Source organism: Danio rerio, chromosome 23, assembly GCF_052040795.2.
Source record: "Danio rerio strain M-AB ecotype USA chromosome 23, GRCz13ab, whole genome shotgun sequence".
Lineage (NCBI taxonomy): Eukaryota > Metazoa > Chordata > Actinopteri > Cypriniformes > Danionidae > Danio > Danio rerio.
Window position 1 is genome coordinate 38,824,630 of NC_141043.1, and position 144,179 is coordinate 38,968,808.

Genomic DNA, 144,179 nt, shown 5'->3' on the forward strand with positions numbered 1-144,179 from the left:
AGAAAGGTCACCACATGGACAAATCCTACACTAACAAGCTGGAGAGAAGTGGGAAATCCAGCATCCAGAACTGACATACGCTTATAGGCTTTCACTCCCAGACGGAGACCCAAGGTTTAAATCAGGGCTGCAAAATATTGCTTCAGCATCAATGTTGTAATGTGCAAATCTGCAACAGTCACACTGAAGGATCTGCAAAGTCGAGTCGGGTTTAAAATTAACCAGAAAACACATGGTCAGTTTAAACTTAATAGAATGAAAGATGTTTTTAAAGTCTGTGACAGTGTGTCAAGCAAATTTAAACCGTTCGGGCACAAGAAATTATCAATATCTTCAACAAAAAATCATTATATTTAATGCAATGAAGACTACAACTTCATTAAAAGTGGTCCAATATTTTTTTCTAAAATTATCCCACAAGAATGACTGTTATTAAATAGGACAACTTAAAGAAAAGGTTTTGATTCTCTTCAAATGATTTCTGTTCATCAATATTGTTAGTCTCTCCAGAATAGGCACTGCTTAGTTTAATTCGTATCTTTGTTCTATTGTATTAATTTACAATTGAAATTAGTTCATTATATTTTATTTACATGCTCTCGGAAATAGTTATTTTAATTAAATTATCGTGTAAAATGTTAATTATGTCACAGTATATATCACACAAAAACTATATATCACCATATATCAACTATATATCTGCCATTTTTTTCCTAATATCATGCAGCCCTAGTTTGAAGTAAAGACCGATATACACAGTGTGGTATTTGCTGTCGTATGAGCTTGTTTGTCATATATTCCCATCAGGAGACGTCACATTGAAGTTGATGATGCTCATGTGGTCGTGGTTCATATTGTTTGAGAGGAACCCAGGTAGCAAAGAACTTTGGCCCAGATTTGGCATAAAACTGGCACAGCAGACATTGATTCGGCACTGGCATACAGCATGTGGGCCAAACATGGCCCGGGTTTGGCAGAGGTGGTACCGTCTTTAAGGTGGCACACACAAGGCATAAGCCAGAAGTCAAATGTAGTGTTTGGCCCAGATGTTCAAAAACTGATATGTGTGCCACGTGAGTTTGGCCTATCTTGACCCACATTTAAAAAGCATTTTACCCAAGTAGCAAAGAATTCTGGCCCAGATTTGGCATAAAGCTGACACAGCAGGCATTCGTCTGGGACTGGCATACAGCATGTGGGCCAAACATGACCCGGGTTTGGCAGAGGTGGCACCATCTTTAAGGTGGCACACACAAGACATGGATCAGAAGTCAAATGTAGTATTTGGCCTGGATGTTAAAAACTGGTATGTGGGTCTTGTAAGTTTTTCCTATCTTGACCGACATTTAAAATACATTTTACTCAAGTAGCAAAGAATTCTGGCCCAAATTTGGCATAAAGTTGACAGCAGGCATTCGTCTGGCACCTGCATGCAGCATGTGGGCCCGGGTTTTGCAGAGGTGGCACCATCTTTAAGGCTGCACACAAGACTTGGGCCAGATATCAAATGTAGTGTTTGGCCCAGATGATAAAAAACTTGATATGTGGGCTATGTAAGTTTGGCCCACCTTGACCCACTTTTGAAATACAATTATATTATTTTACAAAAAAAAAATCCACCAATCAGGTTGCTTTGAGAAAATGTGTGGCTATGAAGTGAACATTATCAAATTCATTGCAGTCATGACACACCAGCATATCTTGCTCAGTTCAGGCCCAGTAATGGATAATTACAGTAACTTGACTGAAACTTGACCCAGATATAGCGCATGGTTGGCCCTTATATGGACGCCAGAATTGGTCCAATTATGTACCATAATTCACTGCGGCATGTGGGCCAAGCAAAAGCTGATTGTGTGGGCCAGATCTGGACTAGTGAAATTTTGCTCTGTGGGTAGTTTTTTTTTGAGTAAAGAAAAAAAAAATTCTACCATTCAGGTTGCAACAAGAATTGGCTAAGACTTGGCCCAGAAAATGGTCCATGTTTAGCTCTTGTCTGGAAGCCAGACTTGGTCCAGTCATGTACCGTAATTCACAGCAGCATCTGGGCCAAGCAAAAGCTGATTTTGTGGGCCAAAGAAATTTTGCTTTTATGGGAACTTACTAGCTGAGCCGAGCCACTCATGAGCTTTCGATCATTTTCAGACATATCAAAAAAGCTCAGGAGCTGTTGGATTAAATTTGTGAGGTGTGTGCAGATGAACAAGCCAGTCTGTCGATCTATCTGAAGTTGACCAATCGGAAAAAACTTATCACAGGTCATCAGAGATGATAGTTTACAGTAGACTGCTCAAGAGCTGCCGTTATCAGGTGAGATGTACTGTAGCACTTAAATTCAATTCGTTCTGAATTGCTGTAATGCTATAAGCTATAATGTGTAACTAGACTTTATAATTCACATACAGGGGGTGACCAGGCATTCAGGTTTCCTGGTGCTGAGAAAGAACCGGTATGTGTAGCAAACCTTCACGGCTTGTATCGTTGTTCGGTTTTTATCAGAGAGAGAGAGAGCAAGAGAGTGAGAGAGCTCGGAGAGTAGTGCCTTCTTCCATCCATGTTTTTGGTATAGAATTTCATGCGACTGCTTCAGAATTTACGCCATAAAATCGTGCTATATATCACTGTGTCCAAACGGTTTTCACATGAACTGACCTGTAAATTATGCATGGACATATGATCTTCAGGCATGGACTACACCAATTTTAGTCAAGCACACTTTTAGCTATGCCATTTTGACTTATTTCACTGTCTTCAGTGAGAATAGTACCCTGCACTAGCATCATTTGAGCGGCACACCATTTCTTCCCAGCAAGATTTATACCTAAAGAATTTTATTCACCCAAAACAGGTGGATTTGGATTAAACTGTTAATAGGCAGCTGTGTTAAAAGGGCCAAACTATAAACTAAACATAGCATTTTTCTTGTGAGACAGCCAATCATGGTGCGTTTAGAGCATAATCTGTTAATTATGGCCCATCAAAAAGGCTCTGTGGCCCACATGAGAATTTAACAGCGGTCTTGATGTTATTAGCATCACACTCTTACCAACTCAGCTAATCGGCCTTCTGGTGTCAGGAAGTGCCCTCTTTCTTGGTTAGGTTAGGCCACCCCAAAGATTAACCCTTCAAAGGCTCACAAGCTGGGATTAGAGGGAAAGAGTAGTAAAAAATTGACAAATTGACAACTGACAAATTCCCTCTCTGTTCCAGATTCAGGGCAAAAGGTCTCACTAAGTCTTGACCTCTGGATTCCATAAGTGCTAAACATTATACAAGGGGAACCCTATCCGGTTGCTGGAGATCTGTCTTCCTGACAAGTTCAGCTTCAACCCTGATTAACACACCTAAAGCAGTGAATTAGAATCTTCAGGAGCGCTGAAGTAGAGTAGAGCTGGAGTAGAACTCTGCAGGTAAGCAACAACTAAATTCCATTTCAAGACTTTTCAAGAAATAGGGCTGGACAATATATCAAAAATCTATTGTGATAATAGCAGATGCAATATCTGAGTTGCAGAGAGTTGCAATACATTTGATGTATTTTATGTGTCAAATATTTCTGTGTTGTGTTCATAGGTTGTTTAGAAAATTTGATCAATCAGATGGGGTAATACTATCTCTAACCCCGCCTCCCTAGTACGTGCTTTCTTGCTATTAACTAGACCAGAGTACAAATAAGTGAGGAATACTGAGACAATTGTGAATAACAATCAGAATATCTGCCAAGGTTTTCAGTCATTTATAATGTTTTGACGTTTAATTGTTTGGACACAGCTTGAATTAGATTAGAAAATGACCTGTTTAAGTATAGTCATTACATACAGCGCAGGCTCATTCTGAAAACCTACCGCTATATAGATTTCTGGAGAGCGCCAAATATGTCGCAGGAGCTACGTTTTTTGCAGTCTTCACGAATCCACCAGAGGCCGCTGTGCACGCTTTTTCAGATCTCACATTTCTTTGCGAGTGCCATTTTCGCCTGCTCTTCTCCAGTTACTCCACCATAGGCCGCTGTCAACTAATTGTCGACTGACTGACTCTCTGAGTCACCCTCCTCCTTCCCTAAACCCAACCAATAGTATTTTCATAAGCACCGATTGATCCGCCCACCCGCTTTCCTGAACCTAACCGACAATGTTTTCAAAAGCAATCCAGAAAAATAAAATCTCTCACCTGATTTTTACCACAAGATTTAATCATCAGATTTAACCACATTCTTACCCTGTTATTTACTTGTTTATTTTATTTTTTGGCTTTTGTCTCACCTGCTTCCTGGAACTGTTCCTCGCTGCACTGTTGTCCCTGTTGTCGTGGTCAAAGTGGTCTTAAGTCCACCGACATACATGGCGAGCTACTGGGCAAACTAATAACACCAGGAAAGCCGTCTATACGGAGGTAGCGTTCAGCTGATAAGCGCGAAAAAGAATGCCGTCATACCTCCCCGTAACGTTTGCCACTTTCACTGTGTACGTTTACATGGACACCAATACTTCAATTATAATGTGATTATGACAATACTCTGATTAAGAGTCCACCATGTAAACAGAGATATTTGATTCCCTAATAGGACCACAGGCACCCGCGTCACAAAATGCAGAGATTTTTTCACTCCATTCGACATGCGGTATCAAATTCCATTAAAACAACTCTTCCACCAGTCCTTACTTCATATTCTCTTCAATACCTCAGTTTGTCATGGGGGCATGAACAATATGTTGCTAAACGAAAGTGAAAGTGCCGAACTGCAGGTAAAGTCGACAAACTAAAAATGAAACACCGGAAATTACACAAAACTCCAGAGGAAATGGCGACGCAATGATGTTAATGGATCTTATCTTGTGCTATAACATGTAAAACAGGAAAATGCAACTCACCTTAGTCATATTAATGTCTTATTCAGATTAAGGCAAATCATTCCATTACTGATGTCCATGTAAACGTAGTCACAAGCCCCAACCCTAGAAAAAAGGTGTTTCCTGATTTTGATGACAGCCTTTCCACAGGTTAGTTGTAAGCTGATGTAATGTTAATAGCATAATGCAAATCTTAAATTCATGCTAACAAACAAATCATCAAAGAAATATATTAATGCAATTCAATTTTATAAAATATGAATTGATGTATACTTTAAATATATATATAGATATTTGTTAAATAAAATATTTTTCTAGAGTCATCCACTATGATTTTGTGGCTCAAAAGTGAAAAGGGTTGAGGCACCGGTACTGTTTTAAAAGTATCGATATACTGTAGCACGGGTATCAAAATAATCCCAAATTATTCCCAACCCTAGTAAGGAATTAATGCTTCATCAGCAAAGTGTGGATTTACTTCACATCACAACTAGCACTGGGGATGTAGATCTTTACCAAACATTGTTATGGAAAGGTGAAACCTTTTCAAAATGAAAAACTTTTTTTTATTTTGGCTAAATCGTTGTCATCCAAACACAGACGAACACTCTCCCAGCTGAGCAATTCTGCCTCTTTCACACCCTGAGTAAAAATCGTACTGCTAGACCAACAAAGAGATCCCACCGCATCCCACATGCCACAAAAAGATTTCAGATGTACCCTGTTCCTTCCCAACTAGAAATCATTCCTAGAATATCCACATGACTGTTCAATACATGCTTACAGCCTAGGTTTATATATGATAATACAGTACATATGAGAATTGTTAAGCAATAATTTGTTTAGTTGTATGCAATGTTATGATTTGTGTCACTGATTTTTATTCAGAAATAAAACAAGTAAACATCCTTTTGAGTGATGCATTGATTCATCCACTCAACGCAGATTTCATAATGATTGCCATTACAGTGTTGCTCGAAAACAACTGTTGAAACGGGATCTGTTTATGTTGGTGAATCCAAAACAGACAGTAAAAGCCTAGAATGAGCTGCAGATGACAAATCTGAAGCATGCCATTTTAATTAACACAACATTATTGTGCGTTGCTCTGGACATTACTATTGTTGTTTATATTTAGCAATCTTTGTATGAATGATGGGTGGCATGGTGGCTCAGTGGTTAGCACTGCCACCTCACAGCAAGAAGGTTGCTGGCTTGAGTCTCGGCTGGGTCAGTTGGCATTTCTATGTGGAGTTTGCATGTTCTTCCCAGTGTTTGCGTGGGTTTCCTTTCCCCTGGGTGCTCCAGTTTCCCCCACAGTCCAAAGACATGCTCTATAGGTGAATCAATTTGACTAAATTGGCCGTAGTGTATGAGTATGCGTGTGAATGCGGCTGGAAGGGTATTCGCTGTGTAAAACATAGTTAGCGCTTCATTCCTCTGTGGCAAAACCTGATAAATAAGGGACTAAGCCGAAGGAACATGAATGAATGGATGTATGAAAGCAATTTAACCTGAATTGTAAGTTGTTCGATTGTTGACTGCGAGTTGATTGCGAAGTTAATTATGAGTTGACGTACTGTCTATTGAATGCTCGCACTCATATGTGTGACGTTTTCTTAAATGTATAGTAAACTCTGAGAACTCGGCTCTAGTTTTAGACACAAGATTCATTTTCTTGCCAGAGGTAGAAAGAATGTATTATCATTGGCTCATAATAAAATCTCAGTAAGTTTCTCTAGCAAGATTTTAAAACAAACACGTGTACAAGTGCATTCACTTTTGAAATGAGCAAGTAATGTGTTGAAGTGGGGTTTCCCCAGTATCATTAAAGCACTATCCAGCCAAACCACACTCAGCAAGCTTTCTCTCACACTCTCCTTCCTGCATGCATTTACACGATGATTAAATCAACACTCACTACCTTACACAGAAACAATAACAGCCCGGAACAGCCAACGCTGATGATGTAATCGTCCATATTGCAATCAGTTTATCTGCAGCGATGATGATGATGCTTATGTTTGAGTTGGTGACTAAGAGCAAACCAGCCAGTGACATCACAGAGATTCTGTTGAAAGAGACTGAGAGTGACTAACACCACAGCCTTTGATGAGGATTTTCATAATTGTCAGCATAATTTGCACACTCGACCGCCCATGTTGACTGTGATCTATTATACATGAAGGTTTTTGTTTGAGATTTAAGGGACTTTTACAGTTTTTAAAAATACGGCTGAAAAACCTCATTGGTAAAAGTTTTTGCTGTTTATTTACAGGGTTAGTTCAAGTATTAGGTAAACTAACCCAATTATTTACCGATGTTTAATTATTTAATTAGGACAGTAAAGTCTGACATTGCTTAGACAACAGTCTTGTCACTTAACAGAAATAATGAACAGTATAGAATATAAAGTCTTGTATATGATATAAAGACTCCCATAAGCTAAGAGGACTGCATCCATACATCTCTGCAATGACTCAAATAACTCAAATAACGTCATCTGGAATGGCAAAGGAAGCATTCTTGCAGGACTCCCAGAGTTCATTGAGATTCTTTGGATCCATCTTCAACGCCTCCTCCTTCGTCTTATCCCAGACATACTCAATAATGTTCATTTCTGGTGACTGGGCTGGCCAATCCTGGAGCACCTTGACCTTCTTTGCTTTCAGCAACTTTGATGTGGAAGCTGAAGAATGAAAAGGAGCGCTATCCTGCTGGAGAATTTGCCCTCTCCTGTGGTTTGTAATGTAATGAGCTATATACAATGATTTTTCCTTCACCAAACTTGACTGATTTCGGTGAGAATCTTGGGTCCATGTAGGTTTCAATAGGTCTTTTGCAGTATTTGTGATGATTGGGAGGCAGTTCAACAAATGATTCATCTAAAAATCTACCTTCTGACACTTTTATAAATGATCAACTAGAAGTCAAGTTATTATTTGTTGCTTTTACAACTGGGATTGACGACAAGACTTTTGTCAGGTATGTAGAGGGAGATCATTCTTCATTATCATCACAAGCTTCTCAGTGTTAACTAATCGTGCTGCCTTCTCTTTTCTACCATTATAAAATTGACTTGTAAACTACTTTTAATCAGAAATTGCTAGCAAATTTCACAAATAATTACTAAGAAATGACAACAAATTGAAACCACAAGGATAAAACATTCAATTGAAATTTTATTGTACTAAAATTAATATAGTATTTCTGTTTTATTTACAAATTCAAAAATACTACTAGCCCATATATTATTTAAAGTATTTTAGGGCTGTCAAAATTAGCGCGTAACGCACGTGATTTATTTTAAATATTTAACGCGAAAAAAATAATAAAGCAAATAATGCAGGTGCAATATTTTTATTAATTTCCTGTTGTGGACGACGTGTGTTCAGGGATGGTGCGTGCATAGAGGCGATCTAGGTGGCCGCCTTGGGCAGCAGAACAGTGAGCGAACCCCCAGTCTTCACTTTCATCCAATACACTCACCCCCTCCCTCACGGTCCTCGGCCTTCCATACAAATAACACGGCATGATTGCCGTTTGCCTAGAGTGCCAGTTCAGCTTGCTCCGGCCCTGCGTGGGTTTAACATGCAAAGAAGTTTGGATAAGACCAAGGACGTGCTTTTAGAAGGAAAGTTTTAATATAAAACAAATAATGTCGCATCACCAGGCTATCCTGCGTTTCCTCCAGAGTTTCATGCAGTTTTGGGTGTTTAATTTTTAATCTTTAGACTTTAACTGCAGTTCAGCAGTTCACTCTCATTCAACATATTTTCATTCAGGATGTTTTAATGGAATTTGATACCGCATGGCGAACGGAAAGAAAAACCCCCGCATTTCGGGACCCTCGTGATAACTTAAGACAGGGGTCACCAAACTTGTTCCTGGAGGGCCGGTGTCATGCAGGTTTTAGCTCCAACCCTAATCAAACACACCTGAACTAGCTAATCAAGGTTTTACAAGGTATACTTGAAACACCCAGGCAGGTGTGTTGAACCAAGTTGGAGCTAAACCCTGCAGGGACACCGGCCCTCCAGGACCGAGATTGGTGACCCCTGCCTTAAGGTAATCAAAAATGACTGCTTACATGGTCGACTCTATCAGTATTATCTTAATCATAAAAGCGGAGTATTCGTGTCCATGTAAATGTACTGTAGTGAAACTGGTAGAAGTCACACACTGTCAAAGACAGCCCAATTCTCTGCCTTTAAGCTACTTCCATGAGCCCTTACATTTCATAAGTTTCACATGTGTCAGAATCCTTGCTTGTAAAAGACAGTGTGTGTAGTCATCCAAGAATCCAACATGGAAATAATTTTTGTTTGTTATTGCCATTGATTGTTTTGAAATTCAAATGGCACTTCAATGCCTGTGCTTTTATTTCTGTAATAAATACGGCGTTTCATGATTAATCATGATTAATTACAAAAAAAGTGATTAATTACTTAAATTTTTAAGCATTTGACAGCCCTAAAATATTTATTACCCATCAAACTTTGCAAAATATAGTAATGTTTACACACTTTTTAATAGGCATGCACCGATTCCGATACTTGGATCAGATATTGGTTCGATTCCACATATTTTTGCTGGATCAGGTATCGAGCTGGTAGCCAGCTGGTACCGATCCAAATTCGATCTTGCTTGTGCGCTATATTCTATGTAATTTATAAGTCAACAAAAGTCATGAAGGTAGCCTAATATAAGTTGTCTTGTAGGCTACTATATCTCAAATGTTCTGAAGCCATTCTACAGTTTAATGTGAAGCACAGATGAAAATTCAAGTGCTTAAATTCATGTTCAGATCAGCGATTCCCTCCGCTGCACCTGTCAATCATTCTTCATTCATTCACAATTCAAACTGTGTGTCACGTTCATGACAACCATGAAAAACGTTCTTCAATACTATTTGTTCCTGTTCGCTGGTTCGAACCTCGGCCAGTTGGCATTTTTGTGAGGAGTTTGCATGTTCTCCCTGCGTTTGCGTGGGTTTCCTCCGGGTGCATCAGTTTCCCCCACAGTCCAAAGACATGCTACAGGTGAATTGGGTAGGCTAAATTGTCCATAGTGTATGAGTGTATGAGGGTGACAGGCCCAGACGACAGGCCGGCCGGAATGTGTAAAAAAGTCGTTATCATGTGGACAAGTCTAAATGGAGGACTTGTTCCAAAGAGCCGACCCCACAACCATACGGGACTAAGGCCAAAGAAGAAGAAGAATTTAAATAATTAATGGACAAATGCATTCAGTTTAGCATGAAATGGGATCCTTTTGACCTGCAACATGGAGTTCATTGCTGTTTCTAAATCATGTCTGTTATCAGCAGCTTGCATTCGCAACACTGGAGTAGAGAAAGTTATTACCTGCTCTTCACACACAAAGTGGGCCTACCTGAACTTTAAATTAGAGAGGGTCAATAATATGATGTACAGATCCTCAACGCACTCATTTCTTTCCTTTTTGCTGCTGTTTTCGAAGTGTCCGTAGATACCACAGGGCTGCACGATGTGTCTCTGTACTAGTCGATACTCAGAATTTTGGTATCAAGATCGGATCAGTTCCAAAAAAAATGGTATCGGTGCATCCCTACTTTTTAAAAGAAATGATCATTTTAAATTAATAGAGGAACACTAAAGCTTAAATGATCGAAACTTAAGCGATTGTCTAGCTTTGAAAACTTTCTGGTGTGTTTGTATAAAGTAATTGGTTGACTTGACCCCGACAAGGACACTATTAAATATAATTATCCTCTTTTCTTGGTGCTAGATGACACATGCTCAAAATTGCGACCTCCTTCTATCATCCTTTCTCTCGCTTTCTCTCATCTCTGGCTGATTTGATTTGGCTGTTTGGCCCTTACCTGCGTCATCATGTCTTTTTGAAGAGATTCCCATCTGACTTGTAGCTGAGACACGTCGTCAAACACAGACAGCCCTTCCGGAAGAATCTTTCAGACAAACACGGGCAGCCGCATCTAATGGGATTTCCAATAGTCAGAGACCCCTGAATAGCCCTAAAAATATCACACACACACTGAGAGAGTTTTCCCTAGCTTTATGTAGCATCAGAACATCCAAACATCTGAAGGAAATAAAAGACTATCAACACAGAGTCAAGGGAATTCACGAGTATTTAAGGTTTTTTAAATGGATGAGTGGCTAATTTGTGGACTTTCATAATCTACTCATCTCCAGCGATGACAGTGTGTAGCGGTGAGCTGTTCTGCATTCTGTTAAATAATTATATATTTTTAGATTAATAAGATCATACTAATTCATTTGAGTTAGCCACTAATTTACCAAAATGTAAAGTAGTTTTTCTGTGAAATGAGGTTGAAAACTCAAAAAAGCTGATTTATACAGTGTATCCGGAAAGTATTCATAGCGCTTCACTTTTTCCACATTGTTTTATGTTACAGCCTTATTCCAAAATGGATTAAATACATTCATTTTCTCAAATAAAAAGTAAATAAATAAAAAAGCTGAAAAATCACATGTACAGAAGTATTCACAGCCTTTGCTCAATACTTTGTTGATACACCTTTGGCAGCAATTACAGCCTCAAGTCTTTTTGAATATGATGCTACAAGCTTGGCACACCTGTCTTTGGGAATTTTAGCCCATTCCTCTTTGCAGTACCTCTCTATCAGGTTGGATGGGAAGTGACGGTGTACAGCCATTTTCAGATCTCTCCAGAGATGTTAAATAGGATTTAGGTCTGGGGTCTGGCTGAGCCATTGAAGGACATTTACTGAGTTATTGTGAATCCACTCCATTGATATTTTGGAGGTGTGCTTTGGGTCATTGTCCTGCTGGAAGATGAACCATCGCCCCCGTCTGAGGTCAAGAGCACTCTGAAGCAGATTTACATTCAGGATGTCTCTGTACATTGCTGCATTCATCTTTCCCTCTATCCTGACTAGTCTTCCAGTTCCTGCTGCTGAAAAACATCCTCACAGCATTATGCTGCCACCACCATGCTTCACTGTAGGGATGGTATTAGCCTAGGGATGAGTGGTGCCTGGTTTTCTCCAAATGTAACGCCTGGCATTCACTCCAAAGAGTTCAGTTTTAGTCTCATCAGACCAGAGAATTTTGTTCCTTATGGTCTGAGAGTCCTTCAGATGCCTTTTGGCAAATTCCAGGCAGGGAGTAGCTTCCGTCTGGCCAATCTACCATACAGGCCTGATTAGTGGATTGCTGCACAGATGGTTGTCCTTCTGTAAGGTTCTCCACTCTCCACAGAAGAACGCTGGAGCTCAGACAGAGTGACCATCAGGTTATTAATCACCTCCCTGACTAAGGCCCTTCTCCCCCAATCACTCAGCTTAGATGGCTGGCCTGCTCTAGGAAAAGTATTCAGATCCGCTTCAATTTTTCACTCTTTGTTATATTGCAGTCATTTGCTAAAATCATTTAAGTTCATTTTTTTCTCTCATTAATGTACACACAGCCCCCCATATTGCCAATTTTACATTGTAGTATTTTGCACTGTCTGGATTTTGCACTGTCTGGAGCCAGCACCTAAGCTTTTTACTCATCATAGCACACGTGCTGCAAATGATGTGGCAATAAAAGTGATTTGATTTGACATAAGCACCGTTTTGATCCAATACAGCCATGAGTCTTTATGGGAAAGATGCAACAAGTTTTTCCCACCTGGATTTGGGGATCCACTGCCATTCCTTCTTGCAGATCCTCTTAAGTTCTGTTAGGTCGGATGTTAAATGTTAGTGGACAGCCATTTTTAGGTCTGTCCAGAGATGCTCAATTAGGTTTAAGTCAGGGCTCTGGCTGGACCATTCAAGAACAGTCTCACCAAAATTGGACAATAGAAGATTGGAAAAACATTGCCTGGTCTGATGAATCTCGATTTCTGCTGCGACATTCGTATGGTATGGTCAGAATTTGGCATCAACACCATGAAAGCATGAATCCATCCTGCCTTGTATCAGCGATTCAGACTGCTACTGGTGGCGAAATTGTGTGGGGAATATTTTCTTGGCACACTTTGGGTCCATTAGTAACAATTGAGCCTCATGTCAGTGCCGTAGCCTACCTAAATATTGTCGCTGACCCTGTCCATCCCTTTATGACCACAGTGTACTTATCTTCTGATGGCTACTTCCAGCAGGATAACACAGACTAGTTTCTTGAACATGACAATGAGTTCACTCTGCTCAAATGGCCTCCAGTCACTAGAACTCTATATAATAGAGAACCTTTTCGGATCTGGTGGAATGGAAGATTCACATCATGGATGTGCAGCTGACAAATCTGCAGCAACTGCATGATGCTATCATGTCAATAGGGACCAACATCTCTGAGGAATATTTTCAGCAGCTTGTTGAATCTATGCCCTGAGGGATTAATGCAGTTCTGAAGGCAAAAGGGGGTCCAACTCGGTACTATAGTCAGATGTACCTACAGTAATAAAGTGGCTGGTGAATATATATCTCATTTCATGCCTTTTCTGGAACACTTAATCTGATTAGTTAATAAATATTTATTTCATAATAATACAGTTGAACAAATATTTTTCTGTAAATAAATGCAGTCATGGTGAGCCAAAAGATCTTGCAGTTGAGCTGTATTGATTTGTCTCGTCTCATTTTTGCAGCCATGATGACTCACTAATCATATAAAGTTACTGATGACCACTCGCTGCTCGCATTTACTGACCTCTCTAAATGTGTGATGTCATCAAGAACAGTCAGGCGCTGATGACATCACATGCTGTCATATGACAAGCCGGCCACTTTATACTTCGAATGCATATTTAATGCTCAAAAAACGAAAAATCTCCTCAGGGAGGAAATTACAAATGAAGATTCCACGAATAAAGCGTGCACAAATGGATTCGCTGCTTTGTGTCGAGCATTTGTTTGTTTGTATTATTCATCGTCCTAGCATGTTTCTTCCGTAAATAAACTTGGCAAACAAAACTATTTATACGCATTATACATCTGTCATGTTGTTGATCCATCATAGAGGCAGGAGACGGAGAGGAAAGGCGATTAATAAAATATCAAACTATCAAAATGCAAGCTCAGAGTGTAGAGGAGGTCAAGTGAGACCCCACATCCTGAACCAAGCAGAAACCTGTTACTCAGAAATGTGGATATCTTCTCAAAATGTGCATTTAAGGTTTAGTTCTAAGGGCAAAACTTTTTAAAATGAGTGTTTTCTGTGTTGTTTAATTGAAAGTACTTGCTTTGTGTTTTGTAAAAAGCATCTGTTCTGCATTTTCCTCAATAGTTTCCCTGAGTGTTGCACTTTAAAGCCAATGATAACCTTTTGCTTGAGTTGAGAGGACCTGGGAACATACAAACTCAAAAGCTGCAAAAAATAATATATAGCAGTATTAATATTTTTCTCTATAACCTTAAAACCTTTTACACTTCAGTTCAAATTACGGAACTAATATTTAGTTGTAGACGCATTATACTTAAAACTTGCTTTTGAATCAAGTCAAACAACGTTTTTTATCCAGAAACAGGTATTTCAGTGAATAATGAACAAACAGCATCCCATTGATTCTGTCAGTATTGGGTTTTGCTTTAGAAAATATTTTTTTATGTCACCACTGAGTTTTCATTTGGGTTAAGGTTAGGGCAGTGAGCGGGCCACGCAATTACCTTAATCCTTTTTGCCTAAATAACAAGATGTCGCCATTACCCTAATCTTTTTTGCCTGAAAACAAGAGGTCGCTTGCTTTATTGCTAATAACCGTGGTTCAAGATGTGTGTGTGTGTGTACAAATGAAATTATGAAATTAAAAAACAACAGGGAAACATAATGCAAGCCAATAAAATTAATATAATTAATCATCTTTTATTTAGGGCAGTCCTGTGGCTCAGTGGTTAACACTGTCGCCTTACAGCAAGAAGGTTGCTGGTTCAAGCCCCGGCTGGCACTTCTGTGTGGAGTTTGCATGTTCTCCCTGCGTTGGCGTGGGTTTCCCCCAGGTGCTTTGGTTTCCTCTAGAGTCCAAAGATATGCGCTATAGGTGAATTGAATAAGCTAAATTGGCGTAGTGTATGTGTGTGAATGAGTGTGTATGGATGTTTCTCAGTGATGGGTTGCGACTGGAAGGGTATCCGCTTTGTAAAACATATGCTGGATAAGTTGTTGGTTTGTTCCGCTGTGGCGACCGCTGATTAATAAAGGGACTAAGCCAAAGGAAAATAAATGAACAAATGGGTGAATCTTCTATTTAAAATTATTAGATATAAACAATATCTAATATTTTTTTTAAACAATATTTTCATCTTATTGCAAAATATCCTTAAATGAATAAAAGTGGGCAGAGCTATAGATCACTTTAGTAGAATCATGCTCACTGCAGCTCTCTGATTGGAAGTTGTTATGCCTGATTTGTGCTATTAAACACAGTTAAGAGAAATTAAACACACAAAAAAATGTATGCAATTGATTAACAGCTGCAAAGTCTTTAGGTTTATCGTTTTTATGTAAGGTTTATGTCTGTTTCTCATTTTTACATTTGCATATTTGTATACGTTTTAAAACTACTATTGATGCTTTGCCGTTTTCTACATAAACATAGAGTTTAGTTTGATAGATTATTTTTCCTACACCAGAATTTCACATTTACTTTAGTTCTGTGTAATTGTTTGTTTTAATAACTCATCTCTAACTGATTTATTTTGTCTTTGCCATGATGACAATAAATAATATTTGACTAGATATTTTTCAGGACACTTTTAGCTTAAAGTGGCATTTAAAGGGTTAACTAACTAGGCAGGGTAGGGTAATTAGGCAAGTTATTGTAAAATAATGTTTTTTTTCTGTAGACTATCAAAAAATAGCTTAAAGGGGTTAATAATTTTGACCCCAAAATGATTTTAAAAAAATTTAAACTTTTTTATTCTAGCTGAAATAAAACAAATAATAGTAATAGACAAATCTTTTTATTGAATTTTTCAGAAAAAAATTGTTAACAGATCAACTCAAACATACAAGAACAAAGTACATGAAGAAAATAGAAAAACAAATACAAAGTGAAATATTAATTAAAAAGAAAAAGGTAAGGGGGTGGGGCTTACAATTCAAGTATTTGGAATAAATTATTTGGAATAAAATATGACAGGAAGGGTCTCCAAACTTTGAAGAATCTATTGTTTGAGCCTTGGGTGTTATATTTGAGTTTGTCTAGCTTTAGATATGCCATCACATTTTCTAAGTTTAGTTGACTTCCACTGCAAAAGTATTAGCCTTCGGGCCAACAAATAAAAGAAAGCTAATGCATTTAATTGACCTGCTGATAGTGCAAGGTTTTCAGGTGTCACACCAAATATTGCCATCATTGGATCTGGTTGTATCTCCTTTTCACATATATTAGAAAAAATCTCAAACACCGCAGACCAAAATGGTCTTAGGGATGGACACGCCCAGAACATATGAGCCAAGGTGGCCACATCTCTGTGGCACCTAGAACATGTTGGATCAGTTTCTGAGAAAATTCTTGACAATTTGCTTTTAGAAAAGCCTACGAGTTATCTTAAATTGTAATAAACCCATGTTTGATGCAGAAATAAAACAAATAAGACTTTCTCCAGAAGAAATAAATATACTTTCACAGACATACTGTGAAAATTTATTTGCTCTGTTAAACATCATTTAGGAAATATTTAAAAAAGAAAAAAATCAAAGGGGGCTAATAGTTCTGACTTCAACAACTATATATATATATATATATATACACATATAGTTTTGTTTTTAGTTTTATTGTTTTTATTTCTATTAACATTTATTTTATTTCAGGTTACATAAAGTTTTTAATTTACGTCTCAGCTGCCTGTTGTGATAACCCTGGAATGTATACCAGGACTTTAATGTTCTTTCAGTGAAAGAATACAGAATATTATGGCCTGTCACATTCTTCAAATGAAAACCCACACCTGCAGAATAATGTCCTCCGTCATGTGGATCAAGCTGTTCTGCGGCACGTTCAATCCAGAACATGAGCAAAAGGAAACGTTGTGTTTATCAAGCAATGCATTTTTCATCCATGTTCAATGCATTATTAATGCTCTCACAACATTGACTTCCTGAAGCCATGTTTTATTTTTCCCCTGGTTTTACATTAATTAATCATTTTGTTTTATTTTTTGCATCAGCACAACCCGCTTCTGGCATAACAAACCGTGATACGGTCAGATATCATGCAGACCCTGTGATAATAATACAAGCTTTATTTCAGCTACTTTTTTTTTTTGCACTGATTGACTGACTGAGCTGACTTGAATGGACTGGAGAGTTACTAAAAACATAAACGACTTCGATTTGTAGATTATTAGCATAAAAGAATGTGGATTTATGGCCGTATTAAGTGACTGAATGATATGGATGTAGGGTTCGCTGCGCATCTGCTTTATTACCTCATATGGTCTTGATAACTCCTTGACAGTGGGAATGATTTATTAGTCGGTATCCACAAAGTGCTCAGGTCAGAAGAAATACGAGCAGATAAAGCTTAAACAATCACACTGTGGGTATTTGACACTCACTATATCACACACTCTGATCCACAGCTAGTCATGTTTTCCTTCAGGTCCTCATACATTAGTTGCTTGATTGAAACATGATAGACAGTATATGGGGTTACAACAAATGTGAAGAAAAGCACTTATTCTTTTGACATTTTCTACATTTTTTTGGTTGCAAAGTATTAATATGATGATCCTTCCTAAAACATAAGGGCATCATTCATTCGTTCATTCATTCATTCATTTTCTGTCGGTTTTATTCATCAGGGGTCACCACAGCGGAACAAACTGCCAACTTATCCAGTATATGTTTTACACTGCGGATGCCCTTCCAGCTTCAGCCCAGTTCTGGGAAACATTCATCCACATACACTACAGCCAATTTAGTTTATTCAGTTTACCTATAGCACATGTCTTTGGGGGAAACAGGAGCACCCAGAGGAAGAGTATCAAAATTAAAATATATTAAAATAAAAGGTCCCACTTTATATTGTGTCCTTAACTACTATGTACTTACATCAAAAAAATAAATACAATGTACTTACTGTGTTTATAATGTAGTTTAAGTTGGGATAGAGGTTAAGTTATGGACAGGTTTGGTGGCATGGGTAGGTTTAAGGGTGGGTTAAGGTGTAAGGGATGGTCAACAGTGTATTTACAAATGTTATTACAAAAGTTAAATACAGATGTAATTACATATATGTATTTAATCAAGCATAAGTACACAGTAAATACATGTATTTACACACTAAGTACGTTGTAACAAACTATTAATTCCTGTGTAAGTACATATTAGTTAAGGCCACTTAATTTAAAGTGGGACCAAATAATAAAGTAAAATATGTTAAAATGAAAAGTATAAAAAAATATACGGTGGCTGAGAGAGCTTAACATACTGCAGTTTAAGAAAACACGTGCAATTAAAGAATTAAGAAAAAATCTTCATCCATTGGACAGCACATTGGGTTTGGTTATTTAGGTTATGGTTATTTAGGCTATTAAGTACTAAAGACACAGAAATCTGAGTGTTAAAAAAGCAAACTAAAAACTCACCTTTAAAAGATCACCTACAACTTCACTGAGGCCTCGTTTAGACTAATGCGTTTTCATTTTAAAAGGCACAGGTTTGCTACGGTTATGCCAACCGTCCACACTATGCCGGAGTTTTCCAAAACAGAGAATGTGGAAACGCTGGAGAGGCCGTTTTCATTTTAAAACACTGCTGCTCCGTCTTAGATGGGGGAAAACAGAGACATCTGAAAACGGAGGCGGGGCTGCAGACATTCGCCTCTCTAATTGGGGCTTTTCCTCAATATTAAGTAGCCTACACACACAGTTCAGTCCTGCATCCTCTCCTTATAAGTTCAGACTTCGCAAGTTTGATATGAAAACAGACTCCCGAGGACACGTCGGGTAAATCTTCAAAAGGAGCAGTGTACTTTATAACCTTATTCACATCATCCTGGATACGTTGTTTTACTTTCTTAACAATAAAATGAAAACATGATATGAGGAACTGCTATTTTCATTTTGATATTAACAACTTAACAGACAGCAGAAATGTTGAGGCGTCGTGCTGCATATATGAGCTTCATCTTCACTGCATGTGTATTCATAACAAAACTGAGCCAGTAAGATTACAGCCTCCTTTAATTTTCACTGAAAATACAAAACATACCCTCTCTTTTGCTCAATATCAGTTTTAATAATCAATAATGGCTATTATAAAAGTATAACGTACAATAAGTTTATACATTATTGGAAATTAAAGCAAATCAGCTAATATACAGAATGTACGTGGTTACATTAATTATTAACTTATCTTTGCGCCAAAACACGTTACCTGAGAACAAGTAACGGATTTACAAGATCAAAGTCGGGGAATATGTCGTTAGATATAAATGTAATATAGGGTTCGAGTATTTTGCGTGACTCACTCTCAAAGTAAATAAAATAAATCACCGGAGACGGCTTGTGAAACGTGACCTGTCTTTACTACTTTTCACCAGTCAGCGCTTACAAATGTAACAACCAACATGGCATTCAGCCAATCAGAATGTACAAAGATGAAGATCCAAGTAAATCTAACATTTCGAACAGTAACGCAGATTCCACACTTTAACTACCATCTATCTGAACATATTTTTAATCTTACATTTCTTTTTCCACCCACTTAAGAAACGTCCTCGTTTCTTTTGAGTTACAAAATTAAAGAAAAACAGAAGAAAAGAAAAAGAAAGAAACTACCTGTTAAAGTAGCTTTTTAGAGTCCCTTATGTCAAAAGATAATCTCTTAAATATCCAGGTAGTTTAACTGGACGCCGGCCTAGACATGTCATTTGAGCTGAACTTGAACTCTGATTAGGTGTGGACGTAACACTGGCTGGGTCCACTGAGGAAGAAGGCACTTGAAGAGGAAGGGGTGCCTGTGGGAGGATTTGGTCTTCTGACGTTAAGTTAGGTGTGCACCGTGCAAATTGTGGTGGTTTGAAAGGTAACGCACCTGATAGAGCGGTCAAGGATGGGGAAGGATACGAAGCAGAGAGGGTAGTTTGCTGCGGTTTTTGAGGAACTGGTGCACAATATGGTCTCAGTCGGTTGTAATGAACAATTTGACATTTTTCTGGATCATCCAGAAGATAGTGGATTTTGTATGTGACACCCACATCCCTCTCTGACTCCAAACATTCCACAATTTCAAAGGGTCCTTTCCAGTGAGGTGTAAGTTTCTGTCTTACTGTGGTTGGGTCATGCAGCCAAACAAGATCTCCCTCTTGATATGGGGTAAAATTTAGATTCCTATCATAATGTCGCTTCTGTTGATGATAGGCATGTTCACTGTTTTGGGCAACAGCTGTAAATACATCCTCAAGTTTACTGATCATATCTACAGCATACTCAGGGACTGACTTGGTTGGAGATTGCGGTGAACTCTTTGGCAACAGTAAATTAGCTGGCAATCTGGCTTCCCGACCATGTGTCAGGAAAAAGGGAGTAAAGCCGGTCGATGAATGGGGACTGGTATTATATGCTAATGCTACCTGTCTGAGATAATCATCCCATTCTCCTTGCTGTTGCTGCAAAATCTTCGTCAACTGGTCAATAAGAGTTCTATTGAAACGCTCAACCATACCATCACATTGTGGATGGTAGGGGCTAGTCCTGGTCTTCTGAATGCCCACCAGTTGACAGAGATTTTGAATTAGCTCAGATTCAAATTGTCGCCCTTGATCTGTGTGTAAGACCTCTGGAATTCCATGTTCACAGACAAAATTTTCAAACAGACACTTTGCCACTGTGGTAGCCCTCTGGTCAGAAATAGCATAAAGATTAACATATTTCGAAAAATAGTCTTGCACAACAAGAACATATCGATTTCCGTGACTTGTAACAGGAAGTTCAAGAATGTCCGCAGCCACTTTCTGAAAAGGTGCAGTTGCTGTTATTGTTTTCATAGGTGCTTTTTGACGAGGAATTGGGGTGCGTCGGGCATCACAAGGAACGCATTTCTTACACCACTCATATATGTCCCGGGACATGAAAGGCCAGAAGCAGAGCTGTTGTGCCTGTTTCACAACTTTTTCTGCTGACAGATGTCCAGCAATGGGATTGCCATGGAGAGATTGAAGGACTTGTTTCCTTAAAGTTTGAGGTACAATGACCTGACAAGTCACAGACTTCGTACTTGAATTGACGATTTCTCGACAGAGAAGACCATTATGTAGCGTGAGCCTTGTGAATTCTTTCCAGAAAATCCTCTCCTCCTGTGACCGTTTGCTTATCTTTCTGTATGGTGGCCTTAACCCCTTTAGTTTCCAACTTATTACTTCCTTTAAAACTGGATCCTGTTTTTGGTGCTCTATAAAACTTGATTCAGAAGTAGCCAGTTGTAGCATAAGAGATGGAGTTCTCTCCATCTCTTGATTCACACAGGCAGATAAGGTTGGTGAAACATGGGTTATACTGACTGATGGACCCAAGACTTTGGATCCCTGTGCAGCAGATAAGTAACCACTGTCAGATTTAGATACTGGAGAGCCAACATTAGCCTCACCTGAAGACGAGGCTGGGATTTCCATAGCTGAATCCGATGCTTGACGACGTGATAGGGCGTCAGCATTTGCATGTTTTAGTCCTTTTCGGTGTATGACCGTCCATTCAAATGGATCCAATTCAAGGGCCCAGCGGGCTCTTCTCCCAGTGCGATCGCTGTCAATTGGTATTTTCCTTAACCCCATGAGAGGTTTGTGGTCCGTAATGATGAAGAAATGCTGCTTATACAGATAGTGGCGGAAATGTCTCACAGCCCACACAATGGCCCAGAGTTCCCTATCATACGTGGACCACTTCCTTTCAGCTTTTGTGAGGACATGACTGGCATATGCGATCACTGTTTCTTGAGTCCCCTTTTCCTGGGCTAAAACAGCTCCAATAGCAGATGCAGAGGCATCTGTGTACAGAAGAAACGGTTGATGAAAATCTGGGAAAGAAACAATAGGTGGGTGAGATAGGGCATGTTTCAAATAGGTAAATGCCTCATTACATTCAGCTGTCCAACTGAATCTAGCATTTTTTTCTGTCAATTTATGGAGAGGGACTGCATGCTGAGCAAAATCTTTTATAAATTTCCTATAGTAAGAGCATAATCCCAAAAATGACCTCACTTCAGTAGGTGAGCGTGGTACAGGCCAATCTTGGACACTCTGAACATTCCTTGGATCAGGTTTTATCCCGTCTTTAGATACAATGTGGCCCAAGAACTGAACCTCCCTTTTGGCAAGAGAGCATTTGGAGGGATTGAGTTTTAACCCACAGGACTTGAATCTGGTGAACACTTCCTCCAATTGCTGGAGGTGATCATTAAATGTCTTACTGAAAATAAGGACATCGTCCAAATACACCAAGCATGTTTTCCATGGCAGACCACGAAGCACCATTTCCATCAACCTTTGAAAGGTTGCTGGAGCATTTGTCAAACCCATCGGCATAACTTTAAAATGGTACAGCCCATCACCTGTGGTGAATGCGGTTTTTTCACGATCTTCTTTTGCCAGTTCCACTTGCCAATAACCATGCTGAAGGTCTATTGTGGAGAACCAAGCAGATCCTGACAAAGCATCCAAAGCATCATCAACTCTAGGTAGAGGATGAGAGTCTTTCACGGTTACTGAATTTAACTTCCTGTAATCTAAGCAAAATCGCCATGTTCCATCCCTTTTACGCACCAACACTACAGGCGCTGCCCATGGGCTATAGCTTTCTTCAATGACATCTGCTTTTAAAAGTTTTGTCACTTGTTGCTGTATTTCTTGTCTTTGTTCAGGAGTAACACGGTAAGGCCTTTGTTTGATTGGCAGGGCTTCCCCCGTCCGAATTCGATGTTTAATCATGCCTGTTCTCCCTCTGTCATCAGAATCCTTACTAAAAATATCACAGTACTTAGTCAACAGCGCTGTTAGGGATTCAACTTGGGATGCCGACAGATCTGAATTATCAATGGATACAGAGGGGGTAGCGGCCGAAGGATCAGATAGAATATTACAACATTCTCCCTCCAAAACTGTTGAGTCAAGAGCAGAAAGAAATTGAAACTCACCCAGGTGCTGGCCTGCATGGATTTCGATGTCTTCCTCTGTGGTATTCAAAACCCGCACTGTAGTCAGACCATTTCGAACCTCGCTGAGGGTGTGTGCAACAGCCACATTACTAGCCGTGTTGGGTTCCAGGACACCTGTGTAGGCTGTTGGCACAGGAGAAACAGCTGTTGCTCCCGCAACACATGCTGTGATAACCGTTTCACTCCATGGCGGTAGTTTGGTAGATGCAAGCACAGAAACATTACAACAGGCTGCAGCTTCATGACCTGTAGAGAGCAAGGGAAGCTCAAAATTCCATAAGGACATTTTCTCATTTGTCACATCAATCAGAGCATGATGCTTTTGTAAGAAGTCCCAGCCCAAAATAATAGGATGGTGTGCACCCCTAACGACCTGGAAATCATGCTGCAGTAACTCTGTGCCAAGTCTCATGCCCAAAACTAAAACTCCTAAAGTGTCCAGACATTGTCCAGTGACAGAGCGTGCAAGCACCATGGAAGTTTTTATGGGGCGTTTTCTCAACATGGGATGAGAATTTCGAAAGTCTTCCCCAACAATAGAAATAGTAGAGCCAGTGTCCACAAGAGCAGAGACCTCAACTCCTTCCACAATTGCCAAAATATTTGCTGACACTTTGTTGGGACTTTGTATGTGCTCATAGTTTTTACTAACTGTAAAATCGGTGTGAGGCAGGGAGGTTGAAGCTGATGTTTGCCCCTCAACATCAGCTAGTGGAAGTTTCCCTGTTGTTTGTATGGGTGTTGGCTGTCAGGGGACTGAAAGCGTACAACGCGTCGGCTCTGGGGGCTCTCATCTCTACTCCACCGACGAACTGGGCTAGGGCTGCGAGCCCGTCTATATTCGTCATTACGATACCTGCGGTCTGAAAAGTTCGAAGCCCTTTCTGATGAGTAATAAGGTCTAACTTTGTCACCTCCCCATGAGTTGTCACTGTCCCCTGTCATTGTGCGACGCCAATCAGTTGACACTGCAGCATCCTTTCGCCAGCTCTTAGATGAATGAGCATTATCAGACTGATGTTGTGGATTATGATATGTTGGTGAAGGGCTACGTGTCACTCTAGGCTGTTGCTTTACTGAAGGAATTTTGTTTCTCTCCCAGAATTCCAAACAGTGTGTGAGATGAGCATTTTTCTCTTGTAGCTGGCGTACATCATTTTTCAGTTCATTCACAGTTATTGTTAATTGCTCCACAGCCTGAAGTAACTTTCCCTCAGTATGATGAGACTGCACAGCGGCCACTTGATTTTGATTTTGTGTAGACTGAATTGACCCTGCATGAAGTTGCATAGCTGCACGGGCCCGTTCACAGCGACATGCAACTATAAGGGCTTGATCCATATCTGTTGCACCTTGTTCATGAATTTTTGCTTGCAAAGCTGGGTCCAATCCAGCCACAAAACGTCTAAACTTTTCACCTTCCTGGGCAATAATATCATAGTCAGGAAAAGCCTCTAGGACAAGACGAGTAATATCAGCGCTGAATACTTCTAAACTTTCACCAATTTTCCGAGGGCGAGCATTCACATGAGTTTGGAAAAATGGCAATGACTGTTGAAGCCCAAAAACATGCTTTAGTCTCTCTGTCACTGTGTTGTAGTTAGTCTTTACAGGAGTTGGAAGGCTGTCCCAATACAAAAAGGCAGCATCAGATAGCCGTGTTGGCAACACGGATGATAACATGTTCATCAAATCTGTTCCTTGTGGTGTCATTGCTCTAACAGCCACTTCAAAACGACGAGCCCAACTAGAAAATGATTCAGTGCCATCCCCTTTAAATGCAGCTGGAAGTTCAATGTGTAAATTGCCTGCCACAAAAGGTGCCAGTGGCTGCTGGTTTACGCTGCCACTAGCACTGGATGAACTAGAGGATGAATTGGCAGAAGAGCTGGCAGCAGCAGCAGCAGCAGCAGACTCAGGCTCAGACATACTTTCTGTTCATTTGTTTGTATCTCACCCTTGTGTGGCAAGTCGTGTGGTTGTTCTTCCGAATATTTACACAATTATCACTTCATAAATCCGGTGACACAATCGGAGAGCAAAGTCCAAATGGTGCCAATTTCGCGGCAGTCAAGTTAATAAAACTCCGCGAAAAGCGCCAAAAATGCAAAAATAACCCAGCTGCCACCAAATGTAATATAGGGTTCGAGTATTTTGCGTGACTCACTCTCAAAGTAAATAAAATAAATCACCGGAGACGGCTTGTGAAACGTGACCTGTCTTTACTACTTTTCACCAGTCAGCGCTTACAAATGTAACAACCAACATGGCATTCAGCCAATCAGAATGTACAAAGATGAAGATCCAAGTAAATCTAACATTTCGAACAGTAACGCAGATTCCACACTTTAACTACCATCTATCTGAACATATTTTTAATCTTACATAAACAACAAGATGAATTAAATATAATGTTTAACAAATATAGTGAGATTAGATCCAGCGGTAGATCCTTGATGAACAGTCCGACGAGCACAGCTCTCATCTGGCTAGATATGCTGCAGCGCATGCCAGTGTGTGTGTGTGTGGTCACATGATGTGCGTTTTCAGTGGTGTAGACGGACAGTTGTTCAGAAACGCTTGGTGAAACGCTAGTGTGGACGCGGATCGTTTTCATTCTAAAACCCCGTTTTAAAACTAAAATGTATTAGTAAAATGCAAACGGGGCCTGAGTCACGGCACAGCGGAGTCCATCACATTTTTCTGTCCCCTTGAAACCTTTCCTTTGTGCTCCATTCTCATGTTGTTGTGAGAAATAGCAGTGCGTTTCATTAGTTTGCTTGTGTTGTGGGAAAATGCAGTGTATTTTTTTATGTGTTTGCGTTGTGAGGATTTGCAGCACGTGTGGGGGTTTCCTTCAGGTGCTCCGGTTTCCCCCACAGTCTAAAGACCTGTGCTTTAAGTGAACTGAAATTGGTCATAGTGTATGAGTGTGTATAAATGTTAGTGTACGAATGTTACCCAGTACTGGGATGCTACTGGAGGACATCCGCTGCGTAAAACATGTGAAACGCTGTGAAATAGAACCTACTGAAAATAGAAAATTCCGACCTCTGAAATAGAAACTAAACTGAAGGAAAGTTAACGAATGATATAGAGTATGTGGTTGTAGAAAAAGTATAGAAATATAAAAGAGTTATCTGTACAAACAGAAACGTTGAAAAGTTTTTAACAAAGTGCCTAGTGCATAAGAGAAGAAGGAGTGTATGCTATAGGTGCTTTATCAAGCACACTCGCTTGTTTTTTGTACCCTGTGGGGCAGCACACTTGCTCAGTGGTTAGCTCTGTTGCCTCACAGCAAGAAGGTCACTGGTTCGAGTCCCAGATGGGTCAGTGGGCATTTCTGTGTGGAGTTTGCATTTTCTCCTCGTGTTGCTTTTGGCGTATGTGTATGCAAGAGTGTATTGGTGTTTCCCAGTACTGGGTTACAGATGAAAGGGCATCCACTTCGTAAAACATATGCTGGTAAAGTTGGCAGTTCATTCCACTGTTGGTAAATAAGGGACTAAGCCAAAGGAAAGTGAATGTACACTGTAAAAATGTCCATTAATGAACAGTTTTCCGCTTATTTGGTTGTGAATTGCATTATGGTGTTCACTTCTGTTCACTTCTGATTTTAAAATTTTAACTCTACAGATTAAAAAGTCACTTTTATTGACATTTTAGTTGTTTGAAATAATAAAATGTAAAATAAATAACATATAGGGAGAAATATGTCTGTGAAGTAACATAAAATGTTCTGGCAGCTTATTACCAGATTTTTGTTTTATAATTTACAACACCCACTCAGACAATATAGCACTTCAAAGTATCATTCAAGAGTTCACACTTAGCTGGTGATTGATTATAAAGCTTGTTTGGCGTGCTGTGACGGGAGAGAGCCCTGAGCTCATAAGATCTCCGAGCCCGGGGCTCCCTCCTGTTTGCAAGGCGAGAGGGGAGTTTGAGCTCAGGTAGATCTCGAGAACTCCCCTGCTGTAGAAGCTAATGAACAAATAGTGAGTGCTCTTAAGAGACAACTACTTACTAGGAGCATGTCTATGGTGTCGATTTGGAATAGTCAATTAACTAAAGTTTTACTTTTTTGGAGGGCGGGAAGAAACCAGGGAAACCCACGTGAGCAAGGGGAGAACGTGTATTCTCTGCACAGAAACGTCGGCTGGCTTGGTAAGGACTAAAACCAGTGATGTTCTTGCTGTGAGGCAACAGTGCTAACCACTGGGCCACCATGTCACCCATCTAGGAAGGAGGAGGAGTAGGGGTGGAAGGGGGGATTCTTCAAAACGAAGATGGCTGTCATATGGAACTAAGGGTATTTAAAGTAGCTTAGGAATCGCCTGATTGGTGAATCATAAATTGAATAATGCGCGGCCGGCTGCAAGCAATCATAAGCACTTGATCCTCTCAAAATTAGTTACTTTACAAAATGTCAATAAAAGTCAATATTTTCAACATTAAAAGCTTTTGGAGGAAAGATCAACATCCCATAATGCAATTCAAGCATAAATTAGTGAACAAACTATTAATCACAATACAGAAAACTGTCAATTTACAGATATTTGTTAAAGTGTAGAGGGAAAAAAAGAAAAACATTTCCCTACAGTAGGAACATTTTCTTAGCCATGTTCTTTCTGTAGCACGACAGCTACTAATGTCATGATGATTGGCGCCTCTTGTTTTCATTCTCTCTCTGCAATGTTATATTCTGATCTGTCCTTAATTAGAAATACTGCTGTCGCGTGGGATGATAATCTGTACTAATTGTTGACAGCACTCTTTGCTCTCTTTGAGTTGAATGAAGCCCAATTTTGTCTTCCTTGTTTGAACAAATAAGTGTTTGTGTGCGTCCGTCTGTATTGTTGCACAGAAGCAGTGTCATTAGCGGCCCTTCTTAAGCCTTTAAAGTGCAAATGGAGACACCCACTAAAGTGTCCTCCTCAAACATATGACATACGCAGTCAGCCTGCAATCCTCTGCCTTCTCTAATTATGTTTTCTGGGGGAGGGAAGACATATTATAGTTTACCCAAATATGAAAATTCATGCCCTACTCGTTCACATATAGTGAATAATGACCAGTGTTAATCCATAAAAGCAGATAGAAAAATTTCACAAAATAACGTGCAGTATCATTTACATATTCCTCGGGATGTATGATTAGTATGTATGAGTAAAGATTAAATTAATTAATTAACAGTTGGATAGTCTCTTGGTTCATTTCTCAACGAATCAGCATTTGTATAAATAGGTTGAATTATTGACTTATAAACAAAGACACTACTATAGGCAATTTTAGTTAAATTATTTAAAGTAGAAGCTTATATTGAAAATATAATAATATGAACAAATAAAAACACGCAAAACAGCTTCAGAAATATCAAAATATTTATTTAAAGGTGTTGCCTCTTTTGAAGCATAGAAATACCATAATATATTTGCGGATATTTAAGAAACATGCCAAGTGAACATTCTTGTTTATCAGAAAAGCAATGCTAAAGTCAGACCTTCTGCTTTGAAAATGTGAGTTACGTGCCGGAACGGCTGTCTTTGTTTTGGTCCCTGCACAATACAAGTTTAGTCAATTTTATTTCATCACCTGAAAAGTTGCCTTGGTGGGAAACTATGGTGTTATTTCAGTGACAAATGTCTTGAGTGCAGTATTACAAGACAAGAGCGCAATCATGTAATATGAGCGAACAAATCTTCCGATTTCCTCTCGTGCGCACTCAATACGCTGCTCGCGTGCAAAACTTCTCGTGCACACTCAAATATAGGCTACTCTGTCCACGCGGCAAACTTCTCGCGTGCACTCAAATATATGCTGCTCGCCTGCTCGTTAAGGTAAATTCTATAATAGATACTTGTGTTTTTGATGTTTTAGCTATACTGCCTATGCTTTAGGCTAGAATTATTTACAACTCCTTGTTGTAATATTGTAATTGCTTTAGCATAAGAGTATTAAGAATGGTGAACTGATCAAATTAAATACAAAGTGTATTTTTACTACAGTAAAGTGTGGTGAATTGTAGAGTAATATTTTTTATATTGTAAAAACGCTACAGCATTGGTTCATTTGCTTATATTACACTTGTGTTACCATAGCAACTATAGTATTACCACAACAAATCAATTGAAGTACTTTACTGTAGTACTGTTCAAAACACTGTACATGCCAATATGTGTGTTCAGGGGCTCTGTGGAACAGCTTTTCCTCAAAATGAAGAGGATTACAGGGACAATCTCATCCAAAATCTCATCAACAATGTGGAAGACAGAAGAGACTAGTTCGCTTTATTTTAGTTGCCATGATAAAATGGGATTGATAGTGAGATGTATTTGAAGAGTAAATAGTACAGTAGGCTGTAATATAGTACCTTCAAGCGTTTCTCTGTTTTCTATCTCTAAAAAATGTATTTGATTAGTGTGGTGCACCTTTTGGATGTTTAAAAATGATTTATTAAATAAAATTTATTCTTCACATTCAACGTCTATTCCTTGTGTCTTTAAGTGTTTGAAAACTGGAAATATCTAATTATATAACATACAGCCAGAAATGTTATGTTTTTTAGATTAAAAATGTAATATTTAAGTCTATTTTTAGTATTTTGGTTATTGGTAATAAATAATACATCAATATAAATCATATTAAAAAGCACGAAAGGAAGAGGAACACAAGGCACAAATTGTCAGAATACATTGTACGCGAGCAGCTTATATTTGAGAGCACGCGCAAAGTTTTTTGCATGAGCAGCGTATATTTGAGAGCTTGTGAGCAGTTTTGTCCACAAACAGAGAAAATCGGTGCGCGAGCAAAGAGATTCGATTGCTCGTATTACTTGAATGCGCTCTCCACATTTAACACTGCGATCAAGGCATTTGTAAGTGAAATAACGCTATAGAAAACAGCGTATTTCATTCATTCATTCAGAAAGGCTCTTAAAGCATGTGTACGTGACCAAAACGCAACCTCTGGTGGACAGTAGCAGACATTAAAGAGCCCATATTATGGGTTTTTGAAAATTCCCCTCCATGTAGTGTGTAACACAGCTCTAAGTGAAGTGAAGTATCCAGCTAAGGCTTAAATCTGTTAGTGTACAGTGTTTAAAACTGTTAATTCGTCTATAAAAGAGTCGACTCATAGTGCTTCAAACGAGTCGCCTTGATACCGATTCATTAGGTGTTTTGCCATGACGTACGAACGAAACCAAGTTATTCACGTGCACGCGCAAACCCGGGAGATTTCAAACCTGAGGCCCCGCCCTCTGACGCAGAAACCCAGACACACACACACACACACCCACACCCACAAACACACACACACAAACATGCCGGTCGATTGGAGTCACACTGCAGATGGATATATTGAGTCTCTACTCAAAGATGAAACCTCAGCATTATAGCCAAGCAGTTGGAAACTACTGGAAACTTCTGCAAACTACATGCTACAAAGAATACTTCATCTGCGTTTGTTAAAGGAAGGATCAGTAAAGAGTGACTTACTGATGGACGTCAGGATGGGTTTCTTCCTCCATTTCTCAAGTGTAAGTACGTGCGATTAAAGTTGCCTCGTTGACTCTAGCTTGCAAATGTATTTAGTTGTGATTTGTTACTTGTAACCGCGTGTACTGTATCAGGTTAACTGGCTATATTCTCTTATCGCGTGCAAAGTCACGTTAAAAATGCGACGTGTGCTGCTTTGTTAACGGTGCTCCGTGGACGAGGAGTAGTGTGTGTGTCTGTGTGTGCGTGTGCGCGCGCTGTCGTCCGGAGGTGTGTGTGTTTGTGTGTGTGTGTGTGTGTGTGTGTGTGTGTGTGTGTGTGTGTGTGTGTGTGTGTGTGTGTGTGTGTGTGTGTGTGTGTGTGTGTGCGTGCGCGCGCGCGCTTGTTGTCGTCCGGAGCAGGGTTAAGTGCGTGTGTGTGTGTGTGTGTGTGTGCCATATGTGTGTGTGTGTCTGTGAAAAGAGCAGAGTGAGAAGCTAGGAGATCTCCTCAACTGTTTTTGGAGTTTTTGCTCAATAAAATAGTTAGTCGTCTGAATTTTTAAGTCCATAGTCTGTATTTACATTGACCCACTGGCAGCTAAAATCCACGCCTTACACTATCGAGCGTGCATGAACTGTGATTACTTTTATATTGCTGATTAGCTGTTTGGCATTTCATTCTCTTACTGAAGGCAGTCGACCAATCGCAACAGACTGTCATCGGTCCAATCAGCGCAGATTAGCTTCACGCTAAGGAGGGGTTTGGGAACAAATGAATCACTGGACGATTCATACGGGAGTCGCTGGGATAATTAGGTAAAAATAAATGCAGATTATAAGACCACGAAAGTGTTTTTTGACCTTGCATGCATATTAAACTGTTGTTGGAGACCCTTACAACCAAGATATGACCCTATTTCATGTATAATATGGGCTCTTTAAAATGAGACAGATTAAAGCCTCATTCACACTACAAGCGACACACAGTGGCAAAGCGACAAGCGACCATTCATGGTGTTGGCTAAAATATGATGTTTTAGACGTTGAAAAAAGCTTGTTATGCTGCTTGATGTTTGCTAACTGATATTTTCCTATTATATTATTCTACTTGGTCAGTATAGTCATGCAAACACTTGTTTGTAGAGCAAGTAGTTCGACCGATTTCTACCATTTAGTATCCCTAGTCATTTCTCCTATAGGCAACTGAATCGAAAGTTCTAAAACAATAACAAAAACTAGAATTGTACATTTCCTAAAGGAAATGTGAATGGGGTTTGCGTGGCAAATCGATGGGGTACAAAATGGTACTAAACTGGGCAAAATAGCAAGAAATGCGGAAATGCGGAGAAATGTATTTGTTTTGGTAGCTAGGGTGTTCTGAATGGTTGCTAGGGTGTTCTGAGTGGTTGCTAGGTGGTTGCTAAGGTGTTGCTAGGCGGTTGCTAGGGTGTTCTGAATGGTTTTTAGGGTGTTCTGAGTGGTTGCTAGGTGGTTGCTAAGGTGTTGCTAGGCGGTTGCTAGGGTGTCCTGAGTGGTTGCTAGGTGGTTGCTAAGGTGTTGCTAGGTGGTTGCTAAGGTGTCCTAAGTGGTTGCTAGGTGGTTGCTAAGGTGTTGCTTGGTGGTTGCTAAGGTGTCCTAAGTGGTTGCTAGGTGGTTGCTAAGGTGTTGCTAGGCGGTTGCTAGGGTGTTCTGAGTGGTTGCTAGGTGGTTGCTAAGGTGTTGCTAGGCGGTTGCTAAGGTGTCCTAAGTGGTTGCTAGGTGGTTGCTAAGGTGTTGCTAGGTGGTTGCTAGGGTATTCTAAGTGGTTGCTAAGGCGTTGCTAGGCGGTTGCTAGGGTGTCCTGAGTGGTTGCTAGGCAGTTGCTAGGGGGTTCTGAGTGGTTGCTAGGTGGTTGCTAAGGTGTTGCTAGGCGGTTGCTAAGGTATCCTAAGTGGTTGCTAGGTGGTTGCTAAGGAGTTGCTAGGTGGTTGCTAGGGTATTCTAAGTGGTTGCTAAGGCGTTGCTAGGCGGTTGCTAGGGTGTCCTGAGTGGTCGCTAGGCCCTTAATAATGCGCTACTAGGCGGTTGCTAGGTGGTTGCTAGGCGGTTGCTAGGGTAATTTGAGTGGTTGCTAGGCAGTTGCTAGGGTGGCCGGTGTGGTTACTAGGCAAGCCTCACATACATGCCTGATGAAATAATTATACTTAGTAAGCATTTCTAGCAAGTTACAGTACTTGGCTAGTCAATATTAGCATGTAGCTAGTCACTGCTAGCATGTGTAGCATACAGGAAGTTCCGTTTGCTAGCATGAGTCAAACGAGCCAATCCCCAAGTCTTTACGATGTTCCGATGCTGAGATATAGCTGTTGATGAATGGTTGCTAGGGTACTCTGTTTTGTTGCTATGGGCGAGGTTACAGAGTGAACTTGAATGTGGTTGGCTGTCCAAGTCAAATGAGCCAATCCCCAAGTCAATAGGACACTGCTATGTAAAGATATGCATGTAGGCCAGTTATAATGGCAGTCTATGGGACCATTTTGGGGGCGTGGCTTGTGAGATTCATTATCATATTGAGATGCTCATTGGTTGTCTTAGTCAGATGAGCCATCCCCCAAGTCAATAGGACACTGCCAAGCAAAGATATGCATGTAGAACAGTTACAATGGCAGTCTATGGGACCAGTTTGGGGGCGTGGCTTGTGAGCTTCATTACCATATCGAGATGCTCATTGGTTGTCTGAGTCAGATGAGCCATCCCCCAAGTCAATAGGACACTGCTAAGCAAAGATATGCATGTAGGCCAGTTAGAATGGCAGTCTATGGGACCAGTTTGGGGGCGTGGCTTGTGAGCTTCATTATCATATAGTGATGCTGATTGGTTGCCTGAGTCAAATGAGCCCACCCCCATGTCTCTATGACACTCCTATGTAATGTTATAGATGTGTGACCTTTATAATGGAAGTCAATGGGATGTGCAATGGGACATCCCACCCCATGTTAAGTCAATGGGGCAGTTATTAAGGGTCTTTAAATGGTTCGGGGGGGCGTGGCTTGTGAGCTTCAAAATCATATTGAGATGCTGATTGGTTGCCTCAGTCAAGTAAGGCAACCCCCAAGTCTGTATGACACTGCTATGTAATGTGATTGACATGTGAGTCAAGAAATGAATGGGAGTCAATGGGCCATGTAAAGTCAATGGGGACCCCTTTGGGACGTCCTAGCACCCCAGGGGTACAACTTATACCCCCTTTTGGGGTATGTTCTCATACAGGCTGCAACCCCCTACAGATGTTGCGAATCCCATATTTCTACGAATTTCACACTTGGCGCTATGACGCTTTAAAGGTCGTCCCATTTCGCGGCGCGTTTAGTGCTCTTCTAGAAAAATGAATGGGAGTCAATGGGGCCCATGTTAGTCAATGGGAGCACTTTGGGACGTCCTAGAGCCCCAGGGGTGCAACTTTTACCCCCTTGCGAGGTATGTTCTTACTTAGGCTGCAACCCCCTACAGATGCTGTGAATCCCATATTTCTATGAAATTCACACTCGGCGCTGTGAGTCGTCAAAGTTCGGCTCAATGTTAAGTCTATGGGATTTTTGGGGGGGTTTTTTGGCCCCTGCGGGGCCAAAAAACCCCGGACCCCTTATAAAAGTCATAGCACACCATTCCCGATAAGACCGCACGATTTGACCCCACTTTCAAGGGTCTGGGACGAAAGCTGCGGGACTAGTTACGCGCCGAAAAAGCGTACGGAAGAAGAAGAATAATAACTAGAATTGTACATTTCCTAAAGGAAATGTGAATGGGGTTTGCGTGGCAAATCGATGGGGTACAAAATGGTACTAAACTGGGCAAAATAGCAAGAAATGCGGAAATGCGGAGAAATGTATTTGTTTTGGTAGCTAGGGTGTTCTGAATGGTTGCTAGGGTGTTCTGAGTGGTTGCTAGGTGGTTGCTAAGGTGTTGCTAGGCGGTTGCTAGGGTGTTCTGAATGGTTTTTAGGGTGTTCTGAGTGGTTGCTAGGTGGTTGCTAAGGTGTTGCTAGGCGGTTGCTAGGGTGTCCTGAGTGGTTGCTAGGTGGTTGCTAAGGTGTTGCTAGGTGGTTGCTAAGGTGTCCTAAGTGGTTGCTAGGTGGTTGCTAAGGTGTTGCTTGGTGGTTGCTAAGGTGTCCTAAGTGGTTGCTAGGTGGTTGCTAAGGTGTTGCTAGGCGGTTGCTAGGGTGTTCTGAGTGGTTGCTAGGTGGTTGCTAAGGTGTTGCTAGGCGGTTGCTAAGGTGTCCTAAGTGGTTGCTAGGTGGTTGCTAAGGTGTTGCTAGGTGGTTGCTAGGGTATTCTAAGTGGTTGCTAAGGCGTTGCTAGGCGGTTGCTAGGGTGTCCTGAGTGGTTGCTAGGCAGTTGCTAGGGGGTTCTGAGTGGTTGCTAGGTGGTTGCTAAGGTGTTGCTAGGCGGTTGCTAAGGTATCCTAAGTGGTTGCTAGGTGGTTGCTAAGGAGTTGCTAGGTGGTTGCTAGGGTATTCTAAGTGGTTGCTAAGGCGTTGCTAGGCGGTTGCTAGGGTGTCCTGAGTGGTCGCTAGGCCCTTAATAATGCGCTACTAGGCGGTTGCTAGGTGGTTGCTAGGCGGTTGCTAGGGTAATTTGAGTGGTTGCTAGGCAGTTGCTAGGGTGGCCGGTGTGGTTACTAGGCAAGCCTCACATACATGCCTGATGAAATAATTATACTTAGTAAGCATTTCTAGCAAGTTACAGTACTTGGCTAGTCAATATTAGCATGTAGCTAGTCACTGCTAGCATGTGTAGCATACAGGAAGTTCCGTTTGCTAGCATGAGTCAAACGAGCCAATCCCCAAGTCTTTACGATGTTCCGATGCTGAGATATAGCTGTTGATGAATGGTTGCTAGGGTACTCTGTTTTGTTGCTATGGGCGAGGTTACAGAGTGAACTTGAATGTGGTTGGCTGTCCAAGTCAAATGAGCCAATCCCCAAGTCAATAGGACACTGCTATGTAAAGATATGCATGTAGGCCAGTTATAATGGCAGTCTATGGGACCATTTTGGGGGCGTGGCTTGTGAGATTCATTATCATATTGAGATGCTCATTGGTTGTCTTAGTCAGATGAGCCATCCCCCAAGTCAATAGGACACTGCCAAGCAAAGATATGCATGTAGAACAGTTACAATGGCAGTCTATGGGACCAGTTTGGGGGCGTGGCTTGTGAGCTTCATTACCATATCGAGATGCTCATTGGTTGTCTGAGTCAGATGAGCCATCCCCCAAGTCAATAGGACACTGCTAAGCAAAGATATGCATGTAGGCCAGTTAGAATGGCAGTCTATGGGACCAGTTTGGGGGCGTGGCTTGTGAGCTTCATTATCATATAGTGATGCTGATTGGTTGCCTGAGTCAAATGAGCCCACCCCCATGTCTCTATGACACTCCTATGTAATGTTATAGATGTGTGACCTTTATAATGGAAGTCAATGGGATGTGCAATGGGACATCCCACCCCATGTTAAGTCAATGGGGCAGTTATTAAGGGTCTTTAAATGGTTCGGGGGGGCGTGGCTTGTGAGCTTCAAAATCATATTGAGATGCTGATTGGTTGCCTCAGTCAAGTAAGGCAACCCCCAAGTCTGTATGACACTGCTATGTAATGTGATTGACATGTGAGTCAAGAAATGAATGGGAGTCAATGGGCCATGTAAAGTCAATGGGGACCCCTTTGGGACGTCCTAGCACCCCAGGGGTACAACTTATACCCCCTTTTGGGGTATGTTCTCATACAGGCTGCAACCCCCTACAGATGTTGCGAATCCCATATTTCTACGAATTTCACACTTGGCGCTATGACGCTTTAAAGGTCGTCCCATTTCGCGGCGCGTTTAGTGCTCTTCTAGAAAAATGAATGGGAGTCAATGGGGCCCATGTTAGTCAATGGGAGCACTTTGGGACGTCCTAGAGCCCCAGGGGTGCAACTTTTACCCCCTTGCGAGGTATGTTCTTACTTAGGCTGCAACCCCCTACAGATGCTGTGAATCCCATATTTCTATGAAATTCACACTCGGCGCTGTGAGTCGTCAAAGTTCGGCTCAATGTTAAGTCTATGGGATTTTTGGGGGGGTTTTTTGGCCCCTGCGGGGCCAAAAAACCCCGGACCCCTTATAAAAGTCATAGCACACCATTCCCGATAAGACCGCACGATTTGACCCCACTTTCAAGGGTCTGGGACGAAAGCTGCGGGACTAGTTACGCGCCGAAAAAGCGTACGGAAGAAGAAGAATAATAATAAGAAGAAACCACAATAGTAAGAATGGACTTTGCCTATGGCAAACCCCATTAATAAGAAGAAACCACAATAGTAAGAATGGACTTTGCCTATGGCAAACCCCATTAACAAGCGCACTTCCACATTGAAGAATAAGGTCAATAATCTGATATGACATATTATTTGTAAATATTTAAGAAATGTAATAAAATGGCAGCCAGCTTCTTTGTGTTTCCTCTTGAAGTGTCATTTGCCAAGTTTCGTCACTTCGGTTTTGTTCTCACTCTTGGATTTGTTGCTGAATAGTCAATCAGAGGGATCTCATTCATCAATGGCTGATGCTCTACATGCTGAATCAGGTAAACGCTCTTCAATATGAGCTCGATGTAAGGCGACGTGTGGAACACACCAAACAAATCAGCCTGACAGGTGGCCAGATGGCCAGACACTGCCCAAACACCAACTGTTGACGGTGTGTCCTGGCCTGCATTTAGCCAAAAAAGGATTTTTGGTGTAAAAGGGCTCCATACTCATCCCTTAAATACAGTGCATCCAGAAAGTATTCACAGCACTTCACTTTTTTACAAAATACCCTATAAGGACAATGTGGAAAATTTTTTTTTGAAATTGTTGCAAATTTATAAAAAAATAAAAAACCTGAAAAATCACATGTACATAAGTATTCACAGCCTTTGCAGTGAAGCTCTAGATTGAGCTCAGGTACATTCTGTTTCAGCAAAATGAGATGTTTCAGCAGCTTAATTGTAGTTCACCTATGGTAAATGCAGTTGATTTAACATGATTTGAAAAGGCATACACCTGTCTATATAAGGTCCCAGGGTTGACAGTGCATGTCAAAGCACAAACCAAGCATGAAGACAAAGGACTTGTCTGTAGACCTCCGAGACAGGATTGTCTCGAGGCACAAGGCTGGGGAAGGGGACAGAAAAATGTCTGTTGCTCTGAAAGTACCAATGACCACAGTGACCTCCATCATCCGAAAGTGGAAGATGTTTGGAACCACCAGTACTCTTCCTAGAGCTGGCCAGCCATCTAAGATGAGTGATCAAGGTAGAAGGGCCTTAGTCAGGGAGGTGATCAATAACCCGATGATTACTCTGTCTGAGCTCCAGCATTCTGTGGAGAGAGGAGAACCTTACAGAAGGACAACCATCTGTGCAGCAATCCACCAATCAGGCCTGTATGGTAGAGCGGCCAGACTGAAGCTACTCTCTGCCTGGAATTTGCCAAAAGGCATCTGAAGCACTCTCAGACCATAAGGAACAAAATTCTCTGGTCTGATGAGACTAAAATCGAACTCTTTGGAGTAAATGCCAGGCGTTACATTTGGAAAAAACAAGGCACCGCTCATCACCAGGCTAGTAATATCCCTACAGTGAAGTACGGTGGTGGCAGCATCATGCTGTTGGGATGTTTTTCAGCAGCAGGAACTAGAAGACTAGTCAGAATAAAGGGAAAGATAAAGCAGCGATGTACAGACACATCCTGAATGAAAATCTGCTTCAGAGTGCTCTTGATCTCAGACGGGGGCGATGGTTCATCTTCCAGCAGGACAATGACCCAAAGCACACCTCCAAAATATCAATGGAGTGGATTCACAACAATTTGGTGAATATCCTTGAGTGGCCCAGCCAGAGCCCAGACCTAAATCCTATTAAACAACCTTGGAGAGATCTGAAAATGGCTGTACACCGTCGCTTCCCTTCAACCTGATAGAGAGGCACTGCAAAGAGGAATGGGCTAAAATTCCCAAAGACAAGTGTGCCAAGCTTGTAGCATCATATTCAAAAAGACTTGAGGCTGTAATTGCTGCCAAAAGTGCATCAATAAAGTATTGAGCAAAGGCTGTAAATACTTCTGTACGTGATTTTTCAGTTTTGTTTTTTTTTATATATAAATTTGCAACAATTTCACAAAATCTTTTTTTCACATTGTCGTTATGGGATATTGTGTGTAGAATTTTGAGGAAATAAATGAATTTAATCTATTTTGGGAAAAGGCTGTATTATAAAAAATGTGGAAAAAGTGAAGCACTATGAATACTTTCCGGATGCACTGTATTACATACATCATTTATCAGTTTTTCACCAAACTCTTCTGCATACCCACAGAACTTCTCCACATCCAGAAATATAAGTAATGTGTCACGCAGACTCATTCTTTAAGATCTTTTTAAAATATTTACTGATTTTATATGTGAAATGTGTGAGAGTTATGTTTGTTCTGCTTTTGTGGTCTGAAAAATAAAAAAGGGCATATGGAATTACAACACCACTACAGGCTGAGTCAATAATGACTGGATTTTCATTTTTGGCTGAATTATCCCTTTTGAACAAAGATGATAGGGAGGAGTGGGGGAGAAGGTCAAACTGGAGGTTGTGGAGAGGCCAGATCTGTGGTAAAAGAGCAACACACCCACTTTCTTCCCTCCCTCGAAAGTAAAGGATGCTTCACACACCCGTGTCAACTGCATGTTTCACTAATAAATAAACAACATTAGACCTGTCTTTGCTGATTTAGGGTAAGAGAAGAAGTATTTACACATCTGTTTGATTCTGGAAGGTTTATTTCTTGCTTCCTTAAAGAAAATAAATGCATCCTTTTATAGCCTCTCCCAAAGTGAAACAATTCTAAATAAAGGTTATACTTCAGAAGCATTAATAGACAAGGAGACCTGAGATATCCTCATTAGCAGACATTTTTGATCCCCAAAATGTGTTTTGCAGAGTTTCCAAATGGGGGGGTTTGCAGTGATTATTCAAGGGGCTTTTGCACAATGTAGTTTTAGGAATTATCCATGCCTAATTTCCCACTTCAGTCTTGTCCACTCTTGGTTACAGAATGTTCCAGACTGTTGACTCTAGTGTATTGGCTTTGGATGTGTGTTATTGTTTCAGATGTTATGTTGTCTGTTGGTTCCCTCCAGGCACAGGGCGTCAACATGAAGGCAGATTGAGGTTGTACCCCAACGTCCTGAGGACGTTGCATTTTGTTTGGAATTGAAAATTGGGTTGATGTCAGAACTCAGGGTCAATGTCCACCATTCAACATAAAATCAACCAAATATCAACGTCTAATGATGTTACAGCTTGAGGTTATGTGGATATTTACACTGTGACGTCTATCAGACATTAGATTTGGTTGCCATACCTGACGAATTAATGTCAGTATTTGACATTTTAAATGATGGCTCGACATTAGATTTGTCACTTTCCAACACAACCTAAGATCATTTGACACCATTATCGGATGTCAAAATAACATTGTCCTTAGACGCTGGCTAGACATTGAAGTTTGGTCACCTGACGTCACAACCTAAATCTAACCTCATATTAACGTCTTATAAAGTTGTGTGCCTGCTGTGTTGTTTGCTGCAAGTGCTACATTTTCAGTTCTAGGTGATAACATAATATCAAGCAATGTGAAACCACTTAACCTGATCTAAACCAGGTTGGATTTGTTTGGTTTTGTCAACTTGTAACTTACTCTGCAACTCTGAGTTTGTTCAACTCAATTTTGTGCCATGACACCAAATAATCATTCTTGATTGTTGGTGTTTTTCCCTGTTGGGAAGAGGTAAAACTCTTTCACTTTTTTTTTCACTTTTATTGTTGATGATCAGTTGGCAGCAATAACCCTTTACATGGGCCTGTGCAAAAAAAGACTGTTAGAGTTGGAGTAAAACAGTAAATTATAGTGTGCGTGCACAAATAAGTGTACTATGTTTACTATGTACTAAGAGCTGAGCTGCTTATTTTTTTATTTTCTCAAACATTTTAAAGTAAGTGAGCAATCGTGTCTCTCACACTGTCACACACACACACACACACACACACACACACACACACACACACACACACACACACACACACACACACACACACACAGACACACACAGACACACACACACACACACACACACACACACTACTTCATATAGCCATATAATTGTTTTCCAGAAACTAAGCTTTTTTTTCACTGCAACTGATGATCAACAGTAAAAAAAAAGTAAATGTATCCCTTCCCAACAGGGAAAACCAGCAACAATTAAAGAATGCATGGTTATATGGTGTCATTGATTTGCAATCAAAAAATGGCATTATAATGGAAGTCAATGGGGCAAAAACAGCCACATAATGAAAGGGGAGTCAATTTGCCCAGAGTGTATTATTACATTTATGAAAAATTTCAAAATTTTAAATCATTCCATTAGCTGAAACACACAGAACGTTGTGGATATATTAAAACTCAAGAACACACCAGAGTTGATGAAAACATACAGAACAGCACATGAGGGTTAACAGATGTTAACAGATTTTATGCGGAACCATAAATAAATATAATAAGTTATTAGTTATTATAATAAGGATACAATAAGTATCCTTATTTTTAAGACCCTTAGGGGAAAACATTAGGAAAAAACTATAGCAATGGATGCTGATAATTAAGCTTTACCATCACAGGAATAAATTCCACCTTTAATTATATAAAAACATAAAGCAGTTCTTTTAATTAGTATAATTTAGAACATCACTGAATTTATGGAATCTTGAAGTGCAAACTTGGTGAACATTAAGTGTTGACTTGACTGTTGTATCTCGCCAGGTTATTGCTTTTTCTAGTCTTTTAGCTAGACGAGCCATTCCTATCAAATGGAAACAGGTGATTCCTCCATCACATGACATGTGGATCTTTAGTTACATAACACTTGAGAAATTAAGATGTTTACTTGCAGGATATCTCAAATCTTTTTACAGGACCTGGAACCCTGTTTTAGACTATATTAAAGGCTTACTCTGTTCAGCTGATAAGTTCTAACACATAGTAATTAATTGGAAAGAGGAAAGATTGACTCCTTAATGTGAACATTTCATATATATATATATATATATATATATATATATATATATATAAATATATATATATATATATATATATATATATATATATATATATATATATATATATATATATATATATATATATGTATATTATTTTTTCTCTCTCTTTCTCTCATTTAAACTTGCTCATTTATTGTTTTTTAAAAGAATTTATTTTAATTATTATTTTTTTCTTTTAGAGGATATGTTTGTTCATACACTCAAAAATATATATATTTTAAACTTGTTCAAACTACTTAATTAAAATGAGTCGAAACAACACAACTCTTGAGATTTCATTGGCACAACCTAATTTTTTATGTTCAATCTACAGAATTTTGTTAAAAGTGTTTAGTTAACTTAATTTGTGTTGGGACAACATAAATGAATTGTGTGGAACCATGCATTTTTTACCGTGTAATTAAAAAATGTTACTTATTTTATTTTAGTGGATAGTGGAAAAAATACGAAAAATAAGACAGTCTGTAGTTGTTCCTACAGTACGTTGTATTGTATTTGTACTATGATGTATTGTCTTGTTAAACACTAATAAAAAATAAATGTAAAAAACCTGGTGAACATTAGACATTTTCAATTTACAGACCCCAAATATTCATACAAAACTCAGTATAAACTAGTTAAAGGTGCTTTTTCACTCTTTTACTGTAAAAAAAACCTGTTAAAATATCTTTGCAAAACCCTGGCAAACACTCACATTGCTCTAGCATTGCGATACTATCTTTCAAAGGACAAATGACTCACTCTTTTTTTCAGAGAATGTAAAGCACTAGTTTTGTGATGTGGCATACTTTGTCTGATGATATCACGGCACTGCAATGCTATTGGCATCAATAATTCAAACAAATTAAATGTGACTCAGTGACATAATTCACACTGAGAACAACCTGACTTATCTTTACATCTCATGTATTGCTAACCTCCTTTGCCGTTTGTAACATAACTATATCCAGATCCACACAGGTCGTCAGCCTCTGAGTTCATATTTTCTGGAACGTCGTCGGGGAGTATTTGTGATCTCTGTCATCATTTCTTCTAAGTAAACATATCCCTTACATTACGATAAGTGCTATGGGCCAGCACAGTTCCTGTTATCACCACGGTACTTCCTGGATTAATAGCGGAGATTATGCCGATTTTCTGTAGCTCGCAGGAAATAAAGACCTGAACATTAATGCTGCCAGTCAAACCAATATTACGCAATGATATGCTTACAAGGAAATCATTAATAGATGTTTTCTGGGGTCTAGACTGCATTTGAGTGTAAGTGTGTGTGCGCGGGCCATCTCCGGTTTCTCTGGAAGAAACGCACTGACACTCTGCTCTGTGATGGGAAAATGTAGCGTTTGGGTCACATGACTGGGCGGAAGTGTGATGCAGTCCACGTCAGGGATGCTGGGAAAAGAAAAGGCCTCTGATTAGCAGCTTCTAGATGGACAGCATCACGGTCATACTCAGCTGATAGGCCTCTACTGCACCATCCCACAAGCGATCAATAGCACAGATATGGTTACAGTAAAGCATCAAAGACAGATATAGACTCAAAGACAGAGACATAGAACCGTCCTACAAGGAGACACATGCAGATTTCTACTGTAAACATTTAAGCATCTGAATGTTTGGTGGATGGAGAGACATGCTCTGCTGAAAAATCCATCTTAAACCAGTTTACAGCTGGACACACGCCACTAGGGCAGAACAGTATTGGAAAAATCTGACATTGCAATATCTAGACCAGTAGTTCTCAAACAGACACAAGTGGTACGCAGGCTTCCTTCTAGTGGTACACGGAGGAATCGCTGAATAGTTCAAGTAAAAAAATGAACACACTTTTAACCTTTTGATGCGTACGATAACAACGATGTGATCAGGAAATTGATTTTAATAGGCTAAACCTTTATTTTATTTTCATTTTTCTAATGTTTGTTATGCATTCTATCATTTGAGGTTATTTTCCTCTCCATACTTGTAACGGTTGTTGGAGGCGTATCTCGTATTTTTATATCCCAATGTTGACAGGTATAGTTTGACTTCACTTGCTTCTCTGACACACACAGCTTACTCCAATGAGAGGTAAGCAGATCTAATTTCTAAAACAGTATGCAAATCCAGTTCATGTATTTAAAATACAACTTAACGTTTAGATTTCAAAGATATATTTCAAAATGTATTTAACAGAGTTATATATGAATATTATAACATAAAGTATAGCCTATATTTATGAGCTCCAAGAGACATTTGCAGGTTTTGATGAACAGGCTTTATGATAATACTTTATATTTAAATACAGCAGTTTTCTTTTTACTTTTTAAGAACAGTGCCGTTTTTAATTAACTTTTAAACTCACATTTTAATGTAAATATTGGCATTTTATTGACATTTATCTTTTTATCTTTATCTTTTTTTTTAATCTTTTTTTTGTACCTGTAAGTGTGTTATTGTTCAAACTATTTATTATGTTAAAAGTGGCTTACAATAATAAATATTCACAATAATAAGAATTATTCTGCCACGTTTGTGAACTGTGCAGAGCTAAAGCCGCTTAATTAGGCCTACTATGTATTTCAATACCAGTCATTATGGTGGTAATTGGAGAGACAGTTTTTTCTGAGGTGGTACTTGGTGAAAAAAGTTTGGGAACCATTGACCTAGAAAAATTCACCAAATGACTTGAATAGCTCTATTTGGGAATATTCAGAATCAGAATCCGTTTTTTTGCCAAGTGTGCTACACACACACACTAGGAGTTTGTTTTGGCTACAGAAGCTTCCAGTGTATTTAAAGTGACAAGTGACAACACAAAATAAATATGAAAAAAAAAGATGATAAACATTAAACAGAGATGCAGTTAGTCAAGAAATCTGGATGTTGAATGGTATGTACAGATGTGTTATAAATATACAGGTTATTAGGTGCTGCGTACAAATGCAAATGTAGAAAGTATTGCATTGTATATTGAAAAAAGGTGCTTTATACAAGTGCGTATGAGAAAGTATTGCACATATTTATTGCACAGTTGGGGGATATTTAACTGTTCATGAGGTAGATGGCCTGAGGAAAGAAACTTTTCCTGTGTCTGGCTGTTTTTGTGCTTGGTGCTCTGTAGCGCTGACCAGACGGTAACAGTTCAAGCAGGTAGTGTGCTGGGTGTGAGGCGTCCAGAGTGATTTTGCAAGCCCTTTTACTCACTCTGGAAGAGTACAGTTCTTGAAGTGTAGGAAGGGTAGTGCCAGTAATACGTTCAGCAGTCCGGACTATTTGCTGTAGTCTACGGAGGTTGGTTTTGACAACTGAGCCGAACCCGACAGTGATTAAAGTGCAGAGGATGGATTGAATGACAGCTGAGTAGAACTGTAGGAGCAGCTCCTGTGGCAGGTTAAACTTCCTCAGCTGACGAAGGAAATACAGTCTCTGCTGGGCTTTCTTCACAATAGAGTCTATATGAATGTGCCACTTCAGATCCTGAGAGATGGTGGTGCCCAGGAACCTGAATGACTCTACTGCAGCCACAGTGCTGTTCATGATGGTCAGTGGGGGGAGTGCAGGGGGGTTTTCTCCTAAAGTCCACTATCATCTCCACTGTTTTGAGCTTGTTCAGCTCCAGCTTAATAATTAGTTAGTTTTAGATTAATTGGGATTATTCTGTAGGGGAGTGAATGACGCATGAAATGTAACAAACAAATTACAAGGATAAATACAGTAGCAATTCAGGGTATAGTCAAATTATATTCAGCGGCAGGAATTGGAAAAAATGTATAGTATATAAGTATTAAATAACACTACAAAGACTTAACTATTTAAATAGTATAATATATATTCTTTTATTTAAGTTATAAATGTTAAAATGTCATGTTTCTGAATGCTTTAAACTCTATTAGGGGTTAAAATTGTGCAAATGATAAACTTTTACTCCATTATGGCCAATCTCTGCAGTAACTCCACAAATCTCATGTATTTTGAACTGTGTGGCTATCTAAAGCTGCGGTCACACTGCACTTTTCTCCTCATAGACTTTTATTCCTACGCACGCGAATGTGTCAGACCAGAAACGCAAGGGCGTGTGGCAAGTTTTGCAGTTCACTGCGTTTGAAAGTTAAAGCTTGGTGAACTCTGACCTGCGAAATTGCATCACTTGCTCAAACCAGCAACCTTCTTGCTGTGAGGCGACAGTGCTAACCACTGAGCCACCATGTCACCACAACAAAAACACAACACAGTTTCCTCAAAAAGCAAATAGCTTTGTTAAAAAGGTTTATATCCCCTAAGACCTTCATTTATCTTCAGAACACAAATTAAGATATTTTAGATGAAATCCGAGAGCTCTCGTCCTCCATAGACAGCAACAGTAACAAGATGCTCAAAGTCAAATTGTCAACCTATCCAACTGCAAGCATACAAAGCTCCAAGAATACATTTGTGCACCAAAAGATCTGTTAAAATTAACATGTTTTCTTCCTCATCAGGTTTTTAAGGAGCAAATCTACTACATGCTGTATGATGTATAGATTCAGCGGCACATAATGTATAAGCATCTTATTGCCTACTGTATAGTAAACATGCACTCTGACCTGAGCCAGCAGAAGACAAGACATTAGCAAACAAAGTCTTTTTTTTTTTTATTTGGTACACAAACGTGTTCTTGGAGCTTTGCTTGTATACATGTGTGCTATAGTTATTGACACCCCTATGGATTCATATTCATATATTTTTGAAGTATATTCCCATTAATATTTAAAATCCGTTGTACATCTGGGTTATTAGGAACAGGAAATTGTTCAACCATGACCTCCTGTTTCACAAAGCTATATTGTGTGGTGGCAACACACAGAAACACACTCCATCACAATGGGAACAGAAAGAACAGATCAAGCTGTGATCTGAGGTGATAGGTCGTTGAAGTTCACAAGATGGGAACATTAGTGTTTTTGTTAGTATTTTAAGCAAAAAATCAAACAATAAAGAGATTTTGTGTTCGCTTCAATAGACTTAATGTCAAAGAAAGTATGTAATTACATGCATAGTCTTTGTTGCCTTATTAATGATATTCAAATGCTACATAATGCATATGATATGATGGGAAAGCAAAGCAGCAGTTCTTTTAGTATCAGCACTTTAAATTGAGTAAGAATCAAGTATTGTAATTATGACACAGGGCATAGTAATAGAGTGCTCGACATTAATGAGTACATCCCATTTTGAAAATGAAGTGTCCAAGAAGATGTCGCAAATATTTACATGCAATGATCCTGTGACTGTTTAGATGTCACTGGAGAAAGGATGAGGGATTTTTACTGTATGATGACCGAAACGGCCAAATGGCCTTACACAATCACTAAATCCACTACAGAATGTTACGTTTTCACACACAGGCAGAAATTGCATGTAAACGCTTCAAATGGGCTACTTTTTACTCTTACTTTGAGTATTATTTACAACAAATACTGTTACTTAACACTACCTGACAAAAGTCTTGTTGCCTATCCAAGTTTTAGGCAAACCAAATAATAACTTGACCTCTAGTAGTCCATTTGGTATCAGAAGTGGCTTATATGAAAGGCAAAGGCCTCTAGATTGCGCTTATTTTACCAAATAAAATATGATCATGCCTTGATTTTTAATTAGGACAGTAAAGTCTGACATTGCTTAGACAACAGTCTTGTCACTTAACAGTAATAATGTACAGTATAGAATATAAAGTCTTGGTGCAGTGGAAAAATAATTGATATTGTGTATGACTCCCATAAGCTTGAACGACTGCATCCATACATCTCTGCAATGACTCAAATCACTTAATAATAAAGTCATCTGGAATGGCAAAGAAAGCGTTCTAGCAGGACTCCCAGAGTTCATCAAGATTCTTTGGATTCGTCTTCAATGCCTCCTCCTCCATCTTACCCCAGACATGCTCAATAATGTTCATGTCCGGTGGCTGGGCTGGCCAATCCTGGAGCACCTTGACCTTCTATGCTTTCAGGAACTTTGATGTGGAGGCTGAAGTATGAGGAGCCCTCTCCTTGTGGTTTGATGTTATCATCTCTCGCACACCCCCATACTAAATGTAACCCCAAACCATGGTTTTTCCTTCACCAAACTTGACTGATAACTGTGAGAATCTTGGGTCCATGCGGGTTCCATTAGGACTTCTGCAGTATGTGTGATGATTGGGATGCAGTTCAACAGATGATTCTTCTGAAAAATCTACCTTCTGCCACTTATCCAAATTAACAACTACAAGTCAAGTTATTATTTGTTGCTCTTACAACTGAAATCGACATCAAGACTTTTGTCAGGTAGTGTACTTGCGCTACATTTTTTGGGCAAGTAATGGTTCTTTTACTTGAATATGAATTCTCTGTACTCGTTCCACCACTGATCACAACAGACTGAGTCAGCTAACCAATCCCTGAGCAAAGTAGACACTCAGAAAGACAGGGTTTGGAAAAAAGGCAGATCCTGAACAAACTATTTCAGACACTATAAGAAAAGAAGATACTCTGCAATAGATATTATGATAAATTTTGTTTATCTCTTTCGTATTTTACCTTAAATTTTGGATTGTGAAATAAACTTGCTTTCACATTCGCGTTCTTCAATGCAAAAAATGCTTTTCTTGCTGAGATTTTTTGTCTTGTTTCTAGTTCAAATATCTAAAAATTCTTAAATCAAGAAGCATTTTCTAAACAAGCAAAACGTATTGTCTTGTTTTCAGAAATAATATGCCAAAATTAAGTGAGATTTTCCTTAAAACAAGCAAAATAATCTCATGTCAAAAGAAATAACAAGATTATTTTGCTTACCCCATTGGCTGATTATTTTGCTTGTTTTAAGGAAAAACTCACTTAATTTTGGCATATAATATCTGAAAACAAGGCAATATATTTTGCTTGTTTAGAAAATGCTTCTTGATTTAAGAATTTTTTAATATTTGGACTAGAAACAAGACAAAAAAATCTAAGAAAGAAAAGCATTTTGAAGTGTTCTGACTTCTTTGCAGATGTTTAAATCGCGTCTCAAGATGCGTATATTCTCACAGGCATTCGTTTTTTACAGATATTACAGTTCATGTGTTTTAATTTATTGATATTGTCATTGCAACCTTTTTGCACAGCACTTTGGTGAGCCTTCACAGTTTTAAAGGGCTTTTTAAATAAATGATTAATTGACTGTAGGGGCAGTTTATTTGTCACGGTGGGGAGGCGTCACAAAAGTGTGAAGATGACAGAAATATAAAAGTGGAATGTGAAAATATTTATTATTTCTTTGTAGATTTAACTCGCTTTCTTGGCAAGTGGTAAGCGCCAGGAGTTTGTGGTGGGATCGCTTACAGATGATGCATGTGAGATCCTTCAAAACAGCTGTGGAGAAAATCTGTGGGAGAGTGATAGTTTGATATTATCATCATGTTCGAATGAAGCTTAAGATTAAAGAACAAAGATGCACCTAGATCTTATCATAAATTATACTGTCAGATCGTCAGCCTTTTCTCATTCAGTTTTTTTTTTTTGTTCCTAGTTCTTCTCAAGTCAGTTTTAATAGCCTTGGCTTACATTTCCACCATGAAGGCAGTGAAATACAGGGGTTTTCAAAACAAAACAACAGACACTTGCACTGGATGCACACTGTGCCAGCGCGCCACAAATCCTCTCACATCCTAAAACGAATTTATCTTCCTCTTAAGTGCACGCCTTTGACATCTCAGTACTTCCCATGAGTCCCCAGAAAGCAGAAAGCCCTTCCAGGAGAGCAGAAAGCACCTGTTTCTGATGGTTTGGCCATCGTATTGGCAGGAAAATCAGATGAAGTAGAGAAACAAAGAGCGGACCACAGCTAACTCGTATAAAAATGCTTGAACTGTCAATCTCAAAAGCCCTCGAGATAGATTGTTAGCATCACAGCTTTCCATGAAAGAGTATCATGTAACTTCATATATCACACCTATATAAAACACAATGCTTTTCTCGGAATTCACAGCTGCATTTCAGCTGTGTTCGCTTTGCTGTTGAGAGAGAAAGAGGAGTAATGTCAGGTCTAGTCAAGTCAAAGCATTATTGTCTTCTTGTCCATATTGAGTTAAATAAAACAACAGGAATAATGTCAGGTCTAGTCAAGTCAAAGCATCATTGTCGTCTTGTCCAAATTGAGTTAAATTAAACAACATTCCTCCCAAAGCATAGTGCTTCATGAAAGCAGAGCTGCATAAAAGCAACACAGATCTAAGTAAAACAAGCTCTTTATAAAGTGCAGGTTTCAATAGTGTGTAAGCTTGACAGCTGCATCAAGTCAGCACCGTTCCAAAGTCAAAATGTTCATAATGATTAGCTTTGCATTTTGAGCATCTGCTCCGTTTATCCTGAACTCTTCAGAGTAGTTATAATAGTCTGTTTATGCATGCATGCTTGTAACTCTGACCATATTGGGTGCGCTGCATCATTTATGGACTTTGCTAAGCCTTCGGGAATTGATGTACTGCCCCCTCTACTGGTTAAATGACGACATTTCAATGAAACGTTTAAAGCATAGGTCTCAAACTGGATTCCCGAAGGGCCGCAGCTCTGCATAGTTTTGCTCCAACCTTAATCAAACACAGCTGATCCAACTAATCAAGGTGTTGAAGATTACTAGAGACTATTAAGCAGGTGCGAGTTGGAGGTGGATGGAGCTAAACTATGCAGAGCTGCGGACCTCCTGGTATCAAGTTTGAGACCTATGGTTTAAAGCAGGGTGCCCAAACTGTTTTATGAAGGGCCAGAAATCAAACTTGATTAAGGGTGGTGGGCGAAGCTAAATATACCAAACTGTATTACGTTAAAGTTGCCATAGTAACTTTCTAATTTAATAATGTTTTAAAAATATAAAGAAAAAATTAATCGTATTATTATATACTCTTTTTACATTTTATATTGTATTTCAATTGGAGTTCAATGTTTTTTATTTACAAAAATAATACATTTTCACTGGACAGTGACATTTGTCAACATCTTAATGTTAGGTGTGAGTTTGAGGTGGTTGGAGCTAAACTGCAGAGCTGCGGCCCTCCAGGAATAAAAAAAAAAAAAAAAGTCAAAAGTATTTTTAATAAAATGTTTAGTAGCAGCCATATGACTGATGCCTGATGTTTATATAAATCCTCCAGCTTGCTTTAGCACTTTTGGAAATCTTCTAAATGTGTTTTTTTGTATTTAAATTATAGAAACTTTATGGTTTGGTCATCCGAAGTGCCTTTTTCATTTGAACAGTAAAGAAGATTTGATTTTTAGCCTTTGGTAATTATTAAATTACAATGCAAGTCAATGTCTACTGCCACTTTAAGAGTAAAAAAAAAAAACACCTACAGGCAATACAAATTTAACACATGTGGCTCATGATAATACATTAAGGTCATATGAAGCGAAATGATTGGTCTGGGAGAAATACTATTGACATTATTATGTTTAGCCTCAATTTCCTGTTCTTAGCTGACAGAAATGGCACCCGGTGGGGTCTTCTGCTGCTGTAGCCCAGGGGTCACCAATCCTGGTCCTGGAGGGCCGATGTCCCTGCAGGGTTTAGCTCCATCTTGCCTCAACACACCTGCCTGGATGTTTCAAGTATACCCAGTAAGACCTTGATCAGCTTGCTCAGGTGTGTTTGATTAGGGTTGGAGCTAAAATCTGCAGGACACCGGCCCTCCAGGAACAAGTTTGGTGACCACTGCTGTAGCCCATCTGCCTCAAGGTTAGACGTGTTGTGCATTCAGAGATTCTCTTCTGCAGACCTCTGTTGTAATGAGTGGTTATTTGAGTTACTGTTGCCTTTCATAGGCTCGAACCAGTCTGGCCATTCTCCTCTGACATCAACAAGACATTTGCACCCACAGAACTGCTGCTCACTGGATATTACCTCTTTCCAGAGCCCAGATCCCTCTCGCTAAAATGTGCATCTGTAAAAAGTAATTGTGTCTCTATAGAATACTTTAATAAGTGCACTCCATTCACATACATCACTTTTAAGACGTTTTTGAAGCTTCAAGAGTTTTGGGGTAATAGAGGAGTAAGAAAAGCTTCATTTAAGTCTCTAAGATAAACAACCAATTTTATAAGTGTTTGGAGACCATTTATAAATGTAAACAAGGTTTAAATTCAAACTAATGTTGGTCTCAGATGATTTAACTTAGTAATGTAGAAAACAAAAACACCCAAACAATCACACTGGTATCTATACAAAAATGACAACATTCAATTTATTGACATAAATACACCATTTTCATGTCCAACACTCCAATCAATGAAAAAAAAGCATTAAGCACTGGAATGGTCTATCTATAGTACACATACACAAAATGCCTGCGCAATACAGGTGATGCCTTTGTCCAGTATGTTTTTGACCAGATCAGGCATTTGATGGAGTTTTTGCTATAGCAGGTATAGTAATTGTCCATCAGCAGTCTGAAATAAACATTCAAGACCCTCTGCCACAAGAGTTTTCCTTATAATCAGCCCATATGCAGTACATGCCCTCCACCACTGACCATTATTATTATTAGTCCATTAGGAAATGGTGCATGTTCTGTTCATGCCTTCTATTGTGTTTTCTTGTGGTTCTCTCTGGCCGCTTTTCTCTTTAATTGCAATATCTTAAGTTCTGTCATGGTTGAGAAGGTCCTCCATACCCAAACAGCCTAAAAGCACAGACATTGAGTTGAAATTAAACACAGAATAGTTCAAATAAAACTGTCAAATGATATGAGACGCCATGTAGAATTTAAATAAAACTTTGCGTATCCCCACATGCATATACACCTAGAAGTTTACTCACACATACACTTACCGGCCACTTTATTAGGTACACCTTACTAGTAGCCGGTTGTAACCACTTTTTGCCTTCAGAACTGCCTTAATACGTTTTGCCATTTATTCAACAAGGTATTAAAAATATTCCAAAGAGATTTTGGTCCATATTGACTGGATAGGATCAAGCAGTTGCTGCAGATTTCTCAGCTGCACATCCATGATGTGAATCTCCCGTTCCACCACATCTCATAGGTCAATATTGGATTGAGAACTGGTGACTGTGGAGGCCATCAGAGTACAGTAAACTAGTCATGTTCTAGAAACATGTCTGAGATGATTTGCGCTTTGTCATGGCGCATTATCTTGCTGGAAGTAGCCATCAGAAGATGGGTACACTGTGTTCATAAAGGGATGGACATGGTCAGCAACAATACTCAGGTAGGCTGTGGCATTGACACGATGCTCAATTGGTACTAACGGGCCCAAAGTGTGCCAAGAAAATATCTCCACACCATTACACCACGACCACCAGCCTGAACCGTTGATACAAGGCAGGATGGATCCATGCTTTTATGATGTTGACGCCAAATTCTGACCCTAACATTGCAGCAGATAGAGACTCTTCAGACCAGGCAACGTTTTTACAAACTTCTATTTTCCAGTTTTGGAGAGCCTTTGTGAATTGTAGCCTCAGTTTCCTGTTCTCAGCTGACAAAAGTGCCACCCGGTGTAGTCTTCTGCTGCTGTAGCCTATCCATCTCAAGGTTCGATGTGTTGTCATTCAGAGATGCTCTTCTGCATACTTCAGTTGTAACAAGTAGTTATTTGTGATACTGTTGCCTTTCTATCATCTCAAAAAGGTCTGGTCATTTTCCTCAGACCTCTGGCATCAACAAAGCATTTGTGCCCACAGAACTGCCTCTCACTGGATATTTTCTCTTTTTCTGACAATTTTCTGTAACCCTAGAGATGGTTGTGCATGAAAATCCCAGTGGATCAGCAGTTTCTGAATTACTTAGACCAGCCTGTCTGGCACCAACAACCATGCCGTGTTCAAAGTCACTTAAATCTCCTTTCTTCCCCATTCTGATGCTTGACTTGAACTGCTGCAAATCGTCTTGACCATGTCTAAATGCCTAAATGCATTGAGTTGCTCCCATGTGAATGGCTGATTAGAAATGTGCATTAGTCTGACATGTGTACCTAATAAAGTGGCCGGTGATTGTATACTATTGGATGTTCAAAACGACATATTTGAAACTTGCAATTATATACTTATAAACTTGATGCATGAATACACCCACACTTGCAGTGGTAACCACTGAGCCATTGTGCCACCTACTGTAGTATTATATAATGTTAAAAATATTCTAAACTTACCACAATAATAACAGTGTTGAGCAAGAGCGGGACAGAGTATACCAAAGATATGAACATTCCTTTTGAGTCAAAATACTGGAACTTTGAGAAAGACCTAAGAACAAAAAGGAGACATATTGAGTAGAACCACTAAATGTATTTAGCATTGTTGGTGGGATGTGGAGAATGTATAACAATATTAATAATAATAATCACCTCCAATTCATGGCTGCCAGCTCATTCAGGTATTCTGCACTGTAAACCATCGCAACTGCAAAATATTGATTACATTTATACCATATGCCAAAGGTGTCCACATCATATTACATATCCTTATTATAAACTCATACACACGTTGAGCTAGACTTTATTGTAGGGGCGTAGGGATGGTAAGGGAACAGTGAGATGAAGGGGAAGGGAAGTAAGAGGATAAACAGTGAACAGGTAGGTAGGTTGATCGAGCCTCCTACGATGATTCCCAGAGACTCAGCGTGGGGGTACCGTCTCTGTAATATTTTATTCATTAAAAGTCCTTATAACCCTTTCTTTCCCCTGATTCAACTTAGGAGTGAAGAGAGGGTTATAAGGACTGTTAATTGGAAGCAAGGAGGAAGGGTTGGTGGGTGGGGTTGAGAACAAGAAGAACAGTGCTAGCAGTGGCGTAGCGCAAAATGCGGAGGCCCCCCTGCAGGGATCACCGATGGGGCCCCCAGTTTTCAAGGGGGTCGGGGGGGTTTGGGGGCGGCAGAGCCAGAGATATACACATATATCTATGATCGGGAGTTTTCCTGGATGTTAGTATTTTTATTTTTATTTCAATTATGAAAATTATAATTTTACATCACTTTTTTACATTGATGGATCAGTGACCGCATGGGCATTCCTGACAAAAAGCTTGTGTTTGTGTGTACAGAAATGTACTATCCACCCTCCCTGTTAAATTTGATCTAATCATGTCCTGAAACACAGCTCCTCTCCTGCTTTCACTTCTCATACTGATGGAGGGAGCGATTTGTTTGTGAATGAATCTCCATTATCAACGACTCCTTCACTAGCCGACAATAATACAAGTTTCTGGCACCGCAGCATCTCGTTGTCATATTTCTTTTTCATTGTTTGCCGATTTTATTCAACAAAACTAGCATAAGCCGAATATTTAGTGCGAATTGGAGCTACTTTGACTTATAGTGAATGCAGTAAGTGGCTGTATTAGTATCAATAACGCTACCTGTTTAGCACAAATTTCAGAACATACAAAAACGTAAAAAACTTAATCCTACCTATGGAATGTTCTGCCTTTGTGCTTTGTTTTCTTTGTTTGCTCGTTACTACACTCGTAGACAGCGCTACAGTCCCGCATCTTCACGTAATTGTCTAGTGCGACTGAATGACTTTTGTCCTGGGAGCACTGTCCCAATGTGGCGGCGCTATTGACTAGGGATGTAACGGTATTGTAAATACCGTCATACCGCAATATTATTTTTTTTCGATATTACCGAAGTCGCATGACTCGGTAAAACTATAGGTCTTCTGAGAAAATTTGCTCAGGCGAATGAAGCGAACGGGAGGTAGCTGAAACTTCATTTCCCATCAGCCCCGGCGTGGCCATAATCCTTTGCGGTCTGTTGTCGCTACAGATCCAGTAAAGCGGAAATGGAGTGTGCTCCTAGTAGCGGAGATGAAAAAAAGATGGAAATGATCGAACCTAAAGCGGGTGTTGTCGCCGCGCGCGTGCTGAATAGCGGTGCTGTCGCGCGCGTTCTGATCAGCTGTGTTGTGGCGCGCGTATTGTAAAGCGCCGAGGGGGGGTTGAGCGCGCATACTCAAGAGAGGTGTTATCGAGCGCCTACTGAAGGGCTGGACTGGACGGAGGTTGTGTCGCGTCGCGGGGGCACTTTTGATCGTTTTGGAAAGGCATTTTTTATCCAAGACTAAAAAGGGCATGTGCACTGCACAGGTTGAGCCCTATGTGTGCACGTGCCTGCAAGTTGGGGAATACGACTAATAACAGTCATGGGGACTGCAGAAACACAGCACACTGTTCAGATTGATGCAGACATTGACTTGTACCGCAAAGAGATCTCTATCTCACTCATGGTTTGTCTTCTCAAGTGGGGGAAAGACAATGCACAACGTTACCCACTGCTGTCAACATGGGCCAAGTCATATCTCTCTTGTCCCAGAATCCTCAGTCCCAAATGAGAGGGTTTTTTCTGTTGCAGGGGACATTGTAAATACCCAGAGATACCAGCTTTTACCAGATTATAGTTATATGATAATTTTCCTTTAAACCCATCTCTATCTAAGTGAGTGATTAAATGTTAAATGTGATGAGTTTTCAACAATACTAAATTGAAACTTTATTTTTTTACATGGTTTAATAATTTTTTGTTATTAAAATTGAAGTTCCTGTTTCAAAGCTAACAGATAGATGGCTAATTTGTATGTCATTGACACTTTTGGCACTTTTTTGGAGTATTTTCAAAAGTTTTTTTTTTTTTCATGTAAATGATTCAATAAATACCGTACCGTGACATTCATACCGAGGTATTACCGTAGCGTGAAATTCTGATACCGTTACATCCCTACTATTGACGCATGCTCAGGGTCCCTATACAATATCTAGTGTATATATCTATGTCACAAATTGAGGTGCGGGGAAAGGAGGTGGAGTGGAGCGACAACGCGGGGAATCCTTCACAAACTGAGGAGCGATCACAAACCGAAAGCGGCGAGAGCGTCAAAGTAGCCAGAAGTCATTCATTTTTTAACGAGAACCGGCGGTGAGAAACAGCGGCGCGTCTTCATTGGCTATGACGCGGTTCGGCGGCAAGCAATCAGAATGAAGTAGTCCACCGCTTGAGAGGTGTTCAGAGAACACAGACCTGTGAACTTTGGTTCCGTCCACAGTTGTTCCCAAGAGTTTGATTATTGCGGTTCCTGGATTTTCAATTTTTGAATATCGCGACGACGTGGGGCCCCCTAATCACGCGGGGCCCCCCCGCGGTGCGTGCCCTGCGGGCCCGTCCGCTACGCCACTGAGTGCTAGAAAGCAGGTCTGCCTTAAATAAGTTTTAGGGAGTAGGTGATAGATTAAGGAGGCAAAGTGAGGCGTGGTCCCGCTGCCGAACCTTTGTTAACTCCATTAAAGTCATTTAAATAAGAGTGAAATATCTACTATTGTTTCAAATCATATGTAGGAAAATAAAATGTCAAAATATGAATGAAATGATATAACATTGCCATTCTGTGTAACAGATATATTTATGTGAAAATAAACTACCAAACTTTTTAAATGTATAAAATAATCAGTCATCATAATACTTTCATTCATTTATCTTGTTTTCATTTAGCTTTATTAATCTGGAAACGCCACATCGGAATGACCCGCTAACTTATCCAACATATGTTTTACACAGCGGATCCCGTTCCAGCTGCAACCCATCACTGGGAAACATCCATACACACTCATACACACATATCCACCACGGCCAATTTAGCTTACCCATTTGGCACATGTCTTTAGACTGTGGGGGAAACCGGAGCACCCGGAAGAAACCCACATAAAACCGGGGAGAACATGCAAACTCCACACAGAAATGCCAACTGACCCAGGCGGGGCTCGAACCGCGACCTTCTTGCTGTGAGACGGCAGTGCTAACCACTGAGCCACCGTGTCACATCATAATACATTTTATTATATTAAAAATATTACAAAGATATTACTGTAAATATTACTGTATAAAATATGAAAATATTTATTTATTTATTTTATTTACCTATTATATTGTCTCAAAAATTGTCAGTATAAATGTGTGTATGTATGCCTGTGTGTGCACATGTGTGCAAGAGAGCAGGGGCAGACTAGCCATAGGGAGCACCTGGTGGCCTGCAGCTGGATATTATTGATCTGGCCTGCCACCGTGATTTTGGCCTGTCCCAGTCCGCCCCTTCAAGAGAGTATGAGTGTGTGTAAGTGTGTCTTTGACTGTGTGTAAGTGCGCACATGTATGCAAGAGAATACGAAGTACGAGTGTGTGTGTGCGTTTATGACAAAGATTGTATGTGTGTGTTGATGAATGTGTGTCTGACAGTATGAGCATGTGTGTACCTGAATGTCCCGCACTTTCTCCATGTGTGCCTCTATCCAGCTTTGTGAGTGTGTTAGTGAATGTATGTACCTGAATGTCTCTCACTCTATGTGTGTGTGTGTACCTGTATGTCTCTCACTCTGTGTGTGTGTGTGTGTGTGTGTGTGTGTGTGTGTGTGTGTGTGTGTGTGTACACAATACAAATATTTATGCTATTTTTAAGAAAGAAATAAAGTGTTTGTGTGTCTTTGAAAGTATATATACATATATTTATGACAATAGTAATTAGTTTTCATCAGCTTTGAATAAAAAAGTCTGTCATTTAAATGTGTACATTCTTTTAAATGTTCAATAATTATTTTACACTGTGGGGTAAATGACTACATGTATTATAATTATTCAAATATAACAAGGTTCAAATAAATATAAACACTCACCCATCAGGAGAAAATGACAGATCTGAATGCGGTAGTATTTGCAGGACAGGAGGGTGAAAGCAAAACAGAAGACATGAAAGGCCAGCAGAGCCATCAGCCAGGGCTCAGACCAGTCAACCTGACAACAAAATCACATTATTATTATTATTCAGATAAAACAAACTTATTTCATATTCCTTATTTAATCCACGTGCTCTCAAAAAACAACAACGACGCGACTCCATGAACCATCTCTGTATGTGAGCAAACCGAGAATCTAATGTTACTCACAGACTGTAGGAAAGTCCATATTGATGTGATGCGAACATTGCTGAATTTATCGATTGGGATTGCGCTGGCGTTTTTAGTGTTTGATGCTGTCATATTATTTGATTACACGCCACTGTGCTAGCAGCTAAACCACAATAACAAACACTTCCGCAATCGTCACTTTTTCCTCTTTCGTTCTCGACCGAAACTCCGCTTCACCGATGGATGGCGCTGTTACTCCTCTAAAAAATCTGAGAAGATACTTAAGGCAAAATATAAAAGATTTAATTTCAAATATCTTTTTATAAATTTTGGCATTGGGTTTGAAATATAGAGTATAAAAATTCCCGCATTAAGTTAGAAGTAATAAAAACGTGACAAACGAATGAAAAGACATTTAGCGATTATATTAGCGGCATTTCAAGTTAAAAGTTCTCAGCAAACTTTTATTTTTTATGAACAGCTGAACGACAAACTTTTCCACTGATTTTATCCAGCAAAACCTAATTTACAAAAATTTTAATGTGGGATTGATGTAAATTGTATTTTTTTTTTGTAATGAATATGAGGAATTAATATTAATATTAATTAATAAATTAATAAAGGGACTAAGCCGACAAGAAAATGAATGAATATGAGGAAACGGCTTTACACTTATTTTGGCATTGTCATCAACTGATGGGGTGAGGTGCAAAATGTTTAATAACAATTTTCAGTGTTCTAAGCCTCTCTTATTACTGTGGGAAAATGTACTTTTTGGCTTTACTGTTGACCCTTGAAAAGAGGAAATTGTTTTTATTTAACTAATTTACTTATATTATTGGTGGCGCAGTGGATAGCGCTGTTACCTCACAGCAAGAAAATTGCTGATTTGAGTTTTGTGGAGTTTGCATATTCTCCCTTGTGTTCATGTGGGTTTCTTGCAGGTGCTCCGGTTTCCCTCACAGTTAAGACATGCGCTAAAGGTGAATTGAGTAAGCTAAACTGACCGTAGTGTATGTGTGTGAATGGGAGTGTATGGGAGTGCTGGGTTGCAGCTTGAAGGGCATCCGCTGCGTGAAACATTTGCTGGATAAGTTGGCGGTTCATTCTGCTGTGGCGACCCCAGATTAATAAAGGAACTAAACCGAAAAGAAAATGTAGATGTTAAAAAAAATTATATTCATAAATTTTAACATTTATGTTAAAATGTTATATGCTGTTCTTTAAATAAAAATAAATAAATAAAGCATGTCTAAAATGACGTTGATATGAACAAAATATGCCATGTATTCAACATAAGAGGAGGAAATGCAGCTGTTTATTGATAATACGGACGTCTCGATTAAAACTGCACTGTAAAAATGCAAAAACAAAAAAACCTCCAGACGCCCATTACACAGCAGCAGCAGGATGTCTATGAAGAGTTTATTTGCAAAACTGATACCTCCATTCTATAGAAATATAATGTTTTTTAATGTGTATTGAAGAGTACAATTGCAAAAAAAATTCTATATTTATAGAAATAAAACTCTTGATATATCACCATTTTAAAATATACAGTAAGACTGTTTAGAGATGGTGTCAATTTGACTGGCCACCCAATGGATGCAAACACAATGAAGAGAGATAGTACTATATTCCAACTCATTATCTGCATTATATGATTTTTACAGTAATTAAAGAGATCATCTTTAAGACAGGAGTTTCTGTATGAAATTTGTACAACATTTATGCTAAACTGAAAGCATAACACAGATTTATGAATACATCCTCATGTAGAGAAGTAGAACTAAATGAGTTGGCAGATAAGCTGACTTAAACTTGCTCTGAGAAATGCTGTTGCTGTCAAACACAGTTTTACTTCATATATATATATGGGTAAATATAAGGGTTTTGATTAGTAAATTTGCATTAATGTATGTTATTAATACTATTCAGACGTGAATGGGTTAAGTCCAACAGCGCCGCAGTCGCATTCCAGCCAGCGATGACGCGCTTCCTGTGACGCAGTGAGATTTTAAAACATTGTCCTTCTCAGTAATGGCGGCTTCGTTCCCTTCGCCTTCGCAAAATAACAATAAATGGTACTTCACGCGCGAACAAATCGAAAACAGTCCATCTCGCCGAGCGGGACTTGATCCCGACAAAGAGCTCTCGTACCGACAGCAAGCTGCTAACCTGCTGCAGGACATGGGACAGCGGCTCAACGTGTATCTTTTTCAGTTAGGCAGGCGTCGGTCTCGGCAGCTGCTCCGAGGAGGCTGACGCCGGTTTGGGCGGCACGAGTGGTGTTGAATTTCAGCGTTATAATGACCTGAAACGGGTCTACCAGTATACACGCCTTTTCAATTGTGAAACTTGTGGATTAAGGCGAACGGAATAAAGGATTAATGTCCCAATTTTGCGTTTATTTTTTGGTTTGGTGTAGGCCTCAAGGCCTAACTGGAGGTGTCTCTGCCATTGAACAATAGCGTAGCCGGTGTCACAGCCATTCCCAATATGAATTTGACTCTGTTTACTTCATTACATCATTTGTTTATACCCTAAAATCAGGCGTTTATGTCATTTATGCCATTTTTAAATATATATGTAAATATAGTAATCAGCATAGTTTCATTTTCCCTTTTCAGGGTGGCTCTGTTACAGTAACATGACATTTAAGTTAGTATATAGAGGAAATATGAGCTGTCCTGCTTTATCTTATGTTACTAATGTGCTTTAGATTAATGAAAACCAGCCATTTTCGTCTTATTTGTCGTTCTGAGTACTTTCACTTTTAACTTTACTGGTGCTAAAGGGTATCAAATGAACTGGCAATCTCTCTTATTGAAATAAAAATACCAGAGGCTTAGATAAAACGAATCTGTGACTGACAAGGTCATATTTTGCATGATATATTGGACAGAAGTGCCTTCAGACTGTTTATTTTTGTTATTTTAATGAATTACAATCCTTAACTTTGGACACTCAGCTCACAACTCACAATTAACACTGCCATTGTGTATATGCATCGCTTTTACATGGTCCAGTCCTTTACTCGCTTCCACCGGAATGTATGTGTCTTCTTTCATATACGCGTTTCAAATAAAACATGCTGGCTGCATTGAACAAGATAATAACCTCTTTATGTCCCGTGTTGTTCAGGTGATTGCTCCTGCAGCTCTGTTTTTAGCAGCGAAGGTGGAGGAACAGCCCCGTAAACTGGAGCATGTGATTAAGGTGACCCATGCATGTCTCAATCCTCAGGACCCATCACCGGACACCAGGAGTGATGTAAGTAATACTGTACTGTATATGGATTATGGCCTTAAAAACATTGGTTTTGTCTACGTTATTTGTTTAAATGTTACTTGATCTTTTGGGTACACTTCATTTTAAGGTGTTAGAGTTTAGTTGTATTTAAGTATTGACTGATGGAAGTTAACAACTGTGTATTTACTATAGGGTTTGAAATAGAGTTTTGGCTTAGGGTTAGTTGCATGTAGTTTTGCATTTTTTGTACGGCATTGAATTCGTTTCAGTTATAAATTTTAAAACTAAACTAAAAAACTGAAACTAAAGTAAATGATAATAAAAAATGTTCTTTGGAGTGAACTTGCTTTAATTTTTCAGAGTCCTGAGTGAGTGCTGTTTTTTTCACCTATTTTTGTTTCTGAATGTAACTATTTTGTAGTTGTTTTATCTAAATTATTTAATTGACCAACAGTTCATAACTCCATGATACCAGATCAGACAAGTTTCTATCGACTAATCAAAATATCCATTTTAGGTACATTTACATGACAATGGTCTACTAAAATCAGATTTATTTCCTTCGTTGAAAAAAAAGAGCTGCTCCGGCAATACAACCGAAAATGTCATGATCGGCTGATACCAAGTACCAATTCCGATGCTTGTTTACCTGTGCCATTGCATAAAGCACCTTTCCCCAAGTATGACACTTTAAGGCTGAATTATACTTCTGCATTAGGGATTGCCATAACCCATGGCACATATCTTGCATGTAGTCATGCTTTTATATTTCTGGTTTCTGTTAGTGTTGCGCTGACTGTAACACTACCGAAACGCAGGCTGGCAGGGGGGATTCTATATTTTTCTGTGCCGAGTTTCTTCACGGGTGTTTTGTTTTTACTGGAAATACTTTTAATGCAAACTCACTGTACAAGTAGCTCAAACTCACTCATTCAGAGGTTAAGAACTAGCAGAACTAAGCATGGGCCTAAGATTCTGACGGTATAAAAACCTAGGGTAAAAATATCACTGTATTGTGACTACTGCTCTAAAATCTATTCTTTCTTTAGGGTAATGTCTGGGTAAAAAACTTTTGAACACAATATATTTTATTTTGAGAAACATTTCAAATATTTTGGTGCAGTAAACATGTCATGCTAAATTAATTATTCACTTGAGCTGTCTTCATTTGCTTCAAAAACAGATTTTTTAGCAATTTAAAATGGCGTCTTCAGATAAATATTCTCACCAGGAGATTCTGTTGCCCTAAAAAAACAAACAAAAAAAACGTAAAAAAAGAAATCGTACACATCTCTTAGGAAAATTTTGATGGTTTTAAAACCTTGACCTTTTAAAACCGCGGTAACCTTGAAAACTGTTATCGTCCCATGCCTACGTGTAACAACTTTAATCATAAACACAAAACAAATATCTTCATCTAGAGCTTCTCCACAGGGACTCAATATTTGTTAAACACTCACGCCAAGGAGCTCGCTCCTCTCCTGCAACTCTCTGCCCCGATCACAATCATCAATGCTATCAAGCCAAGCGGTCACATATCTTGCACTATGCATTGGCGTAACGTGTAGTTAAGTTTTTTTTGAGAGGTGCATTTAAGGGTTGGCAGTAGCGAAGGGTATGACTCTGTGTGCGCCAGACCAATTGCGTGCACTCACCTAGGGCTGCACAATATATCGTTTCAGCATCGATATCACAATGTGCGGATCTGCAATGTTGAGTCAGATTTATAGTTAACCAGGAGACACAGAACACATGTGATTGTAGAGTCTCTGCAAAGTTGTTGTTGTTTTGCTCAAAATGAGTTGGATACAAGATATTCTGACATTTTGAGGTGTAACAAAGATTTTTATTATTTTTATGATGAAGACTATACAGTGTTATTTTACTATTGCTCTGCAAAAAAATGCTTTTATTACTTTTAATTTTTGCCTGGTTCAAATATCAAATTTCAAACCAAAAGTATTACAATATTGTTTACTTACCCTGCCGGCAGATTATTTTGCTTGTTAAAGGAAAAATGTCTTAATTTTGATATTTCTGGCGGAAAAAAACGATATTTTTGCAATATTTGCTTTTTGATTTAAGAATATAGATATTTGGAAAAATATTTTTTGCATTGTGATCATTAAATTTATGTACCAGAAAATCATTAAATAGATCTATTCAATCCATCTGGTGAAATTGTATTCATATCGCAGTATATATTGCTAATATCACAATATTAAGTTTTCCAATATAATGCAGTCCTACCTTTGACGTAGAACAAAGTATAAACCAGCCTTAAGGATTGATTTCTAAAATCTATTCTTAAATATAATGCTGGTCTTCTATGTTATGCTATAGCAGTTTTACAGAAAATAACAGATGAAATGGAGAATCAGTGATCACCCACCCCCATATGCATCATTTTCTGTTCTTACGTGTAGCATTAATAAGTATAACCCGGATTCCTCTATTTGGAAAGTTCCAAAAAAAGTCTTACTGTGATCAATTAATTCGTCCACGAGGTCAGTTTTAGTGGTTACCGATCCAGTCATGAAATGTGATTATCGGCCGTTATCGATCTCCAGCCAATCAACCGGAGCATCCCTATTTGAAGTGTTCAATCACAATTAAAGAACTTGTTTTCAAAGAACTGTGGAAATTATCAAAAATGCTGTATTTAGTGCTGGGCGATTTGCAACTGGATTACAATTAATCAACAATTATTTATTTATTGCATTTTTTTGCCCTCATAGTTCACTGACAAGTTTTGTTCATTTAAATGCTCACATATTACAGGTGAGAGATTTCTGAATGAAGGGTTCATCACTTGATTTTAAAATAAAGTAAACACACACTATCAATCTATGATTATTTATTGAACATCAACGTTGAACAGCTGAAATTTTAACACACACTGTCTAAAACTAACAGTCACTTTTTTTCTTATGACAATGTGAAAATAAATAACTTGCACTGTTGGAAACAAAATTAATTATTTTCAATGTTTTTCATAATAAAAGTAGAAAATAAGCAGTATCTCTCCTAAATAACTCTTTTATATTCTTTTATATTAAATACGTTTTTTAACTTCTTGCATTTTTGGTAAACAAATATTTTGATTCAAATAATAATTTTATTCTAGTAGAAAATATGTCGTCTCAAGGCATCTCTGGCGTAGCTTCCAATCATACTCAGTGTAGTGCAAACGTGTGATGTGTAGTATGACCGCTCAAAGGCTATGCCGGACCATACAGGTGCGTTCGATGCAGAAGTATAAATCAGCCTTAACAGAGTGGCTCCACATGTTGTATGGAAAGTAATAGAAAAAACTGATCTGGAAAAATTAGATGTATTATAGTGTCTGAATGTTGATTTCGATTACTTTTTGATTAATCGCCCAGCCCTTGCTGTATTTTGTATCGTCACTTAATAAGCACTACACATCTGTTATTTTTAATTTGGCTGTACTCACACATGGCAGTAGATTGAACACATTCTATTGCACATGTAGTGTCAATATGCTGTAAATTGTGTTTGTGTCATTTACACAGATACAGTACAGTGCTTCCTACAGGTTTCAAATATACTTGTGGTGGTAGCCGGATTGAAAAATCTTTTACCCACAACACTTTTGGCTTTTCCTGTTAGTAGGTTACAGTTATTGGAATAAAGGCTGTTGAAATAAAAGAAATCCACTTTTTCTCTTAGGTTTATACTATTTAGGAGCCATGTGCGCACTGGCAGGTAAAGGCTGCTCTCTTTCTCATTAAAGTTTCTTTATTGGCAAGACATTTACAGTATTGCCGGAGCATTTTAGATATGTATAAAGTATGTAATAAATTTACATCATTAAATTAATCAAATATATATAAAATAATAATTGCATATACAAAAAAATAGACATTATTGCCAAAAATATATAAAATAATTACTAGAATAAAAAGTGTAGATTGTTTAAATATGGCAGTCGATTAGCTGATTAAACATTTCTAACGGTGTATAAATATTTTACAGCCAGTATATTTTGTTCTATTCGTTTATTAAATGATTAATCATTTAATGTTTCTCTCGTGGCTGTGTGTGCGCAGTCAGCTGCAAAAAGGTAATGCAAAAACGCATACAAGTAACGGCTACTTTTGAAAGCGAAAGTAAAACTGAGTCCTTGACATTTTGGGAGATTCAGAAACTATGACCGGACGCATTATAAAATTATAGTATTGTTCGTGTGTCACCATCAAATATACATGGGCGGCTGTTAATATAGCTGGGCGGCCCACCCAAGTAAAGTCTACATGTTGGAAGCATTGTAATAATTTGACCTTTTTCAAAAATTTGCACCTTGAAACCTGTTTACAGGCCGCTGGTATGCAGCTGTATGTATGCATGCGAATAGACTGTCTAAAGCACAGGTGTCAAACTCAGTTCCAAAAGAGCCGCAGCTCTGCACAGTTTAGTTCCAACCCTAATTAAACACACCTGATCAAACTAATTGAGTCCTTCAGGCTTGTTTGAAACCTACAGGTAAGTGTGTTGGAGCTGGGTTGGAACTAAACTGTGCAGGGCTTCGGCCCTCCAGGAATTGAGTTTGACACCCCTGGTCTAAATGTATAAAACGTTTTCTGAGTTGAATCAATGTCATGTAAATGTCCTTTAATCACAAGCAGCAGAAGCTGTAACATTGCTTTTCTTCTGAACAGGTCATATAACCCACATACTATCCTTTTTTCTGCCTAAATGATTACAGTTTTTTTTTCTTTTTAGGTTGGATATGTGTAATCCTCATTCTGTTTTGTTAGTTTCACTCATATGCCTCTCAATGTCATTTGTTGATGAGCCGATGGGTGTAAAGTTGTATGATAAGATGCTCATTGGCTTGGGTCAAAAACAGGGTCGTAGTAATGTGATGAGAGCGTGTAGTCGTTGACCAAGAGACCATGTGAGTAACCTGCCTGTCCTCTCAATCTCAGACATACCTGCAACAAGCCCAAGACCTGGTCATTCTTGAGAGCATAATACTCCAGACCCTGGGTAAGTTTGGAAAGGAGAGAATGGGTCAGTGAATCACCATGCTAGAGAGATGCACCAATGACCACATTTGTTCCCATTCACTGATAATTCACAGGAGTCTACAGGACTATTGAGCATCATCACCATGCCAATCTGGCCGCTCACCCTTTCTGTGGTTTTACAAAGGCTTTAATTTTTGTGCTAAGAGTATAATCTTGACTACTACACTAAGGACTAAGGGTAATAATATACCAGTATCAGCCTCAATCTGCTTAAAAAAAGCTTGTATGCATTATTGTGTGCAAAAAAAAATCAAATGCACTACTTGGTTAAAATGTGTGACTGCCAAAGACAGGAAATAATATTTGTCACTAATAGTTTTATCTTTGTAGTATATATGGGTCAAAGACTAGAGGTCCCATTTTGGAGTCCACTACTGCACATCAAACACATTTTCAAAATGCAAGTAATGAATCTTCTTATGTATATATTTATATTAGGGCTGAGCAATATACTGTTTCATTATCAATATCACAATGTGCGCATCCGCTACAGTCACATCGCAAGATTTGCAATGTTAAGTCTGAATTATAGTTGAACAGAAACTATAGAATTGTATTTAATCACTGTATGTCTATGGAATTTATATGAGTTTTGCAAACAAAAAAGTGTTTTTCTTGCTTCAAATTTTTGTCTTGTTTCCAGTCCAAATATTTACATTTCAAAAGGAAAGCAAGTTTATTGTACTTGCCCCACTGGCAGATAGTTTAGCTTGCTTTAACTCTTAAATTAAGTTAAAGACAATACAATATTTTTGCATGCTCCAAGAATTTTTGGATGCTTGGATTAGAAATCAGTCAAAGCAAAGTAAGAAAAGCTTTTTTTGCATTGTGATTATTTCATTTTTGTACCTGAATACTATTAGACTCCCAGATAACCATCAAATAGTGCTATTCAAACTATCTTGTGAAACACAGAAATATAGCAATATCAGATTTTTCCCATGTCGTGCAGCCCTTATATATATATATATATATATATATATATATATATATATATATATATATATATATATATATATATATATATATATATATATATATATATATATATATATATATATATAAATATATATATATATATATATATATATATATATATATATATATATATATATATATATATATATATATATATATATATATATATATATATATATATATATATAAGTAATCAAATATATTAATATATAAATGTCAAAATAAAACTCTTGCTCCATCGTCATTAAGTAACATGCTAATTTTGTACACCCAGTGGGTCATAGGACTGCTGATTACCAAATTAAAGCATTTTATAGCTGCATGGAGATCCTTAAAAGTACTGTTTCGTGTAAAACTTTCATCAGTTGATTCTTATATGGTTATATGAAGTTTTTTTTTTCATATAAACTGTTACACTGAATGACATTTTAATGGGTGACTTTTGTAAGCCATTGAAAATTGTGATAAATTTTTGGCTCTAAAATAACCAGGACACATTCTGATGATGTCTTCGACCCATATACAGATAAGTTTGAGTGATGTAAACTATAACAATGGACCTAACTTAATTCCTGTATTACATTTTTAATTTCCATAGCTTCCAAAAATCCAGAAATGTCCACACATTGATAATGTTATGACAGCTGTTTTAACGTTAAGATATGATTAAATCGGCTCTAGTTACAGTTATGAAATAGTTTGACAGCAAGCAGGAAAAGTTAATGGGCCAATGACATTACATACACCGTATTAAAATACACCATATTAAAATGGTCTATAAGATAAATCACAGTTTATCTTTCTGACTGGAAAAATATGATTTTAATTGTTGTTCAGCTTTTTTTTTTATAGTGTGCAGTTTTCCAATATTTATCCTTATTCTAGTGCTTATTCATATGAGCTTTACCCTTTCTTATGAAGGACTATTTATATTATATTAAACTGATTATTTCACTGGTAATCATACTTGCCTACATCATATCATGATAACCCTCAAGTGCACAATTGTGTTTATTTCGCTTTGACTTTGGAAAATTCTGTTCTCGTGTTCGTAATGGTGTTTTGGTCTGAGCGTTTTGACTATAACCAAATTGCCCCACAGGCCACTTGCATGGAGCTTTCTCAGATTTCTGACCGCTCAAGCACTGGAAGACCCATGTTTGTGATTCACTCACTCATCCTGTATATTGTGTGTGGGGCTTCATGTCTGAGGAGCCATTACAGTTCAGACGAAAAGCTAAAATAGTGTCTCTCTCTCTCTCTCATCTGCTCTCTTGCGTTCAGGTTTTGAGATCACCATTGATCATCCTCACACACATGTTGTCAAGTGTACTCAGCTTGTGCGAGGTGAGAACCAGCTGCTCACTCTAAACTGTGCTTCGTATTGCTCAGTAAAGGGTACGTCTAGCACACCAAGCTCACAGATTTCACGTCTGATCATGAGCTTTCCTTTTATTGTTCCAGCGAGTAAGGATTTGGCTCAGACTTCATATTTCATGGCAACAAACAGGTATGTCGGCTTTTAAGACCATTACCTTACTACTCTAATACATTTGCTGCCGAATATGTAAACTAGCAAAGTCAAGTACACGATTTGCTGTATGCAAGAAGTGTGAGGTTATATTTACGTTTAACCTTCAACTGGCAAATTGAATGAATTTAGAAGTAATGTCACATGCAATATTGGGTTGTTTTTTTTAAATAATACAAGGTTATTAATGGTTTCTCAAATATATGTTTGTTTTTTTCTTGTGTTTTTTCAGTCTTCACTTGACTACGTTCTGTCTGCAGTACAGTCCACCAATTGTAGCTTGTGTTTGTATTCATCTGGCCTGTAAATGGTCCAACTGGGAGATTCCCGTTTCCACAGATGGCAAACACTGGTGGCAGTATGTTGACCCCACTGTGACTCTTGAGCTATTGGATGGTATGTACATCTAGTTTGTTTTTTCTTTTTCTTTTCTTTTTCTTTTTTATGAAGAAATTTAATAAATATTGAGTATTTTTTTTGTCCAAATACTAAAAAAAAATGAATTCTTATTTCACAGAGCTCACTCATGAGTTCCTGCAGATCTTGGAAAAGACACCCAGCCGCTTAAAACGCACCAGAAACTGGAAAGTAAGTAGCTTTGCCTCCATTTCTGCATTCATTTACAGATAACTTCTTTGTATTGGATAGGAAGTACGGTTTAGACGTTTGTGAAGGATCAGTAGAGTTGTGAACATCTTTAAAAATGTAAAAAAATAAACTAAAATACTGCAAACAAACATTTTGATCTTAAATAGAGTGAAATCTACTGTTTAAACAATTATTATACCTTAATTATTAATATCAATGTTGAAATTGAGTAGATCAAAACCTTTGATCAAAGTAGTTTTAAAGCTGTGCACGCAAACATAAGGAATTTTTGGTGTGTTTTTTTTCAGCTGAGGATACATACAGTGCATACACATATATATATATATAGACCTCCTCTCCCTCAGTCATCTTTCCATCAAGGAAATTTCATCAGTGCTTCCCACACATAGACTTTACTTTAGGTATAATAATGACTTTACTAAATACTCAGGGGATGAAATTACATCTTAATTGGTTGCAGAATATTTGTACACCATTAGAATTTTTTTTACACTCATTTATCTTATTTAAATAATATACTTATTACCTGAGAATTTTACAGATTTTTGTCTGTATTTATTCCTTGTTTCTATTATGTATATTATAAAATATTTTATTAATTAGATGTCAATAAATTTATTATTGCATACATCTAATATGCTTTGGCAATACTGTACAAATTGTCATGCCAATAAAGCAACCTGAACTTGAATGGGAGATAGAGAGAAGTAGATTTTTACCTGTTAATTGGTGCACATGGCTCCTAAATAGCATAAAATAGAAAAAGTGTATTTTTTATTTATTTATAAACTTTAAAATTATTAAAATAAAAAAAAGATTAAAATGGATAATAATAAAAATAGTGTTAAAATCCAATAGTTTTTTGTCGCATATAGTTAACTATTTATGTGCTGCGGGTAAAATCTTATCTACCACCACAAGCTTATTTCAAACCTGTGGGAAGCACTGTATGTATTTAAATATATCTTGATGGTTATATTAATACTATAGTAATATAGTAATAATACTATAATACAGTATAATAGTACAGTGTAATAGTACTATATTTAGTATAATAGTATTGTACCACAGGACAATTTTTATAAAGTTTTTTGATCCACTTCAAATGTTGACTACTTGTCAGGAATATTTCATAGCAAGTTAGTTACTTTCCTTAAAAACTCAGCGCATACTTCTGTACTGTATTTTAACACTCCAAATGCATCTTTCTAATGTTTCCTCGTTTGTTGCTCCTCAGGCTGCAGGTCAAACTGCTAAGAAATCGAAAGTGCAGGATGGCGATCAGTCTGAAGCCATCATGAACATGATCTCAATGTCGTCGTCCGACAGCACATTGGCAGGACTGACGAGCCTCTCCGCTCCGCCCACCGGTTCCTCCATGGACTCTTGTGCAGACGAGCACAGCGCCGCAGCCTCCGCTCAACACTGGCAGCCTCCCAGCAAAGAGCAGCCCACTGCCAACGAGCTCCACGCACCCGCCAAAGTCTCTCTGAGCGAGTATCGGGCCAAACATGCGGATGAGTTGGCGGCACAGAAGAGGGAGCTGAAGAACATGGAGGCAAGTGTGAAGCAGGGATACGCCACTGCCGCCCAGGCCCTAATGAACCAGCAGAGGAAAGATAAACACCATCACCACCAGCAGACCAGCTCCTCAGACACCAACAACCCATCCCCAATCGTCTTGAAGATCCCGCTGGATGAGCGATCGGAGAGAAGTTCCATAAAAATGCGCTTACCTGTGCCAGGTCAGTCGTCTTGTTTGTATTTATTGAAGAATGATGTACCACCAATGTTTAACCACTGTCATTTTGGAAAAAAATTCATTTCGATCATCGATAGGTTTAAAAAAAACAAACAAAAACATTAATCAATTAATTATGGGCGAGGCATGGCCAAAATGCATATAATGGAAAAAAAATTGATCAGTTTTTAAAAATAATGTTAGAAATATGATGAAATCCTGTCAATGAAACCACAAACGCATGACGAGCACTTTGATCATGAGAAGCAGCAGCTAGAAAGGAATAGTTTGCTCAGGTGAAGAGTGGCTTTGTGCTTATAAACTGAAGACATGATAAATCAGATGACTTTGAAACGTACACCAGCCGTTGTGTTTCTTACCTCTTGGTTTCAAGTGTGGTCCTGGAAAAACTCCTTTCGAAGGGGTATCTACGCCTTCCTCTTAGCCCTATGCCTTCAAGCTAAAAAGAATTGGGACATCCCTACCCATTCACGTGAATGCGCAAAACGAGGGGCAAGGGCTAAGGGGTAGAATTTGGATTGGGTCTTCGTCATTGCCTGTTTGACAACAATAATCCCATTACATTCAATAATTTCCCCCCTTATCCCAGGATGAATTTTAAGTTATCAAAAGTTTACCTGAAACATTATAGCTTGTATTTAATGTAAATTTGTACTTTAATGTAATTATTTGTCATTTTATTTATCTTGCATGATCTCTTATTGAAATATGATGCTGTTTTTAAAGTTATTGTGTGATATGTTTTTTATCTACAGTTGAAGTTGAATTATTAGCCCCCCTCTGTATACCCCCCCCCCCCAGGTTTTTAACACATTTCTAAACATAATTGTTTTAATAACTCATTTATATTAACTGATTTCTGTTATCTTTGCCATGATGACAATATTAATATTTTACTAGTTATTTTTCAAGACTCTAATATTTAGCTTAACGTTCCATTTAACTAGGTTAACTAGGCAAATTGGGTTAATTAGACAGACAATCAAAAAATAAATATTGCTTAAGGGGGCTAATAATATTGACCTTAAAATGGTTTCAACAAAATTAAAAGCTGCTTTTATTCAAGCCTAATACTGTGAAAAATTCTTTGCCTTGTAAAACATCATTTGGGAATTTGAAAAAGGAAAAAAAATCACAGCAGGGCTAATAATTTGACTTCAACTGTACATTAATCTTGCCATGAAATATCCATGTGTTGCTGATGTGCCAAACTTGAACTTGCCAGGTCAATCCGGCGGGGGTCACAGCCACAGCAGTGGCAGCAGCAGCCGGGGATCAGACCAGGACATCAAAGTGCGCATTCGGGTTCCAGACAGGCGAGGCGGATCTGGAGAAGACGGGAAAAGTCGCGAAAAACACAGAGAGCGATCCAACCACCACCACCATCATCACCACCACCACCACCACTCTTCCTCCTCCAGCGCCGGTTCCCTCTCAGCATCGTCTTCCTCATCCTCAGCACAAAAACACTCAGCCGGCTCTTCAGGAAGTAGCAAAAAGCTCTCAGGTGATTCAGTGCGGACGAGCTCTTCATCAATGTCGCGAAAACGAACCCACATGCCAGACCCTTCCTCCTCCAGCACCCACTCGTCCTCAAAAGTCAGCAAATCGTCCAGAAACTCATTTCAGTTGCCCACGCTCCCTGGATTGCCGTCTCATGTGATGCCCGACATCCTTCCCTCGCTGCACCATCAGGGAAACTATTCGCACTCCAAGACGGACAAAGCGGATACAAACGGTCACAACGCGGCCGGACAGTCGAACGAGTACCAGGACACGTTTGACATGTTGAACTCGCTGCTCAGTGCGCAGGGCGTCCAGCCGGCACAACCTCAGATATTTGACTACCGCTCTCAGTACGGAGAGTTTCGCTATAGCAGTGGCGCTCGCGGAGGAGCACAGCCGCCACCTTTACCCTCAGAACCACCTCCACCTCTGCCTCCATTGCCCAAATAAAGCGCCCTCGCATCATCCGTCCACACACGCTGATCAAATCAGTGCTTTCGGGAGTCCTGTGTGCGTCTAACTTTAGTGTGATGTCGCGTTTGACAGCAGAGTAATGTAAGGCAAAAAAAGCCCTAATGTTGTCTTGCGTCTTTGTGTGTGTGTGCGTGCGCAAGCGAGTACGTTCACAACACCCCATCTGTGGCAATAATGTTAAAGTAGAACAAAATATTGCAAAAAAAAGGCAAAAATGTTATTTATTGAAACGAGAAAAAAAATAATTGTACATACTACTATTTTTTGATGTCGTTCACTTTTATATCCGCGCTAACAGAAAAGCATAATGGAATTAAGGGTAATGTATTACTGAATGAGAGGGACTCGCGGTCCTCTTTAAAAAAAAAAAAGTGTAACCTTGAATGCAAAAATGGAAAATGTTCGCTAACAATATATATGTGTCTTTTTTATGGAGTATGGTATTTATTATTAGCCTTTTAAATCCATAGTTATTAGCAGTCGTTGCTTGAATGCGTCTCCAGACGAGATCTGGATTTATTTTTATACTGTTGTAAGTAAACCTACTTCCCAGTCTGTATTTACTTGATGTGTGTCATGAGAAATGGACACGCACACAAACACAAATCACCAATATTCGCATCATAATGTGTTCCTAAATTCACGAATAGTTTCATTTTTGTTTTGTTTGGTAAATATTTTTGCTTTCAACTTCTATTAATGGTGAAAATTGACGACTATTTAAAAGAAAAAAACCTAAAAAAAAAAAAAATTAAGCAAGTCGTTTTTTGGAAGGTATGTTCACTAGACTTACAGTTCTAGCCTCCGAGGCAGATGCAGTCATTGTTTTAAATGGTTGTAGAATATCACACTCATTTATAATACACTATACACAGCAGTATGTTGTACTCTCTACATCCTTTTATTTATTTCAGTTCAGTTTTTTTCATGTATAGACAGTTTTATCCTAATGTAACTGACCTATAAATGGCCCTCAGACTTAAATGAATCTGTGATGGACAGAAATGATTGAAAGTACAAGAAGTGTGACGAATATTGGTTTATTTACAAATCACATTCATTCTTTCTGTATTTATGAATGATTCATATTGAACTTGATACTTTAGTTCAGCGTACCTATATTCTATAGCATAGGTCTTAAACTTGATGCCTGGAGGGCCACAGCTCCAGTTTTGCTCCAACACTAATCAAACACAGCTGATCCAAATAATCGAGGTGTTCAAAAGAGTCATGGACACCTTGATTAGTTGGATTAAGTGTTTGATCAGGGCTGAAGCATAACTGCTGAGCTGCAGCTCTCCTGCCATCGAATGTGAGACCTTTGTTTTATAGGGATACTTCATCCGAAAATTAATATTGTCATCATTTAGTTAGCTAAAACGTTTTAATCATTAGGCTTTGATGGTTATTGGATCCCAGCATTCTTCAGAAATCTGTTTTGGATGAAATATCGTCTTAAATATAATGTCTGAAATGGTCTTTTAGGTTCATGTTTGTTATATGCCTGCATTTAAACCCTCAACTTGACACTTGTAGAGCCATTAGGGAGCATGCTGACCATTCATGTTTGTTAAACTGGTTTCACCCTTTTATTTCTGTTCTTGTTTTCTAAACACAAACCCAAATGCTATCTCATATGTGTCTATTTTTGGCATTTTATAATGTAACTGACTTGTAAATGGCCTCTCAGACCCTTTGATGGACAGAAATGTAATCTGATGAAACATGTTTCCACCAGTCTTTAGTGGAACTGGTGTGTTTTGTCAGTGATTTATTTTTTTCATGTATTTTTTGATTAACGCAGAATAACACGACAGTAAAACATTTTGTACCTATGAGGGTCTCAAACTGAATTCCTGGATGGCCGCAGCTCTACTCAGTTTGGCTCAAACCCATTTCAAACACAGCTGATCCGAATAATTGAGGTGTTCACAAGAGTCATGAACACCATTAGTTGGATCAGGTGTATTTGATCAGGGTTTGAGCAAAACTGTGCAGAGCTGCGGCCCTCCAGGAATTCAGTTTGAGACCTATGATTTAAAGGGGTAGTTCACCAGAAATTGATCATTGTCATTGTTTAATCAACACTTTTTAATATTTTATGCACATGACAAAAGATAACCCCCCCGATTTACGTGTTTTTGTGAATTTTTGTTTTTTCTTCAGTTTGTTTATGCTTTTGAATAGCATTATGGTAGCTTGATTGTTCCTTCAACAACTTGTGATGTTGAAAAGTTTTTAATAGTTTAAAGTAGGACTGCACAATATTGGACAAATCTAGCGTTGCAATATTTTTTATTTTGTGATATATTAGGGTTGCCACGATATTGTAATGTGGTACCAGTCGGTACTGACATTTCAAAAACTTCCATTTCACATGAACATTTCAGCTCAACAAAAATTGCTGTGATTGCCCATGAAGGTCATCAGTTCACCAAACTCACCGCTGTTTACTGAGTGAAACCACAGATACAGGGTGACTGTAGTGTTTTAAAGCCGCGATTCATAAGCACTCATAGACAAAGCCAGCTGATTGATGTGACTTTAAAACACCCCAGTGTTCCTGTATCTGTGGTTAAACTCAGTAAACATAGGTGAGTTTGGTGAACTGATGACCTTCGTGGCCAATCATAGTCATTACTGTTAAGTGCGTGAACACAACGGCAATCAGTGGTGTTTAAGAACGTGCTCAAATGTTAGCGGGAAATGGACGCTTTTTAAATTGCTGTACCGATTGGTAACGAATTTTAGTATCGTGACAACAGTAATATATATCGCGATATGAATAAAATATTACCAGATAACTTGAGTATCTCTATTTGGAAAGAATTTGTTGGATCGATTAGGATGATTTGGCAGTGTGAGTGCCTCTCCATAAAATCTAATAAACAATCTATAAACTTTTTGGGGTTTCCTGACACATTTTCGATGTGGTCTGCCATTTGCATTGCATTTCTGTATTTGCATGTGTTGTGAGGATCTTCATGCATAGCAATCTATAAATACAATCAAGAAAGAGATACAATTGACAAAGTATTTCTAACAGTATTCAAGTACAGATAAAATAATTCAATAAAATTAATCGCTATTAAAGTCACAAATGACACAATTTATTATGCCTGAATGCTATACAATCACAGGCATCTAAAACACATGCAAATGCTGAATTATAATCCAGACTCAACATTGTGATGCTCACGATGTGACTTGCGTATGATCACAATGAGATATCAATGATGAAATGATATATTGTGCAGCCCTAGTTTGAAGTTACATATTGTCTGGATTGCTGTTATAAACTACAGTAGAAAAACCTGGTGATAAACTGCCAGAATTCTGTTATTTTACAGACTTATTTCCATCTCTATTTTTTTCTATTATACATATATCTGTCTAAATATATGTTTATATATTATGTCTAATACAGTATTTTATTTCAATATACTAAAATCCCTTTGTTGAATCCTAGACTTAAATTTTTAACATCAAAACTCGACAGCAGAGATCGATAAATTTAATAATGCAATTCATAACCATAAATAAATTGAACACATCAATAGAGAACCTATTAATGGACTTTTTTTTTGTTTGTTTTAAAGTGTACATCACTTGGGTTTTGATATTTAAAGTGTAACAATTTTTTAAAATATCTTCATTTTTAGCTGAACTATCTCTTTAAATATGGCGTAACAATGTTCCTCTGGGTTCACATTTGTTATTTGTCTGTTTGAAATCTTCAAAAAGAGCATGTCCATGTTTATTAGTTGTAAGATGTCTTTATTTTTTCTTTGGCCTAACTCTATCGTGCTCATTTTGGTGGCTAATAGACAGTCCAATCTGATGAGCGTTGAATATTCTAAGCCAATCATTTGGTTTTGTGTTTTCATATCCATATCTTGCTTGATTATGTTTTGGTATGTCATTAATAGCACACAGTAAGGCAGATTACTATGGTTCGCATTCTGTGTAACTGAATCAACGGCATGACTTTCATTAATCGATATACAGACAACGACAAAATATGGAAGCATGAAATTTTACTTTAATAAATGTTGTGCGTTTTCTTATTAAAATGTTAGCAGGGATTCCTCCATACTTCAGTCGTTTTCCTGATCGTGCCTGTTGATGATGAGGACACAGGAACGTTGTGAAATAATATAAAACACACTATAAGCTATGAAAGATCTGTATTTCACAGTTTTGCCATATATATCTATATATATATTTTCCCTATACAATGCACTCCTTGTTCCCTGTTCCTGTTTTAAACAGGATCTGAAGGTTTATCATCATGTTTTAGTTTTGGCGTTTGCTTGATTTGGTAAGACTGAAGGCGTTTTTGTGGGTCGAATGCAATTCATGTCACCACTGTATTTTCTGTGTACCTCCGTCTCAAGAATATAGCGTTTTATCAAATGTATATACTGTTTTTTTTGTTTGTTCTTCTCTGTTTTAGTGGTACCACATGAACTCTCAGGTTTTGAATTGAACTGTCGGGGTGTTTCTTGTCAGAAGTTAAGGTTTGCATTTTATTGTGAACTCTGTTCCTTTTTATAAATGTGGTTGATGTACAGTAATGTTTTATGAGAAACATAACTTGTGGGTGTTTTTCTTACCGATTGCAGTGTAAATTGTTATAATGTGACAGACGTTCTACTCATGCTTCTTCTTCTTGCAGTAAATTCCACTTTTCAGATTTTTATAAGACAGAAATTGACCAGTTTTGCTTCCACCTGATGTCAACACCTTCATGGTTTGCCTTTGAATTCAGTGCTGGAATAAAGAGATACGAGAATAAAACCCAGGAATGTTAAATGTGACTGTTTAGAGAATGAAAATCTGATTATGGTTTTTTTATTTAAAGGATGCCAAAAAGCTAAAATCCGGGTAAACCAAGAAGTCACAAGTGCTGCTGTAATCCTGATTAACTTTCCATTCCAGACATTTTTTTTTTTTTTTTGGTCTAGCTGTAATGGATTTATTGTTTTATTTGCACGTATAACATTGAACATTATCTGGATTCATTTGGATTTTAATATGAAGTTGTTTTTTTAACATGTTTTAAGTTTTGCGCAATTGTTAATGAAGCTGAAGCAGATTTAATAATTAGGCTTTTATTTTTAATGATTAAATTAATTTTAAAAATGTATACTGTCATTTACTCAATTTTACTTGCTTTAAACTTTTATGAGTTTCTCCTGTTGAAGACAAAAGATATTTTTAAAGTGCTGAAAACATGCGCCTATCCAAGTTTTAGGAATAATAACTTGACTTCTAGTTGATCATTTGGTATCAGAAGTGGCTTATATAAAAGGCAAAGGCCTCTAGATTACGCTTATTGTACCAAAATAAAACATGATCATGCCTTGATTTTTTGAGTTTGGACAGTAAGGTCTGGCTTTGCTTAGACAAAAGTCTTGTCACTTAACAGAAATAATGTACAGTATAGAAATAAAGTCATGGTGCAGTGGAAAATAAGTTAATATTGTGTTTGACTCCCATGAGCTTGGAGCACTGCATCTATGCATCTCTGCAAAGTCACCTGGAATGGCAAAAAAACAGTGTTCTTGCTGGACTCCCAGAGTTTATCAAGATTCTTTGGATTCATCTTTAATACCTGCTTCATCTTATTCCAGACATGCTCAATAAGGTTCATGTCTGGTGACTGGGCTGGCCAATCCTGGTGCACCTTGACCTTCTTTGCTTTCATAAACTTTGATGTGGAGGCTGAAGTATGAGAAAGAGCACTAACCTGCTGAAGAATTTGCCCTCTCCTGTGGTTTGTAATGTAATAGGCAGAACAAATGTCTCGATACCTCAGGCTGTTGATGTTGCCATCCACTCTGCAGATCTCTCGCACACCACCATTCTGAATGTAACCCAAACCATGATTTTTCCTTTACCAAACTTGACTGTTTTCTCTGTGAATCTTGGGTCCGTGTGGGTTCCAATAGGTCTAATGCAGTATTTGTGGTGATTGGGATGCAGTCCAACAGATGATTCATTGGAAAAATCTAGCTTCTGCCACTTTTCAAAATGATCAACCAGAAGTCAAGCTATTATTTAATGCTATTACAACTGGAATCAACGACAAGACTTTTGTCAAGTAGTGTACTTGTTTTATATATTTTCAGCTTTCTTCAAAATATATATTTTTCTGTTCAACAGAACAAAGAAACCTGTAAAGGTTTGGAACCACTTGAGAGAGCAAATGGTGAGTAAATAAAATTTTTGGGTGAACTATCCCTTTAAGAGCATTTCCCCATCATCATTATTATTGCAATGTATTTTTTAAAACAATGATATTTATATTGTAATATTTATATCTCATTTTCACCAAAAAAAGTGCTCAGATGCACCCATTAACCTCTGTGCATTAGTATTCAGAGACTGTACAGGATTCTTGCTGTGTTCAGAGTGAATGAACAGACTCCATTGTTCTTACAGTCAGCCATTCTTGATCTGGCTCTGATTCTGTACCAGCCGCATATAGTAAATCTGACACAATTTCCTCTTAGTTTGCATTACACAGCAAAGTTAACACATGCATGCAAGCACCATAACAGTTTTTTTTTTTTTTTTGTATGATGGAAGGGGCGGGGGTCATAAAAATGTTCATAAAAATAGGTGTAAGGTGCATATGACCACTGACCCGGTTAAGAAACAAAGCTTGTCAGATGTCCAGCTCCACTGATATCACATGAAAACACTTTCCAGCTTCATTCCTCATTAGAAGAAGCTCAGCTTGGAAAAGAGCCTGTAATCTTAATGTGACCCTCAAAGTAAAAATAAGCCCAAGATGTCAAATCAACCGTTTGCAGTCTTAAACAAAAGCAGCTTTTATTAATAGCAAAAAAAAAAAAAAAAAAAAACTTGTTGAATTAGGTTATATTTGAGATGAGAATCTTTACGTTTAGGGCTTAAAATGGACTTAATTAGACGGTTATTCAAAGCGTTTTACAAATGATGAGCACTACAAGCGATTGATTAAGATAAATAAACAAAAATACAAATTTATGTAATAATAAATTGTTTGGTTTTTAATATTACACATACACTTTTTTAATTACAAGCTAAAACAAGGAGGAATTAGGAAAAAGCCAATGCACATGTTTAGTAACCTAGGCCTATATGCAGCTAAAATCTCACCGAATATACATTTTCAGGGATTTGTCTTTTTTCCAGGGAGGGTTGGGAAGATTTTTCTTGTTTTTTCTTTCTTTTTTCTCAGTAGTTTGCACGTGAAAGATTGACGTATCTCTGTCATCTGTAAATATTTTTAAGTTTATTTAATTTTTTTCCGGATGGAGATCATTCCACCTGCAAGGAACCATGAACGCGAAGGTTCTGGATTTCCAGTGGTTTGCGCCTACATGTGGTCATACCCGCCTCACTCGTCTGGGATGTAAACAACAGCAAACCCTGGGGGAAAGAATGACTTAAGACTGCAATATTTTTCATTAATTTATTTCAATAGGTCAAACCAGTACTACTGTAAATTGAAATGTTAGACTAATATTTTACTTGCCCGGGAATGTTAAGAACAAACATGAGGTAAGATTTTAGCTCTGGAAATCCTGCTTAAGTTTTCTTCTTAGTGTGTTACAGGTAAGTGTTCATGGACGATTTTTTAGGATCTTGAGTGTTATCAGGGCTTCATTTCAGAGGGATTTGGGAAGATTATTCCACCAAGCAGGGATCAGTGTAATGAGAAGGTTCTGAAAATTGCTTTGTTTTCACCCTCCTGCAGGATGCAGGTAAGACTGGGTTTCAGCTGTCCCTTGAGTGTTTTTAATTGAGCTAACGTTGGTTTTATATTTGGACATTCAGACTTACTGCTTAATAATATAATTTCAGAAAAGTATTCATTGCAAATTCTAAATTTAGTTAAATCATTTTAGCAGCCCTCTAATCCTTCAAAGTACAACATTGTTCACAGTTAATTAAATATTGCTAATGTTGTTTCATACTTACTTGTGATTTCAGTTATAATATTCAAAGTACCATGGTAAACAATGTATGGAGCTGTCACTGAAAGAATGTGCGAATATAAAACTAATTTTACCTCAATTAAAACACCCAAGGTGACAGCTGAAATCCAGTCTTACCTGCATCCTGCAGGAAGATAAAAACAAAACATGTTGCAGAATCTTCTCATTATCTAATCCCTGCTTGGTGGAATATCCAAGCATTCCCAAATCCATCTCAAATGAAGCCCTGATAACACTCAAGATCCTAAAAAATCGTCCATGAACACTTATTTGAGCATTTACTTGATTGTACGGAGGATCAGTTCACAAGCAAGGAACAGTTAGAGAGAAAGTTCTGGAAAACTTGTTTTTTTCTGTGATACAGACAGGCTGCATTTGCTTCTGGAGGGCATGTACTTCTGCAGTTGTGAAAGCTTGATTGCACATGAGGAAAGTACAACAAAAAGAGCATTACAATACATTTCAGTACAAAAAAAATGCATTATCAAGACATTTCTGCAGCTATTAAATACAACCACATCGACAACAGAGATTTAAAAAAATGTTTTGTGCATCTACAAAAGTTTATACATTTTTTATTCCTTTAACTGACAGCTGCGAATTTTAATTTAGTGCAATCAATTCATGTAATTTGCGCAATTATTAATTCATCATAAAATCTTGCTCAGGATTATCAGAGAATATTGCAGGTGTGTGTGTGAGAGAGAGAGAGAGAGAGAGAGAGAGAGAGAATGGTATTAGGTGATGGGAGGAGCCGTTCAGACGTGGCTTTATAAAGAGTCATGCCTGTGGAGCTGAAAGTCTTTAAAGTGCCAACAAAGTGACACAATGAAGCTATTCTCTACAATATTCATATTATCCAGTTTGTCCGGGGGATTAACAAGTAAGTAAACACTGTTTCCTTATTATTTATATAGGTGTATATTAGATTAAAATGATTGAATATCCATGTCTTTGTAGTTTACATCATATTGTTGTGTGTTTGATTATTGGAAAGTTGTTGTGTATTGGCTTATTTGATATTTAACTACATTGAAAATAGTTTTGGACATCATTAAAGTCAAAAGAAAAAAGTTAAGCATTAATAGTGTTGCTGGAGGATATTTCAGTGCCTCGGCTTGATAGTTCTGTGTGGATGAATGGTCATTTAGTTTAAACCTGCCCATCTACAATTCCTTAAATTCCCTAGGGGCAGATTTAATACGGCATGACCACATCCTGATCTCCTCGACCTGCTCATATTAGCTTATAATCAAAACGTCTTACAAGTTTTTTTTTTAATGAATGTCTCTAAGTGCATTACTTTTGTTATAGCTTAATAAAAATAATGAGCAATAATGGTTTTGTCTTGCACAGCACTATCCGTTTATAGGTTTCAGTAGCATTGCATTCAAATGTTGAGTTATGCTAGCTTATGCGCTTTATTCAGAGAGCAAGCCATCTTTCATATGGTCTTTAATGAAGCCAAAAATCTGATCCCCCATACAGCTGACCGTCACATGCACAGGATTTAGATCTGCTCTCATGCCCCGCCTCTCACTCGCTCCACCAACCAATCAAAGACTTTCATCTTGTGACTGAGCGAGTGTTTCAGTGCACTTTCTCTATAGTTGACCTCATAGTGATTTTCTGATTATGCTTCTATACTTAAGGACAAGCTGACCGAAGCAACTCCAATTCCCGATTCAATCAGTATCAGACACTGAATACAAAGCGGTTCCCAGTTTGGAATGATGGAGACCCACGCTACAAAACCAGCTGGATGGGTAAGACCAAATTACTTATTCATTCATTCAATTTCCTTCGGCTTAGTCTCTATTTCAGAGGTTCACCACTGCAGAATGAACTGCCATCTGTTAAAGCATATGTTCTACTCAGCGGGTGTCCTTCCATCCGCAACCCAGTATTGGGAAACACCCATACACACTCATTCACATACACTCATACACTATGGCCAATTTAGTTTATTCAATTCACTTATAGCGCATGTCTCTGGACTGTGGGGGAAACCAAAGCACCTGGAGAAAACCCACATGAACAAGGGAAGAACATGCAAACTTTACACAGAAATGCCAACTGACCCAGAGGGGACTAGAACCAGCGACCTTCTTGCTGTAAGGTGAAGGTGATAGCCAATGAGCCACCGCACTGCCCCAGTTTATTTAATAAGAAGGAAAAAGAAACGTCTTGTCTAAACTGTACACTTGCATCAACATAAAAATACAATGCATGTGTTACAACTGTTGCTTTTTGTTCATTTCTAGTAGCATTTCTGGAGCTGAAATAGTAGAGAAAGTTGTTAACAAGCTCAAACTAAAACAGTGTTTCTCAACTGGCGGGTCGCGGGAACATTTTCAGTGGGTCGCGGAGCGTGTGGTAAAAACAACAACAAAAGTTTAATTTTTTACTTATTTTGACTTTTATTTTGACTTTTCACGTTAGAGCATGAAACCTTCTAAATTAAAATGACATTTAGAAACCAGACAACATGTTTTATTACTGTTTAGTTCATGGCAACTGAACCTTTCCTTACCCTAACCACTGTTTACAGTGTTTGTCGTTTTTACTTTGTAATATTTCTATTTTTTGATACATTTTGTTAAATGACAGCAATAAAATATTGTTTATTTGTAAGCCTTGGTGATGTTCTTATGATTTATCTGTCACTACTTGTGTATGTTAACAAATAAATACAAACTAATTATAATTCCTAAAATTGTATTATAGTTCCTAAAAATTTGGGTAGCGGCTTGATGACCATGTAAATATGTGGGTCCCATGGCCAAACCAGTTGAGAACCCCTGAACTAAAAGGTTTGATTCCTCATGTTGATTTACATGAGCAAAAGTTATAGGACTGACAGATAATTGTGGTTTTATGCTTACCTGATTTCACCAAACAGGACATGTTCTTGAATTAACATCTATGTTGACTCTGGAACAACATTTCAATCAGCCAATCAGAATTAAGGGATACGTTTACAGTTTATGTGGTTGAGGCTTACAGTTAGATTTATGCATTTCTACATGATTATTATTCAACTATTATTAGGGGTAGGGAATTGGTATGCATTACATTTTAGAACAGAAATGTCATTCCAGATTCAACAGAGATGTTATTCCAGGATCGCATTGTACTTTGCACAATCATGACGTGTGTGGTTTTATCAGAGTTTCTTGAAAAGGTTTAAAACAAAATTTTAGACCTTAAAAGGTCTTAAATTTACTGAAATATTGTGTTGTGTGTCTTAAATCATTTTAAACAGGTCTTACATTTTCCTCTATCCAAGTAAAGCTACCCAATCGGGCTGACATTCATCTAATCTCCAACAATCCATCCTGAAATCAAGAAAAGAAAACTAAAAACAATTACACTGTTCCTAATGATAATTACAGAACAATATATCCCTCTACTTTATCTTCCATTCATACAAAAAACTATTTACAGAAATAAAGGGGAGTATATGTAATAATATTTATAATTAGGCATAAAACTTAAGGTTTTATAACAGACACACATTTTGAAACGCAGGTTGAATAGAAGTTATACTCGATCAAATTTGACCAAAAGCCAACTAATATATAGTTTTGATTATTTAAGTAATTGCCTGCATAATAAATATACTTTTAACCATGTTAAACATATCATTTAAAAAATAAATAAATACAGTTGAAGGCAGAATTATTAGCCCCCCTGAATTATCAGCCCCTTGTTTATTTTTTTAACAGAGAACACATTTCTAAACATAATAGTTTTTATAACTCATCTCCAATAACTGATTTATTTTATCTTTGCCATGATGACAGTAAATAATATCTGACTAGAAAACTTTCAAGACACTTCTACACAGCTTAAAGTGACATTTAAAGGCTTAACTAGGTTAATTAGGTTAACTAGGTAGGTTAGGGTAATTAGGCAAGTTATTGTATGACGATGGTTTGTTCTGTAGACTATTGGGGGGGAAAATTAGCTTAAAGGGGCTAACAATTTTTACCTTAAAATGGCTTTTAAAAAATATAAAACTGCTTTTATTCTAGCCAAAATAAAACAAATAAGACTTTCTCCAGACGAAAAAATATTAATAGACATACTGTGAAAATGTCCTTGCTCTGTTAAGCATTATTTGGGAAATATTTGGAAAAGAAAAAAAAAAATCAAAGGGGGGCTAATAATTCTGATTTCAACTGTATATATGTGTGTGTGCGTGTGTCCAGAAAGTCATTAAAATCAATTCTGAACAGAAAGGTTTTACCCTGGGATGTAAAATTGGAGATAGAGTCCACCTAACAAATATCTAACGGCAGGGAATTCCATAACTGTGGTGCTATGCAGCTAAAAGCCCTCCCACCAAATGATAACTATATATATATATATATATATATATATATATATATATATATATATATATATATATATATATATATATGGAAAAAATGCAACTATAACTTCCGTTTTGAAAGTATGTCACTAAGAAATAATTACATTAGAATTACATTGTAAGTACGTCTAAATGCGTCTGCATACGTCTTAAATTTAATTGATAATGGTCTTAAAAGGGTCTTAAAAAGTCTTAAATTTGACTTGATGAAACCCTGTTTATCATGACAGCCATAATCACACTCGTGAATATTTCTCAATATGAATCGTTATACAGTATGTCCCCCTGAACCACAAAACCGGTCATAAGTGTTGATGTTGATTTCAAATGGAGATTTATACAACACATGAAAGCTGAATATATATAAGCGTTTGTTAATAAATATGTTTGTTAGTATAGGACAATATTTAGCTGAGATATAATTATTTGAAATCAGGAATCTGAAGGTTCAAAGAAATCTGAATATTGAGTAAATCTCTTTTTTAAAACTTACTATTTGTAGTGCTTAGCAATGCACATTACTAATCAAATCAAAATCTTCATCACTTAAAAGAAATATCTCTTAATTTGACCCCTGCATTGTATTTTTGGCAGATGTCCATATTTTATTTTCACTTAATCCATAATAAAGTTTTACATGTACATAATGCTTTTATTTATTTTAGTAAAACATAAATAAGTTGAATACAAATGCTGAAGACCACTGGCTATAGCTAATAATAAATACACAGTACATTTATTAAAGGAAGTTTCACATTCATAATATGACGGTCTTTATTAAAGTGAAATTTCTGGAACAGTACTATTTTTAGTGGACCCAAAATGATTTTTCAGTGGCATCACGGCAAAAATCCTCTTTTAGGACTCCTATTTTTAATAGCACATATGCATAATGTGCATTTCTACAGGTGGCCAGCTGAAGTTTGATGTGGGAAATGATGCTCCTACCTTGACCGGTGCAAAAATCAGCTTCACCATTGACATCGTGTTCCCTCATAACCAGAAGGTCCTGCCTGATGGACAAGTTGTTTGGGCAAAAAACTGCACCATCAATGGTATTTTCTCTATGATCCTAATCTCAGACTATTTACAAAGCACAATTTCATCTTAATAATATGGAAACTTTTCTAATTTAGGCACACAGTTTCACGAAGGCGAGCCCGTGTATCCTGAGGAAAACTCATGGAACGCTGTGTCTCCAAATGCTCATCTCTTTTCCAGACAGGGAGACAAGCCACCTCCATATGTGTTTGTATGGAAAACCTGGGGTAAGGAAAGCAACTGCTGTACTGCAAGGTGCACTTTTACACCTGGTGTATTCACTTCAGCATCTCCTCTTGCGTTTGACAGGCAAATACTGGCAGGTTTGCGACGGTCCTTCCTCTTCGCTGACCATCGACACTGATGATGTTCCTCTGGGCTCTTATATAATGGATGTTGTCATCTATCACTACAGGCAAAAAGACAGATTCATCCCCATTGGATTTGCATCCACACAGTTCTCGATCATTGGTGAGTCTAACTCAAATGTTGGCATCAAGCAAAAGTTAAAGGGCAAATATGTACGATCTTTTCATTAAAATATAAATAAGCAATTTTAACTAGTGACAACGGGCCTTGTGTTGTGTGTTCACGCTAATGATGTCACAAACACTCGATTTCCGGTTTGGTTTTAGAAAACAGGGAAACAGCATGCTTTTTTGATATGCTGTGTGTTTTATTAGACTGCACTGAGCAACATTATAACAGAACCCTAAAATGTGTGTACTTTGGTAAAACAGGGTGACCATGAAATCACTAGGAAGAACTGGAAGTGTTGTATTGTGGAATAATAAAAGCTCTGCTGCTTTTATTCCACATCACACTCATCTCTCATCAGCAGTTGCTCAGCGTTTTGCTTTCCCTTCGCCATCTTTTAGCCTTAAGGCCCGTGCACACCAAGATGTTTTTTGCTCACGTTGTCCGTCGACGTTTAACGCCTCGTAACTAAATAAAGGGCGTCAATGTGAACGTGCACACCAACGCCTAAAACGCCAGGCGCAAAATCGTCATTTTAAAAAAAAAAGCCTCATGCTCGTTTTTTTGTTGGCGTCAAAACCTTCTCCACCAATCAGACCAGCATTTTTGTTCACGTGCACGAAGCTGCTGAAGTTACAGTAAACAGCACTTGGAGGCGCTCAAGCGCAAAACTATCAAAGCGAGCGCACATTGAATAAGATGCCCAGAGGCCATATGAACGTAGAGCTGCTTATTGCTCTGTGAACAATAATCATTTCTTCATCGCTAGAGCTGGAGCTGCTGCTTGAACCATCTATGCTTGTTCGAGTCACCAGTAACTTTATTGACCTTATTCTAAAATGCGGAAGTGCGCCTGTTTTCGCGATTGTCTTAGAACTTCCGTTTCAGTCGCCTATGGGAGAAATGACAAGGAATAATAAACGGCAAAAAACGGTCAAACTACTTGCTCTACAAACAAATGTTTGCATGACTATACAGACCAAGTAGAATAATATAACAAGGAAATATCAGTTTGCAACATCAAACAGCGAAACGAGCAGTTTTTAATGTCTAAAAATGAATGGAAGTGAATGAGACCGGAAGTCTCGTGCCAAAAAGATTCAAATGGCAGCGCCCGCTCGTCTACTGAGAATAAGGTCAATAAACAAACGTGTGAACTTCCTCTCCTCCTCTTCTTCTCTGTTATAAGTGGATGTCAGAAGCTTAAAATTGTGCAGCACCATCTAACGTCAAAAGAGTGATTTAGCATAGTCTTCAGCTTGACGCCAGTGAAAAGCGCTTGGATTTGAACACTGAAAAACGCCTCGTAAATCGCTGATGATAAACGCAAACTTAAAACGTCCCGGTTTGTAGGAGCCTTTACTCTACTTCTTACTGCCGTAATAATAAGTGTTAAATACTTCAAATTCAAGTTCAGTTATTTATAGAGCACATTTAAAAACAGTCACAAGACTGACCATAGTGCTGTACATAAGACAAGGTAAAAATAAAAAGACAGAATATAAAAACAGAAATAAGGCAAGAGAAACGTCTGTAAAAATGTCAAATGTAGCAGTAGAAAGGACTATTAAAATAATCTTAAAAAGCCAAGCTAAAAAGTTACTTTTAAAGAAGTGATTTAAAAATAGATAATGATGAAGTGTTCAATACTTTAGCTCAGGTGTGTCCAAACCTTTTACATTCTGTGTGATTCCTACAGAAATCATGTTCATGGATGAGCGAAAGCAACTTGGTCTTGGAGGGCCGGTGTCCTGAAGAGTTTAGCTCCAACCTTCATCGTCCACCAATCCTAATACACTTGAACCAGCTATTCAAGCTTTTACCAGATGTACTAGAAACTCCCTGGCAGGTGTATTGAAGCTAGTTGGAGCTAAACGCACAGAAGCAGGACACCGGCCCTCCAGGACTGAGTTTAAATACCCTTTCTTTAGCTTATCTATGAACACGATTTCTGCAGGAGTCTAGTAGGATGTAATGAAGACCACAACTCTCATGAGTCCACACTCAGCCATGGCTTCACCATACTATACACCATACCTTTGTTTGTTGTGAATATGGTTTGGCTATGAATATGAATATGGCTTCACCATACTATTCACCATACCTTTGTTTGTTGTGAATATGGTCCCTGTAGTGGTGAAAATTACACACTGTGCCTTTAAGATGGTCTTTTTGTTTCTTATTGTGGTGTACAGCTATGGAAATTTTAGAGATCATTCAGTATCTCTGGATTAAAATATATAGTTTTTTTGTTTATTTTATTATAACAATTACTGATGTCATTCCCAATATTAAAATAAATTTAGCCTTTACAGATTTAAATTTCTTCTTTTTTTTGCAAATGTTATTTTTTTCCTTTTAGCTATTTACCCGAATGAAACTAACAAACGTTGATCAGAAGTAAATTAAGGGTGAGACTTGATTGTCAGTGAGGAATTGATTAGATGGTTGTGGTTTGCCATGGACCCTTTTTTTTACATGTTTTTTTTCAGTAGCAGAAGTCGTCATAGGTGAGTAAACTTGGAGCGCAGTGAATCGGCGAGTACAACAAATAATTCTTTTACAGTTTCATGTCATTCATTAATTGTGTTTTTGGCTGAGTTTATTAATCAGGGGTCGCCACAGTGGAATGAACCGCCAGCGTATCCAGTATATGTTTGATGCAGCGTATGCCCTTCCAGCCGAAACCCAACACTGGAAAACATCCATACACACTAATTCACACACATACACTACGGCCAATTTAGCTTATTCAATTCACCTATAGCGCAAGTCTTTGGACTGTAGGGGAAATCAGAATACCTGGAGGAAACCCATGCCAACACTGGGAGAACATGCAAACTCCACACAGAAACGCCAACTGACCCAGCCGGGGTTTGAACCAGCAACCTTCTTGATGTAAGGCGACAGTGCTAACTACTGAGCAAAAGTGCTGCCCTAAATAGAAGATGATTAATTCTATTAATTTTAATGACTTCTATTATATTTCCCTGTTGTTTCTAATTTGATTGAGTGTTTATGTGTGTTTATACTTACACTTATACACACACATCTTGAACCACAGTTATTAGCAATAAAGCAAGCAACATCTTGTTTTCAGGCAAAAAGAATTGAGGTAATGGTGTGGCCCGCTCAGTGCCCTTGCCATAACCCAAGTGAAAACTTGGTGGTGACATAATACATTTATTTTATTAAGCAAAACCCAAAACTACAATCGGTCGCAAACAAGAAGGTCGCTGGTTCGAGCCTCAGCTTGGCCAGTTGGCATTTCTGTATGTAGTTTGCATGTTCTCCTCGTGTTGGCGTGGCGTTGTCCTCTGGGTGCTCCATTTTCCCCCACCAGTCCAAAGACATGTGCTATACGTGAATGGAATAAACTAAATCAGTATGTTTGGATGTTTTTCAGTACTGGGTTGCGGCTGGAAGAGCATCCTCTGTGTAAAACATATAATGGATAAGTTGGTAGTTCATTCCGTTGTGGCGACCCTTGATGAATAAAGGGAGTAAGCTGAAGGAGAATTAATGACTGACACCGCAAAACTGACAGAATCTGTGGGATGCAGTTTGTTCATTATTGACTGAAATACCTGTTTCTGGGTGACAAAAGTTTTTTGATTTGACTCAACAAGTTTTAAAAATAATGCATCTACAACTAAATATTAGTTCTGTAATTTGCCAACGTACCCAGCCGGGGCTCAAACCGGCGACCATCTTGGTGTGAGGCGATTGTGCTACCCACTGCGCCACCGTGCCGCAACAATCCCATTTGCTAAAATAATGAAACAAAAATGCCACAATTGTTTTATTAGGACTTTCAGAAAAAAAAAACTGGTGTGAGACTGATAACGGCAGCCGGAAGAAAGAACAATGTCAAATTTACTCTCATAAATTTCCTCATAGACGCTGCATTAGAAACATCTTACACAGCGGTAATTTATTCTTTCTAATTTGACACAATGATATAATACATACATAATTACATAACAATACTTTTTTCCCCCTTTTCCCCTTTTAATTTATTTAAATAGTCAAAAAAACATACATTCATTAATCAACATAACTAACAACACAACATATATACAAACATAGTGCTTTAACATTGTGTACATATAAACAAAGATAAAAAATGAAGACAACATCAGTACAATACTAGCAAAACCTGACAGCATCAGCATCATTTAGTCCACTTACAATTCCATGTAGCTTTGGAAGTAATTTATGAAAGCACATCAGTGAACTTGGACCTGGAACCATTTAAATTAAGTCCAGACTAGGGAAATGCAACACATCGTTGGCCCACTGTTTAACAGAAGGGGGAAATGATAGTTTCCAATTGATTAAAATCAAGTAAAAGCAATGCAGCCCAATTCACTTTTTGACAAATTGTTATTTTTTTCTTATACAATACCAAAGACAGAAGTTAAGGAATTTGCATCAACGTCTTTACAAAATATTCTAAAAACATTTTGACTAAAATTCAGATAATCTGGGACATAACCAAAACATATGGGCTAATGTAGCAGGGGGCTGCTTGCATCTTGTACAGATGGCGTCAACAGAGGACTACATCGTTGCCAGCTTGAACTTGGAAAGACGAAGTCTATGTACCACTTTAAATTGAATAAGGCTATGTCTAGCACAAACAGACGATCTATAGATTCTATATATAGCCTCATTCCAGTCCTCGTCTGTCAATGTAAAGTGTTATAAACATGCAAAGTGTTATGAACTTTCATGTATTTAAGATAATGATGACCATTAAATGCTTCATAACAGTCTTGCGAAAAGGGTCCTTTGGTTAATCTCATGTGGTTGGCAAGTCCCACTCTCACACAAGAAACAAGAGTTGTCTCTTGTTTTTATTAAAGATTATGAAGGCATATAACTTCAATGAAATATGTTCATTTTTTATTTAATAGCCAGTGTTATGGGTTTTCACTACGTGTTTTTTCTGCATTTTGGCTATTAATTTAGATGACAACACATGTAGATTGCCATCTACTGGTCTGTCGCATAGTGAAAACTTTAGCTGTTTAAATGGTAATCGTGCAAAAAGCAGCAAAGAATTTAGTACACAATTTCTTGTAAGCATACCCTGAGTGACATTATACTTTATTTCATCCCTTTATTTCTAGACCAGATTCCCTTTGCGGTTTCTCTGACTCAGGTAAACGACAAAGACCAAGGTGATCACAAATTCGTCCAGAACAGAGCAGTGGCCTTCAGCATCACCCTTCACGACCCCAGTGAGTACTTGAGCAAATCTGACGTGACTTTCAACTGGAACTTCGGGGATGGCAGTGGCACTGTAATATCCAGGGAATCCACCGTCACACACACTTACATTGCATCTGGGGTCTTCAAGCCGCAAGTCGTCGTACAGGCAGCTATTCCAGATCCGTCTTGTTCAGGTCCACCGAATCCTCCAGTTGAAGGATCCACTGCCAACACCTTCACCTCTGAGAGCCCCAAACACCCCAGCGAACACCTCGCTACAGGTGCACTGCATGCTTTCACTCTTTACACTGCTGGACAAAGTATGCAAATGATATATCTTTAACTACAATTTACTACTATATATATTTAAATATTAAAAGGAAATGTTCTGATCAATGAACTTGTAGTCTGATGTCCTACAAATAGAACTTGCCCACCCTTATGAAAATGAATCATGCTTTTATTATAGTACATGTGTATTAAGTATGTTTTCTTGATGAATGGATTACTATCCTCTGTTTTATTATGAACACTAGGGATGCACTGAATTTTTGGCCGAAGAAATTATTAGCCAATTATCACCTGAAAGAGAAAAATAGCTGAAATTATAAGCTAAAATGTCTGTGTAGCAGTGTTTTGTGAGCTGGTTGGTTTCAGTCTCTCTCCAGCCGTTGTCACTGCACTGTGTAAAGTGGTTTCACAGTGGACACGGAAAGCAGTGCGCTATGAAATCCATTCATTTCAATGGCTTGCATCACGCAAGGGTGGTTTATTGCTGTGCAAGGACCAAAGACAAGAGAAACAGAGCATGTTATGGATGAGCTTATGTATGCTAATTTAAAATAGCATAATATTCTACTATGAGTATATTCTGCTCATGTACATTTATACTTCACTACGTATGATCTGCGCATGCTCACCGAAAAAATCCACTCAAATAATACCTCGGAAGGACTTTTTTTACGTAGTTTACTTATTGCTGCCTCTTGCAGTAGCACTACTTTGCTGTCAATAACATTTTTCTGTCAATAAAATGTGGTTATTTCATTGGTTATTAATGTTATCATGTAAAAAGTCTTATGAAATTATTGCATTTTTGACTTCATTTTTCAGCCAAATGCATCTGGAAGTTTAGGTTTTGGCCTAAAGTTTTTTATTTTTATTTCAGTGCATCTCTAATGAATAGCACAGTGAAACTATGGTTAGTGGAGCAAAATCATAATGAATTTGTGGTTTAACTACAATGGTTTAACTACATTCATTTTGTAAAAAAGAAATAAATCGGTTTGGGCTCAGTATAATGTTATGTAAATGTATAAACCCTCAACTGCTCTGCTTTTTACAGCAGATTTAGACCTCATTGTAGTGTATAGGCTAAATATAAGTATCATTTACAATAAACATTACTAACATTTAGCATTTCTTGCAATTCTGACGTTGTCTGAAAGTCATCCGCAAGATTTCATAGTCAGAATTATGAGGGGAAAAAGTCAGTTTCCATTTTTATTCTTGGATATTCCAGCTAAAGTAAAAGTGTTGATCGTTTACTTCATGATTCAACAGATCATCCTACCAGACATTTTTCAGCACCCTTTGTGAAATCCACACCTGTATCTGCAATGAAAACTGTTCCACCTGCACCTACAAATGGAGATCCATCAAAATCCAGCCTTGAGAGGCAGGTTGTTGATCTTGTACCTGAATTTAAGATGTCTGAAACACTGAATACTGTGACAAACACACCACTGAAGGCAACTGGTAAGTTATTATTCTTTATTCTTATTTTTTCAATAGAGATATTTCATCAAATGTAATAATATAAACAAAACAGTTTTTATAAATATAAAAAATTATTTTCCAAATCATCAGCCACAGACATGGTGATGGTGGAGGATGAGTCTATTGAAAACCAAGCCCATGTGTCGATAATAAAGCGTCAGGCCCCAAACATAAACGGCTGTGTGATTTACCGATATGGATCCTTCTCAACTGATATCGAGATTATCGGTGAGCCTCCTCTCTTTGTCAGCTCATGTTTATTTGCGTTACGCTATCGGCCTTGAAGAATGATGTATGTTTGTTTGTTCAGAGGGCATTGAGAGTGTGCAGATCGTCCAGGTGGCTGTAGCTGATGGCTTTCTGCTAACAGAGATGGAGCAGAATGCTGTGGATTTCACCGTTTCTTGCCAAGGAAGGTGAGATCTCCGAAAACATGCACAAAATATACACTGAGAAAAAGAAAATCTTCTTTCAAGAGTTCACACTTAGCTTATGATTGATAATAAAGCGTATATGGCATGCTGCCCGGGGGGAGAACCCTTAGCTCAGGATATCCTCGAGCCAGGGGCTCCCTCCAGTTTGAAGGGCGAGAGGGGAGTTTGAGCTCAGGTAAGTCTTGAGACTCCCCTGCTTGTGAACGTGCTAAGATATAATTGGCTGAGAAGAGTCGGCTGAGAAGAGTTTGCTGTTATGGAGTAGTCAATTTACTGGTGTATGTCTTTGGATGGTGGGAGGAAATTGATAAACCTGGGGAAAACCCATGCGAGCAGGGGGAGAACAAGCAAACTCTGCACAGAAACACAGACGGGCATGGTAAGGGACAGAACCAGTTGCATTCTTGCTTTAAGGTGACAGTGCTAACCTCTGGGCCGCTGTGCCGCCCAATCAGAAGTAGGGGTGGATGGAGGGATTCTTCAAGACGAAGATGACTGGAATGGAAAACTCTGGTTATTTATAGTGTCTCGGTATTCATCTGATTGGTGCAGTATACGGAGCTGATACAATACTGTGTTCAGTTATAAGCACGTGATCTTCTCTAGTTTTTTGTTTGTGCTTTTTAAGTCAGTATCCAAAAATTTTAATTACATGTATGCCCAAAACTTTAATATCGCATTAAAAATTTGCAAATAAAGCAGTGTTTACATCCAGGGAGTCAAAAAGAACAAAATCGTCACTTGCTGATAAACTGGCGCCAAATATCAAAATTTCAAGAGGAGCATTTGATATGATGACTGATCGTGGCTGGTCTCTCATCTGCAATCATTATTAAACCAGATTAGATTATTGCAAACTCACTATAAATAGCCCGTCTTGCCTTGTTCCCTTATCTTTGTTTTTGAAGAGTCCCCCATCCACCCCATCTCCCCCTTTTCCTCCCTTACCAAGGAGAGCTATCGAGAACTACCTGATCTCGGACCCACTTACATTCTTATGGACTAGGCGGGAGCCCTGGGCTCAATTATCCTCAACCTCAGGGTTCCCTCACGGGACAGAATGACGGACCTGGTATAATATCAAGCAATATCTAAGGCCCAATCCTAATTCAACCTCTTAGGCCTTAGCCCTTCCCCTTACCCCTACCACTTGTTTTGTGCGTCACACCAAGGGGTAGGGGTGTCCCAATTCTCTTTAGCTTGAAGGCGTAGGGCTAAGGGGAAGGGGTGAATAGACCTTCAAACAAAGATTTTTCAGGACTACACTCAAAACCAAGGGGTAAGAAAATTTCCCAGAATACACCTGCCACAACAGCAGTATTGCTGAACCCAGAAGAAAGGAAATCCTTAAATAAGTATTTTTAGTCATTATTAAGTATTTTTACAACCAACAAATACATGTTTTAATATATTCATAACCGCGTTCGTGTTTTACTGTCATGCTTTAAAAAAAAAAAAAAAACCCGCTAAATTTCGCAATCTATAATCCATTATAATAACTCCTGTATAGTAGTCCCACAACATTCTGACACTCGATGGCACTCGGATACCCTGTCTGCTATAATGTAATAAATGTTATACAAAGTATAATGTTGTTTTCGTGTGTTTACACAGATGAATATGGCCACTGTGTAAATACACAGTACAGTTACGGTCTTATTGCCACTTTAGATCATTATAATAACATAATATATGCCTTCAGTGATTTCCTGAAGATAAACACCAAAAAATAGCACAACTGGAATAACTAGAGCAGTCGCGATCGTCTGATCTCATTTGAAGCATGAGATCGCGATGACATATGATGACGTGTGCAGGTACTGTAGTGCTGTCCCAATTCTTAGGGGTAAATTTTGAAGCCCTTCCTCGTAACAGTCAGTTATAAGGGCTAAGGGGAAGGGGTAAGGGTAAAAAATAGAGTTGGGATTGGGCCTAAGTGTGAACTGTTGAAATTAAATAAATGACTTGCGCCTCAGAAGACAATGCAGACACGCAATGAATGCGTGGTGGCATTTGAAGGCATGAGACTTGGAGCAGAGACGCTCTTGGAGAATTGATGCTCTTTACAATTCTGTAGGTCATTAATAATATAAAGACACTAATAGATTTTGAAATGACCAAAACAACATTTTAGATGTTTCACAATGTGCTCAGCCTGCTGGTTTGTCCATTCACACATATTTTCATTGTCACATAATCTCTTATAACAAAATCACATGAAAAACGTTTATCCTACTCAGTTCTGCGCATACACTTTTTATGCACATTTTCAAAATGTATGCTCATCTTGACATTTCCGTCAACCATTTTTTATGTGCAAATCCAAAATGCGCATAAAAATAGGCGGATAGAAACACAGCTAATGAGTTCACCCAGAAATTAAAATTCTGTGTAATTACTCTTGTGTCATTCCAATTCCCTGAGACCTTTATTCGTCTTCTGAACACAAATTAAGATATTTTAGATGAAATCCGAGTGCTCCCTCATCCTCCAAAGACCGCAACAGTCCCGAGACATTAAAAGTCCAACAAAGAAACAAAAACATGTCAAAACATTTAATGTGACTACAGTGGTTCAACTTTAATAAGGCGAAAATCCAAGTAAACATGCACCTTGACCTGAGACGGAAGGCATTGGCAATTAAAGTCGTTTTTACAGGTTTTTTGGCACACAAAAGTGTTCTTGGAACTTTTGGATGATTCCATTTGAACCAATGAAGTCACATGAATGATTTTGATTGTTTTAGTTTCTTTTTTGGACTCTTGTTGTCTATAAAGCGTCAGAGAGCTCTCAGATTTCATCTAAAATATCTGAAGATCTGTGAGTAATTAATAACAGAATTTTCATTTTTCCATGAACTGACCCTTTAACTAAGTTTTAAAAAAGTAAACATTTTTGTTGAGTAGGTTTTACTTGATTATTTTAGGTAACAAAATAAGCGTCTAACTATCAGTTCTTATACTTATAAAGAGTTTGTGAATTTAGAGGAGAGATTTCTGAAGGGTCTGTCTTTTGCGCAGAATACAATCTAATAATGTACTGACAGATCGGCACGGTGGCTCTAGTTAGCACTGTCGCCTCGCAGCAAGAAGGTTGCTGGTTCGAGTCCTGGCTGGGTTAATTGGCATTTCTGTGTGAAGTTTGCATGTTCTCCCCATGTTTGCATGGGTTTTCTCTGGGTGCTCCAGTTTCCCCCACAGTCTTAAGAGATGGGCTATAGGTGAATTGAATAAGCTAAATTGGCCGTAGTGCATGGCTGTGAATGCAAGAGTGTTTATGGGTGTTTTTTCCAGTGCTGGGTTGCGGCTGGAAGATACATATGCTGGATAAGGTGGCAGTTCATTCTGCTGTGACGACCCCTGATGAATAAAGGGACTAAGCTGAAGGAAAATTAATGAATGAATGAACACACCGACACAAATGCTATGAAGCACATAACTGAGTATAGACAGCTCAATCCTTGATGCGCAGCACAATGATAGTAGCAGTCAAGTTTTGTTTTGTATGTGTCATTTTAGGTAGAAAATGATTGCTAAATGTCATAAAACAAGTTACTACAACACATAACAAAACAAATAAACAAGTACTAAAAAACTGTGTAAATACAACTACAAAACAGTGAAAAAAGCTACATTATATCATAGATTTTACATCATTTCTTCAAAACAATCATTGTAACCATAAACAATTACAATGAAAATACACCTACAAGTTAATTTCTCAAAAATAATAATATACAATTTAGAATTTCTTCATATTCTATCATACTTTTTAGAGCTAAATTATATAACATCAGGGTGCATGTAGGGTCTTAATAAGTCTTAAATCTCAAAAGCTCAATTTTAGGCCTTAAAAAGTCTTAAATCTACTGAAACATTGTGTTGTAGGTCTTAAAGCTTTTTTAAAAGGTCTGAATTTTCCTTTGTTCATGTATAGCTACCCATTTGGCCTTTAACACCCATACAATCACCAACAATCCCAATATTAATGTAATATTTTACTATTTATTTAAATATAACATATCTTTACTTTCCTCACTACTGGGATATTCAGAAAAAAAATTCTTAGCATTTAGCCCTGTGCAAGTCAAAAATTTCATTCATAATAGTCTTAAAATTGTCTTAAAGTCTTAAATTTAACATGAAACCTGCGTAAATTAGCATTTGTTTTTGTGTAGTATTTACTTCACAGACTCACTTTAAGCAATATATTAATGAATTGTAGAATTCATGAGCCTTGTCTTTTTAGCATCCCCACTGAAGTGTGCACTATAGTGTCGGATGCTGACTGTCATGCACCAGTTATGACCATCTGCAATGCCGTGAGCCCATCTTCAGATTGCCAACTCATCCTTCGTCATTTCTTCAATGACTCTGGAACCTTCTGCATTAATGTGTCCATGGCGAATGACGTCAGTATGGCTGTCACAAATGCCAGGGTTAACATAAACATAGGTAAGTTATTTACTGTTGCAACATCATGCTTGGCAATCCAAAATTAGAGAAGGCTTTTAGAGTTATTGTGCCATTATATCATTCAGCAGGTTCCAGGTTGACATCTGCAGGTGCCGCGGCCCTGTTGTTGGGGATCTTGACTGTCGTATCAGCAATGGCTGCTGTAGCTTTTGCGTATAAGTGAGTCATTTTAAAGCATCCACTGATTTATTCAGTTGGCATTAATTATTTGTGAAGTATTATGAATTATTCAAGCAATGCTTTTCGGGTTTCCCCTTCCCCTAATCATTAAGCGAATTTGTGTGAACATTAACATGGTTGGAAAACACTGACTGGCCTTGATTTTTCAACCTTTCTAGGCGTCTTAAAGGGTACCAAAGGCTGACTGAGGATCCAGTAGCATGCCAATCCAATGATTCCGGCGTGTGCTCAATGCCAGCGCTTTTCTGGAGCCTGATGAACCACCAGACGGTGGATCAGAAAAAAGGAGTAGTGTGAATTTTACTTTCGATGATGAAAAAATGTAGGTAGCATTGGCACTATTTTGAATAGCATTAAGAAATTTGAACCTTTTGTACCACTTTTCAATCTTTAATGTTTGAATTGGATTTTGTATTATTTTTGTACACACATTTGACCCCAAATTGTTTTTTTTTCTACCAAAAACTGTTAGTAAGTACAGCGTTCATACTTTAAACTTGAATTTAGAAAGGAAACTTTGGGCCAACAAAGCTTATTTGGTAAAGGACTTCTGGAACCCCATGCATTCATTTTTAACACTACTGAATAAAATATCACAAAAGCTGCTATTACTTTCTGGCATCATTATCTTAGATAATTAGCTGTTTACTATCCTGTTAAGTCCTTTTTGATATCATGACCTGCTTTCCTTCATTTGTGTGACCAAACTATTGCTGTTACTCACTTGCACCTCCCTAAAAACCTAGAATGGCCTTAATACCGACCACTGAGTGACTACTAATCTACTTTTCCTTCATCCCAAGTGGTTGGAAGCCAAACCTGCCAAAGGTTAGTAAGCAGATTACTTATCTTCAATGCCCAGAATGTCTTAAAACCAAAAGCTTATGTTAACATGTACAAGAAAGATTTTTAAAGAACTGCACATGGACAGATTGTAGCACATCACCATCAATTTATTCCAAATTTGGCAAGCAAATTCCACAAATAATAAGCATACTGGCCATAACAACACAACAACTGATCAAGAATGTGTCTCTAACATTTAGGAGTAGACTTTACACTTGATACCTCATGTTTATCGTGTGTAAATTAGCGGTCTACTGTGTTCAGTTTTAGACATTTAGTGAATATTTTAGTACTCCTCGCCCTCTTCCTCTCCCTCACCCTCGATGGAGTCGACACCAACCTCCTCATAATCTTTCTCCAGGGCAGCCATGTCCTCTCTGGCCTCAGAGAACTCGCCCTCCTCCATACCCTCACCCACGTACCAGTGCACAAAGGCGCGCTTGGCGTACATCAGATCAAACTTATGATCCAGACGAGCCCAGGCCTCAGCAATAGCTGTGGTGTTGCTCAGCATGCACACGGCCCTCTGCACTTTAGCCAGATCACCACCTGGAACCACAGTGGGAGGCTGGTAGTTGATGCCAACCTTGAAACCAGTGGGACACCAGTCCACAAACTGGATGGTGCGCTTGGTCTTGATGGTGGCGATTGCGGCGTTCACATCTTTGGGCACCACGTCACCACGGTACAGCAGACAGCAGGCCATGTACTTGCCGTGACGTGGGTCGCATTTGACCATCTGATTGGCCGGCTCGAAGCAAGCATTGGTGATTTCAGCCACAGAGAGCTGCTCATGGTAAGCCTTCTCTGCGGAGATCACTGGGGCATAGGTAGCCAGAGGGAAGTGGATACGAGGATAGGGCACCAAGTTGGTCTGGAACTCAGTGAGATCCACATTGAGGGCACCATCAAACCTAAGGGAGGCTGTGATGGAGGACACAATCTGACTGATCAGCCTGTTGAGGTTGGTGTAAGTAGGGCGCTCAATGTCAAGGTTTCTACGGCAGATATCATAAATGGCCTCATTGTCTACCATAAAGGCACAGTCAGAGTGCTCTAGGGTGGTGTGGGTGGTCAGGATGGAGTTGTAAGGCTCTACCACAGCGGTGGAGACCTGAGGAGCGGGGTAGATGGAGAACTCAAGCTTGGACTTCTTGCCGTAGTCGACAGACAGACGCTCCATCAGCAGAGAGGTGAAGCCAGAACCGGTGCCACCACCAAAGCTGTGGAAGACCAGGAAACCCTGGAGACCTGTGCACTGGTCAGCCTAAAAACAAACCAATTGGTTAATATCACAGTATAACATTTAATTAATTTAAAGTTTAAAGTTTCTTTATTAAAAACTACCTACCAGTTTGCGAATCCTGTCCAGCACCAGGTCAATGATTTCCTTTCCAATAGTGTAGTGACCACGGGCATAGTTATTAGCAGCATCTTCCTTTCCTGTTATGAGCTGCTCAGGGTGGAACAGCTGACGGTATGTCCCAGTGCGCACCTCATCTGCACAGATGGGTCATGAAGACATGTTATCAAACTAATCACACAAATTAATAAATTACTAATAAAATAACACAAAATCATCCATTTTAAAATTTAACCACGTGATCTCACCAATGACAGTGGGCTCCAGGTCTACAAAGACAGCCCTGGGGACGTGTTTTCCAGCTCCGGTCTCACTGAAGAAGGTGTTGAAGGAGTCATCGCCACCTCCGATGGTTTTGTCGCTGGGCATCTGCCCGTCCGGCTGGATGCCATGCTCAAGACAATACAGTTCCCAGCAGGCATTGCCGATCTGAACTCCAGCCTGACCAACGTGGATAGAGATGCACTCACGCTGTGAAAAAAGAAATAGGGAAGAAAGTCTGTTATTATAGTTAATACCATAATCATGACAGTTTTGCTGGTTCTGAAAAAGTGCCAAAGCATCCTTCAATACAAGCGTCATTGTGGTAAAACAATAGACACCTCTTCTCTCCATCAGAAATGCACCATAAATGCAGTGTAATCTCTTCCTTAATTATATTTGCCTTATGAACAGACACATAAAATGGTAAAACACCATTAAAAAAGACTTGATGGTTACCAAAGGAAGAACAAAGAAAGCAGTCAGTTCTCTTTATTCAAAGGGAATGAGGCAGCAGAATGGGAACAAGGCAAATGCCCCACCCACATAGAACAGGCTTGCCAAACCGTGCCTCTGAGAGAGAACAATAAAAACCTTGGAGGAAATCTACCTATTCCCATTTTTATGTAATATTGACAGTCCACGTAAGATGGTGGATTTCAATAAGGAGGAATTTATATTTCATCGAATTTTTTAGAAGCAGAAACGGATGTACTTAATGACAATTTAAAGGGAGATTACATGTGGGATCAATGTGTCTTTTTGAATGAACATTTCTTACATTTTAATATATGGTCATACATATTTTAAATATTTTATTGCAATTGCCCTGATAATAAAACGAAGGCAGATCACAGAAATGTAATTACAATAATTCCAGAAAATAAAGAAATGCTTTAAGCATTTAATGTAAAATCTCATAGGGCATAATAACAGCTGTGGAATAGGAATACAAGAATAGAAATGCAGTCATCTACTGCACAGGCCAGACATGAGCTTCTGCAGACAGCTGCAGTCCCCACCCAGTTTACTCCTCATGCGGATGGGAGGAGGGGTGGATGCAAATTTCAAGAAAATTCTGTCAATTTGTGTTGACAAAAGAGCTTGCAACCCAAAAAAATGGGGAGGAAATGTAAATCTTTGTGCATTTTTAAGATCTAATTTAAGTCCCATTTGCAAATTATAAAGCTATATATATTTTATTTAACATAAATAAAAATTATCAAAATAAAAAGACAATGCATTATTACATTCTAAAATGTTTCAAATGCACACTGGTTTTGATTATCACTGTAATGCATTTCTCGAACATTCCGCTTCACGTAAGATAGAGATGCACCCTTGAGACAGGTGCATTGCGTACACTTAGCCTATATAGCTATTTTGTGAAAAACAAAAAGGGTCTATGCATCCTTTAATAATAAAAAAATACTCATTATCATGTCATTAATAATGACACTTGGCAAACAGCTAAAAATGTCAAGCATATTCTGCATCACCGTTATGAGCGAATGAATGAATGAATGGCTGAATGGATGGATGAATGCAATCTGCTGTGGCTTGCGAAGGCATTTAAAAGCCAAATGCATGATGAATAACAGACTTTCGTTCTAGCACTCATGATTGCATGCAAAAAAAAAAAAAAAAGGTAATGAATCTCTGCGCGGCGTCACATCGTCGCAATGTCGCGAGCCTCGCCTCCATTTTAAGCAAAGGGCGCGCGCTGAATGACAAAGACAAGCAGCTTTGAAAAACACCAGACGAGGATTAAATGACACGCACACTTACAGACGCGAATGCTTTGGCCCGACGTTATATGAAGTGAAAGGGAAAATATGTGCACTCACCATTATTCTGGAAGGGATGGAGCGATGAGACGGATGTCAGGAGGCAGGAGGAAAATTCTATATTGTCGGGAGTAACTGTGAACCCACTGTCCAAGATTGAGGCAGTCTGTGTGGAGGATGAAGGGGAGGAGCCAAAGCCAGCGTGACGTCCAACGAGGAAGGAGGATTAGAGCGATGTAAATCAGTGCAGTGCACACCTGATATTCCTTTACTCGCTTGTGTGCCTTTAGATATTCATGATAAGATGTGCTTCAGACTGAAAGCTGTTGTCGTCCTTTAGGTTTGTAAATGATTCCTTTCATGCAAGCTATCAAAACACACGGTATTATGGTGACGCGTTATAAGAATGTTTGGTTTAATCATCGTTATTTTGCTTTATTATTAATTTAATTTAATGTTGTATAGTGTGAGAGAGGTTTTAACTTTATATATATATATATATATATATATATATATATATATATATATATATATATATATATATATATATATATAGAAGGCATCAAATTTCTTTATCTAAAATTTCTAATCATTTACACACCTGATATTCCTTTACTCGCTTGTGTGCTTTTGATATTCATGATAAGATGTGCTTCAGACTGAAAGCTGTTGTCGTCTTTAGGTTTGTAAATTATTCATCTTCAATGCCTCCTTCATCTTACTCCAGACATGCTCAATAATGTTCATGTCTGGTGACTGGGCTGGCCAATACTGGAGCACTAAATTCTCATGGGCATCTGATGTGAAGTTATGAAATAAGAGCCTTTTAATGTTCTGCAATTTATGTTCTGTAATTTGATCATTTTAATAAGCAGTTACAAGCAGATAATATAAGATTCATGTTTAAAATCAACTGTCAAATCGATTGCTGAAAGAACAAATATCACATTACTGTAGAAAATACACAAAGGAATTATATTTTTAATCTCTTTTTGATGTTTTTTTTAGACATAGTGATATCTAATAGTTTTATTTTAATTAATTTTTTTTTCAAATCAGGGCCAAACAGTGTTTTGTGTTAGCTTTAGAAGGCTCTTATTTTATATTTATATTATATTTCACATCAGATGCCCGTGAGAAATGTTTAGTTGACACCGTGGTAATGTCTATTTTCAATCTGAGGTAAAATTGGCCTGTGATTATCTAATAATTTAATTCTAATATGTTTTATATCAGGGCCAACAGTGTTTTGTGTAAGATTTAAAGGACTCTAATTTTATAATTTCACATCAGATACCCGTGAAAAAATGTTTAATTGACACCATCGTGATGTCTGTTATCAATCTGAGGTAATACTGGCCTGTGATATTTAATAATTTTATTCATTTTTTTTTAATTAGGGTGAACAGTGTTTTGTGTAAGTTTTAAAGGGCTCTTATTTTATAATTTCACATCAGATGCCATGAGAAGTGTTTAGTTGACACCGTGGTAATGTCTATTAGTAATATGAGGTAACACTGGCCTGTGATTATCTAATAGTTTTATTCTAATATTTCTTTAATCAGGGCAAAACAGTGTTTTGTGTAAGATTTAAAGGACTCTTATTTTATAATTTCACATCAGATACCCATGAGAACTACAGTATATAGACAGATTCAGGGCGTGAAAAGATGATGCCAACCATCAAAGGCTTTGAAGACAAGACATATATATACACATATGCACCTATATAACTGCAAGTTAACTGTGCTTATATATAATAACAATGCCTGTTAAAAGCTATTAGTTACTAGTTAAAGTGATTAGAAACTAATAAAGGTATGGTAACTGATAACTTTTCTGATTATAAATATAACACAATAATGTGCACCTTTTGTAAAGCTGCTTTAAAACGATAATTATTGTGAGAAGCGCTATACAAATTCAATTGAATAATAAAGATGACCATTGTGTATATGATTAATATTGTAAATCATACTGTAAATTCTTGCTAGGTTCCCACAAATGGCACAGCCATGTTAATTATTGTATTGCAATACCTCTGACTTGCCATTAGAGGCAGTAGTCTTGCATCACATTTTTTAGTCATATTAGATACTGTTTCTGACTATTAAGCTAAAGACATGGTTGAGAATTAAAGTGAAAAAGTTCAATTCAAACCTTATTGTTAACAGGGAGTTTGTGAGCAGTGCACTTTAAAGTAAATCTGTGGAGACAGTCACACAGATGCTATCAGACCAGCCCTAGTGTTGCATGGTACCATGAACCCTCCCACTGTCCTGCGTGCAGTCTCTCCTCCCTCCGTGTCCTAGATTTTGTTGAAATGATGTCATCGCATTTGTCACGTGATGGACTTGACATTTTTTCCCTTCTTGCCCTGTCAGTGTCAGTCCTCTGTTCGCAGCTGAAACTGGGCTTCTGCAAAACTGGAAGCCTGTTTGTGTGTGTGTTTAAACATACCCATGACTGCACATTCCTAATTGCAGGGTCTGGACGTCTGAGCACAAGGATCGGTTTGAACCTCCCACTTATTTCTCCAGCTCAGCCATCACTGCTATTTCAGGCAGTTTGTTTAGTCTTTCTCACTCTTATTTCCTGAGCTTACTTATTTCAATAATTTTAACAGTATAATAACCTAAATCTAACCGTTTAACAACCTATCATTATCAGCATATTCTTGTAATCGCATTTTGTTTGTCCAATCAATAGTGTGCAGACAACATGGAAAAAGTCCATCGGAAGTGTCTCATTGGCTGGGATACTGCAGGGAATGTTCACAGCTGCTGCTATGAGAATAGGACTGGAGGGATGGGGTCTGTGTGCAGTTGCCAGTGGTGAGCAAACTTTCAACATAAACCACTGAACCTATTTGGTGTCCTGCCACAGACTGTGTGTACTTGATGTCAGTCTGTAACTCATATTAAATGAGTAATGGCCTTTAAAAAAAAAAAAAAATGTTAAATGCTTGCAGGTCTCTGAACATACAGTTGAAGTCAGAATTATTAGCCCCCCCTTTAAATTTTTTTATTTATTTTTTAAGTATTTCCCAAATGATGTTTAACAGTGAGGACATTTTCATAGTGTGTCTGATAATATTTTTTCTTCTGGAGAAAGTCTTATTTGTTTTATTTAGACTAGAATAAAAGCAGTTTTTAATTTTTTAAAAGCCATTTTAAGGTCAATATTATTTGCCCCTTTAACCTATATTTGTTTTTAAGAGTCTACAGATCAAACCATCGTTATACAATAACTTTCCTAATTACCTTAACCTGCCTAGTTAACCTAAATAAACTAGTTAAGCCTTTAAATGTCACTTTAAGCTGTATAGAAGTGTCTTGAAAATATCTAGTAAAATATTATTTACTGTCATCATGGCAAAGATAAAATAAATCAGTTATTAGAGATAGGTTAATAAAACTATTAAGTTTAGAAATGTGTTAAAAAAATCTTCTCTTCGTTAAACAAAAATTAGGGAAAAAATAAACAGTGCGGCTAATAATTCAGGGGGGGCTAATAATTCTGACTTCAACTGTATAGACCAAATTGCTCTTTTAATAGACTGCTTTTGCTGTTTTATGAAGCTTGTGGACCTTTTAATGGGTTAGATGACAGTTCTGTTATCAATTCCTAACCCTCGTGTCTTTTCAATTCCCTGAGAACACAAATTAAGATATTTTGGATATCATCTGAGAGCTCTCTATTTGAAATGACATGAGGGTATTTAATAACAGACTTGTAATTTTGGGTGAACTAACCCTTTAACTTTTCTCCTCAATTAAGAGGCAGTGCTTCCCTGCCATTGGTAAGTTTTTATTGCAATCCATATTTTAGGTCTATCGTAGTGTGGCAAGTCCTAGCCCATGTCCTGAATGAGTTATGAGACCTCAGGGTCTCCTGTGTGCAAAATATAAGAAATCCAGTGCACGTGTAGATCAGATTGCATCTAAAAATGAAGAGAACAAATTTCCTTTGGTATACTTCCTTGTTTATCAGAGTTCACCAGAGCAAAACGATCAATTTCCATTGATTTGTTTGAAGTTATAAATGTTTATGTGTATTATGCAGTGTTAGGGAAAGATACTTTATGAAGTAATGCATTACAATATTGAGTTACTCTTCAAAACAGTAACTAGTTGTGTTACTTTTTATGGAATGTAATGCATCATGTTACTTTTGCGGTACTTTTTCCGACCTTGTTTTTTTTTTTTTTCTTGTTTTTTTAACAGAAGAGCTCTGCAATTAACAACACACTGTATGACCTTTATTTACCTTTAAAAAACACATCAAATAAAAATAATATAAAATATGTTATCTTCTGAGAACTTCCTGAGCCCAGAGCTCTACATGCCGTATATACAGATTAAAGCAATGTGTTTGATGCAATGTTTCTCTGATTAATGAAGTAAAGTGTACATGTAAACAATCCTCTTCTACTTTTTTCCCATGCATTAAGAATAATAAGAATACTTCCAGTGCTAAAAAATGTAAGGCTCTGCCATCTTGATTTCTGTTTGTTTATGCAGGGAGAAAATTCTCTCATTGAGTGCAGGATACAATTACAGTCCTTTAAGGGAAGTCATTTCACTCTGCAGCCATCTTTAAAACGCCCCTTGGATAGTGTGCTCGGGCATTCTGCCTGAATGGGGAAGCATCAAATTCTCTAAAACTATTGGCCAAGCGTACAATTGAATTTCATATTAGTAATCGCCAATAAAACTAAACAACAACTGTCTCATAAGTTTTGTTTCTAAATGTTTGAATTACACAAAATCTGCAGAAACTCACGTTTGGTCCAAGCCCCTCCCCCGGAGTAATGTCAGTCTATAGCAATCAATGATTGGCTTTTGTACTAGAAGCCGGGCTTTATTCGCCATATTGACAGTTACGCTTGGTTGCTGCAAGATTGGACAGGGTTGCGGCCAGAAGTTAACAAGAATTATTTATATTATTTATTAAATTTCCCATAATTTGTATTTTATTAACGTCTACCCCCACTCCAACCCTAAACCCAATCATCTCATTAACGTAAAAAACAGTAGTTGTACTGAGTATTATTTATGTTATCTATTAAATTACCCAATGAATAGTATTTTTTAACGCCTACCCCCACCCCAACCCTAAACCCAACCGTCACAGTACTATAAAAATATTAATTATGGTTGTAGTGTCATAAAAAATGCTGCTATATTAATGTGCTTATCGCACTTCCGGCCGGCCATGTATCCAATCTAGAGTTCACCCCATTACACTTTTTTCCATTCAAAACAATACAAGTGACACATCTGTAGCGCATTCTATAGTGTATAGCATTCTATTTCTTGTTTAAAAAAAGTAACTCAAATATTATTACTTATTTTTTTTAAAGTAATGCGTTACTTTACTCATTACAAGCAAAACTAATATTATTACGTAACTTGCGTTATTTGTAATGCGTTACCCCCAACACTAGTATTATGCACATGCAAACATGCGGCCACAGACACGCACACACATGTGTGTTTGTGTGTATATATATATATATAAATATATATAAATATATATATATATATATATATATATATATATATATATATATATATATATATATACGTGTGTGTGTGTATAAATGTACTAAAATGCACTAAATTTATTTCTCCATCTAATTTTAAGGAAACCATCCAAGTTGGTGATAAAGCACACATGAATATTAAATAATAAAATGTTTTTTTGTTTAAAAGCAGAATCTTACATTTTTTATTGTGATATATAACATTGCCATATATTCATAATAGAAAATATTGGTCTTATAAGAAAACACTGACATGGATGGCAATAAATAATGCAAAAGCTTTATAGGCTCATTATACGACATTCTTTTCATTCACTTTCTTTTCGACTTAGTCCCTTTATTCATCAGCAGTCGCCACCGTGGAATGAACCGCCAACTTATCCAGCATATGTTTTACGTAGCAGATGCCCTTCCACACTGAACTGAGCTGATCTGAACTTAAACTCTGAAAACTGAACTGACACTATTTCAATTTACTATGATCTTCTATGCGAAGCTGCTTTGACACAATCTACATTGTAAGCGCTAACAAATAAAGGTGAATTGAATTGAATGCAGCCCATCACTGGGAAATAGACGACATCTCTCACGTTTATTACACATAAAAATTTGAACACGGACATATATCAAATTAGAAATAATCTGTGTAATGTTTATTTAAGTTCTATTGTCCTGGTATCAAAATATCTCCAGTGCAGTTAACATCCGGAAGCAGTAAAGGCGGAAGAGCAGCTAATCATGTATGATGTCCTTCAGTGTTTGCATATCAATTTGCTTATCGGTGTATTGCTATATCTTCCTGTTATACCCATGTATCTTTGCAGGGCAGCTGTAGGCCTTTTTTAGGCCTGCGTCATTGACATTATTGATTGTTGGTCCTTGTCTTAATGGGTTGTGCACTGCAGTGAACAGAGGCAGAGATTATGCTGAAAAAGCAGCACAGATGCAGTCTTATTCAGGGCAGTCGAGTAATATTTGGGCTTGAAAACTACAAAATCAAAGAACTAAACTAAATTTTCTAGGTTACGATGCCTATTGCCTTTTGCATGAAGTTAGAAGTATTAGCCTGATATATTTTATTTAACTGATTTATTTATTTTTATTGCAAAAAAATAATTGCTAATAATAATTGATCTTAAAATGGTTTTTAAAACAAATAAAAACGGCATTCAACCCAAAATAGAAGTAAATAATTCCTATTTTATTAACGTCTACCCCCACCCCAACCCTAAACCCAATCATCTCATTAACTTAAAAAACAGTACTTGTACAGAGTATTATTTATGTTATCTATTAAATGACCCAATGAATAGTATTTTTTAACGCCTACCCAACCCATTCTAGCCGAAATAAAACAAATAAGACTTTCTCCAGAAGAAAAAAATATGATCAGACATACTGTGAAAAACTCATTCCTCTGTTAAACAGCATTTAGGAAATATTAGAAAAAGATGTACAGGAGGGCTAATTATTTTGACTTCAACGACTTCAACTTCAATTGCAGATCCAAATGCAGGTATTATTACACAGAGAATGGTCTCACAGACAATGGTCACAATCAGGGGCAAACGTACAGGCAAAATCCAGAAGAGTAGTCCATAACAGGCGAGTGGTCAATTCAGGCGGCAAACAACATAAAAAAAAAAAACTAAGCAAAGATTGGTTACAAGGCAAGGCAAAACGTGCCGTAATGTTCACTTGAAAGCTTACAAGACTTAGCAACGAGTGTGTGTTAGAGTGTACAAATAGTCTGTGTAATTAGTCCTAAACAGCTTCAACTGTGTCTGTTTATGATCACGGGAAATCTAGGCCAGGTGTGTGACTGAAGTGCATGATGGGATTTGTAGTGCAGTGAAGTGAATGTGTGCATGTGAGTGCTGTCCAGCAGCCTGCAAGAGCAACACTGCTGGTGATCATAACACACACACACACACACACACACACACACACACACACACACACACACACACACACACACACACACACACACACACACTTACATACACACAGAGAAATAAAGGCTGATCAACCACATACGTCATTCTTTGACAGTTTATAACAAAAACTTTATTTGATTAAATGAAATAATTATAATTGAATGCATAATTTAATGTATAACAACACAAATAAAAGCAGATATATCAGTAATTAGGAATAAACTCCTAGCTAAAGGAAGACATAATTATTCAAATCATGTACAGAGATCTCTGTGATACCTGTGGGCTTTATTGTTTTCACTGCTCAACTGTTGTTAGCAACCAGCCTATAAACAGAAAAATGAACACTGGTGTATGAAACAAGGAAAGGGAAGACGGAGGAGAAAAAATGAGCATGAGCTAGTAACCTATAACTAAAATAGGAGAAAGTATGAATGCTGCATTAATGCATTGCAATCCGATGTTTTAGATGTATGTACGAGACGTTATATGTGTGCACTGCAGAAGCAGAAACAAAGCAGGTAACCATGACAGAGGACAAACAGCACATTCCTGAGAGAGAACCATCATTTTTCAAAGCCCCGCAACCATGTGTGGCTTAGAAAATATATTGATATTTAAGAACATAAGCTTTTAGGGCTCACATGAAATTTACTCAAGGAAGAACTGGTGTTCTCGTGATATTTTATTTTGTTTATATTAGAAACCCTAGTTTTAGTGTCTTCAGAGTGTCTGCATTGAAGGCAATTGCTGTAACTATTTAAGATCCACTTGTATACTATACACACACACACAGAGAGACAGTTTGGGTTAAATTGTGACAAATCTCTGTTTTTTTACTTACTGGATTTATTATGTTGATTTTACTCAACTAGTCTTCATTCATTTTCCTTGGGCTTAGTCTCTGATCAGGGGCGGACTTCAACAATAAGCGAGGTAAGCAGCCTCTTAGGGTCAATGCCAAGAAGCCTATATTATAATTCATATAGCTCTTTTATACATTTTCTATCATATACTGTAATATTATATTATTGTATATTATGTTAAGATTTTAATGTTATTACTTTTCAAAACATCTGTGCAGATGTGTTGAGGCAAGTTGGAGCTTAAATCAGCAGGACACCGGCACTCCAGGACCAAGTTTGGACATTCCTGCTGTACATAGTTTGTGCACTTGTTTTTTATTTGTAAATGTATTGCTTTTATTTTTACATTAAGAAGATGAACGTTCCTTTAAATATTAAAATATATAAATATACTTTAAAATATAAATATATACAAAATATATAAAAGTAAATATATAATATAAATATATAAAAATTTTATATACTTCACACACACACTCATACACAATATGGCCAATTTAGTTCGTCCAATTCACCTTTAGCGCATGCCGTTGGACTGTGGGGGAAACCAGAGCACTGGAGCCACGAAGCAGCCCATAAAATTGTCTTCCAACTTTAAAATACATATGCTTATTTAGAGATCTTATTTCTTCCAGAAGAAAATGGTTGGAATGGGAGTTGCGGTGGCGCAGTGGGTTGCACGATCGTGTAACAGCAAGAAGGTCACTGGTTTGAGCCCTGGCTAGGTCAGTTGGCATTTCTGTGTGAAGCTGGCATGTTCTCCCCAGGTTTGCGTGGGTTTCCTCCAGGTGCTCCGGTTTCCCCCACAAGTTCAAAGACATGTGGTACCGGTGAATTGAGTAGGCTAAATTGTCCGTAGTGTATGTGTGTGAATGAGTGTTCATGGGAGTTTTCCAGTGTTGGGTTGCGGCTGGAAGGGCATCCGCTGTGTAAAACATATGCTGGATAAGTTGGCAGTTCATTCAGCTGTGGCAACCCCAGATTAATAAAGGGACTAAGCCGAAAAACAAAATGAATAAATGAATGAAATTGGTCAGAAAAACTAATTTATTGTGACTGAAAATGTGGGTAAATCAGTGAAAAATGGATTTCTTAAGCCTTCTGAAGTTTATATATTGGTACATCCTAAGAAATGAATATAAATGTCTGAAAACTGCACCTTTTTTTGTTATTTTATGCAAAAAAAAAAAAAAAAAAAAAAAAAAAAAAAAAAAAAAAATATATATATATATATATATATATATATATATATATATATATATATATATATATATATATAGAAGAATGCTCCAAATGACAACCTTTTTCACTTCAAGTTAGGACCAAAATGTCATTATTAGTTTAACAAAACAAAACAAAAATGCTCAAACACATATCTGTATATCAATTTCCTTCAGATTAGTCCCTGATTTATCAGGGGTCACCACAGCGGAATGAACCGCTTACTTATACAGCATATATTTTACAGAAAGGATGCCCTTTCAGACAGAACACAGTACTGGGAAAATCCATACACACACACACACATTTGTTTTTGTGAAAAGTGGGTACATTACATAGACTTCCATTCAGTTTATATAGTCCAAACCGTATATTATATTGCCCCCACCCCACCCCACCCCTAAACCCAACCATCACAGGAGACTGTGTGCAGCTTTACTCTCTGAAAAAACTCATCCTGTGAGATTAATAAGCTTTTTGAGAAATGTGGACGTCACCAATGTCCTCATATTTCACCTCTTTTTTGTAATACCTGTGTCATACCTATGTCGTTATACAGATTTGTGTACTGACATGTCACAAAAACACGTACACACACACACACACACACACACACACACACACACTATGGCCAATTTAGTTCATCCAGTTCACCTGTACTGCATGTCTTTGGACTTGTGGGGGAAACTGGAGCACCCGGAGGAAACCCACTCCAACACAGGACATGTTAAATCTACACAGAAATGCCAACTGACCTAGCCTGGACTCAAACCAGTGACCTTCTTGCTGTATGGGCGAGTGGTCTCTTAATTTTTTCTTCTATAGCTACAAAAATATTTGTGTATGGATCAGTCAGTATCTGGAAGTAATTCAACATAACTTCAGATCACGGTGGCGCAGTGGGTAGCACGATTGCCTTAAACGCCCAGCGGGCATAAGACGTCAACATGACATCAGATTGACATTGTCCCCCAACATCATGGGGACGTTGCATTCTGTTTGTAAATGAAAATCAGCTTGACGTTAGTGTCCAACCTAAAATCAACTAAATATGAACGTCTAATGATGTTACAGCTTGAAGTTTTGTAGTCGTTACCAATATGACGTCTATCAGATGTTGGATTTTGGTTGCCACACCTGATGAATAAATGTCAGTATTTGATGCAAATATGACGTTGGTTTAAGATGTTGGCTCGACGTTGGATTTTGGTCACTTTAACACAACCTAAAATCAACCAAATATCAACGTCAAAATAACGTTGTTCTTAGGCGATGACATTAAATTTTAGTCACCTGACGTCACAACCTAAATTTAACCTAATTTTAACGTGTTATGATGTTGTGTGTCTGCTAGGCATTACTAAATGCACTACAGAATGTTACGTTTACACACATCCACAAATGACATGTAAATGCATCAGCTTTCCACAGCGTAATACTCACTCACTACTCTTGAGTACTTTTGAAATACTACTTTGTACTCATACTTTGAGTAATATTTACTACAGTTATTTTTATTTTACTTCCACTGCATTTTTAGGCAGGTAATGGTAGTTCTACTCTTGTATGATTTTTCAATACTCTTTCCAGCATTGCCAAACAATAAAACAAAAAAAATGAAAAAGCCACATGAAGAATAATTTTGTGACATTAAAAGTCTCCATCAAATGACTGTCCATGACAGAATGTGGTCCTGGTAACTAATTAGGGACCAGATGGAGGACTGAGTGTTAAAAAGGGATGGGTCTTCCTCTGGTTCCCTGCTGGGGCAGCTGCATCCTCCCCCAGTGTACTGCTATTCACAATCCGCCGCCATGTGATCTATAATGGCCGTTAATGTAGGCTTGTGTATTATCTCCAGGATACTAGTCGGTATCCAGGCAACTTCATTATTCATCGCCTAGCAACGGCCTGAGTCTGGGAGGAGGCTGTGGGGGGTTGGGCGAATTTGGCCTATATTCCTCAACGTCTGCGAGGGGCCATTTCACTACATACATTAATGACCCCACGTTTTGCTTAAAACGTTTTTATTTCTGAAGAGGAGATGGGGATTACAGCATAGTGTTTCTGGAGTTGATGGAATGCTCTTGCTGTGTCATGAAAATCCTTTTTAAAACAGAGACTTGCAACTACATCTGTCGTCCCATTAGGCTATTCTCAGTTGATTAAAGAGGGACTTGGGTAAACTAGAGCTATGGAAAAAATATCAGACCACAAATTGTCAGTTTCTCTGGATTTGTAGGTATGTGCTTGTGTAAAATGTTTATACTTTGTCTTATTCTGTCAATTCTGGGTAGCTTTTCTTTCAGATGTCAAATAAACATTGTCAGTTGGAGCTTTTTTTCCCCTCAGAAAGTTTCAGTGGGTCAATTTTTTTTTTTTCGTAAACACTGTACTTGGTTTGTCTGTAAATAAATATATCTAAATATGTCTGAAAAAGTGTATATTATTATAATATTAGCGTATTATATATATTATAATGTAAATGTTAAAGTATATTTTATCTTGGATAGTTGTGTGTTAATAAAGTAAAACAGTTAAAGTAAAACAATTTTAGTTTTGTTTTGCTGAGTACTGATGACATTTAGTCCACTTTTATATTAAAATAATGTCATTTAGAGCATAGAAATATACAAAAATAGACATATTCAATTTTAGACAACAATACCAATGTTTTAACTTCAGAAGTGTTAAGAAAGTATCTTTTTTTTTGTGGAATAACCATACTTTTCTGTCACAATAATTAAATATATTTGTATTTTTGACATATTCTGAGGCACAAAAATACTCTAAATGACCGTGTGTGTGTGTGTGTATAGTAACAAATGTTTTTATATGTTAAACATGTTGATTGTAAATACTGGAATTGTTTTGTCTATAAATAAATAAAGCTAAATATATCTGAAAAAATAGCATGTTTTTTATTTAGGATTTACAATATATAGTTTTGTATTTGAGCAAAACAATTTTAGATTTGCTTGGCTAAGTACTGATGATATTTAATACACTTTTATATTAAAATTATGTCATTTAGAGCATAAAAAAATAGACATATTATAGACATATACTAATGTTTTAACTTTAAAAATAAGTGGAATAACAATATTTTTAAGTCACAATAATTAAATATTTGTAAACTTGACATTCTGGAGCACAAAAATACTCTAATAATACATATATATACACATAATTTTTGTTTTGTTTCACAAATTACTAATGACATTTAGTCATTTTTATTAAAATGATGTCATTTAGAGCATATAAATATAAAATAAGTACAGTGTCTGGAGACATGTTCATTTTTGGACAACAATAATAATCTTTTAACTTCAGAAGTGTTAAGAAAGCATTTGTTTTGCAGATTAACCACAGTTTTCAATCACAGTAATTAAAAATGTTTCTTATTTTGATCAATTTGTTATTTTGTCATATTCTGGAGAAAAAAAACTACTATAAATGATATATATTTATAATGAGATTTGGAGGAAATATTGCCAGATCTTTATTTAATGAAATAAATATTAACAAATTCAATGGTGTAAAGTAACTAATTACAAATACCTAAATTACTGTAATTAATTACTTTTTCTCAGGAATCGTAATTTATTAAATAGTTTTAAAAATTTACACTTTTACTCTTACTTAAGTACATTTTTAGTGCTGTATCTGTACTTTTACTCCACTACTTTCCTTCAACCACCAGTCACTACTTTTTTTATTGACTATGGAAATTAACAAAATTAGTCCTGTGGTTCCTGTCCAATCAAATCACACATAGAAGGTAAATAGCATCATAATGAACTACCTCAAGACATGAACAATTTATAAATGCAGCAAACTGTTTGGAAGCATTAAAAGTGTCCAAGAAGATGTCCAAAATCAATATCAGTATTTGACGTTAATAGGTTGGTTTAAGATGTTGGCTCAACCAAAAATCAACCAAATATCAACGTCATTTATCGCTGTTATTAGACATCAAAATAACGTTACACTTAGACGCTGGCTAGACAGTGAATTTTGGTCAATTGACATCACAACCTAAATCTAACCTAATATAGCATTGTATGATGTTGTGTGCCTGCTGGGCAATAACTACATGCACTACAGAATGTTACGTTTACACACATCCACAAATGACATGTAAATGTATCAGCTTTCCACAGCGTAATACTCACTACTCATGAGTACTTTTAAAAGGGCTACTTTTTACTCATACTTTGAGTAAAATTGACAACATATACTTTTACTCTACTCACACTACATTTTTAGGCAAGTAATGGTACTTTTACTTGAGTATGATTTTTCAGAACTCTTTCCACCACTGAACAAATTACTCAATCACACACCCAATGCAGTACATTCAGAATTATAGTTTTGTTTTCAATCAAAACGAATAAAAATGTTTGTTATTTTCTCATTTTCTGGACCAAAAAATGCTATAAATGACAATTTTTGTGTGAGGTTTGGGTCCTTAATTGAATAAAATAAATATTACAAATGACTTAAAGACATACCCAATGCAGTACACTCAGAGAAACTGAGAATTTTCAAGTGGTCTCTTATTTTTAATTCCTTGACACCACAGACAAGTTTTAAAAATGAAACAAGAATAGATGACTGCAAACTGTACCTCAGGCAAAGCTTTTAGCAGGAGCAGAGGGTATCAAAGAGAACAGATGGAGAATAGGTTGATCAAGTTACACAGAGATGCTGTAAAGCTTCACGTGTACAACATGTCCATCTAAAGTGATTACTAATGAATACAGCATTAGTACAGGCGTTTTAGAAGCAATCAAAAGCATACAAAATTAAATTAAAGAAGAACAACTTAAAATATTAAAATTTCATATGTTATCCTTCTTTAATCTCTTTCTAACATCCTAAGATATGATTGGGTTTGATCAAAATCCTTGTACAATCAGATCTCCTGGAATAAAACGTTATTCGGCGTTGCAGATTTATTGGGCGAGGTTTTGGGAGGTGTTTTACTAACCCGTAATCTTCCAGACAGCCAATCAAAATTAATCTAGCCCCCCAAACTGGGCAGATTTCATAGCGTCTGACCAATCAGGTGCGAGAAACGTAGTCGCCAGGGCAACACTCGTATATAAAGTGAGATCAGTCCGTTATAACGTTATTCTTCTTACATCGACCCCTTAGTTGTCGAGCTGTAAGATCTCTCCGCCAAGACTTCTTTCTTCCCCGGCCAAGCAACACTACTAGAAACAATGGTAAGCACTAGTTCCTATGTTTAATATTAATTAGAACTGTCTGAAGGGCTTAATCAAACTAATCATTATTTTATTCGACTCTCAGCTGTCTGTCATTGAATACTGCAGTAGCCTTTATTAAGTGAACTAAAGCGGATTTTATGCATTTATATTTATTAATTGGGTATAAAATAGATAGAATAAACCATTTTAAATTGCATTTACAGACTCAATTTTGTACATGTATTCCAAAGCAGAGATATTTAATTGAAACGGAGCGGAATTGGTTGATTGATTTTTTTTAAATATAACGTTATATTATTTCTGTATTTGACTGAATGTACACCTGTAAAATGCAGTCTCTGATGTATTAATAACCAAAGAATATGAAAATTAAGATATTTCGGGGATGTGATGCACGCCAGAATCAGACAACAAAGAGAATGGAGCCGCATAAATAATCTGGGTGTAGCCGGCTCCATGCTGTCCGGTGCGGTGTCATGTTGAATCGATGGACAAAAAGACAGGAGATAGCGCCTCCCAAAGGAGATTGTCATTTATTTATTTAATTAATTATTTTTAATTCATTTGTACGTCCCATATCATTTATAGAATATATAAGAAACGTTTACTCTAGGTGCAGCGCAGTTTAATTGAATTATTTGTGGAAATGGTATCGCATTTCAAGGCTGTGGGAGAGGCTGTTAAATATTCATGCTGATGTAGGCAGCATCACTAATGGATCTGATGGACAGTAAAGCAGCAGTTGGGGGTGTTATGTGATCACTTCCTCTGACATGATATCGCACTGGGGTATAATTACACAGACACGAGATATACAAGAAGTAGCCTTAGATCTGAGATGAAATAAATAAAACTTACTTCACAATACATTGACACTTTCAACTTTTGCCCTTTTCTTCACAGCGTGAGTGCATCTCTATCCACGTTGGTCAGGCTGGAGTTCAGATCGGCAATGCCTGCTGGGAACTGTATTGTCTTGAGCATGGCATCCAGCCGGATGGGCAGATGCCCAGCGACAAAACCATCGGAGGAGGTGATGACTCCTTCAACACCTTCTTCAGTGAGACCGGAGCTGGAAAACACGTCCCTAGGGCTGTCTTTGTAGACCTGGAGCCCACTGTCATTGGTGAGATCACGTGGTTAAATTTTAAAATGCATGATTTTGTGTTATTTTGTTAGTAATTTATTTATTTTTTTGTTAATATATTAATTTATCAATAATTTGTGTGATTAGTTTGTTAACATGTCTTCATGACCCATCTGTGCAGATGAGGTGCGCACTGGGACATACCGTCAGCTGTTCCACCCTGAGCAGCTCATCACAGGAAAGGAAGATGCTGCTAATAACTATGCTCGTGGTCACTACACTATTGGAAAGGAAATCATTGACCTGGTGCTGGACAGGATTCGCAAACTGGTAGGTAGTTTTTAATAAAGAAACTTTAAACTTTAAATTAATTAAATGTTATACTGTGATATTAACCAATTGGTTTGTTTTTAGGCTGACCAATGCACAGGTCTCCAGGGTTTCCTGGTCTTCCACAGCTTTGGTGGTGGCACTGGTTCTGGCTTCACCTCTCTGCTGATGGAGCGTCTGTCTGTCGACTACGGCAAGAAGTCCAAGCTTGAGTTCTCCATCTACCCCGCTCCTCAGGTCTCCACCGCTGTGGTAGAGCCTTACAACTCCATCCTGACCACCCACACCACCCTAGAGCACTCTGACTGTGCCTTCATGGTAGACAATGAGGCCATTTATGATATCTGCCGTAGGAACCTTGACATTGAGCGCCCTACTTACACCAACCTCAACAGGCTAATTGGCCAGATTGTGTCCTCCATCACAGCCTCCCTTAGGTTTGATGGTGCCCTCAATGTGGATCTCACTGAGTTCCAGACCAACTTGGTGCCCTATCCTCGTATCCACTTCCCTCTGGCTACCTATGCCCCAGTGATCTCCGCAGAGAAGGCTTACCATGAGCAGCTCTCTGTGGCTGAAATCACCAATGCTTGCTTCGAGCCGGCCAATCAGATGGTCAAATGCGACCCACGTCACGGCAAGTACATGGCCTGCTGTCTGCTGTACCGTGGTGACGTGGTGCCCAAAGATGTGAACGCCGCAATCGCCACCATCAAGACCAAGCGCACCATCCAGTTTGTGGACTGGTGTCCCACTGGTTTCAAGGTTGGCATCAACTACCAGCCTCCCACTGTGGTTCCAGGTGGTGATCTGGCTAAAGTGCAGAGGGCCGTGTGCATGCTGAGCAACACCACAGCTATTGCTGAGGCCTGGGCTCGTCTGGATCATAAGTTTGATCTGATGTACGCCAAGCGCGCCTTTGTGCACTGGTACGTGGGTGAGGGTATGGAGGAGGGCGAGTTCTCTGAGGCCAGGGAGGACATGGCTGCCCTGGAGAAAGATTATGAGGAGGTTGGTGTCGACTCCATCGAGGGTGAGGGAGAGGAAGAGGGCGAGGAATATTAAGTGACACAAATAACATGCAGGAATCATGAAATTCAAACAGTGAAAATTGGACAACCAATGGAATTATGATGGTACAGTTCTTTGAGCTGAAATAAACCTCCTTTCCAAACTATTCAAGTTGTCTTGTCTTAAATGGTTCTGTATATAATGTATAACAATTGAACCCGTTTGTTGTATTCTATTACTGAGTAAAATGCTAACTTGTCATACATTAGCTGGAATATATAATAAAGAATGAGACAGATATGACTGTACTAGTACAATTACGCTGATTGACCTATTTTGGATGTCATACAGAAAGTAAAAAAAATGTGACTAGAATATAAGCTATAAACTAATAAGTATCATTTTGAACATCGCTTAAGTAAATGACAGTCATTTTAATGTAGCTCCAATGACACAACGAGTATTTGCATGATCATTGTTTTAAATAGTTCATGCAGAAATATTTCCATAACAACAATGCAGTCTTTATGTAAGTAGCAGATGGTGGAAAATAACCTCATATTTCATGCAAATATATGATTTATGAGTCCTATTTGTGTGGCATTTTGATGCATGTGGAAAGAGTAGTGTATTTATTTGTCCTATTAAGATTAAAATGATAATCTGAATTGCCAAGTTTCCTCATGCTACACTCTCAGAAAAAATCGAACAATGTTGTACCAAAGAAGGTACAAACCCTTGTCACTGAGGCAGTACCTTTTTATGGAACAGAACATACCTTAAGACAAAGAAACAAATTTGTACCATTGCAGTTTGTACCGTTAAGGACATGATTTGTACCATGGGAAACCAAAATGTACTTTTGGTTTTTAAAACCTGCAGATACAATATTGTACCTTCATCAAAGGTACAAATCTGATCCATGAAAGTACCACTACAGTGACAAGACACTTTGTACCTAAACAGTGTCAAATGTGTTCCTTCAAGAACTATTTAAAGACATCTTGCTCTGTTCAAAATGCATCAATTTATTTTCAGTAAATACAAAACATCAAATACATTTTTAAACAATGTTTTTTTAAGTTTTATTTTGTGTAAATGCAACTTTTCCATTTATAATAAAGAATAAAAAATACTAAACCTATTAAAAATACTAAAAAACATAAATCAAAACATCTATTTTTTTACTGGTATTAAACATTTCATAACACTTTTCACAAAAATGTTACAGAACATTCTCCCATGTACAATATAAAAAAATTTCTCTAATTTTCACACAATAACTTTGTAATCACTTAAAGGGTAATTTAATTTACTTATCTTTAAAATATAAACATAATTATGCAAAGGTTTTGTAACGAGATATGCACAATGTTTGATTAGTTTTACAATACTAAAATGTCTGCACGAACACTTTGCATATGCAGGACTTTTGCCAGCTCAGTGCGTATAGTGGAATACAAATGCCAAAAGGTGCGGATATCAATAATGAAAATGTATTCATCAGCAAATGCTTACCAAATGTTTATTAAAAATGTTAAGTTTACAATACCTGTAGTTTTGTTTTACCAGTTGTTTTGTTTTATAAAACTTAATAATTAATGTTTATGGGTTCCTTTAAACATATGCTTTTAAATGATGAGTTATGTTTTAATATGAAAATCATTCATAAAATCACTTTGCCTTTTCAGTCATATTTATTTTCATAGGTATTGTAATAAAGAAGGAGTTGTCCAACACTTGGGTACCTTTTATATGGAAACAATTGTGTATCTTCATTTCAATTGTACCATAAAAGGTACAGAAAAGGTACTTTTTTACAAAAGTACAAAACTGTTTCTTTTGTACCACCGAGTATCTTTTTTTCTGAGAGTGTGTCTGATTTTTGGCATAAAAGTTTCCTTTATGTGGTTTTCTTAATTGCAGGTAATTATATAAGAAAAGAACAAATTATGTGCACAGCACCAATGACTAACCTAAGTGGTAGGATAATATAAAATACATCTATTTAAATTGAACGACAGCCATTATGTACAGTGCTACACCCTATCTTATACAAAAACATCAAAGTCAGAGCTATTTTCTTTAATTCTCTTAAATGTCAAGTTGACTCACATTCATTGTTATTCAGGTTCGTCCCGCCTTGTACAGGATTTCTGACACAAACGTTTTTGTTTAAAGATTACCATCAGCCAATAGGGTGTCACTAAACTCTCATCCGAACCAATGAGGATGTGACAGGATGCGCGTTTCCGCGCGCGCGCTCCGCCTTGTGACGACTGACAGAAAAAAAGTATAAATATTCCCACCCCGCGGACTCAGACACTTCATTCTCTCACCAGACTCATAAAAGTCGAGTGTGAGAGCGTTTATAACAGAAAAACCGAAGGCTATCCTATTCATAATTGCCATTCATCGAAAATACACATTTGAAAATGGTGAGTATAACGCTTTTAAACGTTTTGTAACTCATGCTGCTTTATTATTCATTAAGAATAGGTGTTTTGAGACCTGTGCTAAGGGTTCTTTGACAGTAACTTAACGGTAAGTCTAACAATAGGGACTCTTAACTTTGGAATATACTTTTTAAATACGTTAATAACCCTTTTCTTGTCATGATTTATTAATTAAATGTCATGGGAAAAGATCCCAAAATGTATCTCTGAGATAAATGTGAAATTTAAGCTTTAATTTAGCGCACAATTATTATTCATATTATTATTATTATTATTATTATTATTATTATTATTATTATTATTATTGGGAGTGTGTCATTTGCCTCCCGTTGATGTAAAATAGCTGATAGAACAGACGCAAATCTCATTCTCAATGCCACTGGAAAGAGGATCTTCTGACATGTGAAGTAAAATATCTTTCTTTGTTCTGATGTTCATGTGAAGTCATTTCTCTAAAGCAGTGTGCTGGAACCACCGGCAGGGGAAGTGATTCAGGGCCACATGTGCTCTGGTGAAGCCAGATGAATTCCAGAGCTCTTGTGTCAAGAGGTTTATGCCTTAATAAGTTTCCCATGATTAAGCTAAAGTGGTTCATGAGCATGACCAGCCTAAAACAGAGAGATGCTTTACTCTGTTTTAAATTTGTCTGAGTTACTATAAACAAGACTTAAATGCTCTCATTTGTTAAAAATAATGTCATCACTTGGCTTGAGAGTTGTTTTACATTGTTTGTACTTTTAAATTTCATTTAAGTGTGCAAAGAAACTAAAAAATATGCATTTCAAATATTTCAAATGTTGATGTAATTTTAAAGGAATGCATTGTTTTGAAAGAATAAAGCCCTCCCTTTGAAACAAGTGCGGATCTGTTTCGTCAGCTGTTTGTATGGTCAGGAATTTGTGCGACCTATAGCAATTTCGGATTTTTGCAATGTAGGCGTTTCGTCAGAGCTTCGTAACACAATTATACAAAAAAAAGTTTCTTATTCATGTATGTTACAGTTCTCATGAAAATATTTTATAAACTACTGAATATGGTTTTCTTGTGTTAACTTAACATGCACAAATGAATGGCTAAATCACTTGCAATTACAGGATGTTGGCTTAAAGTGTGTAGTGTTTGTAGATCTTTCTATAAATCTCTCTTCTCTTTACAGCGTGAGTGCATCTCTATCCACGTTGGTCAGGCTGGAGTTCAGATCGGCAATGCCTGCTGGGAACTGTATTGTCTTGAGCATGGCATCCAGCCAGATGGGCAGATGCCCAGCGACAAAACCATCGGAGGAGGTGATGACTCCTTCAACACCTTCTTCAGTGAGACCGGAGCTGGAAAACACGTCCCCAGGGCTGTCTTTGTAGACCTGGAGCCCACTGTCATTGGTAAGTAAATTTTAATAGATAATTCTGTATTATTTTGTTAATAATTTATTAATTTGTGTGATTAGTTTGATAACATGTCTTCATGACCCAATTGTCCAGATGAGGTGCGCACTGGGACATACCGTCAGCTGTTCCACCCTGAGCAGCTCATCACAGGAAAGGAAGATGCTGCTAATAACTATGCTCGTGGTCACTACACTATTGGCAAGGAGCTCATTGACCTTGTTTTAGATAGGGTTCGCAAACTGGTAAGTTGTTAAATTAAAACAGCCTTTGATGTTGATTGATGTTAAATTATGCTTAATTACAACGCTAAAATACTGAAGTTGTAACACGCATCATGTTTTTAGTCTGACCAGTGCACAGGTCTCCAGGGTTTCCTGGTCTTCCACAGCTTTGGTGGTGGCACCGGTTCTGGCTTCACCTCTCTGCTGATGGAGCGTCTGTCTGTCGACTACGGCAAGAAGTCCAAGCTTGAGTTCTCCATCTACCCCGCTCCTCAGGTCTCCACCGCTGTGGTAGAGCCTTACAACTCCATCCTGACCACCCACACCACCCTAGAGCACTCTGACTGTGCCTTCATGGTAGACAATGAGGCCATTTATGATATCTGCCGTAGGAACCTTGACATTGAGCGTCCTACTTACACCAACCTCAACAGGCTGATCAGTCAGATTGTGTCCTCCATCACAGCCTCCCTTAGGTTTGATGGTGCCCTCAATGTGGATCTCACTGAGTTCCAGACCAACTTGGTGCCCTATCCTCGTATCCACTTCCCTCTGGCTACCTATGCCCCAGTGATCTCCGCAGAGAAGGCTTACCATGAGCAGCTCTCTGTGTCTGAAATCACCAATGCTTGCTTCGAGCCGGCCAATCAGATGGTCAAATGCGACCCACGTCACGGCAAGTACATGGCCTGCTGTCTGCTGTACCGTGGTGACGTGGTACCCAAAGACGTGAACGCCGCAATCGCCACCATCAAGACCAAGCGCACCATCCAGTTTGTGGACTGGTGTCCCACTGGTTTCAAGGTTGGCATCAACTACCAGCCTCCCACTGTGGTTCCAGGTGGTGATCTGGCTAAAGTGCAGAGGGCCGTGTGCATGCTGAGCAACACGACAGCTATTGCTGAGGCCTGGGCTCGTCTGGATCATAAGTTTGATCTGATGTACGCCAAGCGCGCCTTTGTGCACTGGTACGTGGGTGAGGGTATGGAGGAGGGCGAGTTCTCTGAGGCCAGAGAGGACATGGCTGCCCTGGAGAAAGATTATGAGGAGGTTGGAGCTGAGAGTGTGGAAGGAGAAGATGAGGGTGAGGAATATTAGAAATGCTGCCTGCTGTGTTTCCTGTCCATTGTCATATTTTTGTGTTCTATTATAACTTTCCAGTTGTCAACTGGCTAAAAGGTCAATCCTTGCGACACTTTTAGAAAAAATAAAATTTTGCAACATGTACATGTTCTTGTGTTTTCATGAATTTTAGTTTATTTTAAACCATTTTGCAAAACTATATCTTCTCAATTTAATATTTTATAGACATATGCACTGAATAGTATACTAATAAAAAAACACTTTATTCTGCAGTATAATTAAAAGTACAGTAAATTTCTATTTTCTAATGTTTGGAAACCGTTTTCAATATTCAATTAGGAAAAGTGGGTAAAATAACGAAGTTTGGTACAACCTGCAAAGCTCATTTTTACATTTTGAAATGTTAATATACAACTAATACAGGATTTTTTGTAATAACATTTCACAATTACTCACTATGTGCTTTCTATGAATTTACATTTGGAGAAAATATAGTATTTCCTTCATAAAGCATTTTGTCTACATGCTTAAATCCTAAATTTACCTTCATAAAGCCTGCAGAAACCTGCTTTAGGTTTGTTGTGTTGCCTGTGGTGTTAAAGGGAAAGTTCACTATAAAATGAGAATCGGTCACCTCAGGATGACAAGTTTTTATGTTTTGGAGATTTTCTCACATGTTCTGTCTGTAAATCGCTTTGACTATGAAGCATGTTCTGTTGGATTGTGTTGGTTTTAGTTCAGTGAGGAATTAATTTTATTCAGTTTATTCATTTGAATTGATTTTTCACAATCCAAATAAATTAAAAAAACCTTAATATAATCTGTGTCCAGTATACATATTCTTAGAATCTGGCATGGCATTAAAAAACTTTTAACAATTAAAAGTGGTTTTGAATGTTCATTTATTTATTTCTTCTGTTAAACCTAAAACAATCTGCTCTGGAGAATGTTGGAAACCAGCAGCCACTGACATCCATAGTAGGAACTAAAAATGGAAATGGAAGTCAATGGTTGCTGCTTTACAAGATTCTTCTAAAAAGAAGCAAGAAACTTATGTTTTGAAGCATGTGAAGGATGAGTAAATGATGAGAGTTTATTTTTGTGTGGATTATCCCTTTAAATTTACCTTAGGTCAGTTCTAAGCAAGTTGAATCTTTTTACATTGTCAAACAGTGATCTCTTCAAATTATTATTATTTTTATTATTAATAGTTCTCAGTGTAGTTCTTAGTGACCATTACTATTTAGTAGTGGACATGCATTTAATAGTGTAGCAATTTTATAGTGAACTAGTCCAGTTGGTGCATATTCCAGCATTTCCCAACCCTGTTCCTGAAGGCACACCAACAGTACACATTTTCAACCTCTCCCTTATTATACACACCTAAATCAACTCATCAGAACATTAGAAGAGACTCCAACCCTGAAATGAATAGGTCAGATAAGAGAGGAGTATAAAATATGTACTGTTGGTGTGCCTTTAGGAACAGGATGGGGAAACACTGGCATATTCTACAGGTACAAAACAACAACAACACAATTTAAATGCATTAACTTGCCTAACATTTCCTCAACAAATGTCATAGAAGTCATTTACCCTGGATTGTTTAGAATTGTTTCAAACTCATCCACTGTGGTGTAATTTTAAGCATTTGCAGTCTCTGTATCTTGAACACAGGGGGCAGTATTGCTGTACAAACGGCTGGTTGAGTCTGGATGGTGTTCACTCTGGCTGAGGTCGAGCAGTGCAGCACAATAAATCACTGTGCATAGACCAGTCTTACTCGCAGCCTTTCTATTGCCCATGCTAATGTGCAAGTGTTGATGAGTTAACACTTTATCTGAGGGAAGTAAACTTTCCCATGTTACAGAGTATGGCATTAGAAGAGGCCCGTCCACCACCCTAATCTAAAATTGGGCTTGGCATTCAGACCCTGTCAGGGGAGAGAGAATATGTCAAGCTGGTAGACAGGTGGAGTTTAAATATATATTCTTTGTTCCTGCTTGTCTGCCTCTCCCTAAACTAGCATCGATGTGCATTTTGGGTGGTTAGAAGGCAAATTGGAGATCTATTAATGGTAACACTGTAAAAGTAATGCAGAAACATTCATTCGAAAAGTGTGGTGCATTTTCCTTTATTGCAACAATTCCATTCATGATTGTGAGTGCTGAAACACAAGAACATGAACAGGTCGGGTGGGGAAGAGGGAAAGTTGCAGGAACTTTCAAACCGCAAGTAATCCAATGCATCATAACCATGCTGAATTATTAGATAAATGTAAAACAGTCATGTACAGTTTTGTCTGAGAATACAGATTTTATTCTCAGCAGAAACACCCTTCAAGATTTGTTGCAAATGGCAAAAATAGTAATACAATTACACAAACAAACAATGATTGTTATACAGGGCCTGTTTCAGAAAGCAGGTTAAGTTAAAACTCAGAGTAGTTTAACCCTGAAATGAGAGAAACTCTGGGTTTTCCGTTTCAAAATGGCAGGTTTGTTAAACTCGAGAAAGCAGGGTAAGTCAAGCCTAGTTCTAAAAGAGAGTTAACTTTAACTCAGAGTCAGTTACCGTGGTAACTTACTCTGTGAATCTAACCTGGTCCGGAGCAGGTTTTATTCTCTAAACTCAGAGTTTCTGTCGGTCTCCTCCCCTTTTTTAAAGATGAAGCGGTATTTCTCGCATTAGCCTTACATTTCCACACACCTATTTTAGAGCTCATTTTGGAGATGTGCTTAAAAAAGATTGATGGAAATGCCATGATTCACATAACTTTTGAAAATACGCATAATAAAACATGTGCATAACTAAGTAGGTTAAACTTTTATTTGATAAGATGCACATAAACTACGAAGTGCACTTAACAAAAATACTTATTTTATTATACTTAAAATGTTTAAATACTTAAAATTAAAAATTACGCATTAACTTGAGCAGCTGTTTTCCCACGCTAACTGTCTCTGTTTCGCTGATGGTTGCTTCTTTTTAAATATATACGCTCATATTTGCTATAACTTTGCATGAGCAGATCAAATTCAGCCGGTGAAAGAAATGCTGATCTCTTTTTTTAAGATGTTGCCATGATCACTCGTAATGTCTGCGCTCTATTGATAATGCCTTTTTATAGACACGGTGCGCACGCTTAACTCTGAGTTAGTCTACTCAGAGTTGATTGACCCAACTCAGATCAGCTATTCTGAAACTGAAAACTATTCTCTCTGTAAATCAACTCAGAGTTCAAGTTTAAACTCAGAGTTGTTTGAACCTCCTTACTGAAACAGGCCCACACTCTAAAAATGCTGGGGTATTTCAACCCAATTCTGGGTGTAACACGGACTAAACCAACTGCTAATTTATTTAATTAGGTGAAGTTTATTTATAAACTAATTTCAAGAGGATCAAGTGCTTATGATTGCTTGAGGCGGGTCCTGCATTATCCAATTTAAGCCACTATAAATACCCTAAGTTCCATATAACAGCCATCTTGGTTTTGAAGAATCCCCCCGTCCATCCCTACTCCTCCTCCTTTCCTAGATTGGTGGCACGGTAGCCCAGTGGTTAGCACTGTTGCCTTGCAGCAAGAACATCACTGGTTCTAGTCCTTACCAAGCCAGACTACTTTTCTGTGTGGAGTTTACACCTTCTCCTCATGCTCACGTTGGTTTCCCCCACGACGTTCCCCTATTTCCTCCCACCGTCCAAAAACATGCAACTTAAGTTTATTGACTAATCCAAATCGACACCATAGACATGTTTCTAGTAAGTAGTTATCTCTTAACAGCACTCACTATCTGTTTATGAGCTACTACATTAAGGGAGTTCTTGAGATCTACCTGCCTTGCAAACGGGAGGGAGCCCCGGGCTCAAGAAACGTACAGTATAAGCTCAGGGTTCTCTCCCGGGACAGCATGCCTAACAAGCTTTATAATCCATCATTAGCTAAGTGTGAACTCTTGAAATTATTAGGACCGAATTTAACCTAATGTTTGGGTCAGTCCATATTTTACCCAATTTGGGTTTAAATAATCCAGCATTTCTTAGAGTGTATATATTTTGGGTGAGTATTTTGTAATTCAGAACTTAGTCTTATTATTCATAATGTTCCTTTATTTTGTCAATAAATAACATTTGGACAGTTAACTGTATTTCCTATAAGACCTTTTGTAAATTTGAGGTTATGTTTTCTACACTGATGGTTAAACTGAGAATTTCGGATATTATGTTAGATGTAAATCATGAAATGTGCATCTTTTCTGTTAAAATCCATTATTTAGAAATGTACAAAAACACATGACTGTGCACATGCATAAAAATCTGAGACGTACATTTTCACAACCTGTTTGCTGCACAACCTGGTTTGGACATTTTAAAGCACTTGCATATTTTTTAGACTAATACAGGCAGAAAAATGCTGAAGGATAATCACAAATTCACAGTACAACAATTAGTAAGCCACAAAATCTCGTTTTAAAACTCTCACACCAACTTTTGGAGACCTTCTCTCTGGGGATGCTTTAGTTTGATGATTAATAGACCTCATTCCTTTCCTTGTCATTTTTCATTTTTGCAAGTATTCCACTACACTGTAAAACCAAACAGTTAACTTTATCAAATGACATGAGAGAATTAACTCAAAATTTACTGAAAGTTAATTTTACTCATTTGAAAAGAGTTTTGAACTCAGCATTGAAGGTAATCATTTGATTAAATACCTCATTACTTCAACTTAAATGGAGTAAGTTCATAGTACTCAGATTAGTTTTTAACTGAAATGGTTTGAGTTTCCTTAAACGATTTGAGTTGCTTATTGGCTTAACTTATTGGGTTTTACAGTACTCAGATGGTTTAAGTTCTCTTCATTTGTTGGGTTTTACTGTACTCAGATTGCCCCGTTTACTCAAATGGGTTAGGTTCACAGTTCTCATTAGGATTAAGCTTTGAACTTAAATGGTTTGTTGCATTCAGTTTTCTCAAATGGTTTGAGTTACCTTAACTGTTTGGGTTTAACAGTGTATATTGTAGAAGACTTAAACAATAATCATGTGAAATACATTTCATTTGTCAATGTATATTTTTATTCAGTCATGCAGGGGAGATTTTAAGACATAATATGTGTAATTGCATACAGCGTCTGAACTTTGGAAGCTTGTGAAAGTATAAGTGCACTGGTGGATTTTAAGTTTGTTCTAGCCATTGAAAAGAAAGACAAAAAACAGGATTGACCCATTTTTTTTACCATCACAACTACTTATTTATTCTCCAGAGATGAATGTTACATGCCAAGTGACATGTTTTGCTTTATAGAACGTGACGTGCACAACGTGAATTAGCCCTTATTATAGACGATTCAGCTCCAGCTGCAATAGACTTTAACAGACCTGTTAAATGCAGCAGTACCTTTTAGAAACAAAGCAAATGTGCAGAAATGCTTCATTCTGTAATGTTCAGGCACTGAGGCACACTGATCATTTGGGAGCACTCGGTCCAATTACAGATGGCAACCATCTTCAGAGTAGCTCAGGAGGGCTGTTCTGAAACTGGATAACGCAACAACAGAGCCGTTAATGGAGCGCAGTGCTTCCTCACAGCTCCCCATGGTAGTTTCTTTCACCTGGATGGTTTTGGCTAGAAAGAAAGCATGTGTAATAATACCTGCAGTGTTTTTAGAAAGACAAAATAGCAGGTGCACTTAATATAAATTGCACTCAAGAATACATCAGATAGGAGCTTACCTTAGATTTTGTCACCTCAAGACAAGATGTGAACGAAAAGAATCGCCAAACCGATGTTCAGGAATATAACCATGCAGATCATAATCGTGTTTGGCCCCTAGGAAGAACAAAAAAGTAAAAAATTTAAGTGTCTATTGTGTAAACTAGGGATCTGCAACAACATCCACTTTCCTGCAGGCTTTAGTTACAACACAAGTCAAATATATGAGCTAAGCAGGGCCTTTATGATTACTAGAAAGCAAGTATGTAAGTTTAATCAGGGTTGGAAGTAAACTTTGCAGCACAGTAAATCTTGAGGGCCATAGATTCCAAGTCTTGGTGCAAAGTAAAATAATCAACTGATGGCATTTCAGGTAATATTTTTTGTGGAATTGCTAAAAAGCTACCTTTAAATCAGAATTTAACTTTAAATGAAATAGCTATAGGAAATCCCAAGCAGTTGTGTTGAAACAAATAAGATGGCTTCTTCTTCTAAGAAGGTCTCCCACATCTGCACAAACAATGAATGTTGCCCTTATTTGACACAAATAATTTAGTTTTGTGGTGAATAATGGCTTAGAAGTTGAATTGAGTGTTAACCTGTGGTCACACTGGGCTTTTCCTCCCATAGACTTCCATTCATACGCATGCGAATGCGTCAGACCGGAAACGCAGGGTCATGAGTTGTTTCGCAGGTTGCTGCGGTGCAAAGTTTAAGCTTGGTGAACTCTGACCTGCGAAATCACATCACTTGACTGCGCGAGACCAATCGAGGATCAAAACATGACCTCTCTGGGCAGAAATTTAAAACATGGAGCAATGGCTCACTTTTTTAATGTCTAATAATCTTGTTTAATCCCGCCCCTTTTCACAGCGATGTAAGACAGAATTTCACACACACAAACTCTAGTGTGACCGCAGCTTTAGAGTGTTAAACAAAATGTGCAGTGGTGGTGGGAACAAATCTGAGCAAATCTGTGAAATACTGTCTTAAAGCAGGAGTGTCAAAAACTGCCCTCTTAAAGCCACTATCCTGCAGAGCTCAGATCTGATCCTAAATAAACTAATTAAGGTCTTTAGGAAAGTTACTTTGGGCAATTGTGCTGAATAGGTTAAAATAAACTCTGCTGGACAATGGCTTGGTCCCAGAGCAGAAACGGACACCACTGCTTTAAGGCAGCCATAGCCTATGTTTAGAGCAGGGATGTCCAAACTCGGTCCTGGAAGACCGGTTTCCAGAGGAGTTTAGCTCCAGGCCTAATCAAACACACCTGAACCAGCTAATCAAGCTCTTGCTAGATATACTAAAAAAACTTCTTGGCATGTGTGTTGAAGCAAGTTGGAGATAAACTCTCCAGGATCGAACTTGGACACACCTGGTTTAGAGAGTTGAACTTGTAGTTAAAAAGTCACTGGCAGGGATTGTACATGAAGGGAGTGAATGACCAGCACTCTCTTTCACTTTCAGTAACAAGACTGAGGTGAGTCCTTCAACCTTTGTTTGAAAGCATCTGCTAAATTTAAATGTAGTTCAGGGCTTCTCAAACCTATTCTGGGGTCTCATCACTGAATATGTTGGATGTCTTTCTTATCTGACTCATGACTATGAGCTGATGAGTTGAATCAGGTGTTTTAGATGAAGAAGGCATTGCCAGGAAATATTAGTGAAGCACTACTTTAAAATCAGGGGTGTCCAAAACAACCCCTGTAAATCCACTATACTGCAGAGTTTAGGTCTGATCCTACATAAACCTGAACTAACTAATGAAGGTCTTTAGAAATGTTAGAAACATGCAGGCAATTGTGCTGAATAGGTTGAAATTAAACTCTACAATGGCTTGGTCCTAGAGCAGAAATGGACACCAATGCTTTAAGGCAGCCATAGCCTAATGTTTAGAGCAGGGGTGTCTAAACTCTGTCCTGGGGGGCCGGTGGCCAGGAGAGTTTAGCTCCAGCCCTAATCAAACACACATGAATCGGCTTATCAAGCTCTTACTAGATATACTAGAAACGTCATGGCAGGTGTGTTGAAGCAAGTTGGAGAAACTTTCCGGGACCGAGTTTGGAAAGCCCTGGTTTAGAGAGTTGGACTTGTAATTCAAAAGTCATTGGCAGGGATTGTATGTGGAAGGAGTGTACGACCAGCACTCTCTTTCACTTTCAATAACAAGACTGAGGTGAGTCCTTACCCCAAACTTTGTTTAAAAGCGGTTGCTAAATTTAAATGTAGTTCAGGGTTTCTCAAACCTATTCTGGGGTCCCACCACTGCATATGTTGGATGTCTTTCTTAGCTGACTAATGACTAGCGGTCTCCCCTAATAAGCTAATTAAAGTTAAACAAGGTGTGTTAAATAAATAAGACATGCCGAGTGCATATTTGTTAAGCACTACTTTAACACAGGGGTGTCCAAATCTACTCTTACTTTCCAAAAGAGTTTGTCCAATCTTTACTCAAACACACCTGAAGTAACTAATAAAGGTCTGTAGGAACTTACAATCAAGTGCAGAGAAGGTACTTTAGTGCAGTGCTTCTGAAAACTGTTCAGGGAAACCCTCACCACTGCACATTTTAGATGTCTCCCTCAGGGGCGGACTGGCCATCTGGCAATTCTGGCAAATGCCAGAAAGGCCGGACCATTTTTTAAATGTGGGCCGGTCAGCTATTTTTATTTTTCATATGTATTGTTTTTACATGTAGGCAGCTTTTATCTCTTGCAAGATGTGAATATAATGATGATGATGATAGTAAGAATAATAATAAATGTTAAGCATTGGCCCAATCAGCAACGACCGGCTGGTTTCGAGATGGGCCGACCCAATCAGAGGTTAGGCAGACGTAATCAAAATCTGGCAAGAATGTCAAACAAACAGTAAGTAAAATACAAGCTAATTGTCAGAGATGGACCATAAAAAGGGAAAGACAGTCAAGTCAGATATTGCCAAATACATAAAATTAACTGAACTAGTCTCGAAAGGGGGCAGTGCAGTGGCGCAGTGGGTAGGTCGCTGGTTCGAGCCTCAGCTGGGTCAGTTGGTGTTTCTGTGTTGAGTTTGCATGTTCGTGTGGGTTTCCTTCTGATTTCCTTCACAAGTCCAAACACATGCTATAGGTGAATTGGGTAGGCCAATTGGGAATTGGGTTACCCAGTGATGGGTTGCAGCTTTAAGGGCATCCGCTGTGTATAACATATGCTGGATAAGCTGGCAGTTCCCAGATTAATAAAGGGATTAAGCCAAAAAGAAAATGAATGAAATGATTGCATATTTAAATGGGTTGTTTTTGTTCCTGTCACATACATTAAATGTTTAAATATCTCTTAAATATGGTACTTATATAACTTTACCATCTGTACACCAATATAAGTATTGAATGTGAGTGTCCGTGGGTGGGGCTGTGTCTGTGTGGTTATGTGGGCTGGTGTGGCTACAGTGCCAGGGCTGATTTTTAGACCCAGTCCGCCCCATGGTCTCCCTGGTCACCCTTTTTAAGTCTTGCAGTCTAATTGGGTGATGAGTTCATTCTGGCATGTTTGTTGAGAAAACTGTGTAAAATGTGCAACTGGTGGGGGTTTGAGCAACACTACAGCTCAGAAAAAAACCATAGACATGAAATCCTTAATCTTTTGTGTACAAGAGAGCTTTTATCCATTGCAAATATTTTTTCCATACTAGGAACAGCCCATCAGTAGGCTCAGTGTGCCACAAGAGGACGCTGTGATGCAATATGATACTGAATTTCTGACGGACCTCATGTGGCTCTCTGAAGGTGAGAATTTGTCATTTTGAGGGTTCTGCCTTGTGAAGTTATGCATGATTGTAAAAAATGTGATCAAGGCACTAGAGCCGGGGCTCAATTTCAAAGAGCACAATCTGTCTGTGTTCTGGAGTAGTGTCTAGCATGCCCATGAGCTGCTTGAAACGATTGATCTTTCTTACTGGAAGGATGTTTAAAGCTAAGATAAGTGAGCCATTGTACACTGAATTGATATTCAAATAGTAATGCAACAAAATAAGGGTCTAGTCATTCAAAATATTCAAATTCAAGAACAGGAACAGAAACATCAATGCATTTAGAAAAGTAGGACTGAGTAAAACAAGATTAATGCAATGCCATGTTTGTTTATCATAGAAAGAAAATTATATATTTCAGTGTCTTCAATCTTTAGGATGTTTCAAGAGTTCACACTTAGCTGATGATTGATCATAAAGCTTGTTTGGTGTGCTGAGCTGGGAGAGAGCCCTGAGCTCATAAGATCCTTGAGCCTGGGGTTCCCTCCTGTTTGCAAGGCGAGAGGGGAGTTTGAGCTCAGGTAGATCTTGAGAACTCCCCTGCTGTAGTAGCTACTGAACAGATAGTGAGTGCTCTTAAGAGATAACTACTTACTAGGATCATGTCTATGGTGTCGATTTGGATAAGTCAATTAACTTAAGTTGCATGTTTTTGGACACTGAGAGGAAATTGCGGAACGCGGGGGAAACCTACGTGAGCACGGGTAGAACGTGTAAACTCCGCACAGAAACGTAGGCTGACTTGGTAAGGACTAAAACCAGTGATGTTATTGCTGTGAGGCAATAGTGCTAACCACTGGGCCACCATGTCACCCATCTAGGGAAGGAGGAGTAGGGGTGGAAGGGGGATTCTTTAAAACAAAGAAGGCTCTTATATGGAACTTAGGGTATTTGTAGTGGTTTAGGAATCGTCTGATTGGTGAATCATAAACTGGATAATGCAGGACCGGCCTCAAGCAATCATAAGCATGTGATCCTCTCGAAATTAGTTTATAAATAAACTTCACTTAGATGCATCCAAAGACCAATTTGTAATAGCAAAGAATATTTTTTAGCCTTACCTCTTCTAGCTCCATAGATGGTTGTGTCATTTCACTCGGGGCTTTCATAATAGACCTCTGCCTTGTTTCAGTTTTGGCCTCCACCTTGGCAACAGGTTTTGCAACCGGCATGACCACAGGTTTTGGTTCTGGTTTAGGCACTGTCTTGGGTTCAGGCTTTGGTGTGACTTTTGGGGCAGGGCTTGGTTCTCGTTTCGGTGAAGGTTTAGGCTCAACTTTGTTGATAAATTTCTTCTCCTCCCTGACGTCTGTCCTATACTCAGGCTTGCTTTCTGTCATAGAAGCAGGGCGCTCATTTATGGGCTGCCTTGTGTCAGCTCTATGCTTGACTTCTGCTGCCTTTGGCTCAGGTGTGGCTGCTTTGGGCGAAAGCTTGGGTGCAGGACGTGGTGGTTCTTCTTCATCATTGGGAAGGATGAGGTTGGTTCTTACTGGTTTAGCAACAGGGGCAGGTTCTGCCACTTTTGACTCTATGTCCGTTTTCTGCAGAGCTTTGATTTCCATGTCTGAACCCTGCTCCACTTTGGCACTCTGGCGGCTAGGGGTGCGAGATGGGACCTTGCTACTTGGGGCAGAGTGTTCTTCTGGAGCAGCATCTGGAGTGGGAGCAGCAGCAGGAGTGATGGGTCTACTATTTGGCCGACTACCTGCTCTACTGCTGCTTTTACTAGCACTGCCCCTACTGATCTTGTCTCCATTCCAGCTCCCAGGGCTCAAGAGGTGAGGATCATCCTTGCTTGGTGCTTGAGGGACAATGACTAGGGTGGGTGAGGGGGTGCGTGCAGGAGTGGAGCTTGGTCTCAGACCTTCCATCTCATGCATGAATGGGCTTTCCGGAGGTGTTGGCAGGGAGTCCTCAGCCAACAAGGGCTCGTGAATGCCTGTTTCCATGTTCTCATTGCTCTCTGCAACCTCCTGCAAGGCTCGCTTTTTAATATACTCAGGACCTGTGGAGGACACATCAATAAGCCTTGGTAGCTGATTATAATTTTACAATGCATGCATAATCATTCTTGAATGACCGGTATAAAGATTATTTGTACAGTTTTTAAATTTTTCCTTCAATATCATTTGAGTATTTTATTTCAAAACAGAAAGGTTCACATCGCATTTAGTAAAAATCTGAAAAATGTTGTGTATAGGGTGGACTGTTTATAATCAAACCTGCGGCCCACTGAATTAAACAAGTATGTTTCTATGGCCCATTGTACATTTTAATTGAACCCACGATTTGTGTTGGGTTAGTAACTTACTCAGATACAAGGCTGTTAACTGTCTTCATTCAATAAACTGTCAACAGGTCACAGAGAGTGATCAGAGAGATTCAGGCTGACATTTTTAGAAAGGCTACACCCATAGCGAGCTTCCACCACATACAAACGGTCACCTGTGTGCAACAATTCGACACTTGTGCAAGGGAACATCTGAGTGAAAGGGCTTTTTAATTGTGCATCCTTCTGTGAGTTATATAAATGCTAAATTAAGTCCCTTTTTTCTTTATTTCATTACACCCATTTTGCGACAGTCCTACAAAACTCTGCCACCCACACTAATGTTCACCCATCAAATCTTGTCTGGTTGCATCTGGTTTTGTGAGCTCAGATAAGTAGTCAAATCTGGCAGTGAACGGGATTGATACACTATTCACTCATGTACTATGTACTTATGCACTTGCACACTCAACAGGATAGTATATGTATTTAGTGTCATCCCAAATGGCACACTAATGTTTTTTTTGCTTAGCGGAAATTCAAACCGTTTGCCTAATGACGTTTGACGGTTGCCAAATCAGTGAATTAAACGACCGAATTATCAAATAATACCTGCCATGAGTATAACCGCATTCACCATCGGGTGGCGCTATAATCACTCTTGTAGGAGAATTTTGTTTTTACCATCCAAAATAAATAAAGTTATCCAACATGTGCGCCCGATAGCCCGATAGTGAGCAAACCAGCGGTTGTTGAGTGCGTGAAGTGTCCATTATTCCACACTTAATTTTACCGGCTGAATGAGTGCATCATCCTGGTAATTAAAGTGCACTTATTATTTTTAGAGTTTTCAGTGTGAACACACTACTTACACTATTCTACAAAATGGCGTAGAATAGTGCACAAGTACGTGATTTGGGACGCAGCTATTGACAGCCATGTATGTAGCATGTTATTTAAAATAGTGGGTTATTAAACCAATTGGCCGAATCGAATAGTATCAATTTCTTTCTTGTTTTTTTTTTCATTTTACATCAACATGATCCTATTTTAAACATATTAACAGTATTATTTCTGCTTTTGTTTATCTTGTGCCATTAGGCGCTCTGCTGCCCCCTCTAGCTCTGGAGCTGACTGATACAGAAGGTAGGTTTATGTACTCTGAAGATTTGTGTAGTCTGTGGTAAATTTATCTTAACTTGCTTTTTATTAACTCCTAAGTTGAGGCTATTTTTATTTATCATTCCTGGCAGCTGTTATCCTGTCATGCTCAAAGTTGTATCACAAAAAAAAATTGATGACAGAATAACCATAACAGTTTTTCGGCTATTTTAGATTTGATTAAAATTCTTTACGGGTGCTGATAATTTTGAGATAATTGGAAATGCATGCATATTTGAGGGTATACTTGAGTGTATATTTAAATTTAGTGCCTCGCGGCCTGACGTTGAATAGTTATCACATATTTTCACAAAAAAGCGAAAGACTGTAATGCAAAAAAAAGAACAACATCTTAACAAGTTCAGGTCATAAAAAGCAAATACAGGCTCACAATAACATCCCATGTTTATTATTAAAACAGGCGATATATAATATAATTACGCATTTAATTAGGCGAACTATAATTACGCATGTTTTGTTGTGCTCTTCTACAGTTTCATCTAAGATGGTTGAGACAGACGGTGCCAAAATAAAACCGTCAAGAGCTTAGCAGTGCCATTCAGATGGACAGACTGAAGAACACGGTGAGCTGCTGAAGGGCCTGTGTCCCAGCAATCTAATCATGTTTCAGACACTCAGAGCAGTTTAAATGAGGGTTTTCCGGGCTCGAGATTTCAATAGCATGTAGTTTGTTCTGAAATGAGTGCTGTAACTCGGACTTTGTGTAGATTAATGATCACACCTGCTACATTGTCTTCTTTTGAGATGCTACCTCTACTAGTCAAGCGCACTGTCACTTCACCAGGAAGATTTTAACCAGCCTTATTTCCTTTCAATATGTACAATGAAGTCGTATACTGTAGCTACCTGGTTGATGGAAAGAGGGAGAGAGCTCTCTGGCAACCACTCGAGCGATACTGGACTCATTATTAGCGGCTACAGCAGCCTGTTCTGCAGCGTCTCCTTTACTTTTGGCATGGGCCGTTCTGCAAAAAGGGGAAAAGGCATTATTTAGTTGTATTATATCAAATACTGGTGAATGCTGGGAGTTAAGTTCATTTCTTATCATTTCAAATGAAATGCACACTCACAGATATAGTTACAAGTGTTACCTCAAAAGGTAACATTATAGGTTACATAATAGTACCTTCACCGTTACACACTCTCAGAAATAAAAGTACGCAAGCTGTCACTGGGGTGGTACCTTTTCAAAAGGTAAACATTTGTACTTGAAGGGTCCATATTGGTACCTCAAAAGTATTTATAAGTACCTGAAAATTTTGAGAAGAACACTTTTGTACTTTTTAGGTACTGATATGTACCTGTGAGGTATTAATATGGACCTTTTTAGGTACAAATTTGCACTTTTTTTAAAAGGTACCACCTCAGTTACAGCTTGCATACCTTTATTTCTGAGACTGCATAGTAGTACCTAAATACAAAAGTAGTTTAGGTCTAGAAGGTTAAGTGTTTGTCAGAATGAAGAATTGTTTTCCTGACCAGTAGGGGAGGTAATGTGTACAAAAGTAACAAAGTGATTTTCTCGAAGCCCTGACAACATTTGCTTTCCAGACAATAACAGCCCATTCTGCATGCAACGCTTTATGGAGCTGTCCCAAGTTAACCTGATTTAGGGACCGTGTCCTGCAGGTAGCTCCAAATTTCTGTTTTTAGATCCAGAAAGAAAATTATTGTAACAGTTTTTTCCTTATTACAAGTTGTGTTTCTCTTTTCATGTGTCACACACTAATGATCAACCTACGGGTTATTAAAGTACAATAACACATCCAGTGAGTTTAAAATCTGAGTTTTTCTAGTTTAAAAGTAGGTCAGGCTTAAATGGCAATAGTTCCTGTAGGGACGACAGTAAGACTGTTAGTAATGTTCCACTTATAATAGCTAAACCTTATGTTTCACTTCCACATTAGAGTCTTCAGTGTGTTGATGCTCCTAATGCATATTGCCTTTGCAATATGCATTAAATTGTAACATTTGCACTGTTGGATTGTTTCTGAAATATTTGCTTAAAGTGAAATTTAAAATAGGATCATGTTTAATGTTTTTTGCAAAAAAAAAAAAAAAGTACAAAACATGTTTACAGTTAACATTAAGAAGGTCATAGTCAGATCAATTTAAAATAAGCAAGATTAAGCCAGTAAATCTAGCAAATATTGTTGTTGTTTTTGCCCCACCTGTGTGTTAGTTTTGTCCCTGCTGACTGCAACTTTTAAGTTAAGTTATATTGGAGTTGTTTTACACTGATACAAAATAACAGCTGATTTTGATTGAGCACTCTTGTGAGTTGGTAACCACAACAAAAAAATATTTCCGCTAAAAACATCGTTTAAATCACTACTGTTATAGTCCAAATTAACATAAGGGTAAATAAAGAATCCATTATATTGGACAAGCCTATTGAACTTAAACCACCGTCCACAGCAGCACCCTTTTAAAAGAATTTTTGTTTTGTTTTGCTTTGTGGACTTTTTGTTTAGTTTTTCTCCATTGATATGTATTCTTTCAGTCTTTCAAGAGCTTGCACACTTTGGTTTAAATTCAGTTATGGAAGAGAGCTGTGTGTGTGTTTACAAGAACAGAATAGAGAACAACCACGTTTAATAGCAGTGTACAAACCCACAGGTTAAGGTTTATTTTCTTCATTATTAAAGGAAAGCTCAGTTTAATTATTACAGTAGTTTGCTGTTGTAGTGTGTCTGAGATGCCAACATTTGACCTCATTTGTTCTGTCTGAGAGGAAAGGCTCGAGTGATTTCACCCCATATCTTACCCGTCAAACCAAAGCAACCCAAGACACCCTGGCTTTATTTGGAGAGATGGGCTAGCAGATGTCTGTACTATAAAAAGCAATGCTAACATCACTTAAGAATCCCATGCAGGACCATCTCAGTCAGAGCAGGAACTCGGCAAAACAACAACAATAATAATGCTGAAGAATATTCTAGAGAAAAAACACACTGACCCAAGAGTTCATGTGGTTCGCAGTGCGTTTGACTTAAATATGAGAGGAAGAAACGTTGGGGGTCGTATGGCAGAGGGTTATTTATAGCAGAGGAGGGTGTCCTCTTCACTCATTGAGCTGGAACTAAAATAAATCACTCTTTTAACACCCTGTTCCTCACAGAGAGAGACGTGGCCATGAGAAGACTACACCTTATTCTCCACCGCATACACTGATTATATTTGTTAAGGCGTAGTTAAAATGGTTTGTTTTATATTATGAATTATTGCACTGTAAATTGCTAAATTCTTACTAATAGTTTTTTGTCTTGATTGCAGTTCAAATATCGAAACCTTCTTAAATCAAGCATTTTCTAGACTTTTAAAAAATATAGTTTTGTTTTCAGAAAAATTCATTTTCTTTTTGAGTTAGTCCCTTTATTAATCTGGGGTTGCCACAGTGGAATGAACCACCAACTTATCCAGCACATGTTCTATGCAGCGGATGCCCTTCCAGCTGCAACCCATCTCTGGAACACACCCATACACACTCATTCACACTCATACACTATGGACAATTTAGCATACCCAATTCACCTGTATCGGATGTCTTTTGACAGTGGGGGAAACCAGAGCACTCGGAGGAAACCCACGCAAATGCAGGGGGAATATGCAAACTCCACACAGAAACACCAACTGACCCAGCCAAGGCTCGAACCAGCGACCTTCTTGCTGTGTTACAACAACACTAAGTACTGTGCCACTGTGTCGCATTTTTAGAAATATGACAAAATTGAAGTTTTGTTGTTTTTTTCCCCATAAAATAAACCAAATAATTTTCCAATGGATAAGTCTTATTTCAAGCCAAAAACAAGTTTATTTTATTTATTGTCAGATTATTTAGCTTGTTTTAAAGTTAAACTCATTTAACTTTTGACGTTACTTCTGAAAACAAAACCATATATTTTTTTTCTTGTATTGAAAATGCTTCTTGATTTTAAGAATTTTTAGATATTCTGACAAAAACGAAGTAAGAAAATGATCTGCCAGTGGGGTAAGCAAAAAAATCATGTTTTTCCTTTTGACACAAGATTATTTTGCTCACCCCACTGGCAGATCATTTTGTTAGTTTTAAGGGGAAAAACTCAATTAATTTCCTAAAAGAAGACTACATGTTTTGCTTGTCTAGAAAATTCTATTTGACTTAGGAATTTTATTTATTTATTTATTTTAGGTATTTGGACTAGAAACAAGACAAAAAAATCTTAGTAAGAAAAGCATTTTTGCAGTTAAATGGTGTAATTTTACCCTGCTGACAATTTTTTCTTTTTTAGATTTTGTCTTGTTTCTAGTCCAAATATCAGAATTTGGTAACACTTTATTTTGATGGTTGTCCATATTGCACGTTTGGTTGACTAAAATTTGCATTGCAGCTACTTGCCAATTACTTCTCATTTGAGTATTAGTAGACTGTCTGCTTAATATCTGTCGATACTGCTCCTTCAACAGACATTTAACTGATTATAAGAAACTTTGCAAGCACATGTCAATTTACTCTAACCCCAACCTAACATTCTATTTATAATCCAATGTTGGCATGTATAGGGACAATGTAACTTAAATTCAACAGAATGTGTTAAAGGGACTATCAAAATAAAGTGATTCCCTGAATTCTTAAATCAAGAAGCATTTTTGCAGACACAGAACACCTGTTTCAGCTGTATTGTTGGACAAATAAACATCAAACAAATGTAACCCTTTTGAACAGTACGATCCAGGAAGTGATTTTTATTTCTGTGCCCCCTTGAATACTATTCCAGATATGGGATTCAGAATGTACAGAATTTAGAATGTGTTTTCCATAGAACTGTCAGATTTTAAAACCAAAACCATGGTTTTTTTAATGCTTTGAAGCTTGATGTGCTTCCATGGAAACTAAAACTGAACACATTGTAAAGTTCGGTAAAGCCTAGATTGGATATGGCAGCGGATTCGCACATCAAT

The 144,179-nt window shown here is 38.0% G+C and overlaps 9 protein-coding genes across 15 annotated transcripts in view; 5 read left to right on the top strand and 4 right to left on the bottom strand.

The window, feature by feature from the left end:
• Positions 1-19,334: 19,334 nt before the first annotated feature.
• LOC147838259 (uncharacterized) lies at positions 19,335-25,202 on the bottom strand. Its single transcript, XM_087307591.1, has 2 exons — positions 22,958-25,202; positions 19,335-21,841 (listed from the first exon to the last, which is right to left on the bottom strand). Exon 1 carries the CDS (start codon positions 24,905-24,907, stop codon positions 23,687-23,689), a length of 1,221 nt encoding a protein of 406 aa, XP_087163717.1. The 5' UTR covers positions 24,908-25,202; the 3' UTR covers positions 19,335-21,841; positions 22,958-23,686.
• Positions 25,203-51,825: 26,623 nt separating this feature from the next.
• tmem18 (transmembrane protein 18) lies at positions 51,826-58,703 on the bottom strand. The gene is given in 5 exon segments (NM_001005601.2): positions 51,826-52,276; positions 53,769-53,862; positions 53,964-54,018; positions 58,276-58,393; positions 58,546-58,703. Coding segments are annotated over 5 exon segments (459 nt in total). The 5' UTR covers positions 58,639-58,703; the 3' UTR covers positions 51,826-52,177.
• A 1,814-nt stretch (positions 58,704-60,517) lies between these two features.
• On the top strand, positions 60,518-78,472 carry ccnt1 (cyclin T1). Of its 3 annotated transcripts, NM_001256611.1 has the most exon segments (10): positions 60,531-60,716; positions 61,478-61,559; positions 61,651-61,779; positions 66,711-66,771; positions 69,075-69,137; positions 69,255-69,300; positions 69,554-69,717; positions 69,839-69,909; positions 71,168-71,675; positions 72,918-73,865. In NM_001256611.1, coding segments are annotated over 10 exon segments (2,025 nt in total). In that variant the 5' UTR covers positions 60,531-60,546; the 3' UTR covers positions 73,649-73,865.
• A 3,987-nt stretch (positions 78,473-82,459) lies between these two features.
• Positions 82,460-100,252, top strand: pmelb (premelanosome protein b). 2 transcript variants are annotated; one of them, XM_087305895.1, is made up of 12 exons: positions 82,460-82,546; positions 83,316-83,429; positions 86,950-87,096; positions 87,178-87,309; positions 87,392-87,553; positions 92,695-93,057; positions 94,340-94,534; positions 94,646-94,783; positions 94,866-94,971; positions 99,238-99,443; positions 99,533-99,623; positions 99,803-100,252. In XM_087305895.1, exons 1-12 carry the CDS (start codon positions 82,492-82,494, stop codon positions 99,939-99,941), a joined length of 1,848 nt encoding a protein of 615 aa, XP_087162021.1. In that variant the 5' UTR covers positions 82,460-82,491; the 3' UTR covers positions 99,942-100,252.
• Positions 100,253-100,572: 320 nt separating this feature from the next.
• tuba1c (tubulin, alpha 1c) lies at positions 100,573-104,086 on the bottom strand. The gene is given in 4 exon segments (NM_001105126.3): positions 100,573-101,757; positions 101,842-101,990; positions 102,102-102,324; positions 103,962-104,086. Coding segments are annotated over 4 exon segments (1,356 nt in total). The 5' UTR covers positions 103,965-104,086; the 3' UTR covers positions 100,573-100,776.
• A 14,483-nt stretch (positions 104,087-118,569) lies between these two features.
• tuba1a (tubulin, alpha 1a) lies at positions 118,570-121,301 on the top strand. Its single transcript, NM_001190982.2, is given in 4 exon segments — positions 118,570-118,704; positions 119,611-119,833; positions 119,976-120,124; positions 120,209-121,301. Coding segments are annotated over 4 exon segments (1,356 nt in total). The 5' UTR covers positions 118,570-118,701; the 3' UTR covers positions 121,190-121,301.
• Positions 121,302-123,459: 2,158 nt separating this feature from the next.
• Positions 123,460-126,424, top strand: tuba1b (tubulin, alpha 1b). Its single transcript, NM_194388.3, is given in 4 exon segments — positions 123,460-123,573; positions 124,748-124,970; positions 125,070-125,218; positions 125,321-126,424. Coding segments are annotated over 4 exon segments (1,350 nt in total). The 5' UTR covers positions 123,460-123,570; the 3' UTR covers positions 126,296-126,424.
• A 1,974-nt stretch (positions 126,425-128,398) lies between these two features.
• The window catches only part of jph2 (junctophilin 2), a 37,648-nt gene continuing 21,867 nt past the window's right edge, over positions 128,399-144,179 (bottom strand). The window contains exons 3-7 of one of the 3 annotated variants that reach the window (XR_015522822.1): positions 140,085-140,203; positions 136,846-137,792; positions 132,016-132,112; positions 129,573-131,908; positions 128,399-128,689 (exon numbers count right to left, since the gene is read on the bottom strand). Coding sequence is in view for 2 of the 3 variants with exons in the window: in XM_087305711.1 (XP_087161837.1) it covers positions 132,032-132,112; positions 136,846-137,792; positions 140,085-140,203 (1,147 nt within the window). In the remaining variant the exon portion in view is untranslated. 3 annotated transcript variants of the gene reach the window in all.
• Positions 133,326-144,179, top strand: part of gdap1l1 (ganglioside induced differentiation associated protein 1-like 1) — a 63,763-nt gene continuing 52,909 nt past the window's right edge. The window contains exons 1-3 of one of the 2 annotated variants that reach the window (XM_087307605.1): positions 133,326-133,475; positions 139,158-139,202; positions 139,712-139,801. In XM_087307605.1, the coding sequence (XP_087163731.1) occupies positions 139,781-139,801 (21 nt within the window). In that variant the 5' untranslated portion in view covers positions 133,326-133,475; positions 139,158-139,202; positions 139,712-139,780. Of the gene's footprint in view, positions 133,476-137,425; positions 137,566-139,157; positions 139,203-139,711; positions 139,802-144,179 lie in introns of those variants that run through there. The other variant, XM_087307604.1, reaches the window with a different exon arrangement.

Bases quoted from the DNA above. Each gene is read 5' to 3' on its own strand.
- LOC147838259 (XM_087307591.1), bottom strand. From the start codon at position 24,907: ATGTCTGAGCCTGAGTCTGCTGCTGCTGCTGCTGCTGCCAGCTCTTCT.
- ccnt1 (XM_087305260.1), top strand. From the start codon at position 60,547: ATGGCGGCTTCGTTCCCTTCGCCTTCGCAAAATAACAATAAATGGTAC. The intron at 60,717-61,477 runs GTATCTTTTTCA...TTGGACACTCAG, and splicing joins ATGGGACAGCGGCTCAACGT to CTCACAACTCACAATTAACA. The intron at 69,718-69,838 runs GTATGTACATCT...CTTATTTCACAG, and splicing joins GACTCTTGAGCTATTGGATG to AGCTCACTCATGAGTTCCTG.
- pmelb (XM_087305895.1), top strand. From the start codon at position 82,492: ATGAAGCTATTCTCTACAATATTCATATTATCCAGTTTGTCCGGGGGA. The intron at 87,554-92,694 runs GTGAGTCTAACT...CTTTATTTCTAG, and splicing joins CACACAGTTCTCGATCATTG to ACCAGATTCCCTTTGCGGTT. The intron at 99,444-99,532 runs GTAAGTTATTTA...ATCATTCAGCAG, and splicing joins CAGGGTTAACATAAACATAG to GTTCCAGGTTGACATCTGCA.